At 41.5% G+C, this 144,179-nt stretch overlaps 4 protein-coding genes across 23 annotated transcripts in view; 2 read left to right on the top strand and 2 right to left on the bottom strand.

Moving 5' to 3' along the window:
• Positions 1 to 27,280, bottom strand: part of R3HDM1 (R3H domain containing 1) — a 48,317-nt gene extending 21,037 nt beyond the window's left edge. For 2 of the 6 annotated variants that reach the window (XM_082197704.1, XM_082197706.1), the window contains exons 1-15: positions 27,142 to 27,280; positions 25,515 to 25,725; positions 18,435 to 18,476; positions 17,904 to 17,993; positions 12,847 to 12,961; positions 11,871 to 11,949; positions 10,786 to 10,845; positions 10,557 to 10,697; positions 7,677 to 7,785; positions 7,496 to 7,591; positions 6,336 to 6,373; positions 6,200 to 6,250; positions 5,852 to 6,078; positions 1,279 to 1,533; positions 287 to 441 (exon numbers count right to left, since the gene is read on the bottom strand). In XM_082197704.1, the coding sequence (XP_082053830.1) occupies positions 287 to 441; positions 1,279 to 1,533; positions 5,852 to 6,078; positions 6,200 to 6,250; positions 6,336 to 6,373; positions 7,496 to 7,591; positions 7,677 to 7,785; positions 10,557 to 10,697; positions 10,786 to 10,845; positions 11,871 to 11,949; positions 12,847 to 12,961; positions 17,904 to 17,993; positions 18,435 to 18,476; positions 25,515 to 25,685 (1,629 nt within the window). In that variant the 5' untranslated portion in view covers positions 25,686 to 25,725; positions 27,142 to 27,280. The remainder of the gene's footprint in view (positions 1 to 286; positions 442 to 1,278; positions 1,534 to 5,851; positions 6,079 to 6,199; positions 6,251 to 6,335; positions 6,374 to 7,495; positions 7,592 to 7,676; positions 7,786 to 10,556; positions 10,698 to 10,785; positions 10,846 to 11,870; positions 11,950 to 12,846; positions 12,962 to 17,903; positions 17,994 to 18,434; positions 18,477 to 25,514; positions 25,726 to 27,141) is intronic. The other 4 variants (XM_082197708.1, XM_082197705.1, XM_082197707.1 and 1 more) reach the window with 4 other exon arrangements.
• A 29,955-nt stretch (positions 27,281 to 57,235) lies between these two features.
• ZRANB3 (zinc finger RANBP2-type containing 3) lies at positions 57,236 to 100,035 on the top strand. Of its 4 annotated transcripts, none has more exons than XM_082197768.1 (21): positions 57,236 to 57,357; positions 62,936 to 63,097; positions 69,665 to 69,683; positions 72,449 to 72,627; positions 73,413 to 73,644; positions 74,579 to 74,664; positions 76,652 to 76,823; positions 78,318 to 78,446; positions 84,218 to 84,337; positions 84,539 to 84,658; positions 86,146 to 86,325; positions 87,949 to 88,101; positions 89,066 to 89,516; positions 90,799 to 91,014; positions 91,897 to 91,988; positions 93,049 to 93,150; positions 94,022 to 94,167; positions 94,615 to 94,761; positions 97,027 to 97,426; positions 99,056 to 99,187; positions 99,632 to 100,035. In XM_082197768.1, the coding sequence occupies exons 2-21, from the start codon at positions 62,943 to 62,945 to the stop codon at positions 99,728 to 99,730; spliced, it is 3,330 nt and encodes a 1,109-aa protein (XP_082053894.1). In that variant the 5' UTR covers positions 57,236 to 57,357; positions 62,936 to 62,942; the 3' UTR covers positions 99,731 to 100,035. The 4 variants fall into 4 exon arrangements, with proteins under 4 accessions (XP_082053894.1, XP_082053893.1, XP_082053892.1 ...); XM_082197767.1 differs by lacking the exon at positions 57,236 to 57,357 and adding an exon at positions 57,373 to 59,189; XM_082197766.1 differs by lacking the exon at positions 57,236 to 57,357 and adding an exon at positions 57,373 to 59,279.
• Positions 100,036 to 100,414: 379 nt separating this feature from the next.
• On the bottom strand, positions 100,415 to 131,385 carry RAB3GAP1 (RAB3 GTPase activating protein catalytic subunit 1). Of its 5 annotated transcripts, XM_082197970.1 has the most exons (25): positions 131,257 to 131,385; positions 131,052 to 131,107; positions 128,714 to 128,789; positions 127,972 to 128,104; positions 126,732 to 126,810; positions 125,924 to 126,043; positions 125,445 to 125,610; positions 124,087 to 124,186; positions 122,835 to 122,916; positions 121,701 to 121,769; positions 119,412 to 119,485; positions 118,896 to 118,988; positions 118,236 to 118,402; positions 117,871 to 117,969; positions 117,109 to 117,281; positions 116,246 to 116,300; positions 109,544 to 109,897; positions 109,014 to 109,151; positions 107,257 to 107,484; positions 106,290 to 106,386; positions 106,101 to 106,204; positions 105,896 to 106,011; positions 104,534 to 104,636; positions 102,738 to 102,758; positions 100,415 to 101,388 (listed from the first exon to the last, which is right to left on the bottom strand). In XM_082197970.1, the coding sequence occupies exons 1-25, from the start codon at positions 131,272 to 131,274 to the stop codon at positions 101,146 to 101,148; spliced, it is 2,964 nt and encodes a 987-aa protein (XP_082054096.1). In that variant the 5' UTR covers positions 131,275 to 131,385; the 3' UTR covers positions 100,415 to 101,145. The 5 variants fall into 5 exon arrangements, 3 of the variants coding, with proteins under 3 accessions (XP_082054096.1, XP_082054097.1, XP_082054098.1); XM_082197971.1 differs by lacking the exon at positions 102,738 to 102,758 and having other exon boundaries at positions 131,257 to 131,384; XM_082197972.1 differs by lacking the exons at positions 100,415 to 101,388; positions 102,738 to 102,758 and having other exon boundaries at positions 104,528 to 104,636; positions 105,896 to 106,000; positions 106,089 to 106,204.
• A 1,134-nt stretch (positions 131,386 to 132,519) lies between these two features.
• MAP3K19 (mitogen-activated protein kinase kinase kinase 19) lies at positions 132,520 to 142,226 on the top strand. Of its 8 annotated transcripts, none has more exons than XM_082197808.1 (6): positions 132,521 to 133,095; positions 133,458 to 133,625; positions 136,152 to 138,494; positions 139,066 to 139,206; positions 140,519 to 141,216; positions 141,905 to 142,226. In XM_082197808.1, the coding sequence occupies exons 2-6, from the start codon at positions 133,560 to 133,562 to the stop codon at positions 141,960 to 141,962; spliced, it is 3,306 nt and encodes a 1,101-aa protein (XP_082053934.1). In that variant the 5' UTR covers positions 132,521 to 133,095; positions 133,458 to 133,559; the 3' UTR covers positions 141,963 to 142,226. The 8 variants fall into 8 exon arrangements, with proteins under 8 accessions (XP_082053939.1, XP_082053934.1, XP_082053933.1 ...); XM_082197807.1 differs by having other exon boundaries at positions 133,377 to 133,625; XM_082197811.1 differs by lacking the exon at positions 133,458 to 133,625 and adding an exon at positions 135,011 to 135,118 and having other exon boundaries at positions 132,522 to 133,095.
• Positions 142,227 to 144,179: the final 1,953 nt, after the last annotated feature.

Raw genomic sequence — 144,179 nt, 5'->3', positions numbered from 1 at the left:
TAGGTGTGACTTGCTTCATAAGGACGTCCCACACCACATTAAGCAAGATGGATTTGTAAGATTCTTAGCTCTTAAAAACTTAGGCACACACATTGCATATGTAACCACGACAGGTTGTCTCACTGCTTTAAGAAAATGCAGTCTCTTGGAACAAAAATTTGTCCCCCCAAGTCATATATAGGACAGCACCACCTTTCCCCAACTAATAGCCACAACGATCCACCATTTCCTTCTCATCGGATGCCAAGAGCGCTCAGTCAAGCATTGCATATTTTGACATGCGCACCTGTGATAGGATGTGATTGGTTGCTGGCTGTTGCTGAGGTGGCAGGGGAGGAGGTGGCTGCTGAGGAGGTCCAGGCACTTGGTTTCTAACAGGCTGCTGAGGCATAGGAGGATTATACACAACTGGAGTGCCATCTGGATTAATGAATGGCTGACCTAGAGGACCGAGATGAAACACACACACACACATTATTCAGCAAAAGGCAATTTACCGGCAAAACAAAACATAGCATTACAACCACTGCCTATTTTCAAGAGACAGCGCTGCTTTATAGTTTACTCCTCAAGAGGATGAAAGAGTTTAATAGCAGGTGTCAAAACAAGGCTTTTTTGTGGGAAGATTAAGTGGGAAGACCTTTGTAGATGGTCTTCCTTTCAGATACTGTTCAGCTTTAGCAGCAGAACCGTATCATACCTCTTCACTCTCAACTGAAGGTGGCCCAATAAAGGACTACTGTACATTTATTCATATCTACCAACCTAGGTATAGAAGGTATTAACAGAAAAAAGTAATTTAAGATCATAAACCAATTGCAGCATCTATACTTGTCAATTCCACATTATTATTCTTATTATTTATTCATGTGCCATTTGAAAATATTGTACGCACAAGAGCTCCTCATAAGGCAGAAGAGCATCATCTGATGAGAAATCCTCACTATTCCTCACCGTTTGTACATCAAGGTATATAACATTACAATTTTACAAAGTCCTCTGAGGAGGTGTTAAAATACATGTTGCTGCAAAATTAGGAGAAGGGGAAATCAGGCTGGGAGGGTGGGGAAGAGAAAGGCAGAAAGATCTTTGTGATCTTCAGACGAAGGGTGGGATATACATTTAATAAATAACTGATAATAATCTTTTTTAAAATTTATTTTCTTTTACACATTATGGAAAGTTAAACGTTATTGTTAAAAGGAAGGAAAGGGGAAGGAGAGAGACAGAGAGAGAGAGACAGAGACAAGGCACAGACATCCACGGCTGGATACCAACCTGTTTGAGGGTTGATCAGAATACTTCCAGGTGGTATGCCTGCCGCTTCCAAGGGAAGCAAAAAGAAGCTACTGCTAGGAGGCGCCACTTGCCCACTTATGCCACCGTCAAAGGGAAGGGAACTACTAGTGCTGACAGTTGGATAGACGGCAGATGTGCCATGAGAAGGCTGGCTGAGAGCTGTGACTGGAAGAGGCTGCTGGGTGTGAGAAAGAGAACCCGTGGATGACCCTACACTACTAGAAGACTCTGAACCTAGGAGAGGAGTAACGAGAAATGAATTTCACCTAGAGACAGAATAACAGTCATGCACATTTAAATAGGCAGGTTGTTATTAAATGCTTAACGCTTTTAAATGCACAGCCTGGAACTACAGTAGCTGCCCCGCCCCACCCCAACCCCTGCAGCTTCTCCTGATTGTGAGTTGCATCAGCTACAAGTGCATGCCAGGAGAGCAGAGGGGCCTGCCCTAAGCTGCCCCAAACTTCTGCACAGGTTCTCTGCCCTCATGCCGGGCAGGAGAAAAATAAAGCAGAATGGCAACACACCATGTCTTATTCCCCACTCCCACCCAAAAAGAAGGTTCTAATCAATGGAGCAGTAGGCTGAGAAATCTGAGGCAACCAAAGCATGCAGAAGCAGCCTTCAAAAGAGACCATGTAACACCATTAGATCCCCCTCTATCACATACATAGCCTGCAACAGAGTTTATGTCTGCTGCATTGGGTGGGGGGACTCTGAGGCTCTTGAGCTCCAACACATCAGCCACAACCAGCAAGGCCAGCTGTCAGGGAAAATGAAAATTGTAGTGCAACAACTGGAAGGCCACAGGTTCCCCATCCTGATCTACCCCACCCTCGTATATCAGTCAGTGAATTAGGTATCAAGATGAAGCTAATCTTAAGGAGAAGTCAACACTAAGCCATGTTGATGTCAATAGGCAATATTAAGAACCGTATTTAACCTATTACCAAAATGGGACTTGGCATAGCTCTACTTTAGCTTTAATATTTCAAATTCTGTAATAAGTGTACATATATGAGATGCAAGAATAAGTCAGCAGCTTCTGTATAATCTTTAAGGTGATAAATATCTGAGATGAAGCCAACATCTTTCATTTTAAATGGCTCTGTTGAGCCAAGATTTGTCTTTTTTTAATGAACAATTGCTCCTCACTGAGAAGAGCTCTCACTCTGATTGCACTTTTCATCTTCACACAGCAGATCAAAATTTATGGTACTAATTTTGCTTTTCAGTTGTGGCTGAATCAGTATGCTGCAAGCATGTCTACAAGTGTACCTTGCAACATGATGCAGCACTGATGAAACTGTGGAAAGAATGTATACTGGCTTTCGTACCATTCTAAATCAAGCCACATGCTAGGAAAACAATTAACCATTTATAAAATGGTATAATCTTCAAGATTTCAAATTTGATTGACATCAGCATAATTAAAGCTAAATCTGCATCCATATTAGAATCATTTTTCAGTATTTTAGAGGTTTATCGTTTGTGTGTTTGCTAGCTTGCACTCATTTGGGAGGAAGAGCAGGATAGTCTTATTATTATTACTATTACTATTACTACTGCTACTACTACTACTACTACTACTAGGAATCAATAGTCCAAAATGTCTGGATAGCACCAAGTTGGCTACTCCAGATTTATACTATGGTTTGCTAGACTGAAATGGCCTCTGTGTACTAGTATGTTACATATGAAATCTGAATACCTAAAGCTTTAATGCTTTCGTTTTGGTGTATCAGATCAATGTAGGCGTGGCCCACTGGTCTATTTCTGGAGGATCATTCACTGACTGTAGGCTGACTGAAAATAATCCTCGACTAGTTTATTCATTTATTTGATTTTTATGCTGCCGTTTTGCTCAACTGGGAGCCAAGTCAACATAATTAAACCATCAACTTAAAGTATATAATTAAAACCAAGCAACATAAAATTACATTCGCAACATCAATCAAATTATATTCAAACTGCCATTTAAAATCAAGCAACAACCTAAAAGACTACAATCTGATCCAGCAAGGCACTCGTTATGTTCCTAAGCAAGACTGCAGACTCAGGACCGCTTGACACAGATTGCTTGTACCTTAACTGTGAAGAGATCCTATGTATGTACTCTTGCTTTGGAAATTTAACACACTGTGGGTGACCACTGAGATTCCAGCAAAAAACTAAAGTTCTCCCGGGACTGAAGTTAGTGCTTTCCCAATGAATTACCCAACCTGTTTCTTATAGGGCCAACCTAACTATAGGATTTTCTAACATGCACAGGTATGCACTCACTTCACAACAGTGAACATTTTGCACAAGTTTAAAAGTTTTGTTTTATACCTGTGGATGCCCATTAGGAAGTTCAGAGAGGGAGAAAATGAGTGTATTCTAACAACTAACACAGCAAAGAACTGGAAGGACCAATCCTGGAGAACTACCAAGGAAAATGTTACAGTACTGTAGCCTCAATACTATGGGAACATTGTTGTGAAATCCAAACATCAAACAGTGATGTCTTGCTAGACAGCAGTAATGGAAAGAGCTCTTGTGTATTGCTGTGCCCGTAACCTTAATTTTTTATGTGAAGAAACTCTCCACAAGAGACTGAACACCATCACCAACAAATATCCCTATTCCTCCCACAATATGGCCTACAGATTGATATGTTGGGCTATGTCCAAACTCAGCGTTGAATTGTAAAGCAGAGATGAGATGGACCCTGTGAAATTAAGTGAAGGTTCTGAAAGAGCTAAGTAAATGCTGGAACACTGGAAGTTCTGCAAATGCCCTGCTGCCTTTCACAGTCATATCACAAACAAGCTCTTAACAGCCTCCATCGAGTGAGGCCACAAACCATGTTTCATTGACATGTTCTGCTAGAAGACCCAGAGATCAACAGCTTTTGCTAACATCGGGAGGCTAAAAAAAATAAAACAAAGATAACTAAGCAAGCTGACTTTCAAGACTGGTACTTTGTGTTTCAGAAAGAACATGCACTACTACAGATTTAGGATAATTCAGAGCTTTACACTCCCAGAAACGAAAAGTTGATAGCTGCTTAGCTGGCAAAGAACATAGCTCCCAGATCACCTGTATCCATAGGAAGATATATTTAAAAACTGGTTCCCATTAGTAGGACTGAGCCTCTCATAGCTCGCACCTTTTGTCAAATGAAGTTATTCCTTAAATTCATGCTTAACAAAAAATAATTCATCTTATTTACTTATTTAATTTCTATAAGCGAAGCAAAACTTGATACAGAAGATAATTACCTTCAATAGGAGATAGCCTAAATGTAGACATAAAAAATAACAAATGCTTTCGTCATCGGGGAAGGGCTGTAAGCTCAGTGGCAGGGCACCTGCTCTGAATGCAGAAGGTCCCAGATTCAATCCCCAGTATGTCCAGGTAGGGCTGGGAAAGACCCTTATCTTAAATCCCAGAGACCTGCTGCCAGTCAAAGTAGACAATACTGAACTAGGCAGTTGCCCATGGGAGGCAACGTTGGCAGGGTTGTTCACCTGGCTTCCCAAAACTGAACATCACTACCAATTACCAAGAGGGAAAAGGGGAACAGTGAGACAGCGGGAAAGCTCAGCTTGTCCAAGCCCAGGAGTGCAGAAGGCTGTGCTTGGATTTGGGCATGGGTAGCCTGCACTCAAATCCCTGCTTTATAGACACTGGGTCACAACTGTCTCAATCTATCCCGGCTCACGTATTTGCTTCAAAGGTAAGTACTTGCACAAGTACTTGTGTACATTAAATCCAATGTGTGTTTTATCTTACATGAAGAGTACACTTGCCATTTGAAACCTTACACCAATAAATTCTCAGCCATTCTTATGAAACTGACTATTGTAGTTATTCCCCCCAATTTTTTGCTTATGTCTAGGACCCCCCAGTGTTATTGAAATGAAAACTTTCCAATCTAAATACGTCAGGGAAATACTGTAATGTTAACTGAAATTAAATTCCTTGACTGGCACTATATACTGTATGTCAGGTTTCAGTTTATTGTCCACAGTAATTAATCAGAACCAGCTGGGTTAATGCTGACCCAAATGCCTTGCCTAACCAGGTAGTCCAAATACATTGCATAATCAATGGTTTCTAACATGGTTTTTTTTTGGGGGGGTGTCACTGACTCAGGTGGTAAAGTGGGGTAAAGCCATTGCCTTTATTCCAGCTGCAATGGGGTAACAGTGGGCCTTGCTTGTCTTTTTATAACAACACAAACTTAATCACTATATCAGGAATGGGGAACCTGTGGCCCTCCAGATGTTGCTGGACTCCCAAATCTCATCATCCCCAGCAAGCAATGAATGACCAGTGGTAAGATACAATTGGTGTTGTTGTCCAATGACATTTGGAAAGCCACAGATTCCCAACCACCACACTACAGACTTGTTTTGCAGCAAAATGCTATTGCAATTAAGCCAAAGCAACTCTCCTCAAAATAATCTCTGAAAGGGTGGAGGACTACTTTTTGCAAAAAGCGGCTATATTTTCTCCTTAGATATTTGACGCATGTACACATTAGCAGATTGTTTGTCACTCATACCTGTCTTAGATAGTCTGCCTGTGCTTTTGCTGCTTCCAGTGCTATCGCCTCTTGTCAGAACAGAGATCCCACTGAAGCTGCTGGCTTTGGTCACAGCTGGCTTCAAATTGCGAAGGGAGCTATCAGAGTCGGTGCTGCTCCATGGACGGGATTCAGAATACTTTAGCTCGTTGTCTGTACTGCTTTGAAGGCTGTTGGTTGACCTCCCTGAAGCATCCTTATTGACCCTGCAATTCACCAAATTGGCTCATAAAATACAGGGATTATTTGCAAAATCAGGGACAAGAAAAAGTGAAATGCGTGCAAAATACTTTGGGATTTTTTCAAAAAACCCAATTTATTCAATACCTAAAGATCTGCCGCCTTTGCTGGGTACTATTGGCTTCTTCCTCCTGGATTCTGTTGGCATGTTCAATAAAACAGTAGCTTAATATTTTATTAGAAAAAGCAAATAAGAACTTGTTTAAAAACTGATTTCTCTTACCTTTTGTCAATAATGTAATTCTCTTGGGAACACAGCGACTGAGGAAGAAACAGTGTAGAATGAAGATCACCATTGCTAACTACTGTATTATCAATCCCAATGTGACAAATAATATGACACACACGTTTAAATGTATTTTGGTTACCTGTAATAAATAGCCCATACTACCCAATAACGGTTCACAAGTTAATAGTAAGATTATAGCAAGCCATGTCACACAATGGCCTAGTCTACTCCTAATGCTAAGCCATGGTTTGTTTAGTCTAACTATGGTTTGTTTGAACATGTGAACCCAGCCCAGCAATCTAAGCCTGACTTGTTTTATGCCAAACCATAAGGTGCTGGCTGCTTTTTTCATTATATTGTATGAAATTACAATGATACGAAAGAGTCAGAATGATTACAGAATCACCATCTGTACAGGCGGATGTCTGAGCTCATTTTAAATAATGGTAAGATGATTTTTGCTTAATGAGCAGCAATACAAAGATCTTTACTCCCTCTGTAAGGGCAGATCAGGATTGTAAGGAGGTGGTAAGGGGGGCAAGACTACCTTGACAAAAAGTAATGCAACCTACATCCTCCACATTGGCACATCTATACTATCCCACACTCTTGTCACAGAAGTAGCATGCTATTAAAAAAATCCACATCCCATATTATGTAAGAAGTGAACAAATGCCTCCCCACCTTCATGTCTCTACTGCAAGTTTCTCAGAAATACAAAATATTCTTGAAAACCTTAAGATTCCAAGAAAATAATATGGATATAGGTTTTATTAGAAACAAGGGAAACTGGACAGCAAGTCTTAAAACATCCAGAATTTAGCAAGTCCTCAGGGGACAGCTGGCCTGATTAGTTTTTATTCCTCAGTCTGTTTTCCACCACTCCTTATTTGGCGTAAATTTTCCTTATCTAAAGGTCTACTGGTGGAGAAGAATAGCAGGTTGCTTGCTGGTTTCCAAACCAGCTGAATGCTCCCTCAACACACTGTTGAATGTTAATGTAGTCACAGCATTTTTATGACCTTTACCAAATGCATATCAAAGTGATTTAAATATTCAAGTATTATAAACAAAGTACTGTATAACAATCTAGGGTCACGGTAGTCATACATAGTCAAAGATGCTATGAATGTTCCTTGTAATTTAATACCTACATCTTGTGCAAATATTCGTTCTCTAGCTCTCTGGTACTCTTCTTCTCGTTCTTCTATAGATTTGCTTCTTCTGTCATCTTTTAATCGTATTCGCATCTAAATTAAATAAGTTATTAATTGCCAATTTCTATTGCACAATGCAAGTGTGTAGTCAAGACAACTATATGAGTTCAACATTTACCTGGTTATCATCTTTGTCTAGACTAGAGTTCTCTCTTTTAAGGATGTACCGCTTTTGAAAATCTTCACTTTTTTCATCTTTTATATGTTCACAAAACTTCTGGTCAGGTCTTTAAAAAAAATGAGCAAGATAAAATAATTCATGACAGGTATGAAAAGGTTTTAAATTGTGTGTACCTTTAAATCTGAAGAAGGTACAACTCTGAGGACACACTTGGGATACTGCCTGGATACAGCTTCTGTCCTAACACCGTCATTTTCTTTGATCTATTTTTTTTGCAACTAGTGAAGTTTATGCACTAGTGAGAGCACTGATGTCCCTTCATTTCATATGTTTATTTGAATAAATTGTATTGAGGCATACATATACTAAGTAATGCTAACAGCAGAATAAACATTTAATTTGTAAATGGGAATTCTAATCCCATTCACAAATAAGAAATTTATTTGGGGCCTTGCTAACTACACACTGTGGTACACTAGCACACATGTTTTGCATTTTTTTTTCTACTCTTGAGATTTGCATAAAAGCAAGGATCAAGTTAATTCCTGAACTGTATTATAATTAAATGAAATACTTCCCAAACTACCTAAGAGTTACTGGATGCCCAAATGTAATTAGCAGGCACTTCAGAGAACCTTTAGACTGTCTTACCTCTTTTCTCTTAAAGGTCCCTGAATTTACTGCCCTGCAATCACCACTCCACTGAGTCGTCCCAGTGTGCACTGGGTTGATGATGTCATTAACAGCACTGATCGGCACTGGAGCGGGGAATCTGCCTATGAGGAAAAGGCAAGTTGGGTTTTATTCAATATGGAGCAGACCTCCAAGGTTTTCTTTTAAAATTCTTATTTTACATCCCAAATGATTTAAAATAAGAACATTGAAAACCTTTTAAAATAATTTACATAGTCTATAGGTTATATGAAATGCCTGCTAATTATTATTGGGGCTTCCAGAAAGCAGCCTATGTTTTTTGATATCAAAAGTTATTTTCACAATAAAAGGGCTCATCTGTTACTGTAGCTCATTCTCCAACTCACTAAAGTCTTCATTAACTAGGTGTCAGTCATTTTACAACAGGGAAGACAACAAAGAGTATAGCAAGCAAATAGATGTAATTGTTGAGCACATCTTACATAAGCACATTTTAAATATATATAGCTTTTTAAAAATGCTGTATGTCTGTTTCATTTTACAGATTGAAAGGATGGAGATACAAGGATGAGAATTATTTTGAAACACAAAAAATAATTGTGGGAATGAAATGAAAACCCTCATAACAGCTAGTAAGTTCCACTTTTCTGCAATACCATTTTCTGAGCAAATATAGCTGCCACCCAAAGACAAAGAAAAAAACTTATGGTATATCAGCAGACCACAAGGTGCTTGTGACTCTACTGTTATTCAGATGACTAATTTGTGAGTGAGCAATGGAACTGTGTGTTCTCTAAACTAGCTCCTGTTCCCTAAGAGGCAAGCTATACGTTAATTCAATAGTAAGGTGTCCCTCATCCAGCATGCGAGAGGCTTCCAGAAAACCTTCAGCAATACCTATGGCTCCCTTACCTCTGCATAAAATGACCTTTGTGAATATTACTTGTGACTTTCTGATCAGGCATCTACATGGTAAGTGAAGGTTAACCCTCCTGTATTCAAACTCTTACACAGCAGAAATATTTCTAGGGGTCTTCTACATGGGAGCAACTATATGAGAATCAACATCTCATTGAACACAATGGCTTGGTGTAAGGCTCCAAAAGGAAAAGAGGCACACTGCCTGTTTCCCAATGAAATCAATTTATTACATATGAAGGTCTACTGTTCTTGCTGAACTCTTCTATTTATGCAAAACGTTGTATGCTGTCCTTTGACTTTGGCTGCCATACTTAATCCCCAATTTGACAAAGCATTTCAGCACCTTTAATGCTATTTTTAAAAGACCAGGAAAACAACAACAAATTAACACAAAAAGTGTTGCACCAAGACCAGAAGACTTTCGTGTATGATGTGAATGTAGGGAAGAAAGTTGCTGAAATTATTAAGGACAATTACTGTGTGTGAGCTGCTACCAACACCATCAAAACTGAAGACTTGGTTCCCAAGGTTGGCATTAATTATTGTTTCCTCTAAATTACTACAGCTAGAAGAGAAATGTTTCATAAATGGGGAAATATGGAAATCCCAGAGGCAAATTACTGATTGAATGACGTTTGGCATATATTGTACATGGAAAAGCTTGTGCACTTTGTCTGATTTCAAGAAGGGAGCTCAAGGTTGTCTAATGCAAGAAACTGTGTGTCAAGTTAGAACTAAACTGTTAAATATTACATTATTTTTTTTCAGGATAACACAGCAAAAGACCCTTTTTGTGGTGTAGATAATTACTGAAGACTCTGTTATTTTATGAATAATGTATGATTTGTGCATAACAATTACAGAATAACAAAGAAAAACAGGTAGTGCAACAAAAAGCTAGCTCTAACCCAATTATACATTTTAATTGTCTTGCCTGCTGTAACCCTTCTACTTTCAAGATCCCAAATTTTTACAGTTCAGGAATAAGAATTATTCTCACAAGATGGAGGAACAGCAGCACTGGAGAGATTTCTAGATAGTCAGAGAATGAATAGTGACACGCTCACCCCAGACACTGAAAGTAGCTTTCAATTATCATGATGCCCACAAAATTAGTGATCCCTTTGATTTGAAAGACAATCATGTTTTAGGGATCACCTCTAGGAAAAGAAGAATTCTTTAAAAAAATGAAATAAAAATAGACATTCACTAGATTCTACCTGGGTCAGTAGACTAAAACGTTCCATCATCCAGACAACTGGACTGCTTGATTAATGAAGAATAAAAAAAATCCTAACTTACATTCTGGTATTGCTGGTTTTATTTACTATAACCGACTTCCCACTCTGGTCCACATTGTGCTCCAGTCCAAAGTAAGCAGCCACTCTGTGCAATAACATTCTATGGTAAGAGGTCATGGGGGGGAATTTCTTTCGAGGGATTCTGAAAAGCAGCATCAAGTTTTAGTTTTACTTGAGTTACTACACCATATATAATAAAAACTTCTTCAAAACCAGCAAGTAGCACTTACTCGTTATTACCAATGAAATCTAAGATTTCCTGTTCCAATTTCAGCAGCATCATTCTGTCCCTAGAAACAAAAAGCACAGGGGTGAGACAAAGGAGGTAGTCCAACAGAAGACAATAGTGCTTCCAGATGCAGTAATATAATAAGTGTATTAAGCAAGAATACTATTTGTTCTATTAAAAAGGATTCTATGATTCTAAATCACAAATGTATTAAAATATATTAACAAGCAGAGCTTAATAAAGCAGTAGCCCAGCTCTGCCATGCACACTGGATAGAGGGGTAGGTGGGGTTCAGGCAAATTGTTGGCACAACAACTGAGCCCAATGATATTGCATGATGCTGCCTTTGGATCCAGTGGATCCTGGACTGGCTCAGCCTTGGAAAGCCTTATTTGGCAGGTAGAACAAGGAGCCCTGCCCTAGTGGAGTAATGCTGATGTTGTTCCACCCAGGCAGAGTCTCCCTGCCCCCAGGCCTCTCCTCCCAAAAAATGGTTTCTTGGTGTAAACAACAAAAGCCACATGAATTGCAGATGAGGGAATTGCTGTAGATAAAGGGATCGCCAACATGTTTCCCTCCAGATGTTGTGGCACTACCATTTCCATCAACCCCTGCCAGCATGCTAGCTGTGGTCCACATTGGCTTCCCCTGCTATAGCCCCTGCTTTCCATCATATTAGCCATCACTTACGTAAGTTTCTGTACCCATTTCAGCAGATAATCATTCAGACAAAACTATCTTAACATATGAGTAAAGGGAATGGAAATAATCATTTGAAGAAGTAGGCTTTGATGCGGCAAGATCCAGAATTATAAATATTTTAAGGCTTTACACAAGGCATCCTAAAGCAGTGATTCCTAATTGGGGTCTGCGTAACCCACCCATTGCACCATTCCATACCCCTCAGCTGTCCGGGTCATGTGAAAAACTTATCTTCAAAACTTATTTCCATAGTTATGAGCTAATTGGGAACCATTGTCCCAGAGCAATATTTGAGGCACTTACTAGTACCACAAACTAAAACGAGTAAGAAAATTTGAATTTAATAAATTTGAATTTAAAAACAACAAACTAACACCTCTTTACCTGGGATTATTTTTCAACGTATTTACTAAAAACTCATGTAGATCTATACCAGTTGAATCTGTATATTCTTGGCTAGAATCTAAAAAGGAAAAAGAAAGAAAATTCCAGGATTGGAGAAAATATATTAATTATTTTAGTAAAATATATTCCTTATATTTTAAGAGCGGTCCTTTTTACATATTAGTAACCAGAACACCACATTTGGAAGTATAGTTGCACACCAGCTTGGATACGAAGTTGTACCACGGCTCAAATAAGGGGGGGACACTTTCTGCCAACTCCCCTCTCTATACCCCACACTATTCCCAAGGGTCACCCAAACTAACCCGGGGGTAATCCCCTTTGAAGACAGGGGGTTGATTTGGCCAACCACATCTTGGTTTAATAGCCAATATATGAACATGTCTTGGGAGCAGACAAGAAACCCCTTTACTCCTTCCTTTGTGAAAGCCAACAAGCAAGAAAGGAAGTCTTGAGCTAACTATAAATTTCCCTTTTTTGTCCAAACCAGGAAACTATGGTTAATAGTTCCAGAATAAACCAAAAAATTAAGCCAGCTTCAAACCATGGTGTCATATCCCAGCTTGTTCCCAAGTTGTAAAACATTGTTTCCCAGTTGAGACAACTTCCTGGGTTGTTTGTTCTCTTGCTTATATAAAAGGGGGGGGGTCCCACAAAGCTTGTTCATATCTTGGGTTATTAAGTAGAGATATGATTATCCAAACATGGCCCCTGAAATCTTACTTCTGAACAAACATGCACAATAAATTTGGCGACAGCCTAGCTTTTGTCCTTGGACTTTCCCCACCCTCTAGCTTCTGAATGAAAGAGGGAGTAGATAAAATTGTTCTCAGTCAGGTCCAGGCCACTGTCCTATTCCAGTTATACTTCTCCACCCTACCCCGCCCCCCACTGCCACCTCACAGCATTCCTGCTAGATTAATGAGATTTTTAAAAAGAATGATAGATAGCAAACCTCTTGATAACATTTTCCTGGGCAATTTATCAATGGACTTTTCCTTTTCTGCTTCATCTTTCAAGGGTTTCTCCTCCTTTTCAAAAGATTGTGTTAGCTGGATCTGAATTTTCTCCTGTTGAAAAGTAAAATCCGTCATTTTCCCCCCTCCTACTATGAAAAATGTGTCATTTTAAGCAATCGACCAACTGCAGCGGAGAGCCTAGTATGTTGGTTGGAATCCAGAAAGGAATCACACAGCATTGTCTTAGAACCTCTCAATCCATTTAAAAGGAAAATTGATTTATTAGCATTACTTTATTTCCCACAAACCCACTACGTGTCTTTAGTGCACAACATAGATTTCAGTGGCTGGGGACCAAACAAAACCCAAGCAGTGGTCTAGTTATAATGCTAAGACAAACATGGATTAGCACAGACAAGCAAATATATGGGCATTTGCTCTGGGTTTTGCATTGTATCTCAGCCTGGGCTCATGCTTTATTTCGCTAGAGAGACCAACCATGTGTTTTAACCAAGATTTGTTCTCTGGCTTACCACTCAGGGGACATAATGTCGGGTCAAAACATGGCTTTGCTCACAGCAGCACAACAGCAGTAGGACCAGAAAAAGAGCAAAGCAGCCATGATTTTCTCAATGGAAACCTGGACATTTGCTTGTTTACGCTAAACCATGGGTTTGGCTTAACGTTGCATGAAACTGGGTAATTATGGCTGGCCATGCGTTTCAGCATTTAGATGGCAATTCTATTCCCACTTACTTGTGAGTTAACTCCACTGAACTCAGTAGGACTTACAAAAAAAACAAAGCTGATGGTGCAGATTCCCATTCCCTGGAACTAACAAAGGACACAGAACTGGGGGGGTGGGGAGAAGGAAAGATGCATTCTGTAAAGCTAACTCTTCTCTTGTAGCGATCTTTCCTTCAGTTCATTTATTAAAACAACAACAACCCATTTTAGTGCCTGGATTTGACAGAATTTACATTGATACAGATTTTTTTTATTTTGAACAATTTGTCACATACCTTTAAGCATATACTGCTTTAGTCTTTTTTCATTTATCTAAACCTTTCCAAAATGACAATTGCTACAGTGGACACAATTCTACAAATCTGATTTAAGAGGCATGCAATATAGTTGCAGCTAGTGGAACAGTGCTCATTTATGCCATTAAAGACAGAACAGCAGCAAAATAATAAAGTATTCATTAAATTTTCAATTGTAACTCGTTTCAACATTCACCAGAGAATCTTCAAGAAATAGAAATGAATTTAAGTTGAGAATCTTGCCAGAAAATAACTACTATAGAGCACACAAAAAACAGGAATTGTTGAATTATGTCATAAACTGCACAAAACACCACTGTTTCAAAAACTAGTTCACTCTACATTAAAAATGAATATATATCAAACTTTCCCAAAGTATCAAAATAACATAGTCATAAATATTATGATGTGTAAACTAGTCATAAAACATTTATGGAAACATGACTTTTTGCATTCATTCGTCTTTTAAAACGAGCTTCAGATTTTGGTCTTTTTTCAACAATGTAGCCTTTCAGTCCAGTTCAAATTAAACCTTGTAGTAACTTTAATGTTCATGAAAGATGAATTTTTCAATGGACTCAAACACATGGGGAATGTACCTGCTAGTGCGTCATATGTTGGTGGAACTAGCCTTTTCAAGAGCATTAATCACCACAGAAACACTGTGCCATATTATTGCTCTGACTTTTTAATATTCTCATGCTAGTCAATGTCCATCTATCCTGCCATAAAGGAAAGTCCAATATATTAAGCTAAGAAAATAACAAGCTGCCAAACATCTTGAACACATCCCTGCTTTAATGTATACCATAGAAACTTTAAGTACAAAAACCATCCGATGGCATAACCAATTGAGGATTACAATGCAGGGGGGCGGTTTTGCAGGGGGTTGGTTTTGATGACCTTCCCTTCCAACTCTACAATTCTATGACTGGACAATACTGAATTTGAGGACTGTTCAACTAAGCTTGAATAGAGGTGTCTCCTGCTTTGTGATTAGGCATTTCACTTTATATCCTTTTGGCCCCTTTCAACTGTTAAGTATTCCAACTAGAGATCTCAAATAGGATTTCCTGAGATACATACTGTATTGCCCCGAATATAAGCTGCACCCAAATATAAGCTGCACCTTTAAAATTGATGGGGGGGGGAGAGAAAAAATACCCGAATATAAGCCGCTCCATTCCTCGCTGCTCCTGGATGCTTACGGGGGGGGGGGAGCCGCACTGCATTTCCGGCGGCCTTTCCCCTTCCTTGCTCTCTCCCTTCCCGGCCTTGGGGGAGAGGACGGGGGACTGCACACAGGGCAGGTGTCACTTTGCCACGCTCCTGGCGCTGTTTGCCCTGCGCTCCTGGCTGCATACTGTAGGGTCGTGAATATAAGCTGCACTTTAACTTTTCACAGTTGGAATTCGGGGGAAAGGTGAGGCTTCTATTCAGGCCAATACAATATAAAGTATATGGATGAGGCCCCCTACTGCTGCTCTCAAAGACTCAAATTTGCATAACATCTGTGAATATTTTTAGGTCATATTCAAATTTTTACCCTTTTCTTGCAGTTGTGGGGTAGGCAGGCCTGAAATAAATCTGGAGTTACACACAGGTAATAAGTCTGACAAACAGAATGCCAATAGCTGTTTACAGCAAAATACGAACAAATGCCAGTTTGCCAACCGTGTGAGCAAAAATACTCTGAGAATATGTAGTTTCACACTTTAAAGTAACTTGTGATTATTTTTGCTCCAGCCAGTCCACTAATTCTCAGCCTAAACTTTCTCACACAGCTGTCGTGAAGATATGGGAAGAGGTATAAAATGGTTGCCAAAGAGACCTTCATGCTTATATCCCTGGGAAGAAGGGCTGTCTCCTCTAAGAATGGCAGCTCCATGAGCGGAATGAATGGGTCTCCTAACAACTCTCAGCACCCTTAATAAACAATAGTAACGGGGGGTGGGGATGGGGAGCAATGACAGTATAAAGTGGTACGATACTGTTTTAAATGTATAGCGAAGATGGAGCGTAAGCTAGCTTTACAGTGAATTTCTTCTGAAGAAAACTATACCAAACAGGAAATAAAAGTGCAGTAAATCAGAGGGAGAAACAACAACACTTTAGGACACCAGGTTTCAAATCTATTGCCCAGTCTCCAAACAGCTCACTTACCAAACACAGCTCTCACTTCATTGATTAAAAACACAAAAAGGCAGGTACAGGCTGGCTCATCTCAGAAAAGTCTCTGGGTGTGTGGCTCTATATAGCTTCAAAACTTTCCTTTCAGAGCAGACAAAAATCTGTTTTGGAGGTTTTTTCACTGAAAACTAGGAGTCCAGACCCTTGGTTGGCTCTGGGCCCAGTGCACAAAGCCTAGTCCCCTCTCAGTGCCCTTGATCTCCTTACTTACTCAGGGCTCAACAAAAATTAATCTAAGTTACTCTCAACACACCATACTTCCTGTAGTTTAGCAAATTGTGAAGATACAACAAAACAACTGTACTGCAAAATCTGCCAATATCATTTTAAAGAATGAATGAGAAATGCTTCTGCTTCGATGGAAACTTGACTCACCCTCACAGCTGAAGTTAAAAGAGAAATACGAGAAATCCGTTCATTTCGGAGAATAATTCAACCCTACATTACAATTCTGATTTGACTGATAGGAGTTATTTTATTGTAAACAAAAAAACCCAACACCTCTCTTGCATTTGAGTGTAGGAATCTATTATCTTTTCCAACTCCTGCTTCCATTATGCCACAGATGTCAAGGAGGTTCAGCCAACTATAGTGCTAGTATCACTTCTGAATATACACAAGACAATATGACTCTCTTGACCATGGAAGTAGAAATCGGATCCTCATTCTACAATGGAATATTGTAAGGTATGAGTCATGACCCCCCCCAAAAAAGTAGTTAGCTAATTTCCCTGATGAGGATTTGCATTCAGTAAATAACTTAGTATGGGTTCATACCAAATAACAGAATGCATACCCTTGCTATTAAAGAGAAATAATCTTATTACTGCTAACTGACAACTAAAATGATACAGATACCACATGCCAAAGAGTATACAGTACACCAGCACACTGAAAGGAACACTTATTTTAAAAGGTAGCCACTTTCTGACTTGTGAGTTCAAAAACAGCAACAAATCAACTACTAAGCACTTATTTTACTTGCAAAAGGGAGGAGAAAACTATATTCCTGTCAGCTATGTTTTTGCAGCGGGGGGAAAACCCCTGCTTTCATTTCTAATCCCTGTCACCTACGTCATAATACTGGCCACCACATAATCCAACTTCTCCCATAACTTTCTATTTCTTGACTCATTTAGACCTTTTCCAGTTGTACCTTGAGCTTGCTCATACAGCACTAAATCATGGACTAGTGTTCCATGACTATAATAAAGCCCTATGATACAACTGCATTTGCTCAGGAGTCCCCACACAGGGCAGACTTTTAAACAGATTCACAAGACAATCCCACTATGCTGCTCTAGTAAGATGGACTCATAAGGCCACACTGCTGTCAAGGGAAGTACCGTATTTCTACAGAACATGAAATTCAGGCACATTAAATATGACTGCTTCAACGTCAGGAAACAAGTCTCTAAGTTACTAGTAGGTATACTGCAAATCACTTTATTGATTGCAGAGCTAAACCTTCTATACTGTATTAGTCACACACAGATATTCTAGAGTTACCAAACATTCAAAAATTAAATGTCTTTGTCAACCAGAAAGCTGGGTATGAGCCACAGGAGACACAGAGCATGTGTGCAAACTATATTCACTCAACCCAAGTACTTTTATGTTATTGATCAAGGGAATGATTTAGTGTTCTATCGTGATGAATTGTTCACACACCAACATGCATCCATATGCATACACTTTTTCTAGCTGCACACATATTCCCCAAAAGGGCTAACTGCAACCCTACTCCCGCTCTCTTTCAAAACATTATTTAAAGAGCAAAAAACCCAGGTTTCAGGTCTCATACTCAATTTTATTTTTACCTGGATGTCCTGTGAAATTTCAGCTGTGGGAGGTGGAGGAGATTCTTCACACACAGCCAGGCCCCGAACTAGCTTTAACTTTGTACTTGACTAAAGAAAAGTATTTATAAATTAAAAATCTACAGTTCACAGATAGTTTTCCTCAATTTAACTTACTGCCAAGCGCATAACAAAACTGCTCACATTCGTATGCTGACTATTTTCAATACACAATCATTCATTATGAGAAGGCAAAAGAACAAGCAGTTAAAGCTTTAAAGTCATCATGATATCAGCAGAAAGCAACTTCAGTTACTGGGGAAAAAATTAAGCAAAGAGAAGCACTATTTCCTCTGTCTAGCAACAAGAAGCCACTAGAAATATACAAGCAAAGCAAAACAAAACAATTAGGCAAATAAAAAATCCAAAACAAAAATACTTTATTGCCAAAGAAAAGAACAAAACTGAAGTCAATACATATTTTCACAAAATAGCAAGGCTTCATCAAGCATGAAGACTTCCTTAGCATGCCAGCACACAAGTCTACTGTACCTTTGACCTTTTTCCTGTCTGTCCAAAAGACTGCACTGGCCGCTGAATGGTGAGCATAACAAAAGAGAGTTTGCATTAAAACTTTATGCACTGACTGTATAAAAGCATTAATCAATTCACCAGTGTGCACAGCAGAGAGAAAACAATTCCATGCTGACCATTATTTACAGGATTATCCATCCTATGAGCAAATGCAAAAGGCTTGGTCCCAAGATCTTTGGATGGAGAAACATCAACCTTCCTTTCTAGAACAATAATTCTGTTTATACATTGGAAAGTCTGTCAAGTTTATAACTTGCTAATGAAAAGTTAACACACCCCAGGACAAGTGCAAAAAAAGTCCCTGCCCGCTCTGCCTCCCACATCTGCTCAGCTCAGACTGGCAAAGGGGTTGCACAACTGTCAGAAACTAAAGAAGATTATTGTTTCTAAAATAACATTGTCGCCACTTAGCCAATACTCTTCTGCCTGGTTTATGTTCTGGAAAGTAACTACTGTTCTTACCACCATTTACTGTATTCCTCAGAGAAAGTGCCATCTTCAGTAGGCACTGCTACACATATAAGCAAAAACATCCTGCTGAAAGCAATCAAACTTTATATCAACAGTAATCTGGTCAGCCACTAGGTACAGCCAATTTGCCACTGCCTGCCACAAGTTGAAAATGGTCTGGAAATAACCTGCATCAAAACTACTACTTCATCCAGTATAGAAACGACACATGACTAGGCCTGGGTGATATATCAATATATCGCCAAGGACCAGTATGAGGAACAGACTGTGGTCGGCTTCACTCAGCAGAATAGCACTGGTGAAACTGCCACTATTCCTGAGTCCCTCTGCTAGTGACTTCCTCCAGCAAGCATTGCTGGCAGGAGACTTAGGAGTATTAATGTATTTAGACCCAAGTGCCGCTCATCTTTCTAAAGGTGCTACATAGAAATAGTCCAAAGCAGCCCAATTTGGACAGCTGTTTTCAGTTGTGGATCTCCAGAATTGCGTAAAGGTAAAGTAAATATGCTTGGTGATACAATTCTAAATCTGGGATCCCAAATCCTCCTTCCTTTATCGGTATTTGCATTGTTTGCATATATATTCTTGGAACTGAAGAGACCCTAAGGCATTTTCTAAACAAAGATTTAATTTTGTGAAAGCATTTGCTTGCAAGTTCTGAGATAAAGCTGAAGGTTCACTAGCCCTTGGAGGTAAACTAATTGCTTGCAGAAATTCTGGATGCTTTCCTTCAAGGTAAAGATAATAAGTGGTTACTGCTTAAAATATCTTAGGCTACATCAGGCATAGGCAAACTTGGCCCTCCAGATGTTTTGGGACTACAACTCCCATCATCCCTGACCACTGGTCCTGTTAGCTAGGGATGACGGGAGTTGTAGTTCCAAAACATCTGGAGGGCCAAGTTTGCCTATGCCTGGGCTACATTTTAGAACTATTTAGTTTGAAAGCAATTCATCTTAACAGACATCTTAACAGATATATAAAAATATACATGATGGAGAGAAAGGGAGAGGGAGAGGAAGAGAGAGAGAGAGAGAGAGAGAGAGAGAGAGAGAGAAACCCGGGGGTATCAAATCAGGAGTATCAGGACAAAGGCACTACTTTTTCCACACACTGCATGATTAAACTACAGTTTAGACAGTAGTCTTCTTCTCAATGAAAGTGACCAATCTCGGGTCAGGCAATGCTTTTAGTCACAATAGCAATATATCCCCCCCCCCCCCCAGAATGAAAGCCTCTGATTATCAGTTGCTGGAGAACCACCGTGGGAGAGAGAAACTGTCCTCATATCCTGCTTTCCACAGGCACCTGGCTGACCACTGTAAAGGAACAGAATGCCAGACTGAGTAGTCTGATACACCAAGCTCTTCTTATTACTACACAAAGGTAACGTTCCCTAGAAACATCCCTTGATGGTGGATAAACTACTGTAAACAACCTCTTCAGAAAAGGTATTTATATGTTTGTTCATCTAACAGTGAGCTAGACCTTTAAATACATGTATAGTTGTTTTTCAAGTGCAAGTAAGAATCTAGGGCAGGCACAGGCAACCTTGGCCCTCCAGATGTTTTGAGACTACAATTCCTATCATCCCTGACCACCGGTCCTGTTAGCTAGGGCTCATGGGAGTTGTAGTCCCAAAACATCTGGAGGGCCGAGGTTGCCTATGCCTGATCTAGGGTCCAAGATCCTTCTACTAGGCCTATTGTTAGAACTTGCCCAATTTCAAGTGTGCAAACTCTGAGATGGTGGTTTTTGGTAATACAGTGTGCACGTGTGAGATGCAACTGCATTTGCACCAAATGAGAGATTAGGAGATCATACAAAGCGTCCTAGTGGTGGCGTTGTATAAACCAAGGATGACAAACAATCAGATGCTTAGGATCACTGCTATAGGAGCAAGTTTGATAATTGATGCAGGCCTGAAAGGAACAAAGTTATTTACAACAGCATGCATAAAACAGTAGCATGCATAAAACAGTTGGTGCTTTTATGCATTAATTATAAATGTTGACTTCTGATAATGTATGTGGTTTAAAGTGCTGTTTTTGACAGATTTTGTAATAGGTTTTTTTTGTCCTTTCCTATTTAGAATTGCTAGCCCTCTTGATGCATAACATCACCCTGATAAGGTAACTCTACAAAAGCACTGAACAATGTAGGTGTGCATTGCCAGATGCAGTAGGTACCTGTAGAAGTTGTCAGCTTTAAATGTTTTCAGTCTTAGGCACCAATTCTAACCACACTTATCTGGGAGGAAGTCCCATTGAATATACAGTTAGGATTACAGTCTTAAAATTAGAGCCTCTTGCATATATTACCATGAATAAAATTTTAAGGGAAAATGATTTGGAGCCCAACTTGTGCAACAGAATCTCCCCTTTCTACCACCTGTAAGTCCCTAAATCTGTTATGGATTTAGGGGTCCCCCAAATCTTCTGGAACAGATCTGGGGAGGGTACAAGGTACATGCAGAGATGGGAGCAGAGCAGAGTGGAGGTAGAAGTTCCACAGTGTACAGTAAGTTAGTATCTGCAGGAAGCAAAAATAAAATCTCTTAGCTTACCATAAAAAGCAAGATAGGGGAAAGGAGGGAAGGAGAACAACATGGAAGGAGAGAAAGAGCTCCACTGTGACTAATTTGTTGTTGTTTAGTCGTTTAGTCGTGTCCGACTCTTCGTGACCCCATGGACCAGAGCATGCCAGGCACTCCTATCTTCCACTGCCTCCCGCAGTTTGGTCAGACTCATGTTTGTGACTAATAGGTCATGCTTATAACCAGGGGGAATGGTTTCATATGGAAAGTGAACTCCTATAAACTTAAAAGGTGCCTAGCATTAGCACCCCTAGAGCCACTTGCTTGTAATTTGGCAGTATGCCTGCAAATTTCATCTGCTTCTGTCAAATGGAGAGTGGGAAAGGCTTTTTCTTTTCTTTTTTACATTTCCTAATGGTGAATGAGGAGGAAAAATGAATCACACTCTGATGGAAACAGCCTAATCTGGAAATCTATGTAGTGTCTCAGAGAAAGGTTCCAAAGTGCTAAATCATGGCCTAAACAAAATCCTGCCACCCATGCATACACCCTCATATATATAGATGCATTCATTCTTTACTTAAAATTGCTGAAATCATTACAATGAAAATCAAGGCCTGTTAAAGAGAACCTTACATGTAGCAGGCTTGCATCAATGCTTAATTTGAGTAAAAGAAATCATCAACAGCACAATTTGTATTAAGTAGGTGGCATTTGGAAGAAGGATTTTTCTTTCTCATTCATTTTACAAGTATCTTTTCCTAACAGATGGGCAAACCTCTTAACGGTAATCTAAAAACCAGGTGCAAATTGCTTATTTCAATCTACTTGCAAATAACATGAGAACTGCCTATAAAGCACTTTTTCTGAGTAAGTGTGCAATATGATCGCATTCTTTAAGAACTAAGAGTAAGGGAATAGAGATGCCAAAACAACAGGTGATGGGAAGCGGTAAGGACTCAGGAGGTTAGTAGTACCTATAACACAGAGAGTTTCCGCATGGCACTAATTTCACATAGTAGTGTTAGAAACAGATGTGAAAGCTAGGAGCTAAATAGCACTTTAAACCTAGCTTATGGGCGCAACAAGGAAATGTCTAGGCACGCTTTTTGATAACAAGAATACAAAGCTGAAAATGAATGAACTGCAGCTAAAATATTATGTTCATTTTTCACATGGTCTAGTCCTTCCCCATCCCACCCCCTAATATTCTTAAGAGGGTCTCTTCTCCACTCTTCAGAGAGTAGCTGGAAGTGGGGAGGCACGAAAAGGTCCTTCTTTCCTTCCACTCTGCAGATTTAATCTGAAATCTTAGACACAGTACTGAGCCCAGAGCTCAGAAACTGCTTGTGCTAATGAAATTCCCTGTTACAAAATGTGCCTAGAACAATGGGAGTTTCGAACACTGCCACATAGCCTCAGTTTAAAAAGTAATTTCCACATGTCTTATACTGAGAACACACTTCTGCTCGCTGGCCTATTGCATGTACCTATTGGGGGGGGGGGAGAGACATTTCTCACAGTGTCACCAGACATCCATAGCAGGAAACTCCCCATTCACATACAAGCCACTCTGAATGTTATAGCTATCACATGGAAGCTTCTTCAGGCATTATAATGCTGAAACCAGCATAAATTGTGTTAGATCTATTGCTCTTAATACTTGGGGGAACTGTATCACAGTCTATCCCAAATCATAAATGAGCAACTAAGCTATGATCAACAACATTGCAATTTTATTACATTCATACAATCAAGTCACATATTGTTTATAATCAGCGCCAACTGTACTATTTCTACTTTATGTAAAACAAAAATCCGACAAATGCCAATGTCAAGGAATGCAAGGTATTCAAGAACTCAAAGACCAAAAGTAATGTAGCACTGAGTATCAAATAGGTTTGTCATTAAGACCCAGTGAGGCCAATGCCTTGGACAGCAAAGGCATGCAGGGGAAAGAATATGAGAGGCGTGTTCTTCCGCTTCATCACTGTGTTTACCTTCTTTCAATTCCAAAACTTTAAAAAAGGTCTACAATGACATGGTGTCAGTAACTTGTTTTGAGTCTAAACCACCTCCTCTTATTCACTTGCCCTCTTGGAACTGCATGTGGAGGCTGGCATTACATTAGCCTGAGCAGTGGAACAAACAAAAGCAGCAGAAATGCTGCAGCCCTGCCTAGAGTACAGGCACTGGAACACTAGGTACTGGAAGCACTGTGAAGTTCCCTTATTTGCCTAGAAATATTCGCCAACGGGGCTTCTCTAATTTCCTGCAGCATTGCTTCATTAAGTTGTAAAGGCTGGTCTGTGGGGGAAAGGGTAGGCTACTCGCATGACTTTGTATCAGTTGCTATAACCACAATATGGACCATTGACAAATCTATTGCTGGCTTTACTAAAACTACAGACCCCTGCTGACAAACTCTAGGGGATGGATTAAAACCATTAAAGTCATTACTTGAGGAAAAGGACTTCACTACAGGGGACCTCTGTACTTAGCTAATGAGAAGTCCCTTCTTCCTCCAAAAGCAGCTCCATTGTGCCCCTACAAATCAATGCAAGGCAGGAAAGAGATATTTGTTGACCATTTTCTGAGCGCTTCACAACAACTCAGCAGCAGATGGCTGCACCATAGTTGCTACCTCTGTCGCTTAGATAAGTGGCAAAACAATCTATGGCAGGGCTGAAGAGGTTGAGGAACCAGACAGTCCCGCCAAAACTGCAGCAGCAGTTGCACACACTATTTTGCCTGCCACCCCACCAACAACTCTCAACTGTGGGCAAAGTACTGAACTTGCATTTTGCAGGGACACCTGGCATTGTGGTGCACTGCGGCTTCTTAAGCTTTCCCCTTTTGCCTCCTCTACATACTAACCGCAAACTTCAGCAAACCATCTGCCTGAACATAAACACACACAGGAAGAGGAAGTGTGGGTGTACTTTAAGTGGATTAGGAGAACTGAGATGACAAAATATTGTCCAGAAGGTCCAAGGGCCAGTGCAAGCCAACCTGATGAGCAGGTTTCAATCCTGTTGGGTGCTGCTTGACCAACATGATTGAGTCCTCAGTCAGTAGAGCATGAAACTCTTAATCACAAGCTTGTGGGTTCGAGCCCTACATTGGGTGAAAGATTCCTGATTTGCAGGGGGTTGGACTAGATGATCCTTGTGATCCCTTCCAACACTACAAACACTACAAAATTATAATCCTATGATTCTCGTCAAGCTTGTGAGGAGAGGGTTAACCTGCTGGGTGTTGTTTTGTCAGGGAACATGTTGGTGAAGCAGATCCTTCTCCTACAGGTCAACTTTGACAGGTGGGTGGGATTTAGGCAAAGGCATTTAACCCTTTTAAGATGGCTAGACCCTCTAAACCACCTTTAAGTTTACTATTTTTAAAAAAAGATGGCTTTCCATTTTTGTTGAGTTAAGCAGAATATGAATGCTTAAGTAAGCAAAAAACTGAAGCACTTTTCAAATGAACCAATTTATATAATTTGGAAAGACAAAACACGACCACACATACAGAGTAAAAAGAGGAACCACCACACAGCAGAATTCATGTATTCCATTCATGGAGCATGTTGTTTGGGCCACTGAATGGAGACAAATTGCCTGACTTTGAAATCAGGTCAAAACAACAGATATTAATTTAGGCTCCATGTGTTTTATCAAGCACCATGCAGTCACAATATTAATAGTGAGATAATAACTCTACACTTTGGTGCAACAAAACATGTACTGCTAACAAAATACCTCCATCTCCCTATCTGGAAAAACTGGCAAACGTACCTTCATATCTATTCAGGAATAACTGAAAGCAAACTAACAAGTAAACAATAAGGGAAGGGAAATGTGAAGAAAGAGAAAAATATACATGTAGTTTCTGTTATTAAAACATCATTGAAGTTGAATGGCACCTCACAGTAGGAAATTGTAGGGTGGAACCTAAAAAGTGCAGTAGCACTAAAGAATTCATTGCTCAATATGCATTATGAGGGTGAAAATAAGGTGAAAGAAATCTCTTACCTGCACATCATTTTTATTATCGGTACACCTTTCATCCTTTTCCACTTGAATTCGCTCGTGGCTTTCTGATTTTATGAAGGGTTGCACTGCAGTGTTGTCTTTTACCTCCGTTTCTGAATCTTTCATTGTTTCACCTCCCTCCTTTACAGTAACAGTATCAGTCATCCTCATTAGAAAAGGTTATTTTAAAAATCTAAAGGAAATATGGAGCCTTAAAAAGAAGAGGAGGAGCCATTATAATTTGTGTTCTCCTAGTTCACATATTATATAACCTAACTGTAACAAGAACAATATCTAATCCATGCTTAAAAAGTTTTCTCCATGAACATCCTTTCATCATGAACGACCACAATTACAGATCTCAGAACCAATTTAATTATCAAAACTAAGTCTGAAAACCAAACAAGATTTATTAAGCTTTAAGAGTAAGAACTATGAAAGTCCATTTATTAAAACTCCAGTGTGATTCCCCGAATAGAGCTTGATCCAAGAAAATGTCATTTTCAGTAGAGTATTCTCTACCTATTATTTGTACTAAACATATAGAGTGGAAATCCAGTCATAAGATGCTCCTTTTCAGAACCCCCAAAAGCTGTTCTGAGCACTGGATGAATTTGTGAAACAGAACAGGAGGTGATGGGGGTGCACGTTTATTCCCCTTTATTCCAGTGGGAGCCTCTACTGGATCTCAATTTATTTCATAAAAAGAAGAAGTCCTTTCATTCATGGAAGGGATACTTTAGATCCAATCCACAGTATTTAAAAATCAGACTATCCGTTAATAAATTTTAAAATGAATAAAAGCAGGATGCATGAAAAGTAAGGGTAGGCCAATGACATATATTCAAAAAATGAATTAGCCATTTATTAGGCCACGCAAAATGTCACAAGTAATGTAGTAAAAGCTTTTGTTTCCCAGAACTCCCTCTCCTCTATCTTTGCCCTCCATTGCCATTCCCTGTCTTTTTAGTTTGTAAGCCTGATGGAAAGGCTTCTGTCTCTCTTTTTATTTTATTTTGCTGACATCAGCCACCTTAAAAGGTAAAGGGACCCCTGACCATTAGGTCCAGTCGTGACTGATTCTGGGGTTGCGGCGCTCATCTTGCTCTATTGGCCGAGGGGGCCGGCGTACAGCTTCCGGGTCATGTGACCAGCATGACTAAGCTGCTTCTGGCGAACCAGAGCAGCGCACGGAAACGCCATTTACCTTCCCGCCGGAAAAGTACCTATTTATCTACTTGCACTTTGAGGTGCTTTCAAACTGCTAGGCTGGCAGGAGCAGGGACCGAGCAACGGGAGCTCACCCTGTCGCGGGGATTCGAACCGCCGACCTTCTGATTGGCAAGCCCTAGCCTCTGTGGTTTAACCCACAGCGCCACCCGCATCCCTCATCAGCCACCTTAGGAGACAATAAAAAGCAGGATAAAAATATACATACATAAATCTTTAAGACTGTAACCGTAACGACGCAAACTATGAGCTAAGTTTCATTGGACACAGTGGGATTTTTTAGTAAACAGGCAAAGGATTTGCACTGTTAAGTAGAAAACTTAAGACCTTTTTTTTTAAAAAAAAAAAATCTTTTTAAAAAGTGTTACATAATCAATAGGTGCTTGGCATTACTTGCCTGGTGTATCCTGTAGATCTGCGACTGCGGTCTCCCACGAAAATAAAATAAAATAATCCAAGGATCTTTTTCACAGTCGCCAACCAAGATGTCCGTTGTGATGAACCATCTGGAATCTGGCAGGAGTCCCATGTCCTTATCACCATTGGAGACCCCTGGACGGTATTATATTGTCTGGCATCAGAAATACCATCCCTTTTAGACACCTAAAACAATTTTATATATATATGTGTGTGTCAATCCAAAGTTTAGAATCTTTTAAAAACATGGCATTAAGCCTACAATCCATTCAATAGTATCCTCCCAGATTGCCTTTGAAACGTGGGAAGTGTACAATCTTCAAGATACACTTAGAAAGTTATTCTTAATAATTACCATTAGTAAAACTAGCGGTAAGTGGGGGAAAACTGGGTTGGAAGACATCACAGTATAATTTCAACCATAATAAATTTGAGATTCAGCAAATTAAGATAGAAACATGAATCTCATTGCTACAGAGGTTGTTGTGTCTTCAAAAAACTTGCTTTGGCAAAAACGTGCATACTATATCCTAATGTGTTCTACCATCAGTATCAGACACAGTATGATCAGCTCACAAAATCAGGCAGGATGGCATAAGCACTAGTGCAGGCACCCCCAAACTCAGCCCTCCAGATGTTTTGGGACTACAATTCCCATCATCCCTGACCACTGGTCCTGTTAGCTAGGGATGATGGGAGTTGTAGTCCCAAAACATCTGGAGGGCCGAGTTTGGGGATGCCTGTACTAGTGTAAGGCCACAGTTGTGCCATTGTACCATCATTACAATTTGAAGCTTGTACTATGGCTCAATTAGGTGGGTGGGGGAAGCAGCCCTATTGTGCTGGTTCCCGTTAGTACAATGATTCAGTCGAATCTGGCCCACTGTCTGACCAAGTTTAAGATGACTTCCCCTTGTTAGTGTGCCATATACCCAAGTATTTCTTTAGTACATTGTTGTTATTTTAATTAGCTTTTCACGAGTCAATAACAGGCACAGACCCTGGCTATTATGCATTGACATTTCAAAAGGCCCTATGACTATGAGACATTATGTGCTTTCATACTGGTGATTTTCAGTGCATGCTTTTTGATGAAAAAAATATGCATTCATTCTGTAAACAGGGAACAAATCTGATCAATTCCTCATTTTTATTTTTATATATTTATTTAATTTGTATACCGCTCTTCAAGGGTCACAGGGTAGTTTACAATACAGGAACATAAAAAATACACAACATAGTAACAAACAAAAACAACAACACCCCCCCCCCCAGTATTTTTCATTTCTTCCCCACCTTAAGACTGCTCTACACAAATTGCACAACAAAGTCATAGAGCGATCTGCACCATTTTTAAATAAGCTCTCCAGTTAAAAGCTGCAAAAGTACAAAAACAGGCCAAAGCCTGGGCTCTCCCCTTGATAATTTAGTTTTTTGCAGGTGTCAGGGTTACTTCCAGATCCGAGCTCACAGAGGATCACGCTAGCCAGCGATCGTTAAATAAAAGTCTTTATTGAGTTACAGTCTCCATTCTCGAGCTGCTGCGTGCAACCCTACGTCTTATGCTTAGATCGGCGAAGCTCCGTCTGAGTCTCCGCCCCTTGCGCACCAACTTAATATCCTAGCCCTGCTCCACCTTTTCCACCTGACAGTTCTCCTCTGGGTCCCTCTGCCCCCCTGGGTCTCTTCCTTCCGGGATTCTTCTGACGCTGACCCCCCGGACCCTTCTGTCTCCTTGCGCCGGGCTTTAGGACCTGGCTCCCTTTCCGGGCTGCCTACTGCGCCACCTTCCTGTGCATTTGAACTTGGCGCGCGCGCCCAACCTTCCACTTTCCGTCTAACCGTCACTTCGCTCCCCGATGAAGGTGTGGCCACTCCTGACTCGTGCCCTCCCTCCTGTTGCGAGCTGCCAGCGCTTGCTCCCTGGCGCTCTTCCTCTTTCCTACTCTCTGGCGGTGACGTTGGTCCCGATCTCCAACTGCTCCCCTCTGAGTCCCCTCTGGCTCTTTCTTCCTGGGGTGTCCCCCTAGTCTCCCCCCTTGCCCTGGCCACTGGTGCTCCTTTTTGTGAATCTTCTGATTCACTGGAAAGGCTCGGAGATCTCGGGTCGTCGTCATCACTCATCCTTTCTTCTGCCTCCTCCCCCTCGCTCTCTGTTTCCTCTCTTGCCCTCGCCTCTGCTCCTGAACCCCTGACAGCAGGGTTGGGCAAGAAGTATCTAGCCTGAGGTAGTGCCCCATATTCTACCACGTCATTCCAATGCATCTGGACATACAGTCATGGGTCCCATTTCACATGAAGGGATACCTGTGTTGGCCCATAAGAAAAAAGCCAACATTCATATTTAGGGTAATTACCTCTATTTAAAATTGTGGCACTTTAATTATGCCTTATATGGATTTCCTGTATCCCATTCATGCACAGAAGGAAGCTGTGCACTTAAATAGGTCAAGGCCACTGGGAATTGTGATGTCTCTATGCAGTTGGAATGCAGTAAGATTTGAAATGTACTCTGTAGCAAAATGCGAAAGTGCCAACGATCGGCCAATAAGTCTATTGTTAAACATCAGGAAATTGTACGCTAAACATCTGCTAAATAAACTAACTACTTGGCTTGATGAAAATAACATCTTAGGTCCAAAGCAGGCAGGGTTTAGGCCAGGGAAATCCAATTTACGCAACTGCATGGTGTTATCTCACTTAGCCACTAATTACACGCAGCTTCATAAAGAATGTCTTTATGTGGCCTTCCTAGATATCAAGGCTGCTTTTGACACTGTTGGCAGGGGGCTGTTATGGACCAAATTGGAGACAATGGGCCTTAGATTACTATACTTGATCAAAAAGCTTTATACAAAGAACACCTGTCATATAAGAACACCACCAGGAAATGACAGATCCAGTCATTATAAACCGAGGAGTAAACCAGGGCTGTGTACTTGCTCTCTCTCTTTTTAATCTTTTTCTTAATGACCTCGCTTCTTCACTAAAACAGGTGGATGCCCATAGCCCAAAACTCAATGCATCAAGCATTCCCACCCTCCTATACGCAGATGACATGATTTTGCTTTCACGGAGAAGAATTGGCCTAAAACAATTGTTAAATTCCTGTATTGACTATCTGTCCAGAATGAAATTGTGCATGAACTTTGATAAAAGCAAAATAATGGTTTTTGGGAATTCACGCAAGAGCTATAGCTGGGTATTTGGTAGAAAACCCATCCAGCAGGTATTTGAATTTAACTAACTGGAAATTACATTCCATCATAGGCTTCTATGGTCCTCACACCGTGCAATGGCGGTGAATGCCAGTAAGATGTCTATGCAGGCCATAATGCGATTTTTCATAACAAGAGGTAATTCTGCCCTCAAGGTCTTCAACGCCAAAATAATAGCTCAATTGCTCTATGGAATTCCAGTCTGGCTGCCAGGGTTTACCCAGCTGGTAGAACGAGTGCAGGCAGCTTTCGTTTTTAAGATTTTTGCTGTCCCACGTTTTGTACCCTATGCAGCCTTGTGTTTAGAGGGAGGTCAACACAAGGTAGAAACCATTGCCTGGGCGAGATTTCTTCTATGCTGGTTAAACATCTACCTCACATTAGACAAAGATCCTCTCCTTAGCGAAGTCTTGTCAGACCCCTTTCTTTCCCCAGGGCTACAACAGTTTAACACAAAGGTACAGCAACTTGAACTGTCAATGGAACTTTTGTGATTGATGCCCCTACCATCTGCCAAGGCTATAATAAAAACTAGGTTGTGGGGCATTGAACACCAGGAACTAACAGCAGCAGCAGCAGAGAAAACATGTTCCCCTCTTTACTTTCAACTTTCTTGGGCATATGAAACTAATCACAATTATCTTGAATTTCTGCTTATCCCCCAAGAAAGAAGGGCATTTTCGCTGGCCAGGTTTAATTCATACCCATCAAACCTCCTTGGGGAAGGTTCTCAGGAATGGTGGAAGGAGAAAGAATTTGCCTGTGTGAAGACCACCTGCTGCAAACTGTTACTCATATGGTTCTTAAATGTAAACTATATGCTGATCTCCGCCAACAGTTTCTAGATCAACTCTGCAACCCCAAATGGAAACCAGAGTTGGAGGTTATACATTTTCTATTACTGGGGAATGATCAGGAGCTCACCAAGTTAGTGGCTAAATATCTTTATTTGGTTTTTTGTCACAGAAACACATTGCAGACATCTGATCCCCCTGGAGACCTAGAGATGTAACGTTAGACTTTTTTGCCTCTTTTCATTTGACAAATGTTCTGTAACATTGGGAAGGCATTGTTTCAGTGTATCTGAAGAAGTGTACATTGTACAGTGTACATTGTTTCAGTGTATCTGAAGAAGTGTGCATCCACACGAAAGCTTATACCAAGAACTAACTTAGTTGGTCTTTAAGGTGCTACAGGAAGGAATTTTTTTATTGGGAAGGCGGTAATTCTGTATTGATTTACTATGGATGTTTGCATGTGATGCCAATAAAAGGTTTGATTATAATGAAAGTACCAACAAAATGGAAGAATACTTTCCACTTGAAAATACAGAGCAACTTTATAATGTTATAATGAGATATAATGAAGGATCCATGTAGAAAAACAGCTACAATTGCCATAAAAGGAAAAGCAGAGAAAAATACTGAAAGGGCAGTAGAGGGCAGTAAAACTCTTCAGCATCAATATATATGGACTGACACTTGCTAATCTGAACGTTTAGGAAGCCAGAACCCTTATAATTTTAAAGCACCGAAACATCTACTCAATTTGAGTGTCTGACTTTCTCCTTTCAAAATAGGGATGCAGCACTGGCAACATGATTGACTGCAAAGGGCCATGCAATTGCTTCAGACATAAATTATAGTTTTTCATATTGTAACCCTAGGAGATAGAAAGATGAGAAGCCCAAACTGGTGTACACTTACTTGGGAATAAATTCCATTGAACAGTCAGATTTACTTCTCAACAAATATGCATGGGGTTGGGATTTCAATGATACATGCGTGCTGCACACACAATTGTGCCCATTTATTAGTTGCAAATTACTTCATGGCAGTGTAAGAAAAAAATATCACCAGGGTAGAGAAGACAATTTTGAACAATATTCCCTAAGAAATTGTAGACAGAACAGTGTCCCACTGTCAGCTTACAAACTGTTAGTGAGCGAAGCAACAATTATTAGCCAGTACTAAGGATGCTTATTTTTTTGAGGGTTTCTTTTTTATTTTTAATGCAATAAAAAGCAAAAAGGTCATTCTTCTGCAATGTATAAGAAACATACATGTTTTCTATAGATGAAGGAATTCATGAATGACATTTCATTTCTGCCAGATAACTGAATTCAATTATAAGTGATTTTTTTTTTCAAAGATCAGCCAGAATACAAATGCTACGTGCAGTGCAATTCTACCCATCCTTATTTATTCAGAAACAAGCATCACTAGGTTCAATGAGACTTGCTCCCAGATAAACATATATAAGTCTGCAGCACAGTTATTCATATTATAAGAAGCAACAATCTTTAAAAAATACTTTTAAGGAGTGAGAAGTGGACTTGATTGCATTTTAAACTCCTCCACCTGCTCTTACAAAAAGGCAGTCTTAGTTGTCAATACCTCTTAACAGTAGATGACTACCATTTAAAATCTGCCAAGTTTGATTCGTTTATGGAAATATATTTACTTGGGCCAGTTGCAAGCCCAACTCCTGCTTAACAGCTTGCTCATAATCACATTTACTCAGAATGCAAAAACTTATTTCATAGTTAAAATTACAGTATGAACCTATGCCGCTTGAATCAGAAGTTCCACTTTATTCAATGGGACTTTCTACAATTAAAACATGCATGAGTATGTATCTAAAAGAGGGTCCAACCTCACAGCCAAATTGTGTAAATTTGCTTAGAATAGCTGACATCCAAAATAAGCTGAAATTCCCTTTTGACTCAAGACTGTCCAGAGGGTCACAGCTCTTTCTTCCCCCTCTGTTCTCGACTCCAGCTGCTTTACTGTCCCCATGGCAGAGCTTGCTTTTATGGGCAGGCCCAAGGTGGATGTTACTTCCTCAGGCTGCCCACAGCTGTGTCCCATCCAGCTGCACTCTCTACACCCAATGCCAAGTGCAACAGGTATTTTTAGTGCCCACAGAGTCTGACAAAGGTGCACAAATTTAAAGATGACAGCAGCACACCAAAGTGCCCATGAACAGGTGAGCTGCAACCCAATGCATAATTGAGATTCCCTCCGTTGCAAATAATCCAGCAAGGGCCCTCAAGGGCCCCAAGGTTGTGTAGGAGTGTTTTACAACCATGATTCATTTTGCCTTCAATGCCTACGTAATAAACCATGGCATTCTGTGTACTGTATGTGCTCTTTAAAATAAATCTCATGTAAGCCAGAAGAGGCTGAATCACTGCCCATTGCCTTAAGTGCCACACTATTTTCAATTTGATAATTGCAGTTTACCACAGCATTTAAGAAATTATATTTCAAAGCAATATAAGCATCTGTGAGCTGTGAGTCATAATGCCAAGGGTGGGGGGAGGGAACAGTGTGCTGTTGCTATCCCTGTTCTAGAATGCATCAGAAGCAGAATATATTACACTGGGAATTTTAAACTATCCAGACACATTAAGACAGAAAGGCATGCCAACTTCCGCCAATAAGCCCTCTACCGTAATAAAAAAGGCACATAGAGTACTAGAAGATCTTTGAAAACTCTTTTTGGGAACTACTGTCCTCTCTCTCAGGTCAGAAGCTAGGAAAGTTATGGATGAATAAGTGTTCCCTGCATCACTACTGTGTACAGAATGGAAACACACGGAGGTCTCTGGCACTCTCCAGTTCAATCCACATTTTGTGGTCTGCAATTGCTTTGTTGTGGTTTTTTGCCACAAAAGCTAAATTTTGAAACAAAACACAAAAAAATAGGTTGTCCTAAGGTAAGGGGGTATATACTGTGCCAACAGCAGTTGTTTGGCTGAACTGTTGTTAGGGAAAAACAAAAGGTCATCAAATCCATCAAGGACTTTTAGAACGGATCATATTTTCAAGTTTCAAAGTAGGATCTTCAACATTGATGCAGAAACCAAGGAATCTTCCTCTGAATACCTTCTAGTCACAATAGGATACAATTCTCCTGCAAAAAAACCCCCAGCCATCTTGTTATTTCTCTCTACAGCGGTACCTCAGGTTACATACGCTTCAGGTTACAGACACTTCAGGTTACAAACTCTGCTAATCCAGAAATAGTACCTCGGGTTAAGAACTTTGCTTCAGGATGAGAACAGAAATCGTGCTCCAGCGGCGCGGCGGCAGCAGGAGGCCCCATTAGCTAAAGTGGTCTTGGGGTTAAGAACAGTTTCAGGTTAAGAGGAGACCTCCGGAACAAATTAAGTACTTAACCCGAGGTACCACTGTATGTCCCTACACAGCAGGCAATTGGGCTGACGCTCTTGCAAAGTCTGAATACAAAAATGCAGTTGCTAGTGTGTTCACCAAAAGGTACAATTAGCATGACTACAAAAGGAAACAAGTAAAAACCAGCTCTTTCAGCAGTGGAAATGCTTTCATTTTGCTTACAGTTTGATTAGTAGGTCCTTAAATACCAGTAAGACCAATCTATTCCCTAATTAGCTACCAAGGCTTAGGTAAGATTGTCTGCTGCTCGCTCAAATGCCATACCATAGTCCAAAGCAGTAACCATGGAAATGGGAACAGGAAAATGCTTTTTTTAAAAAAAACTTCTAATTATTCAGCACTATAAATAACGTTTTCTAGAAAAAAGATCAAAGAGAAACATTAGTACTTAAGCATTTGTACTTGCTTTCACATAGCTATCAGCAGTCATTCCCACCTACGGAGGGATATGGTTGAGCGCATATCAGTTTGAAAGCTAACAGGGCCAACCCAAAATATTATGTATACATCCTGCAAGGAATCCTGTCTACTTGAACCAGTAAAGGTTCTCCAGGGTCTCAAGCGGAGGTCTTCCATATCACCAAGTATCCAATTATATGTTTCCATCTCCTCACTCCCACCACCAAGCTCCACCACCAACAAGCCTGGAGAGGATGACAAGCTCCTGTTTCAGGCTGACTGAAACCTTGAATAAAAGAAGACCTATTAGGGGCAGGGAAGACACTGCCAACAGGTCACTGCAGGTCTCATTTGTTTCTCTTATTTTCTAACATTAACACCACCATCACCAACCTGATCTGACAAAAGAATAAGAACTGCAGTGACAACCTTTGAAAAAAATGGATCCATCAGAACTAGTCAATATTTTTTTTCATCAGCCTTCAAAATAATTTAGCTGATAGCCACTTACATGCAGAAAACCAGTCAGAAGATTAAGAGTTAAAGATCTCATTTAGCATCTAGTCTGGCTATAGTTAAATATATCTACATCTATCTTTTAGAACAAAAAATAAAATACATAGCTACATTAAATTGTTTTTAAAAATTAGTAAGCCCCTGGTGGGAATGCAAGGTCTTGTATTTTGCTCTGTAGTGCATGAAATGGGATCAATTCCAATATCACCGTCAAAACACATAAAGCGTTCCTAATAATCTGATAGCCCTCTTATCTCCATGTTTCCCCCCCTCTATAATTACCATGTTCCAAGCATTTCATGAACTCTTATTTTATTTGTTGTAATGAGCATTAGATACTGAGATAAGAGGGAAACACTTGCTTAATGCTATCCAGCTAAGTCTGCAGCAGAGCAAGGTTGGTAACTTGTCTTTCAGGTACTTGTAAGTAACTATAGTGGTTCAGTTTTCAGCAGCTTCCCAACTCTGGAGAATTTTTCTCCACAGATTTTCTTAACTAGGGGTAGGGGGGGACTTTTGATCATGAATGAAAGTTACCACGGGGGGGGGGGTGCTACCTAAGCTCCTAGCAAAACAACTTGATTTCTTGACTGAAGGTGTTATACAGGCTTCCTCAACCTCAGCCTTCCAGACTACAATTCCCATCATCCCTGACCAGTGGTCCTGCTAGCTAGGGATCATGGGAGTTGTAGGCCAAAAACATCTGGAGGGCCGAGGTTGAGGAAGCCTGGGGTTATACCTTAATTTACAGATTTCTGAATTACCTATTAACAGACTTTCGGTGGGACACCAAACGCTTAAAGAAGCTTACACATCTTCCATAGGCTCCAGTTAAAAAAACAAATTGAAAGATATTATTGACATATTCTACCCTATAAACCTATCTAATAAGGAATCTAAATCTAGCACTGTACAGTCACTTATTTACCACAAGAACAACTTTTTTAAACCTAGTTTTTGTTACTAAGTGTATAAAACATATCTATCAAAATGCTACTTAATCAACTACCAATTTTACATAACGATGCATTATTTTAACCAACTTCTTTATTAACTCACAGAACAATTAAAATAATTTAGGTAAAATTATTAGGGACTACTGCTAGTATTCCAAGATTAATAAAAAATAAAAAAATGAAGAGAGGCTGGACTGCAATGTTATAAAAGAGTCTTTCCTATATACAGATAATAGTCTCACATTTATCATTCCATTATATAGCAACACATTTTAAGTTCAGATAATGTTGAGTGCAGTATTTAACAGGTATTGATGTAGTTATGTACATGATTTGATCTTAATATTGTTATCACATTCCTTTAAACAACCCTTGTATTAATTTAATTTGCCTATCCTAACATATAAACATGTTCCTCTCACACATTAAAATACATTTAATTTAGATATTACAGAAGTATTAAAAATGAGACATGAAAATTTAGAGTGTAAACCTACTAGCAAAATGCTTTTTTGCAATCTAAATAGGCAACACAGAGGAACTTGGTTTAATCTTTCTGCAGCCTATGACAGAAGAATGTAGTGTTCCATCATATATGCCATCATCAGTGCTAATTACTTTAACAACATTTAAACTGCTTATTATGGTGACTGATCAAAATACTATTTTCAGTAGGGAAAAATGAAAACAAAGATATACCGTATTTTTCGCTCTATAACACGCACCCGACCATAACACGCACATAGTTTTTAGGGGAGGAAAATCCGTAGGCATGCCACCCGTAGGCATTTCCTCCATAACACGCATAGACATTTCCCCTTACTTTCTAGGAGGAAAAAAGTGAGTGTTATGGTGCAAAAAATACGGTAAATAGATTCCACCACCACCCCTTCCTTATATTCTGGGTACTTCCTATTATTTTTATTCCTAAAATACAACACAAAACATATCAAAAACAAAAGTTTTTAAACATACCTCTGACTCGACTTGAATTCTAACTTTAACTTAAATATTTTAATCTATCAGCTTCTTGTCTATCAGCTACTAAATCTGTACCAATTGTTGGAAACAAAATGGGGGGGGGGAGCTATACAGTATATTGTACCATTGACACAACAATCCTGTGCCTGTCTATTCAGAAGTGAGTCCCAAAGACCTAAAAGGTCCTTACTCAGAAGTAAGGATGTATGAGAATTTAAGCCTTAAAAAACATAATAATCCTAATCAGTTTTGGTCTACATAAAATGTACTATGCTGAACTCCCTTACTGATTCTAGTACAGTATAGAACAGCAACATTTTCTAACTGGACACAACCTATGCATTTTCAACGTTCTTTTCTACCAGCAATCAATCACCTCTTCTAGACCTGCATTTTACATTTTTTTATGGAATATCAGTGCATAATTGCAATCACTTGAAATAGTTAATATATTATTATACTGCTTCTTTACTTGCCTGCCCCCACCTGTAACTTTGCTCTATTTTAACTAGTACAGTACAATGTTTACTAGTTAATTGCAGTGTTAATTTTGAGCAAATCTCCAGTCCTAGATATCCCAAGGAAGATCACTTTCTCACTACGACTGACTCTGCTGTACTATCATCAGAGCAAAAATTAGATGTAGGGATTTTTATGCTTAACAAAAACAGGCTTAATATTCCACGGCATGTCCAGATGGAATCTATTCAAAGTACAGGAGGTAGTTTTATTTTAAACTATATGTAAAAACTTTCCAAGGCAACCTAGTTCCTTTACGAATTTCATTTTTTAAAAAAACTTAATCGATTTGTCCCTTTTTTAGTTTGTATATTATTGTGGAGGGGGCATTTTATTCAGTTGTAGTACATTAACAATAATCCATTATAATGTCTCCAAACTTCAACACAGTAGAATATGTATGCACAGGACTGAAGAAATTATGCACATCCATATTCAATACATTTCATCAAGATATGAATTTAGCATACTATGAAGAAATTTGCCCAAACACCAACCACTTCTCTAGATAGATGCAAGCTTTCACCATATTGAAACTAGATACTGAAGAATTAACATACCTGCATCATGCCAGCAATTTAGCATCATAATACAAAGCTGCTAAAGGTACTCTTTCCATAATATCCGTTTCCTAAGATTCTGGACGATTCCTTTGAAAAAGAGCCCAGCTTTTAAACATACCCACTGTTCATTTTTCAGGCATTTGGCAGGTAGCTGCTGAAGCAATTGGTTAAGGCACTTGCTGAGGCATCAACCATAATAGAAAATCAACAGCTGTATTATGTTGTGATGTCAGCAACACCTTAGCCAGTCTCCACAGAGAAAAAACTGAAATGCATCAGAAGCTATATTGAGCTCTTCATTAGCAATTCAGCAGCAAGCAAGGCAAATGTCCTGTGAAACTGTGAGAATACTATGAAATGGCTGTAGGGATTTTTAGTCACTTTCCACTTCACATTTAACTCACACTGTGAAACTATAACAATTCTTCATCCCAAAATAACTGAGGTTACCACAAAGGTTCAACCTATTTAAGACCTAAAATTAAGGCTGTTCGACCTGCCCTCCCCCCAATAATGCATCAATAGAAAATATAAAATGAAAAGCCATCTTTATGCCAATGGCTGACTTAATTCTGTCAGAAATCAATGTCTCATTTTGTATTCTGATTGTTTTAAATATAAAAAACAGAAAATGTATCTCACTTGGTTGGTCTTGTCAGATTTTTCTTAAAGATATATTACAATAAAAAATGAGTCTTGCCTACTATGGATTTTGCAGGGGTACAAGAGCATTCAACTTGTCCCCCATTTATTCCCCCCCCCCACCTGCACAGCCTCTTTGTTTTCCTGTCTCCTGGTATTTTTAGCTTATCTGTTTCACCAGCATACAATGATGCAGCTAATCTTATTGGCGTGCCATCGTTTGAGGTTTACACTTTTGCAGAAGCACAAGCCTTGAAAAATACTACAGCCAGCCATAACACTTGAGCAAATCAGTCTAAGTAATCAGCTAATGGCTGTTATGCTGATCCCATGGAAATGGCTTTTTGCAGTGGGGTCAAGCGTCCTGCAATCAAAACTGCAAAATACAGTGGGTGGGGGGATATTTGCACATGAAATCTTAGAAAAAATACCGGTACTTTCAAAACAAAGCGTTTATGTATTTAAGAGAAATTATGGACCGCTGTCAAAAGAACCTGTCAAAAGAACCAAGAGAAGCAGTTCAGCCTTGGAACTGACTGTCAATGCCAAGGCTCAGCCAGAGCCTCATCTGTACTTTGCCATACCCGGGACTCCTAAAGTACCCAAAGGTAACAGCAACCAGCAAGGTGGTAATACCCTATCTCAGGTCTTGAATACTCAACATTTCCAGAAGCCATCCTATTAGATGTACCGGTAAATGTTTCAAATCTTGGCCATGGATACAAGAACTAGCTACAAGTTTTTAAAAACAATATTTATTCAATTATAGAGCACTGAGGAAAGCAACTTGGGGGAAAAGATTAAGCTGAATGCATAGAACCTTTGCTTTAGAATGTTTTGTTTCCTTCACCCCAAGGTTTATGAAATTGGAGATAAATGATCCTACTTTTCGAGTTTAAGGGTGGATTTCTTATTATTTTTTAAAGTTTATTTAAACATAAGCAAGTCCGCAACAGTTAGTACCTTGCAATTTTATTTTATTAACCTGCTAAAAGGCTAATTACTAGTATTTCCATGATGGCTGTAAAAGAATTAAAAAATGACAAACTTTCTGCTACATATCTATATATTTTGAGGTTTTATACTTGGATTTTGTTCTGTGAACTGCCCTGAGACCTCTGAGTATAGGGCAGTATATAAATTCAATAGATGATTATGATGATAAGCAGCAGCAGCAGACTAGAGGAAGAATGAAATTATCCATCCCTCATCCACTCCCCTGCTGCATTTCCATGGCAGTAACTGGAAGAAGCTTTCCTTCCTCTGTAGCAACCATGGAAACCATGGTGAAAGGAGGGATGCACTGGCCAGCCTGGTTACTCACTTGCACGGAATTCCAGGCAAGTTGTTTAAATAAAAGACTGGCAACAAAGGTCTCAATTTAACAAAAACAAAAAGGAGAACCTTTTTCTGCCTCCCCACTTCCAGCTACTCTCTGAAGACTGGAGAAGAGACCCTCTTAAGAATATTAGGGGGGTGGCCAGGTGAAGGACTAGACCATGTGAAAAACGAACACAATATTTTAGCTGCTGTTCATTCATCTTCAGCTTTGTATCCTTTCTTTTAAAAAGCACACCTAGACATTCCCTTGTTGCTCCCATAACCTTGGTTTAAGGTGGCATTTAGCTCCTAGCTTTCATATCTCAGTTTCTAACACTGTACTGGGGTACAAATCTCCCTTAATCTGCAACAAAACTTTTTTTTAATCTATCACTAATATCCCTTGTATTTTAATAAAAACAATATAGCACACATGGGGGTTGCAGGATTACCAATTTAAGACCAGAAGCATTGAAGAGCCATTATTAGAAACATAAAATCAGAGCCATAGGGAGATCTACAATGTTAGTGATATTCTGAGGAGACCTATGTAAGTCCATTAATTTACTGTGAATATGACCTATGTTAGACATCACACATGAGGTTTCCCAGTAAACCACACTTGGTTCTACTAGTACTATAAACCCGTCAACTGCCTTAATGACCTGCACAATCCCTTCCCCAAATGGGAAAATCTTGGGACACAGCTGTAACAGAAGACTAGGAGAGCTTGCTTAGGGCCTTGTGCAATGGCCACACAACAGCCTTGAAGGCAGATGAGCTGCATCTTGCCTATGTGGTAATTCCTGTCACCACCACATCAGTCTTAAATTTACAGGCCCTGAGATAGGAAGTAATTCTAGGGTGCTGAAGAAGTACTAAAGCCCAGAACCCCAAGACAGCACACCCTGCACTTCTGTCAGATCTACTCAGTCTTCTCAGAAAGCTGTGTGAGCACACAGCTCTGTCTTTTCCTAGAGATCAGAGTGCTCTGCTTTTCTCTATCTACCCTACTCTTTCACTAAGTAGAATACACCCAGCAGCTAGGCATGTAGGAGATTACCAGAACACGAGTTTGGCATGCACACTTCAGACAACAGCAGCCAAATTATATGAAGGGTTTTTTTAAGTACACAAAGGAAGAGAAGAGAACACAGCGACAAGTAGACCTGCTTGCCTCCTTGCTCTTGCAAAACAGAGGGCAGGAGACCCAGGTTTTTCTTCACAGTGGCAACCAGTGTACAGAGACACCTTCCTCAGGAGGCAGGTTGGGGGGGAGATACCATCTCATAGGAATCTGTTCCACCAGTTCGCTAACATTCAGAGGTGTATGATAGCTATTTCTAGATTATTGTCCTATTCTCTCAGTCTTTCTCCCTGTGTCCTTACATAGACGAGACAGAGCTCCTTTTATCATACAACTCTTGTGGATGCCAGGTGCAAGTGTTAGATGTTATATCTGCAAATACTGAAAACAGGGGATAAAATTCTGATTACTTTGAGCCTATAGATCAGAATCGGAGAGAAGTTTTTTGCTCTTCAAAATATCAGCAAATGTAAGCATCTTATATTCTTTCCATAACTGGAAAGTTAAGCAATGTTAGCTGGTTTGCAAATGGTGTCCAAAAAGTTTGCATTCAAGTGCATGTGCACCAGCTGCAGAAGATTGGGGAAATACAAGGAACAGGAGTCTAGTATTTTTATAAATGCAGGATACATGTTTACAGGAACTTCTGTCCATACCTTTTGTGGAAACTGGATACAAATGAACTAGGTTCTCAAAGTCAACCTTCTGTTTTCTTGCAGAACTGTCCACTAAGATAGATTGAAAATTAGTATCCACTCTTGCACTCTGACTGCGGATGTATTTGAAATACATTGAACTGAAATAATGTATTTAGATACTGAAGAAAATCATTAACAATTGGACCCAAGATTTATGAAGGCTTTTGGGGGAGCCAAGATGCAGGAGTGAAAGCACAAACTGTTCTAGTTGTAAGAATGTGCAAGCAACATGGCAAGGGAAAAAAATATTTCCATGTCTGTGGCACAGCAATTAAATTTAAAGGCACAAAGGCTACCCAACACCCAACACATTTCTATTTGCACTTTCAAATAAGAAGCATGAAAAAACATTTTGAAACAAACTCTAAATATATAAGCAACATGCAGGGATTTCACTAAACCGTTTGTATCCAAGCTCTTCTCACCTATCACACCAAATTAATATGGGTTTTCAATTTGCGTCTACGCTCAGTTTTAAGTGTGAGTATTAACCTTTTAAAGCTTTAAATGGCTTAAGTTACCTAAAAGCCCACAAGGGCCTTAAGATAAGTGTCAGAAGCCTTGCTCTCTGATTGGACAGTAGAGAAGATCAGATTGGTATCAGAGCGAAGGCAGTGTTCAAAACTCCCATTGTTCTAGGCGCATTTTGCAACAGGGAATTTCATTAGCTCAAGCAGTTTCTGAGCTCTGGGTGCAAATTAAAACTGCAGAGTGGAAGGAAAGGAGGACTTTTTTTTTCTGCCTCCCCACTTTCAGCTACTCTCTAAAGACTGGAGAAGAGACCCTCTTAAGAATATTAGGAGGGTGGGCAGGGGAAGGACTAAGACCACATGAAAAATGAACGTAATATTTTAGCTGCAGTTCATTCATTTTCAGTGCCCATAACCTAGGTTTAAAGTGCCATTTAGCTCCTAGCTTTCATATCGTAACACTGGGGGAAGGGCCTTTTTTGTGGAGGATCCACAGTTGTTGAACTTTTTCCTTCTGAATTTATGTCCATGTTTTTGATGAGCACTGAGGAAGTCTACTTCTAAAAAATATTTCTGCTGACTTGTATATGATTAACACTCAGAAATTTTAAAACTGCCTTATTTTGTATTATTGTTTGTATTTTATATCATTGTATTGGAAAGACTATCTGTAAAGACAAAATAAAAGTGATTTGTAATAAGTAAGAAACATACATCTGATGCAAATGATTTGCTGCATAAAGGTTTAAAAATTAAGCGCTGCAACCCTGCTCCCTTTTTCTTTTCAGTTTCCACTGGAGCATTTAGTCCATGGTTTCCCAGACTTGGGTCTCCAGCTGTTTTTGGAATACAGTTCCCATCATCCTTGACCACTGGTCCTCCAAAAACAGCTGGAGACCCAAGTCTGGGAAACCCTCATCTATGCCTTCTGGCCCACTGAAGACCCAGGTATAATAAGCTGGCAGGAACTGTTGTCTAGGACTGGCCACAAAGGCTGAGCTTGAAATGCAGAGTCCCAGGATCAGTATACAGGTTGATGGGACTTCATTTTAAGAAAATGGCACCCAAAGTAAAAGATCACATGGTCAGCACCCAGTCCCTGTGAAAGTGGTGTAGTGCAAGCACAGAAATTAAGCATAATTTACATATCTGGATTTGAGCACCCTGCATTAAATTTAACCCATATTCATCCATTCCTATCACTTCAATATCCATTAGTAGCTGAACAAAGCAGATTACACAAAGGCAGTGTTTATAGAGGACTACAGACTACAACATTAGAACAGCAGATATGCTACATTTTCCTATTCATGATGACTGTACTTACTGTGCTGTACTAATGCTAGCTAATGCTGTTCTAGTCTTTGTCCTGTGGACTACAACTGCACAAATACTAGTGAGGATAGCTGCACTTAAAACTAAAGTAAAAAGCAGCAGTGAATAATGACCATGTGTTAATCATGCAGTAGTGCATCAGAATGCCTCATTAATTCTGCAACAGAGCAATCAGTCCAATTAAATCTTATCAAATTGAGTTGCAGAATATTCTAGCGTACTTTTAAGACCTGACAACCACTTTAAATCACTTGACGGCTGTATCCGAGAACCAGAACTAACCTTCAACACAATATAGCTCTCTGCCATTGGCCCAATATCACCATTCCAGGATGTGCTAAGGACCAATTCAAGTCCAACAATATCTGAAGATGACTAAGGTGGCTAACCCAATCTAAAGACTTGCACAAAATCAGTATGCCATGTACAGTTGAGACACAGAGAAGAATGTGTGAGATTATAGGAAAGATTACAAGAAACATTTAAATGCTTCAGAAGATAAAATGTTAACACATATTACAGGATAAACACTAAAGCTATACCAGGGTTTCCCAAACTTGGGTCTCCAGTTGTTTTTGGACTATAATTCCCATAATCCCTGACCACTAGTCCCACTAGCTAGGGATTATGGGAGTTGTAGTCCCAAAACAGCTGGAGAGCCAAGTTTGGCCATGCCTGATACAACCCAATACTTTGGTTATCACATCGGCTGACGAAGCATGGAGCCACATTGTGTCTTTCTGCTGTTTTGGATCTAAAGCTGGATACAATGAAGGCTGGAGAGTCAAGTTTGGGAAACCATGAGTTAGGCATAATGCAGATGACTTAAAGAATTTTGCAGCTCAAATCCTATACAGGCAAAAGTCTCAATGAGTTCAAATGGGTTTCCTTTCGGGTAAGTGTGTAAAGCAGAGCTTTCCAAACTTCTTATGTTGGTGACACACTTTTTAGACATGCATCATTTCACGACATGGCAATTCAGTTTTACTAGCAAACCAAACGTTAAACTAACCCCTTTCCAGCCTCAGGAAGTGCGGGGAGCATTCGGGTGACACACCTCTACACTGCAGCCCATACACTAATGTGTCGCGACACACAGTTTGGAAAGCTCTGATGTACAAGTTTGCATCTCTTAAAGAGGATACTTTGCCTTGAAGGTCCTCTGCCTTTGAAGATGTGCTGTCTTTTGCAGAGAAATTTGCCAATTTCAATCAGAAAGCACATTTTATTGGAAACATTCTTCTTACATGTCTAATCAGAAGAACATTTGGCTTTTTTGAATTCTGTTATTATAGCCCTCTCTTCTCAAACACCAACATGAGCTATTTTCAAAGGGATCAAAACAAAGTCTAGATCAGTGTTTTCAATAGCTCCCTGCCTGGTGATCAGCAACACCACCAAGAGAATAGCAGATTGAATAGTATAATTCACAAGGGAAAGGAAGCAGCAGTAAACAAGAATTATCATTCTGTTTGTTAACTATTCTAGGTAACAAAATTAGCACCAACATTCCAAGGCAACTGCGGCAATCTTCCCTCTGATGCCTCCCCCCAAAAGGTTCATAACCTTTCCAAATTCAGACTCCTCTCCATCCCAACTTTGTGGAAGAAGGTATTTCCTTCAACAAAAGAAACTGAAATGACATGTCCTCATATGTATAGTTTTGTAAATGTATTTCTGTGACATACAAGTGTACAGTGTGCTTCTTTTGAGCTCAGTCCCATGAAGTACATTGTGCTCAGGCAAAGGAGACTTGTCCAATATCATGCACTGAGTTTCATAGCCAAGTGCCAATTCCCACTTCCTTGCAAAGAACACAAACTTTAAAAGAGGAGACTCAGGCATCCAAAGACCTGCATACAGATACTGGGGAGCAGTGACTGTTTGTGGGTCCCTGATATGTCTTCTCATGCATTTCTTTATGGTACTTTTCCCTTAAGGCAGCACTGGTTGAATATCAGAAAGTATGACCTGGGATTCAGTTTCATTAACTAACTTATGCATAATGTTATGATTGTTACTAGCTATAAAGCACACAAATAAACAAAAAACCCATCATTTTAAGCTACTGTAAACCAATGATGCTAAAGGGCAAGTGCGCCTAGAAAAAGTAAGCAATTTTAAACAGTGTAAAATTTAAGCAATTAGCTTAAGCAACTGGGATTCCAAAAAAGTTCAAGGGGAAGGGGGGAAATGCAACTGGCAACATATGCAAGACTCTGTACACACATCGTTAGTTGCCAAGAGAGCCACTGCTGCTTGATTAGCAGTATACACATTTTAGAATAAGATGTGAACAGAAAGATGACAGGAGTCCACAGACATCATAAGCAAAAGAAGACTGCAATGCTATGCAATTAAGAAAAATCCCATGGGGATTTACTGGTGAGGAAATGTAAAGCGCAGAATTTGAGACTCTTCAGAGATTTATGTTGCCAGTGACAAAGCCTTCCTGAAATTCAGTAGTAAAATAATCAGAACCTTAATACTTTTCACATAATGACAAATTTGTATGATGCACTGCTCTATATAATCTTATGGTCTTTATCAAAAACTCTTTGTGGTGTTAACTGCAGAAGATCACATAGCAAAGAATTCTATATACCAAGCATACCTTCAACTTCTTGAGAAGACTGAATGTAAACACAGTTTAATTAGAAATCCTGACCACAAGTTTTTCTTGTGGACCCAGTTCTTTATTCTAAAATTCACTTCACTCAGTTTCAACACCAGCAAACTTCAGGTACTGTGTGCATTGTTAAGTAAGAAACAATTACACTTGTTTCTATGTCTTAATACATTGGGTTGCAGCCAACAAAGCTGTTTTGCTCACACAAGGACTTTCGCTTGGTACTTTCCCTTCCTCTCCTCATGCCTACCCCCTACCCCAATCTGTTCCAAAGGATTGGGGGGAAACCCAGAACAGATTTGGGGAATGTTTAGTGGGGAGAAGAAGTTATGTGACATAAGCGGAAGTCCTTGCACAAATGTGACAACTGCTGGATACAACCCATATACTTCCTCCCTCCAGAGAACAACATTCAGTGATGCTATATGGTGTGCATCTTCAACTTTTGCTTGTCACTGTTTCTTGGTTGTTGTGGCCATACAGAGGCAAACTCGGAATTAAAATGGATTCTACATCTCCAACTCTCTCTACATCTCCAACTCTCTCACCCAATAGGAGTTATGTATTCCCGTGCTTTAAAGAAGCCCTGGTACACCTCTTCGTTCCACATTTTTGCTCGTCTTTCAATGTGAACACTACAAGAGTTCAGTACTTTCACCACAAACCACCTCCATGTATTTGGATATAACTTTCCTTCGACTAAAGAATAATTTGTTACCCAGTACTGGAAAATTAAGAAAAGGAACATATAGTAGGTGTGTCTACTAAACTACGCTTTGATGTGGCACTTAGAAAGAAAGAAAGAAAGAAGGAAAGAAAGAAAGAAAGAAAGAAAGAAAGAAAGGGCCAAAAGTACCGTTATTTATTCTGCATAATTAAAAAACGCCAGGGTTCAGTTGTGATTTATCACAGAATTAAAAGTTCAGGGTGAAATTCAACGTAGCACTAAGGAGATTTCCACTTGTGCTCACAGAACAACCATCTCCTTCCTCCCACTGCATGCTTTTTGGGAGGTTCCGATGACCCTCCAGAGCAGATCTGGGGAAGGCATGAGGGGTACCGTATTTTTCGCCCTATAGGACGCACCGTCCCATAAGGCGCACCTAGTTTTTTGGGGGGGGAAATAAAGGGGGAAAATTATTTTTCCCCCAGGCGCGGGGCTGGGCTTCCCCCGCCCCCAGAACAGGCAACTCTCTGCAAGCAGCGGGAGCTCAGCGCAGGGCTCCCGCGGCTTGCGGAGAGGTGCGCAAAGCCTGGAGAGCGAGAGGGGGTGGTGCGCACCGACCTCTCTCGCTCTCCAGGTTTCAGCGAAAGCCTGCATTCGCCCCATAGAACGCACACACATCTCCCCTTCATTTTTGGAGGGGGAAAAGTGCGTCCTATGGGGCGAAAAATACGGTAAGTCCCACGGTGCTAATGAGTGCTTGTGCTGGCATCCACTAGTGGGACTGGGCAGTTTAATCTGGTCTCTTGCATTCAATGTGCACTATGAAGAAGAAGCAGTTGACTGTTTTAACAAGATAACTAATGTGCAACATGTGTATGGGGGGGGGTCATGTGGTGGAGGAGGGTCAGGTGCTGCTGTCCTTGTCCTAACATTAATGGCCAGAGCACAGATGTCTGAAAATAAACCTCTACTTGTGAGCAGCTGTTCATGTATATGGATCCATGCGACTGGGACACACATTTTACCCAGATATCCTGATCAAGTGACACACCTTCCTAAATCCACACTCAGGTTGCAGCTGCTGAGAAGGGCTGGCTTGGAGATGAGACATCATGGTGAGCTGTGCCATGAGTGCCCTAGACTCCAATACAGTGTGAATAGGCCAATGTCTCAACAAATCTATGCTCATTTCATGGGCCCTTTCTAAACATGACATTTAATGCAAAGACTAAAATAATTTCAAATGTTTTCTCTAAAACTATCATTTTCTTATCAGTTTTGAGATCAATAATGCTGGCAAGAAGAATGCATTTGTTGGCCAGCTTAGTGGAGAAAAAAGGTTTATGTCTGAAAAGTTACTGGTTGGCCTATTCTTCTTAATTATTTTATATATTCTTTTACAAACAGCTGACAACTAACATCTATGTTCAGTTTTTCTGCCATCCCTATCACCTCAGGGTCAAAGAGATTGTGGTTCACCCTTCTTTCTCAACACTTTGCCTCCATCTGTATCCTGTAGCAGTTGTTAATCAGCAAAGTCTTCAGCCTAATAAAGAGAACAAGAGCTTGTTTAGCATCCAAAGCTAAAAAGTTTTGTCTATCTACTACAAGGGGTGGGGCAAAGGAAAGAAGGCTCAGAGGAGCTAGGAACAACATCACTAATGATTCACCATTAAGACAAGGATAACTAACAGCAGTAATAATCTGCACAGAGCTACTGCATCTGATACTGTGGTTTTTTTTATTGAATTTTATTGTTTTAATTACTGGTGCAGGCTGCTTGTGGTGAAAGGAAGGACATTCTATAAATAAGTAAAGTAACTTGCCATGGACAAGCAAATAAATGCAAGCAAAACGCTCCAAGATCTATGAATTCAGTGAATAAAACCACAGACTATGGAAAGCACAAGGCAGATTTCAATGGAAACTATGCTAGCACAAACTGACCTTGGGTATACATAATATAGCTCTAACCATGGTTTGATGTCTTAATCCTGGTTAAGATGTCAAATGTGGGCAATATTAACAAAAAAGGCAAAACAATGCTATGGCACCACCATTGTCCTTGATCTAGGCACTCTCTCCACCATTTGGACACAGTGGCTGAGTACTTAATTTCCTTATTTAATAGCAGGCCATATACAACCCACCATTTCATCCAACATGACAAAACTATGGTTTGCACAAGCCATACATTATACACTAAGAAGGGTTGTAATCGTAGCATATGAAACTGCATTGCAATCCTGGTTTGCAAAGCAATTATGATTAACCACAAGAAAAGCTTTCAGTAGTGGTATACAAAAAGGTTAGGCAAGCCATTTAGTGTTACAAGAATGAAGTTAATGCTTGTAACATTAAAATATAGTGTTGCATTGCATCTGAATAACCTAGTGTGGGGAAACTGTGTTTTAGATTGCAAAATGACAACGGCAGTGGGGCTAGATTGGCAAACAGAGGGGCAGAGAAACTGCTTTAACTGTGGTTTGCTCCATGCTGATGTAATATTTACCCACACAAACCACAATTTGCAGACTGACTTGATATAGATCTTGGTATGTGATCAGAACTTCACCACAGTTTAGCTCAAGAAAGAGAAACCTGTGACCCTCCAGACGTTTTTGACACCACAAGAGGCCCAGAGGGTGGCAACATGAGAATGGGCCTTTCCTGCTGTGGCTCCCCATTTGTGAAATATTCTCCCCAGGGACACATTTGGCACTCTCACTACATATCTTTAGGTGCCAGGCAAAAACTTTCCTTTTGTAGCCAGGTCTTTTCTCCTCAACCATCTGGCATTTTAGAAGTGGGCAGGCAGGATGTTGTATTTCTTTTTCCTCTTGGTTTTAATGTAGTTATGTTGGAGGGGGTTCCCCCATCTGTCACTCTGTTTGGTTGTAAGTCACTTTGGGTTGTCCTAGGCAAAATAAAGTGACTAACAAATTCAGTTGTTGTTGTTGTTGTTGTTGTTAAACAACTCTTATCGGACAGAGACAGCCTATGGCCACAGATAATGATTCCAGCAATATATGTTGGGCCACAGGTTCCTCATGCCCAGTACTCAGATGATGCTTAATCATGCACTATATTTACTTAAGGCTACTGCAGGGGATTATGGAATTGTGGCACTATAAATTACTATATAAATTACATACCAAAAAAATTGTATGTGTTGCTGTTCATAGGAACACAAGAAACTGCCATGTACCAAGTTAGAGTCATAAGAGTTGTAGAGTTAGAAGGGACACCTTAAAGTCATTCTTGTCAAACCCCCTGCAATGCTGGAATCTCAAAGTATCCATGACAGATGGCCATTCAACTCTGCTTAAAAATCATCAATGAAGGAGGGTCCACGATATTCTAAGGGAGCCTGTTCTACTGTTGAACAGTTCTTCCCAATGTTTAGTCAGAATCTCCTTGTAACTTGAAGCCATTGGGCTCAGGACCCACTCTCCAGAGCAGAAGAAAACAAGCTTGCTCCATCTTCCATGTGACAACCCTTTAGTTATTTGAAGATGGCTAGCATATCACCTTAGACATTCGCTGCCACCAGCAATGCCAGGACAGCAAAAGAAAACCATGTGTACCTGAAAAACATCCAGTGCTTCCCCCATCCTGTCCCATCCTGATCTTGGGAAGGGGCAGCACCACAACAACCAACAGTTGAGTGCAACAGCAACACCTCACCATACATGCTACAACAGCATGGGATCAAACCATGTAATGTTTCCATGCCAGATGCACTGCTGGAGTTCAAAACACTAAGCACACAAGAAGCACTTCTTTCACATGCTTTGATACTCTGTGTGGCCAGAATTTGGGGAACATTGCTGTGGTCTAAACCACAGAGCCTAGGGCTTGCCGATTGGAAGGTCGGCGGTTCGAATCCCCGAGATGGGGTGAGCTCCCGTTGCTCGGTCCCTGCTCATGCCAACCTAGCAGTTCGAAAGGACGTCAAAGTGCAAGTAGATAAATAGGTACCACTCTGGCGGGAAGGTAAACGGCGTTTCTGTGCACTGCTCTGGTTCACCAGTACCTGTAAAGGGGTACCTTTACAGTTCATTGCACATAATGTCCTCTTGGATTCCCAGAGAGAACTCTCTAAAGGCCAAGCAAGACTCCAAAACAAAAGCATACAATTTCATCCAACAGAATCCTTCAGCTACAGGAAAGAACTCACAGTACGACAGCCAAGCATACCCTATTCACTCCTACAATCATGTCTACTACTTAGATTGGTCCAATTTGGCTTAAGAAGCCTAATGTGATCATCCATACTTTGCCATTGGGCACTATAATGAGGAGTCCAACACACAGAGAGAGTTAAATTTTAGGGAAGCCTACTTATTGGTGCAGGAACAAGCAATATGTTTTCTGTAACCTCATCAAAGAAAGCAGTATAGATAGATGCCACTTGATTTCCGGAAACCAACACATACTAAACAAGCATTCACATTTCCTTCCACTATGGTCTCCTTAAAGCAAAATTCTGAGATCGTAGGAGGTCATTTAACAGTCCACTTTTGGTAATTTCCCCCAGATCTTAAAGCAAAAATTTTCCAGAACGTATACCCTGGGACAGCTGGCTTCCTCTTGTCCACCTAATTAAGTCAAATAACTGAACCGAAAACCACCCCCAATGGCCCCCAAGCAAGGTTCAAACCACAAATATATATTTGCACACATAAATAAGGGTCAAAACATTTGCCTCAGGGCATGTGGCAGGCATTCTCAGCAGGGTCACATATTCAAAACAAATTCAATTTGGCAGATTTCCACCTCACCTCCCAATGTCAAGGCCTGATGAAGAGTCCAACTGCTACTCTTCCCTCACACCAGAAGCGGGATTTCCCTCCCTTTCATACCCTGATTCATCTATTCCATTTTTACAAAACTTGAAGGAAAAGGCTTGGTGCTACTGCAGGGAGAACTAGTCAGAGATTGCTCATTTAAAATTACCACCTACAAGCATCATAGGATTTTGATCCATCATCTTTACTCCTCCACCTACATTCTTCAAACACAAAAGGAAAGGAAAAGGAACTCACAACAGCAAACTAAGCTACATTTTCCATTGCACATTCTCCCAAATTATGACTAGTTTTATAAAACACTTGAAGCAGACTGGATACATCACACAAATCTGTCTGCCGGGCATAATTAGAACTACGAAGAGAAACCCACAGGATGTACTGACCATCTTTTGCTGGCAAAATCCCACCCCCCCACCCCGTAAGTCCTTACCATAGCTAAAAAGTTATTTGTTGCCTCCCCGCCCCCTTGCACAACACAATTCAAACGTTCTACATTGCTAGACATTACGCAGCTCCACTTTTAATTTAAATGTCACATGAAGAGGCTGCTAAAAGCAGACAGTGATGTAGCTCATGTCCTGTTCCATCTGGACAGCAGCTCACATGGTGCCAGACACAACTAGGAACAGGAAGAGCAACATTCCCACAAAGGCAAAACCATACTGGCCAGCTGTTTTGCAATGATGCCACAACTGACAGAAGCCATTAAAAAAAAATTAGACCAACATACAGACGCACACAAATAAAGCCCAAGCTAAACAAATACAGCACCTTTGTGCTGTTTCTAAATCTGATGTAAGCTCCTGCAGAATAACTTATTACGAACACTAAGCAACGACGGTACAATAATTCTATTTGAATATAGTATAGAGAGAAAAATTGTAAAGACTGATTGAACCCTATACAGTGGTACCTCGGGTTAAGAACTTAATTCGTTCTGGAGGTCTGTTCTTAACCTGAAACTGTTCTTAACCGGAGGTACCACTTTAGCTAATGGGGCCTCCCGCTGCTGCAGCGCCGCCAACACACGATTTCTGTTCCCACCCTGAAGCAAAGTTGTTAACCCGAGGTACTATTTCTGGGTTAGTGGAGTCTGTAACCTGAAGCTTCTCTAACCCGAAGTACCACTGTAATGCCACTTACCATAGGAAATCACTCAATTTCTTTAAAAACGAAACCAGAATTGCAAAGGCACTAAAAATATACCGTATTTTTCGCCCCATAGGACGCACTTTTTCCCCTCCAAAAATGAAGGGGAAATGTGTGTGCGTCCTATGGGGCGAATGCAGGCTTTCGCTGAAGCCTGGAGAGCGAGAGGGGTCGGTGCGCACCGACCCCTCTAGCTCTCCAGGCTTCGCGCAGATCTCCGCAAGCCGTGGGAGCCCGCACCAGGTTCCCATGGCTTGCGGAGAGTTGCCTGCATGCCGAAGGCTGGGCACGCTGAGCTCAGCGCACTCAGACTTCGAGCAGCTCTCCGCAAGGCGCGGGAGCCCAGCGCTGGCTCCCGCGGCTTGTGGAGAGTTGCCTGTTCTGGGGGCTGGGGAAGCTTGGGCTTCCCCCGCCCCAGCCCCGCGCCTGGGGGAAAAATAATTTCCCCCCCTTTATTTCCCCCCCCAAAAAACTAGGTGCGCCTTATGGGACGGTGCGTCCTATAGGGCGAAAAATACGGTACTTAACTTACTAGAATACAGTCGCATTTTTGCAAGTGCTACAGAGAATATTCAAATCCAGTCCAGACAAAGTGTCAAGTTAACTACAAAAGTACTTAGTTTCAAGTAAGATAAACGTAATGCTTATGTAGAATATGTACTAGGCTAGGAAACTTCTATAATACACATGGTACAATATACCAATAATTTAAAATGGCTTATGACACCACAAATGCTCTTATCCTATCACTGTAATATCCAAGGTGGAGAAGATATGAATGCACCTTAACAATTCTATAAAGTATCTCTCATACACAATGGGAAACCAGTGTATGTTGTATTATCTATTGCGGCTCTACCTTTGTTTTTCAATGCTTCATTTTTTACTGTTAACCACCCGAGACTCTCACAAGGAATGGGGGAATATATTAAATTAAATAATAAATAATATTTTGACTCCTTCTGCTTTTGAGTAAAGCAATTGAGACCAAACAGCATTACCAAATACCATTCCCTTTCTACTTCCAAAAAAGATCAAAGCATTCTAAGATACATCAACAGTTAAGCCACTTTGCAAACCTCCAATTTGCTTTCAGTATTAAAGTTTTTCCAACATCCATGATGGTCCATACAACCTGTACGGAAGGAAGATCTAAAAATCATTTGGCTACAATCTCCAGAAGATGAACACTGACTGCAGGCTGAAGGGGTTATTGACACTAGTCTCCTGGAAAATTTAGAACTGGAAAATTATCTGATACCCAAAAGCTATCCAATTTAACATATTATTTAAATTTAACCGATATAAATCAAAAAGGGCAAAATGTTAATTTGTATGCATAAAATATTTCAAAGAGCCAAAATATTTGATTAGGATACAAATTCAATAAATCACAGTTAACATTATTAAAAACAAATCCAAAACTTTATTTGGAATATTTGTAAATATTTTGTGACAACACAATAGCATATGCTTTCCACACAAGGTTTAAATTTTAAGGAGAAAAATGGAAGGCACTGAAAACCGTTAACATTATGTAAACACTTATGTCACTTTCTGGTCTTCCAAAGCAGCTCCCAAACATCATAAAACAGATTACAAATTTTAAATTACCAAATTTGACAGGCATTTTAGATTAATCCTTAATTTTGTGAAATGATGAATTTTCTACCATACATCACAGCATGAGGGGGACCCGGCAGTTCTTTGTTACCTTGAGAACAAGAAAACATTCCTTACCTTTAAAGGTATGAGTAATTAGCCATTTTAAAAATGAACAAATCATTTCAACACAATAGGCAAAACGATCAGTCAGCCCAAATACAATATTGTGTACTTCACATTTAACCACTGGTTCTCTCAATGTTTGCTCTGGGTTGTTGTTGCTTTTTAGCAGCTATCAATATGCCACAAGCTATTTGGAGAGTGAACAAACCCCTAAGTAATCACAGGGGGGGGGGAAGCATTTACATTATAATATGGGCAAGTATGCAGTTTTAAAGTCCTTCCTATGAGGCAGTTACTGTGCACTATTTGAAGCTCTGGTGACCCAGTTGCACTTACAGCTCTTGAGGATGCTAGAAATCAGTCCTCAAACAGGACTAGGGAAATTAACACTACCTTGCACCCACATACTCAATCCATGACACTTTGCTAAAGCTAACAGAATTTATTGCCTCCACCCCCCCCCCATCAAGCCCATGGAAGTGGATCAAAGAGCACAAACGGGGAAATATATTGTCTCCTATTGCAGTCTTCAGAATTATATGTGCACCAGTCATTTTCTGAAGAGCATATGATGGTCTACTAGTACAAGCCAAACAGCCGTTTTCTGACGAGCATATGATGCTCTACTAGTACAAGCCAAAGGATTACCTCATACAGCCTTTGGAGAGGACGCAAAGTTCAAAGCAAGCCATCGCTTCCTTGGGGGCAGTCTCCAAGCTGATAACCTACATATGTATCGCTCACGAGTCCAACGATATACAAAGCCTCACACTCCCTACAGACCTTGTGGTGTAGTCCCTTTCACTAAAGATCTCAAGAGTACTGTAATGCCAAGTATCCCTTTGGAACAGAGAGGAATCTGCAAAGGCAGCTCTATCCACGGATTGGGATGGCAAACCCTCACGCTTAGAACCGAAGTGACAACCACAGCTTTTAACCAGCCACTTCTTTTAACCATTTCATGATGAATCAACACTTCACAGGGAATGAAGACAGGTTAGCCATTGCAGGTCCCAAAGGATTGTTTCTCTCTCTCTCTCTCTCTCTGAGAGAGAGAGAGAGAGAGAGAGAGAGAATATATATGAATGAGTGAATGAGATAGAATTAATGTATATGAATATCAATCTATCTGCATCCATTCCTGGACCAGCTTCCCTTTCTGACAGATACTAGGAAGACGTGTATCCTAGGACGGCACCCATTGGGGGGCGAAGGGGGCAGCGGCAGGGATTTCTCCCACGGCAGGCCCTCAGGTTTATAATAATGCCTGCCTTTGGGAATAATATTAAAGAGTTGCCATCCAGGGCAGGAGGAGACTGGCCATGACATTATTTTGAAGCCGCCGTGTTTCCTCGCCCGAAGCAGGGAAACCCTTCCACCGAATGCAAAGCCTAGGGGCTTGGCAGACCCCACTGCATCCACCCCATCAACTTCCCCTCTCAACCCCACACTGTCCCTGCGGGGGGGGGGAGGGAGGGAGGTCACTCCCCCCCCGACCCACCGCAAGGCCCGGGGGCGTAACTGCACCAATTGCATCCACGAGGCTGGCGCGCACTTCCGTCCAATGCAGGCCGGTCAGGGCGCGCGGGGGGGGGGAGGCAGAGAGAGGGGGGAGGGAGGCTGGCGTTGTGGTGGCGGCGCTGCAAAAGGGCAAGACCAACCTCCCCTTAGACTGGGACGGCGGCTCTCAGGGTTCCAAGCCTTTCTGCAGAGCGCGGAGGGGGCGGAAAAGCGGCGGGGGGGAGATATTTATAATGGAACTGGGGCGGGGGTGAAGGAGGGAGGGGGCGAACTTACCGCAATGGCGCGAGCCTTGACGAGCGGGCGGAGGGGAGGAGGAAGGGGATGAAGGCGACGGCAAGGCCGGCTCGCGAAGGGGGCTTCACACACGAGGGGGAATTAACCCCATCACCAGCCCCCAACAGCGACTCCGGCTCCTCCTGCTGCTGCCGCGGGTGCCATAGAGAACCGCCCTCTACGGGTCCCGCCAGCCAATCGCGGCGCCACATGCTGCTGACTGCCGCCCCGCCCAACCACTCAGCGCCTGGAGCACGCCTCCTCAGCCCCGGAGCTCTATGCTGAGTGGGCAAGAATTCTGCCCACGCAGGAAAAAACGCCCCGGTGAAGCGAATGCTAGCCAATGGGAGGCCGCGCCTTTAAAGCCGAGCGACGGCCAGAAGCCGGCCAATTGGAGACCGGAGTGCGGTTTAGAAGACCGGCAATGCGGAAGCCCCACCCTCGGAGGTGCCTGTGACCAGTGGCGTTGCCGCTTTGAGGTGACTGGCGGCCCAGAGCGCTAGTTATAGGTAGGCTTTACGGTCTGTTCCGAAATGGCACCTGGCCTTAGTTCCCCTCTGTGGCGGCGTCTTGGACGTACATGCAGCCGGGGCAAGTCCTCTGGCTCAAACAGTAATTAATATTACGGAGGTGGATAGACCACAAGTCCCTAGAAACGCTTCCAAATCGCCTTAGCTTCAATGAACGGGTCCATGAAGCGAGGCATTCTGGGACTTGTAGTACTTGATGCAGAAGCTTTGCTTAGGTTCCGAAGGCGCCTCCTGACAGTCTGTTGCCTTAAAATCGAAAGGTCTCCTCCTTGCAGCACTATATTTGTGGCCTTATATTTGTTCCACTCGCATCATTACGTCCTCCACCCCAAGTTCTTCTGTCGCCGCGGTTAGCAGGCTCCTCCAGTCACTGCATTGAGTCCTTAGGTAAAAGCAGCCTACGCATCTCCCGCCTGCCTCCATGGCGCGCTTGTCTGCCTGCCAAAAATTTCAGCGGCACTTTGCAGCCTGCTTGCATTATATATTTCATTACTGCGATCTTACTGAATTCAGTGGGTCTTGTTACTAAGTAGGCATAGGATCGCCCTGCCTGTCTTAGCAACCCGAAAAAGCTACACCGGCTTCTTCTCCTCACCCCACCCCAAACAACCCTGTCGCCTATCGCTGTTCTAGGTTCTTGTCTTCCGATGCAAATGCATCGTGTGTGTTTTTAAAACTGCTTTTTATTAAATCTTAGAGGCACAGGTATGTTGGCCGGTTACAGCAAAAAACTAAAAGGAATGCCCTGTACAAAACATATTTGCTATTTCTTATTATTAGCCCACGAAAGCTTATGCTTCAGATAGATCTGTCGTTCAAGGTGCCCAAAAAAGTTTGCTGGGTGTGTGCTTTTTTCCTAAATTATTTTTTCCCAAGCAAATGTGTTTTATCTACTTCATTCTGCTGAAATCAACCTGACGTTTTCACAGCGTTTCACATCATGCATCCGTCATCGACCCAGCCATTCTTAGTTCCGGCGGATCTCCGTTACAAACTCGACGTTGGAAGCGCCCACAAATATCCATCGCTTTTTACAGGCCACTTTTTAGGACCCGTAGGCTTTTATTGTTACTCGCAACAACCGCTAACCAGGATTATAATCGCCCTTTGTAACCCCGAGTTTGTACTTGAAAGGGTGGCCAAACGTGCTTTACATCTTCGCCGTGACCTTTTAAAAGGCGTCGTTAGATTGCCGTGCGGTTCTAACGCGCAGTTAATCCGGGGAATAACTATTTTAAGGCGCGACTGCAAATTCTTTAACCTGCATACGCATAATTATAAAACCGAGTTCAATGGGGCTTCATCCCAACCTAAAAGCTCCTCCCTTCATAACCCACCACCCTTCCTATCTATTCAGTTTCGTCTCTGCAGCTTCCTATACCCGCCGCCCTTACACATGAACTTGTAAATCAGCCGCCCAAATTGTTTGTGATCTTCCATCGCTTCTCCTTGTTCCATGTGGCTTACACTGAAAAACGGTGCATTGATATCTGTGCTCATTGCTCTTCTGTTTCCTGGAAGAGGGGAAAGGGGGGTTGTTTGTATTCTCGTTGTTTGGCCATAATGGGGCTAGGGTGTGCGAATGAACACAAATGCAATGGAGGCCCGCCATTTTAATCTTTTTTAAAAAAGAAAAAAAATAATCCATGCGGACAGACACTTGCTAACGATGTATCGCTGAGCCTACCGCGCTCTCGGTTTGAGGTCATTTCCGCTGCGTTTGAGCGCGAAAAAGTTGTTTGGCTTCTGCGGCAGGAGGAGGAGGAGCTGCTGCTGCTACGATTGCTGCACGGATGGAAGAGCGGGTCTCGGTGAGGAAGGCGCTTCGAGGTCTTGGAAGTGGAATAGTAATTTATAAGCAAGTTTCGTATAGTTGGGGCAGTGCAGTTTTCTTTAAACTGGTGAGAACTATTGACTAGGAGGCCGTCAAAAACGTGGGAGTAAAATACTGCATAGTTCTGCTTGCACCCGAGAGTGATTACTTGATGCAACGTAAACGATCTTTTGACGCGTCTGAATGGCATTCCTGAACTCCTAGACTGAAACGGTTTGAAGGGTGGCAGAAAGGCAGATATATCCACAGACACCCCTTCAATTCACTTTAGGACAGAGGTACTAGGTAAGGTGAAATGTGGAGGGTATTCCTATGTATATCTGTTCAGAAGCAAACCCATTTAGTTCCGTGGGATTTACTCCCAGGTAAGTGAACATCTTTTGCCAACCTAGCAGTTCGAAAGCACATCAAAGTGCAAGTAGATAAATAGGTACCGCTCTGGCGGGAAGGTAAACAGTGTTTCCGTGTGCTGCTCTGGTTCGCCAGAAGCAGCTTAGTCATGCTGGCCACATGACCCGGAAGCTGTACGCCGGCTTCCTCGGCCAGTAAAGCGAGATGAGCACCGCAACCCCAGAGTCAGCCACGACTGGACCTAATGGTCAGGGGTGCCTTTACCTTTAAGTGAACATCAGGTTATGTAGTCTCAATTAGTTTAGGGACTGTGCAAAAATGACTTGGGTTTCCATAAAGGCCATAGGTGTGAAGAAGTGGTACCTAAATTTATTCTCTGTGTCTTTTCCTTTTGCGATCCCAGTGCATGTTTTGATTAGAGCTGGAGACACTACCAAATTACCGCTGGCTTCTTTATTTCCACAGAGAGCAGTTCTGCTTGAGATTTTTGCACCAAGCAGTAACCCAAACCCGTTAAGGCTGGTGTCTTTTGCATACTTACCATAACAAAAGTGGGGCTTACTTTCACGTAATCATACATATTTTTGTGCTGCCTATCTATGTAATGCCTCATTCATTACATTTTGAGGCTGCTCTAAAATGCAGCTTTTTCATCTTGCTCAGCAACATCCTTTTATCCCACTGCCCACCACCACCACCATTCCTGGGTTTCCTTTGCTTAACATTTAAGGGGAGTTTTAGTGGGGTTACTACTTTGTGTCCCAATAAAGGTGGCATTACTTCTTGTATTTACATCTGGACTTTCCTCAAATAAGCTCCAGGTGGTATATGCTTACCTGGCGTCTCTTTCCACATTTTATACTCAGGAAACTGAAGTAGATTAGACTGGTGGTCTCCATCAAAGGTTAGTGCCCATGATCACTATTGAAATTTGCCTAATATCTCAGAGACTAACTGAGCTTTCTAACTGAGCGACTAACTGAGCTAACTACGGTAACTAGCTTTCAAAGGTACGTTGCAAATACTTCTCACACATCTACTGCTCTTCCCAATGCTTCCTTTTAAGGATAGAAATGTCCATTTGACTGGAAAAACTCCAGTCTGGAACCCTGGGAAGTTGCTATTAGTCAGTGTTGACAGTACTGAGCTAGATGAATCGGTAATCTAACTTTGTATAAGATAGCTTTTTCTGTCCCTAAATTTTCTAGAGTCATGGAGTTCATAGAGTATAGCGGGTGGCACTGTGGGTAAAACCTCAGTGCCTAGGACTTGCCGATCGTATGGTCGGCGGTTCGAATCCCCGCGGCGGGGTGAGCTCCCATCTTTTGGTCCCAGCTCCTGCCCACCTAGCAGTTCGAAAGCACCCCTAAGTGCAAGTAGATAAATAGGTACCGTTTTATAGCAGGAAGGTAAACGGCGTTTCCGTGTGCAGCACTGGTGCTGGCTCGCCACTTGCAGCTTTGTCACGCTGGCCACGTGACCCGGAAGTGTCTTCGGACAGCGCCGGCCGGCTCCCGGCCTCTTGAGCAAGATGAGCACGCAACCCTAGAGTCGGTCGCGACTGGCCCGTACGGGCAGGGGTACCTTTACCTTTACATGGGTATAGCCAGGGTGTGGTCTGCCCCCCTAAATCAAGCAAATCAATAAAAATACTTAACTAACTGACCAATTGCATAACTAATAACCCAGTTCTGCCCCCCTAGCAAAACCTGCCACCTCCCAAAATAAAACCCGCCTATGCTCATGTCTAGAGCTGAATCTGTAAAATGAACTCAGCAAGAAATTCAGATCCTGTCACAGACCATCCATGTGATGTTACAAGCACGGGTGGCACTGTAGTCTAAATCACTGAACCTCTTGGGCTTGCTGATTGGAAGGTTGGTTGTTCGAACCCATGCGCCAGGGTGAGCTCCTGTTATTCTGTTCCAGCTTCTGCCAACCTAGCAGTTCAAAAGCATAGCAGTGCAAGTAGATAAATAGGTACCGCTGCGGCAGGAAGGTAAACGGCGTTTCTGTGCGCTCTGGCTTCCATCACAGTGTCCCATTGCGCTAGAAGCAGTTTAGTCGTGCTGGCCACAGGACCTGGAAAGCTGCCTGTGGACAAATGCTGACTCCCTCGGCCTAAAAAGCGAGATGAGCACCGCATCCCATAGTCGCCCTTGACTGGGCTTAACCGTCAAGGGGTCCTTTACCCTACTTTTTCCCTTACCAGCTCAGTATAGCATTTCTGTGCATCAGCTATGCACAGTGAGCATTCATTGTTATACTGGAAGTGAAGCAATATTGCTACCTGTCCTGAGGGTTTTTTCCTAAAGATTCTAGTACCTAGAGGGTGTCACTTCATCCCATAAATGCAGCTATTCATTAGGACACAGCACAATTGCATGTAAGAAGATAAATTATTATAGGTGATAAAAGTCAGTGATCCAGGCTACTGTAATATAGTTCATAGTTGTACTTCAGCTGTGATTCTGGTTCTTTTGTGCTACTTCCAGTGCCCTGTAACAGCTAAGACAATAATGCCCAGTCTTCTTTAACAGTTTATTTAACCAAAATTATACCCCACTTGATTGTAGTAAAATCTGTGTGTGACAGGATTGCTGTTGTACAGTGAGAGTGGGGATTAATACCCATCCAAAATGGCTATTGATGAAGTGTGCCTTCTTTAACTTTGCATGATTTGGGGGTTTTTTCTGGCCTTGCTTTTTCCTAATCAGCCTTTGCTGAGGGCAGGTTGTCACTGCATTAGGTGTGGCTGGATCACTCAGTTACTCCAGGTGCAAAGGACCTTCTTTCCTGTAGAGGAGGCTGCCTGTCGCTTTTCCACTTGTGTTCTAGGCTTGCCACCTTCCAGGCAGTGAGCAATACAGAAAGAGGGTGGAGGAGTAGGCTCTTCTGGGGATAAAAACCACTTTAGCCTAACTTAAAATCACATAATCATTCCAGTGTCGTTTAAAAAAATATATATTATTGAGTTGTATTCAGTGAAGCACTTGTGCAGTGATGCCTCAAAAGGAGAATTTTGTCTACTGTGCTCTCTGAAGTTTCATTAACATTATTAAGTTTCACAGCACTTTGTGTGCCAACTATACACAAAGGGCATAGGACTCTCCTATCACCTGAACTGCACTTTTAAATTGAATTCAAAGTACTCCAGTGATCAATTTAACATGCTTATGTGTACAAATAAACCCACGTACACATTTAACAATGTTTTAATAAAACAGCTTATAAACCAGAGTCCTTGAACTGCAACCATATCCATTTTGATACTATTTATGAAGTAAACGTGTTCAAATATGACCTATTTTGATAAGTGCTGGAGAATACTGAGTGTGGCATTTTGAAATCAGATCTCTTATTTTTTGTCAGGTGGAACATGGCAGCGGTCATCCAAGAGACTTGTACACGTAAAACTTCTGGTTCAACTTCCGATGTCAGTGAAAGACTGTCTTACCTACCTGAAAACTTAAAAGGCAAACTTCTTTCATTTCAGAAGAAAGGAATTGTGTTTGCATTGGAAAGAGGTGGCAGGTAAAACTATCTTAAACATGGAACTGTCAATCCCTTTTAGGAGTGGGGAAACTAACCTAAGTAGTTACAATGGCTCCAATTATTTTCTGAATGTTATACTGAATTTCTAGACCTGAATCATTAAGTAGTTGAAGCTGAACCCAAAAGCTTATGGTATTCTTCAAGTATTTAGAATAGTAATTACTTGTGCATGTAGGGGAGGAAAAAGAATCAGGAGGTGCAGGGAATTAGGACAACACAAATCTTTATGACTGGGTGCCAATAGCATTTATAAGCAAATATAAAATGAATTTTTTATCCATAGGATGAAGAGTAGAAAAAGGTAACATAATGACTATTCAAGACAATCATCAATCTAGTTAAATTGCTTTGTACATGTTACAGACCACCCTTGAACATAGCCACCTGGAATGTCAGAGAGAAGCTGCCCCTTGGCCTCTTCCCCAAATGCACTTGTCTTCTGTTAAAGGGTTTTCCATCATGCACCCACCCCCTACACAAATGCTTGCAGCTTGAAATGTGTTGTCCAAGAAATGTTTGGCCGCTTGATTATCAGTTGGCCGGCATTTCCCCCCAGCTATAAGTTAATTCGCTTTTCACTGGTTAACATGTAAGGGTTGGTGTTTTGTTTAGAATTGGCTTGATCTGGACTACAACTCCCATCATCCCTGACCACTGGTCCTCCTAGCTATGGATGGTGGGAGTTGTAGTCCAACAACATTGGAGGACCCAAGATTGAGAAAGGCTGCTCTAAAGGCTCAATAGTCTTTTTTACCATTCAACACTTTTGCCTCCTGATGGAAGTTTGACACAGCCTTTTTGTGAATGGAAAAGTACTTCACATAATTGTCAACGTGATGCCACTCATTGGGACCATTTTAACTTAACATTCCATGCACAAGTCATCTGAGGCTCTATTTTTGGTGAAGTACCCTAATTCTTGCAAGACAAGTCATCTTTGTTACAGATACAGGACCGCACAGTTGTGTTTAATGATATACACATTTTTTTAAACGCACCAGGCTCACATTCCTTAAATAACCCCTATATGAGAGAGATGTTAATGCTAAAGTCTTGGCTTGTGAGTAGGATGCAAATTATATGCTAGAGTGTTACATAAAACTGATTTACATGAGTGGGTGAAAATCTGGAACTCCACACTGAGGGGAAACAGCACTCTTCCTCGATACAGTCTGTTCTGTTAGGAAGTGTGAGTCCTGTTCGTAAAAGGAAGCAGGGGACTCTTTGGTACTAAAGCCAGTTTGCTTTTGTTATTTATCCTTTTGTTTTTCGAAAACATAAGAAAAGCCTGCTAAATCAGACCAGTTGCCCGTTTAGTCTAGCATCCTGTTCTTACAGTTGCCAACCACATGCCTAGGGGAAGCCCACGAGCAGGACCAGAGTGCAGCAACACTTTCTCCCCCTGTGGTTTCCAGCAACTGGTATTCAGAAGTATAGTGGAGCTAGAACATAGACACTAATGCAACAGTTATTAGCTGTTGATACCTTTATCTTCCATGGATGTATCTAATCCTCTTTCAAAGCCATTCACTGCCTCTTGTGTGAGCAAAATCCATAGTTAAATTACGCACTGCGTGAAAATTTTCTTTCTTTCGCCTGTCCTGAATCTTCCAGCATTCAGCTGCATCGGATGTTCGTGAGTTCTAGTGTTATAGAGAGGGAGAAAAGCTATTCTCTGCCCTCTTTCTCCATACTGTGCATAATTTCATGTTACCTCTTACGTTTTCCCTAAACCAAAAATCCCCAAATCTTGTAACCTTTCCTTCATAGGGCAGGTGCTTCATTCCCTTTATCATTTTGGTTGCCCTTTTTCTGAATCCTTTTCAGCCCTACAATACTCTTTTTGAGAGGAGGCAACCCAAACTCTTCACTGTCCCAACTGCAGCCACTCTGTAGGTTTGTTATAATGGCATTATATCAGCAATTTTATTTTCACTTCTTTTCCTAATGATCTCTACCATGGGATTTGCATTTTTCACAGCTGCCAGCCACTGGCTTGACATCTTTATCAAGCTGTCCACTTCAACCCCAAAGTCTCGTTCCTGGTCGGCTGCCCACGAGTGTATTTGTGCAATTAGGAGTTTTTGTCCAACCTGCATCAGTTTACCCTTGTTTATTTTGAATTGCACTTCCCATTTTACTGCCGATTCACTCAGTTTGGAGAGATCCTGCTGGAGCTCTTTGCAGACCTGTTTTGGTTTTAGCCACCCTGAACAATTGCGTATAAGTTTGGATAGGCTGTTGGGGGGGCTGCTGTGGGGAAATAAGATCCTGCCAACCCCATTATGCACACACAACTCTACAGTCTATCCAGTGCCTTGCCTGTCACTGCTCAGCTTTATGGCCAAGTGGAGTCTTGAACCAAGGTTTCCCCTTGAAAGTCTCAACACCCAAACTTTATTACTACATTTCCTGTGTTTCCTTTTACTCATTGCAATGCTGATAGTGTCAGTGCCACAGATGAGTAGTTCTTTCATATTGTAATTGCACTTTCAATCTATTTCTGGACTATACTTTAAAGCAACTTTCACCTTCTCCAAGAAGATTTTTGTGTGCCCCTCTCTGCCTTTGGTCTTATTTTACAACTGCTTATACTGTACAGTATTACTTGTTTCAAAGCGCCTAAATCGACTAGGCGCTATATATAAAGCAAACTAAAATGCACTAGCTTGCCCTTAGGCTTACATTTCAAGCAAGATGAGACATGGAAGGAAAATGGTGGTAAATAGTTAAAATGATATTGCATAAATATTGAAATTAAATGACTTTTTAAAAAGAAATTCACAGCGATTCTAAGTAGAATAATTCCCTTTATTTTATTTTTCAAAGCGTAGTAGTAGTAACATTCCTATCCTGCCCATTCACTATGAAACCCTGTGGGATGGGGAGCCTATGGCTCTCCAGATGTTGCTGGACTCAAATTCCCACTGGCCACAGCCAGTGTGGCCAATGATCAGGGGGGATGGGAGTTGTAGTCCGATGACATGGAGGGCCAAAGCTTCCTCATAATTGGGTTAGGTTGAGCTCAAATCATTTTGTGAGCTTCATGACTGCGTGGGGATTTATAACTTTTCTATTTTAGATAGCTTACTGTAAACTAAAATAGCATATATTCTTTTAGTGTGGGATGGGGAACAATTGCTTTCCCTGCCTTTACCTTGGAGTTCAAAAAGGACAAGTATCTAATTCACTGCTGTTAGGTTACAAGAGGCATTCGTATATTTTTACACTTACAGGTGGAATCAACTTGGGATCAGGATAGCATCTAGGGTGTTTTATTTTTATTACTTAGTCTCCAGGTAAACTATTGGCCATGGTGTTCTCTTAGCAGTTGCATTCAAGAGGGGAAGAATCTAGGACACAGAGTATTATTCTTACTCTCTTTATGACATATTTTGTCCTTGTGAGCTGAGTTTAGAGCCTGAAATGAAATGGAATGCCTTATCCCCCTCAAATTAGCATTCTTGGATATAGCTGTCATATAGCTGTCGTGAGCAGATGGTATGTGAATGATCTAGTCTCAATTGGGTAACTACCAGTTAAAAGGAAATGACTAATTGAACTTCAAAGAACAAGTTGTCCTGCTCGCTGCAGTCAAAATATGTGACAGAAATCAGATTTGTGCCTCAAATTTTTTATCTGAAGATTGCTTCGGAAGTACATAACCTTTCTGTTGGCGTAGGCAGCGTGCTCTAATTTCATTAACTCAGGAAGCAGTGAGAAAAAGCATATAACTAACAGGGCTTGGGGTGCGGGACTCTGGATTTTCTTATTAGGATAAGGAATATGATTTTGAATTACTGTATCTTAACCATAGGGAGATTTCTTTTTGTGGCCTACGTAATCGCTTCATTCTGCCCACAGTGGCAGATGGAATAGTTAAGTAGACATGATACTATCAAGTATGTGATAATTATACGTTTCTCTACAAAGAATGTGGTAGTTTTCTTTTTAGATGTCACTATCACGGCATGGGGACACCAGCTTTTTAAAAGCAGTATCTAATGGGCTAAAAATGTTATTGTACTTATAAGCAGATCTACCTCCCTGCTGGTTTTCTGGAGCCTAACCGAAACCTCAGTGTTTAGGTTCTTTTTAGAAACCCCTAAAGAGGTGTAGGTGGGTGTTTGGAAGCTGTGATTATTTTTTGTTAAATTGCTGCTGGTTTTCTATGCTTTACGCTGTTGTAAGCCATGTTGACTACAGTGGTACCTCGGGTTACATACGCTTCAGGTTACAGACTTTGCTAACCCAGAAATAGTACCTTGGGTTAAGAACTTTGCTTCAGGATGAGAACAGAAATCATGCTCTGGCAGTAGCAGGAGGCCCCATTAGCTAAAGTGGTGCTTCAGGTTAAGAACAGTTTCAGGTTAAGAATGGACCTCCGGAACGAATTAAGCACTTAACCTGAAGTACCACTGTATTTTCTACAAAAAGATGGCATGTAAACGTTTCAATTTATTACTTTATTAACAACATTTATTAACAACAATATCACCGCTCTCTGGGCACCTTAAAGTACCTGAAAAAAATTAAAATATCTCAACCACCTACAAATAAATAAAATTGCAGATTTAAACAGAATGTAATAGATTTTTTAAAATAAGAGATTTTGAAAGGTCACAGACACCACAAAGAAGCAGCTGGGCAAGCTTCTCTGGAGGTAGAATTCCACAACCAGAGTGCTACCACCTCTCCCTAGAAACCAACTGATATGCCTCAAATGGCAGAGGCATTGAGAAAAGGGCATTCTAAGATTTTTTCAGGCTCCAGGTGGTTAGATATCAAAGGAGGGGGACTTTGAGGTAACCTAGTACAAGGCTTTAAGTGTCAAAACCAGCATTTCTTTTGGGCCTGGAATCAAGCAAGCAGCCAGCACAGATCATGAAGCGGTGGCATACTGTGTCAAAATCATCCAGCTGCAGTGAACTATCTAGCAGATTTACCCTGGATTTGCTGAAGTTTCCAAACCATGTTCAAGGGCAAACTCACATGCAACGCATTGGAATAATTCAGCGATGTGAATGAGTGGTTGTTGTGTGAACCCTTGGTACATGTATCATTTGTGGTGTTTATTTAAATACCTTTACATCACAACAGCTGCACAACTCTTAAGCACCTCAGCTGTCTGATCTGACAAAAAAGGTAAAGGTAGAGGGTTTGTTATCAACAAACCAATTCAGACACTTCTCTCCAAATTTCTGCCCAATAACGTCTAGTAGCCTCACGCATGTTGCTCAGAGCAAAGCTGAAGGACCCATAACAGAAGTCTTGGTGGTTGTTTTTTAAGTGATGAATAATCACCCAGTACCACTCTCTGGATTTTCATGCAAAGAGTGAGCATACGCCACCTCAATTTCATGGTATCTCAGACTAAAGTTAAATTTGAGTTGCCAAACCACCTTGAAGAAAAGCATCATCACCACAGGCAGAGTTTATGCCTTGTTTTCTCTCAAAGCAGTCTGCATTTTCTTGGCCCATCAGTTTTACAAAGCAGCATTCCACTGCCACTACAGCACTGTAAATAACTTTCCTGTGCCACCACTGTCCAAAGAGTGTCCAAAACACTGTATGAAGAACAAACTTATGCTGCAACCAGTTAACTTTAAGCATGAACTGAGCACCACCTGCATGGTAGCCAGTGCTGTCAAATGGATGAGAAAGTCTAGATAAGGGAGCAGCATTGCATGCTGGAGGTCCACATGCAGTTCTTCATTTTAACTGAATTTGTGACAGTTCTCATAACTTTTTCGTTGCTTCTGCTCCATGGACCTGCAGTTCTCCATCAAAAACCATGCGACAAATGTGTCAATTCACCTACATAAATGTGGCTTCTAAGTAATACAGGACCTATTTGATCTTTCTCTGTGTATCACTTAGCTTCTTTTTTGAGCTGGTGGAAGGCTCTTTGCCACAGTATAGACATTTGTGAACAGAATAGGGTAGGAGGGGGAAATTGGCAAATCCCCCCTCCCCCAAATCTGCTTCATACCTTTGGGGGACCATTTAGAACAGTTTGGGATTAAGAAGAGGAGAAATGTCAAACACCACCTCCCTCCCCACACATTTCACTTTGTGTGTCCTCCACCAAATAAAGAGCTACAGTACACAAGGAGTCCTCATTGAATTTCTAGTCCATTACAGTACCTTAACTGCTCAGCCACCACATTTGAAAACGTCCTGGTGTATATGTAGTTGTGAGTTCTTTTAAAAGTTGAACCAAGAGCTTAGAGGACATGTTTAGTGGGACTTTCCCCCTTCTTTTCTCCCAACAGGCCCCCTTGCCATATCGGAAAAGGCCATGTGGTTTTCCCTGCAGCATAGTTATGGCTAGGACCTATTTGCTGTTCAAGAGTTTAAAGCCCATGGAATTACTTGCATGACTTAGATCCTAGTCAATATTAGCATTAAACAGTGTTGAAGAGAAATTGTTGGGAGTTTTATATCTTGGAAAACAAACGTGTTAGCAAACTGTATAGAATGCATGCTTTATTCAGTTAAAGTTCTGGGTTACCTTCTAATTTTTATTTTTATTTTCACCTCTAGGTGTATGATTGCAGATGAGGTAAGTGGCCCTTTAGCCATTCAGTCTATTCTGTAACTGCTCACTTTGGATTAAACTAGTGCGCAACTGTGCATATCTTTTTTCTATAACCTATTTAGATATTTGTAAATCTCTCTGAAATGATTCATGGGGAGCAATTCGTAAATAATAAAATAATGTGTACTTAAAAGATTAATTAAAAGGATAATTTCCCCATACAGATACTTGGTGCAAATGTAAACTTTAAAGTAGTGACAATCAAAATGGGACTTACTAATCAACTTATTGAACATGTGGAACAATGAAGTCAACCTCAAGTAATATGTTTTCATAGACCGAAGTCCCTCTCAGTTTTGCTGAAAGGTGAACTTGATATTCAGCGAATATTTTTCAGCGAGTTAGATGTAGAAAAGTGTAGCTAAACACTGCTTACACAATGTGACCTGTTCACCACTCACTCCATCCTCTTGCCCCTACTCCCAGTCCTTGGGAAAGTGCCTGTAACAGCCAGGAATGGAGTGTGAGGGCATCAGCTATAATGGGAGAGGAGAACTGGGCAGCCTTGCACAAACCTAAGTGCCTTCCCCTTACGAAAGGGAACTCCAAATCTTAGCCTATGCCATGCTATCTAAATAGCCATAATGCTAGCATTATCGTTCTTCAAACTGTGTGTATGTGTGAAAGAAAGATTTCTTAGTAAGTAACTTTATAACTGAGTTGGGACAAACAATAACCTTATCTCCTGATTTTAATTACCGGTATTCGTTGTTAGTTCAAGGTAACTTCCCCTTTAATTGAAAACTCCAACTGAATGGCGAAATGCTCATGAATTTATTCATTTTCAGTCAATTACCACCTTCACGATTACGTTACCTTTTAATTTGAGAGAAGCAAGTGTCTCAGTGTGAAGAAGCAACATAACAAAGGGTAGCTATTTAAGACTACAGTCATAAGCACATTTCAGGAAAGTAAGTTTCCTTAAAGTCAGTGGGTTATATTTGTAAGGCAGGCTGCAATCTTCTGCATACTTACCTGGACTCAATGGAAACAGACATAGAATTGGGCCATCTTCAGTATATTAATACTCAAAACGTACAAATTCTTGTATGTGTTATGTAGAAACGATGATAAATTCACATAAACAAGTGTTGAGTGGAACCCGAAGGTAATGTGCTGGTTGCTGCTGAAACACTATCTGTATACGAGTATAATGCAATTTACTATTTGGTGGAATGAATTCCACAACTGCAAATCTTTACTTAAATTGTCCTTTGGATTTCAAAGACAGAATTTTTAATGATGGAATTTATAAGATGAAGATGAAGTCAGATTAACTTTAAACTAGCTTGTACACAAGATTTCCCTAGATGGTGAGGGTAGACAGCCCACAGAATCAGGATGATTTCAGAGGAAAAAACTACCTTTGCACAACTATTCTGGGATCTTCTACACACTTCAGTGTGTTATAGGGAGATTTATTTATTTAAAGTACTTCTTAACTGCCCATCATCATACAAACGTGAATAAAAACTACTTCATATGCAACAAATATAGATACCTTGGCTCCCAAACGCCTTGGGCGTCTAACATTTTGGCTCCTGAACGAACAAAAACCGGAAGTGAGTGTTCCAGTTTTTGAACATTTTTCGGAAGCCAAATGTCTGACGGGACTTCCATGGCTTCCAATTGGCTACAGGACCTTCCTGCAACCAATCAGAAGCCATGCTTTGGAAGTCAAACATTTCGGAATTTGAACGTTTCGGAAGTCGAACGGACTTCCGGAACAGATTCTGTTCGACTTCCAAGGTATGACTGTACAGTTTTAAAACAACAAAGTTTTTTTAAAAAAGACAAGCTAATGCTGCAAAATCTAAAAAGCAGAGTAGGGCAAACGAAATCATCTGTGATCTAAAATACCTGGGCAATCTGGAAAGTCGCAACCTGACAGGAAAGCTTGTGTTGGCCTCACCTGGAGTGTTTCCTCAGGAACGTAGCATGAGAAACTGCCTTATACCAAGTCAGACCATTGGTCCATTTGGTTCAGTATTGTCTATATACTAACTGATAGCTGCTCTCCAGGGTTTCTGGCATGGGACACTCCAGTCCTAACTGAAGATGCCAGGGATTGAAACTGCAACCATCTGAATGCAAAGCAGATGCTCTACCGCTGTGCCATGGCCCTTTCGCTTGCCACCACAGGGTGCCACCACAGAAAAGGCCCTCTCCTTTGTGGAAACATGTTTTCCTTTACTAAAGAGTGTGTCTGAAGATCTTAGGGCAGAAGATCTTAAGACATAAGCAAGCTGGTATGGGAATAAGAATTTTATTTCCACATCCAAGGGACCATGATTATTCTGTGGGATCAACGTAAAAAATCATGTGAATTCAAAATGATGTGTTTTAGTTCTTCCTGATCTAGCATCCTGATCCATGGAAAAATAAGTATATGAGTATTGGAGGGGGGTGTTTCATGTGTGTTGCGAGGGAGAATGAGGTATATTTTGTAGGTTTGTATATCTGCGGATATGTGAGTATGGGGGCTTTATGTCTACCCTTCTCCTTCTAATGTCCTTAACTGAGCAGGTGTTGGAAGTGATTATCTTAGTCTCCTCAAAATGCACTTAAGTTGAGTAATACATTTTGGAGGTTCTAAGGTGGCTGCCATCTGCAAATGAAAAATGTAAACAGCTGATAGGAATTTCTATAGGTAAACCACTGATAAGGGTATTCCCTGCTTTCATACAATTAAGCTTTTCTTCTTTTTATTTCAATTTGTTGTGACTTAGATGGGCTTGGGGAAGACGATTCAAGCAATAGCTATAACTTACTACTACAAAAATGAATGGCCTCTGTTAATAGTGGTACCCTCCTCCCTGAGGTACCCTTGGGTTGATGAGATGGAGAAATGGATCCCAGAACTTTCTCCAGAGGATATCATCATTATTCAGAATAAAACTGACACCTGGTAAGTGGCATGCTATCAGTCGCATTGCTTTGCCATCCAAACAGTAGCTCTGAAGCACTTAAGATGGTGGTTTTTTTGCCGTACTTACAAATCTACTTCCATTGTTAAGAGCGTGCTGGTCTGGTTTGGACATCTCACTAAGCCATGATTTAGTCCAACATGCAGAAGCTGTAATGAACCTGAGCAAGCCCTCCTGCCCATTTCTGGCATGCTTGGAAGGAGAACTTTAGCAGCCTTTTGTTTTGCTTCCACTGAATCTTGGCTTGTTGCTCACACACCAGGCATCGTCGTTTAGTTTCAAAGCAAATCAACTTCAAACCATGCATTCTGAAGCTGCCTTGTTAAACTAGTCATTGTGTGATGTGTGAACACAATTTCTGTGTGTTTGAATATTCATAAGCACAGCTTTACTTCCTTTACTTGTGACAGCTATTGGTTCAGTATCTACTATTATCCTCTATATTATGAGTGAAGTACCTCAACTTTCTCTGATGTTTCTTTTTCTGAATTAATTAATATAAATAAAATACTTTCAAATGCTCAAACATTTTTGAAAGCAAAACACGCCGGGGTTAATTGAAGTACAAAACAAGAGCTGTTTTAAATTCTATTGCATATTTTGCCAGTCTTCTTTTGGCAACCTAAAACTTCTGTGCTGTATCCAGCAGAGTAAACACAAGCTAGATAAATATAAATTAACAGAATTCAGCTAGTTTGCCACTTACCTTTACAGCAATCCATTTATAACTTGATGAATATATGTTTTGCTCTCTCCTTTTTCCTAGGAGAATACCTACGAGCAAAGTCACTGTTCTGGGTTATGGCTTGCTAACTTCAGATGCAAAGACTTTAACAGAAGCTCTGTACAAACAGAATTTCAAAGTGGTGATAGTTGATGAATCACACTACATGAAATCCAGAAATGCATCTCGCAGCAACATTTTGTTACCTATTGTACAGAATGCCACTCGGGCCATTCTCCTCACTGGAACTCCTGCGTTGGGAAGACCTGAAGAGGTTCTGAATGTCACTATGTGATGCCTGGTTCACATATCACAGCCAAGCCATGCTAGGCCACTGGGAATATACTTTGAGCGTGTGTCTCTTCCCCTCATACTGGGTTCCTTATCTCACTTTATGGTAACCCTAAGTTGCCATGGTGTCTGCTTTCCAATTATATGGTTTGCAGCATCCGTAGTTAGTCTGATTAGGATGACTCGGCAAACTGTAGGGGCCACAAACCAAACCAGGCAGAGGGGACAAGAAAGTGGAAAAAAAGGAAGGGGAGGTAACACAGGCACCCAAGGCATATTCCTGACTTTCTATGACATCTGAACTGGGCATGAAAGTGAAATAATTTATTTAACATTATATATATATATAGAGAGAGAGCACTTAATCATCAAAACCTCTAAGCTGTTTACAAAATAGTATAAAATATGTATTATAAATACAAATAAAATATACATAGTTTCTTCCTTTATATTGTACAGTGTAATTCAAATTATTCTATAGTTGAATACATTTTTTGTACTGCTTACCATAAGGATTTGTGCAGAGCACATTTTTGGAACTATGGGTATGACAGTTGGGCTGGAGTAGATGAGCATAATTCCCTCTCAGTAGAGAAATGGTGGGCTATTGCTGTGGTAGAAAGCGTTTTAAGACTACATAAGCAGTAAGGTGATAAAACAAGACACCATTTTGTTGAATTTGAAAAAAACAACCATTTGGTTAAGCTGTTAGACAATTCCTAGACTATGCAGCTGTAGCCAGGGCAAGGCATCTAATTTTGTGCTGGTGATGTCAGAGGGGCTACTTGGAAGTTGCCCATGACTGTGATGCAGTTTTCGGAATGGTGCTGGTTATGCACATAGAAGCAGAATGGGTGTCTTTCAGATTTTGAGGAAATGGTCATCTTAATAAAGTCCGCTTACGATGGTTTTTACAGCTTTTCATGCAACTTGAAGCGATTTGCCCACGAAAATTTGGCACATGGACTGAATATGCAAAAAAGTATTGCGACGCACATTACAGGTACTAGTATTTCAGCAACTTTTACTTCCCTATTGATGTTTGTTTTTCCCCTCTTGATCATTTTACTGATTTAATTGCTTGAGATTGTGATGGACAACCTTTTTCTGTAGAGGCTCTAAATCTTCAAGAAGTAAACTTTCAGGGACTATGTAACTGTGGTTGATTGGGCAAACCCCTTTTCTCTCCTTCTGCCTCTCCCCCTTTCCTCGTCTTCTCCCCTTTCTAACTGCAAGAAATTGGGCTGAGCTGTGGTTTAAGATTTCATGTCTGTGTTCTATATTTATTCTTCATGGGCTGGATTCAACTAACCCATTGTGTGAGCAGAAGCCAGCGAAAGGACTCTCACTAGTGCATCAGTGTTCCCCACCACCACATGGCCCCTGAACTTCCCCCAAATCCATTCTGAAACCAGAACAGTAGGTGGAGGGGAGGAGAAGGAAGATAGTTCCATCTGGCAAGCAAAAATCTTTGTGTCTCCTTAGCACTACTTTGAATACTATCCCAAGGTTTTATTTATGAACTGTCCAGATGGCTTGTTGTTAATGGGTGGTGCAGTAATCTTACAAGTAAGGGGAATAATAATAATAATAATAATAATAATAATAATAATAATAATAATTCATTATTTGTACCCCGCCCATCTGGCTGGGTCTCCCAGCCACTCTGGGCGGCTTCCACAGAAACCAAAAATACAGTAAAATCACACATTAAAAACTTCCCTGAACAGGGAAGTAATAGCTCACCATTTTCTGGGTTAGGATGCATTATAAGCTCAAGGTTTTTTTTGCATGCACACCAAATCTTTCCCCGTTTCTTCATGCTGAGTCTCACATTGGGGGGTCCCCTTGTGAGGCTGTTTAAGGTGCTGGTTTTGACCTTTAAAGCCCTATGCGGCCTAGGACCCACATACCTACGGGACCACCTCTCCTGGTATGCCCCACAGAGGACCTTAAGGTCCACAAATGACAACACCTTGGAGGTCCCAAGTCACAAGGTGGTTAGATTGATCACCACTAGGGCCAGGGCCTTTTCAGTACTGGCCCCGACTTGGTGGAACTCTCTGTCACAAGAGACTAGGGTGCTGCGGCCCTTGACATCTTTCCGCAGGGCCTGCAAGACAACGCTGTTCCGCTTGGCCTTTGGTTTGGACTCAGTCTGACCCTTATGTATTCCCTCCCCTTACGGTTTTGATCTATGGGCTACTTTTAAAATGAGATTGCATTTTAACCTGTATTTTAAATTGCCCCCCCCATTATGTTTCTATTGTAATTTTACTGGTGTTAGCCGCCCTGAGCCCAGCTCTGGACGGGGAGGGCGGGGTATAAATATTATTATTATTATTATGAGGAATGTTTTGCTTATGACAGGGCTGAGAAACTCCATGAGTGCATTTTGGCTTGCCACACAGAATGACTCCTCCCGCCCACCCAAACATGCTCTTCCAATCCTGTTAGGGCCAATTTGTTGGGGCGGGGTGGAGGGCAGGGAAGGCCCTGTTGCACAAAAGGAAGTTTTTGCTCAGGGCTTCCACTGACAGGACCAATTAGTTGAACCCTCTTTTCTTGAACCAGCTTTGGCTTTGCTACAAGAACTGAATCCACACACAAAAAGGAACACATAATTTGTTTCAAACGTCATACTATCATTTTGTTACCTAATTTATGAAGGAATTTGGTTCAGCATGTTTAGGGAAGTTTTTTTATGTTTTATTGTGTTTTTAATCTGTTGGGAGTCGCCCAGAGTGGCTGGGGTATAAATAATTAATTATTATTACTACTAAATTTTGTGCTTCTGCAACTTGATTAAGAGATCAGCAACATTGTGGCTGCAACAGATCACTGAGATACCCCTTTATATGGTTTGCTCTTTTTGCAGAGGTGTGGAATGCTGATCAAATAGACTTGTGTGCTTCTTTGTAAAATCAAATGCTAACTAATGTTGATTTAAATTAAGTGTCCTATTTTTCACTGCTCTTTAATTGCTCCAGATTCTTTGGTAAAAGACGACAGTGGGACTGCAGAGGAGCTTCAAATTTAGATGAACTGCACCATTTGCTAAGTGATATAATGATTAGGCGTCTGAAAAATGAAGTTTTAACTCAGTTGCCACCTAAAATCAGACAACGGATTTCTTTTGATCTTCCCCAAACTGCTTCTACGGTAAACCAGTGTACTATTAGCTGTGTGATGGTGGTGATTCATTTTTATGGTTTTAAGTGTTGTGTGTAGTATACACACAGAATTACCTCGCTCTGAAAACTCTCGTCGTGTGACTTGACTACATTTTTTTAGCAGTTCTATTCAGTGCAACCCTATTCAAGAACCTCAGCCTGTGTGGTTAAAAAACTAGGTTCGCCCAAGTATATAACTCATTGATTTCAGTGTCTCCCTGACAACTTTAATAAAACTTAGTACAGCTGAACTCTTCAGGAACTTAACAGTACCTTTTAGAAGTAGCGTTTAACCTCTCTTTCAGCGGTTACTGAAAGAAGCAGTAACCAATAACTCCTATGAAAACAGTATCACTTTTTGCTAGTGGTGATACTCAGTTATTTATTAAAAAGGGGTTTAGAAGTCTTGTTTTGCATTTATTGCCATAATTCTAGGAGAACACTCTCTTCCTGCCTGGAACTTTTGTTTGAATACTTTAGCAAATTGGAAAGCATACTTTTATACACAGTTAAGTCCCAGTATGAACTTTGTGTAAGATTTAGTAGTAATGGGCACTGTCCTGATAACCATGGGTAGCGTCCAGTGCAGGGCTAAGTGGGAAATGTACATGAGGACTGAGATCCACTTACATAATGGGAGTTCTCTCCATGCCTGCCTCCCCCCTCCCACTGCACCTGTTCTGGGGGTTCCTTCTACCCCACAGAGCAGATTTAGGTGCCTGTGGAGGAGGGAAGAGAGGACGGGAAAGTCCTTCTGTGCAAGCAGACCTTGTTCCACACACAACAAAAACAAAAACAACTTAGTTGAATACTGCCACAAGGAACTGATGCATGCTCAGTTCAGCTTTCAACACATTTTAAGAACCAAGAATCCCACTAGGTAATTTCAAAGGTACTTTGAGACACGGCACAAGGAGAATTCATGGTCTTCTCACTTGGTGCCAACAGCTACTAAAGTCAGAGTTTATTCATTTAAAATAGCGTTATGACTAATGGTCTGAAGCAATGACAATTGCTATATTTTAAATAAGTAGCACAGTAAGTTGCACCGAATTAATAAGCACAACAGTGAAATGTTTCGTTATATTTTCAAAGGTATTAAAGCAAGGTGCTGTAAAAGTATAGCCCTGAGATCAATGTGCTTCACTGTTTTTGATTTCTTCACCAGCTTTCAGTTCTTTTTGAGCCTTGAAGAAGGGGTGTTTTTAGCCATTGATATATGACTGAAACAGAATGAGCTGTAAATTCTTTTTATTTTTATATTTTTGTCCCGAGCTTGTCTTAGGCTTCTATTCTTGGCAGCAACATGCGACTGACCTACCTCTGCACTAGCATTCCTCTGTGAAGAAGCTGGCATCTTTAGGGACTGTTGTTTTTCTCTTTTCTTCCCGGTAGCAAAAGTAGGGCATGATTCAGAGAAACAGTAATTGTTTTGGCCTTTCACATTTTTTGCCTCTAAATATTGCCATTCCCTCCTGTACAGGAATTAAATGCTAGCTTTGAAGAGTGGGAGAAATTAATGAGAGCTTCAAATTTAGATTCTGCGGAAAGTGACTTTTTCCAGGTGATGAGCCTAATTACAAGCATGTTCAAGCAGACTGCCATTGCCAAGGTAATCTTGACATGTCTTGCCATTTTAAACATTTATTTAAAGAATTGTACTGCCTTTTCCTATATATACAAATCTGTCAGTCCATTTGTTAAATTGTCTCTTCCTGTATGTTCCTGAAAATTATAGCAGCCCAGTATAAAGTGATTTTTCTGTCACTGTATTTTGTCTTGTATCAAACTATCATGGCATGGTAAACCTCAGGCCCAGGGCCCAAATTTGACCCTCCAGCCATCTCTGTCTGTCCCTCAGAGCTCTCTCTAGGCCCCACTCCTCACCAGCTGTGCTTTGCACCCTCCTTTTGTACTTTCCTTGTCTGGAATGTGTCCTGGAATGGTGAGGGAGCCTCTCGCTTGCCTGTATAGAGAAGTCTGGCTTCTGTGAGGCTGCAGTGTAGCCCACTGTACAGCGGAAAGGTTTGCGTCCATTGCTCTGGCCAGCTTTTGCCTCTGGCCTTGCTTGCCACTGGACCATGAGGGAATGAGTCCCTCAGAGTGAAAGAAGTATGGTTTTGAATAGTGTGCGGGATCCAAAGACACCCTTTGGTGAACAGAATTCCTTCCATTTTTGGAAGGGGCTCAGATGCATCATTCTTCTGCAAATGGAAGTGCAAGATCATTTTGCAGATTTTCCCTGCAGGCTGTGCACCACCTCCCACGCTGTTTCAGGGTTTCCCCCCAATGAAGGGCTGCAGGAGCTATTATCAAAAACAGTCAAACCCCTCTCTCCCACCTTTCCCCACTTCCATTCATGGAAGCCTACACTGGGTCACACACACATCTGAGAACAGAAGGACTTTGGTTCCTACCTATTGTCGTAAAGTATCTCTGAATTAATGAGCTGTCAGGGGATGATTAGCTGCTTGTGCTTAAAATTGTGCCCCCTCAGAGTTTGTGCGGCTCCACAAACCTCTGTGTGTGACAGAGCTCCTCAGACATGTCTGCTCTAGTCACTAGTAGAGTCTGACAGTGGCTGCCTGCGGAAGCGTTTCCAGCAAAGAAGCTCCTTAACGGAAACGCGTCTCCTGGACTCACGACGTGGCAGCTTCCGGCGAAGTATGGGTCTCCCTACAGTTGCTTCTGACACCTCCCCGCTATTTTCGCTGGACGTGTCTCTCACCCCTTTCTCTCCCCTGCTGTTTCCTGCCTGGGCTGCTGCGTCTCTCTCAGCATTACTGAGATCCTCCTCCAGAGACCCCTCGCTCCCCCTGCTGGTCCCTGCTTTGGCTGCTGACTCTCTCCCAGTCTCTGGGAGCCCTACCAACTCCCTTTCCTCTGATGTCAGTTCCCTGACATCCACCTCCCCTCCAGGGCCCCCTTCCCCCCCGCCCCTACTCTCTCCTCTGGGCGGTGAGGAGCTGAAACCCCGAAAAGAATCCTCTTCATCTTCAGACGTCTCGAACATTTCCCTCCATCGGTCTTCGTTCCGGCTCGCTGAATCCTCCTCCACCTCGGAATCAGAGAACCCCTCCAACTCTTCTTCTTCGTCGGTGGTGGCGAAGTATTCCCTCCGGAACCTCGCCACTGGCTGAGGTTTACGAGGGAATCTCTGATGAAACCTCTCTTCAGGTTCTTGTCAATGAACTCTCGCAACTGCTGCATTTCCATGTCTGACATGGCATACAACTTGCCTACAGGAAGCTGTGCTCCAGGGAGTAAATTGATCTGGCAATCAAAGGGCCTATGCGGGGGTAGTTGGTCAGCTTCCTTCTCGCTGAACACGTCGCTGAGATCAGCATACTGTGGTGGCACCTTCCCCTTCTCCATTACTTCAGTCCCTGCCAGGGTGGCTTGGGCCCCTGCTGACCCCTTTTCCCCCCTGCAGTGTTCTAAGCAATGTGCTGAACCGAAGGAAACCACTCTTTGATGCCAGCCCACCAGCGGATCATGTAGGGCTAGCCAGCTCATTCCCAAAATAATGGGAGCGCCTCCCAAGGTGGCCACATTAAACGCTATCAGTTCTGTGTGCCTTGCCACCCTCATTATCATTGGGACGGTCTGCAAGCTGACTCCTCCCCCCAACAGTTCCCTGCCATCGATCGTGGTCACCTGCAGGGGGTTGCTTAAAGGGATAGTCTGTATCTGGTGTTCAGCAGCAAACTCCTTGCTCATAAAATTGCAGGAGCTGCCTGAGTCCAACAGCGCCTTTATTTTTAGGGGGTGTCCATTTTGCAGCTCTAGCGACACTTCAATCACTAGAGCAGGTCGAGGAGCTTCTGGCACGGGCACTTTCACTGCTCTTTGGCCTGGCTGCAGTGCCCTGACGGTGGCAACCAGGCGTTGGCTTTTACATGCTCCGTTTCTCCCTGCTCTCCCCTCTCAACAGCTCCCACCATCCCTTGCCATTCCTTCCTCTGGGGGCAGACTCTGGCAAAGTGGCCTGGCTGTTGGCAGAGATAGCATTTCCGGGCTCCTTTTCCCTCCTTCTTAGCCCCCTCACTGGGCTTTGAAACTGCGCGCGCGCGGGCTGTTCCAATTTCCATCGGCTCTGCCGGCGGGAAAGCTGGCTCAGGAATGTCTGGAATGCGGAACTCCTTCCAACGTTCCCCTCTCCCTTCCCGCCTCTCCAAGGCTCTTGCCTCCTGGCGCGCTCCAATGGTCAGCGCAGATTTGGTCAGCTGATCCATAGACACCGCCCTGGGGCTCCGGGACAGCTCGTCTTTCACAGCCGAAGAAAGACCTTCTTCAAATAGCATCTGAATGGGTGCCGCCGATAAATCCCACCCCAATCTGTGAATCAGCATGGTAAATTCAGTCCAGTACTCACGGACAGATCTGCTTCCCTGCTTGCAAGCCATTAGCTGTCTGCGCACCACCCCTTCCTCAATATCGCTGGAAAACATGATATCCATTGCACGAAAGAACTTCATAGTGTCCTTTAGGATATCATTGTGCGTTGCCATCAGGGGTCGAACCCAGTCCCGCGCCCCCTTCTCAAGATGCCCAATTACGAAAGCAACTCGCGATTCCTCATCAGGGAACTCATCAAACTGCACATTAAGGGCATATTGCATCTCTGTCCTAAAGGCATGGTAATCCTTGGGGTCCCCCCAAACTTCTGCACCAATCCTGGTACCTTTCTGGGAAACTGAGTGGTTCTCCCCTTTTTGTCTGCATCCTGAGCCCTTCTCTCCTCGAGCCTCGCCGTCTGCAGCGCAAGTTGGACCTCCAGAGCTTGATACCTTTCTTCCAAGCTTGGACCAGCTCCAACCCCTGCCTCTCCGGTTCCGGCTGGGTTGCTCATGATGCTTTCTCCTGCACAGGCAGCGTACAGAGACTGTCAGACTGCTGTCAGGGGATGATTAGCTGCTTGTGCTTAAAATTGTGCCCCCTCAGAGTTTGTGCGGCTCCACAAACCTCTGTGTGTGACAGAGCTCCTCAGACATGTCTGCTCTAGTCACTAGTAGAGTCTGACAGTGGCTGCCTGCGGAAGCGTTTCCAGCAAAGAAGCTCCTTAACGGAAACGCGTCTCCTGGACTCACGACGTGGCAGCTTCCGGCGAAGTATGGGTCTCCCTACGGTTGCTTCTGACACCTCCCCGCTGTTTTCGCTGGACGTGTCTCTCACCCCTTTCTCTCCCCTGCTGGTTCCTGCCTTGGCTGCTGCGTCTCTCTCAGCATTACTGAGATCCTCCTCCAGAGACCCCTCGCTCCCCCTACTGGTCCCTGCTTTGGCTGCTGACTCTCTCCCAGTCTCTGGGAGCCCTACCAACTCCCTTTCCTCTGATGTCAGTTCCCTGACATGAGCAGTATCCAGTTACACTGAAGATAAACTCGTCTCTAATTTTAGAATACAGGTTCAGGCTTTAGATAAGACAAGGCCACACTTTTAACTTTGTCTTTCAACTTAGCAGATAGTGTTCATGTTTTAATTACCGTATTTTTCGCTCTATAACACGCAGTTTTTTCCTCCTGGAAAGTAAGGGGAAATGTCTGTGCGTGTTATGGAGCGAATGCCTGCAGATGGCAGGGGAATCCGCTGCAGTTGTGAGCAGTCCAAGGCTCTCTTTGAAACTGCAAAGCGGGTGTAAGCGGCTCCTGTCAGCGAGCCGAGCCGGGGAGGAGGGAGAGAAGCAGATCAGGGTTGGATCGGGGTTGGTTACTTTAAAACAACCCCGTGCTCTATGTCCCTCTCTCTTCTCCAGTGAGCTGCTAAGTAGCAGCAAAGCTTTTCAGCCAGCCTAGTCGGGAGGAGGGAGAGAAGCAGATCGGGGTTGGATCGGGGTTGGTTGCTTTAAAACAACCCCGTGCTCTATGTCCCTGCCTGCAGTTTTTTGCTGTCCGATTTTGGATCAGCCACTGTAGGGGCTGTGTGTGTGTGTGTGTGTGTGTGCTTGAGCTATCGTTCTCCTCCTCCTCCTTCCTGTTCACTCTCCCAGCGCCCCTGCGCTCTCCTGCGACTTTAGGATTGATACTGTGTGTGTGAGAGAGAGGGGGGGGGATCGTTCTCCTTCTCTTGCTTCCCACTCCCAGCGCCCCTGCCTCTCCTGCAACTTTAGGATTGATACTGTGTGTGTGAGAGAGAGGGGGGGGATCGTTCTCCTTCTCTTGCTTCCCACTCCCAGTGCCCCTGCCTCTCCTGCAACTTTAGGATTGATACTGTGTGTGTGAGAGAGGGGGGGGGGATCGTTCTCCTTCTCTTGCTTCCCACTCCCAGTGCCCCTGCCTCTCCTGCAACTTTAGAATTGATACTGTGTGTGTGTGTCTGTGTGTGAGAGAGGGATTGTTCTCCTCCTCCTGCTTCCTGTTCACTCCCCCAGCGCCCCTGTGACTTTAGGGCGACTTTAGCATGGATCCACATGGATCCTCAGGATTTTTGCATTGGGCTACGCCAAACTCACCGCCAGATCACATGTCTGTGGCCACAGCATGAACCACAAAAATCATACATCCACTGTTTTGTTTAGAATATTTTTTTCTTGTTTTCCTCCTCTAAAAACTGTGTGCGTGTTATGGTCTGGTGCGTGTTATAGAGCGAAAAATACGGTATCTCACTTGGCACTGTCTTTAGCTGCAAATTTATTTTCAGTGCCAAGTTGCGTTCCTGACTGCTGTTTAAGGGGCAGGCAGTAAGTAGCACAGTGTACTTGTAGTAATAACACTTTGTGCTGATTCCAGAGAACTGTAGTAGTGGCTCACTTACAGTCCTCCTCTGTGCTTCAGCTCTTATTATCCCCAATAGAAGCGCCATCTTCTAAAAAAAACACACACATAGAGGGGACCCAACACAATGTCCTGATGTCACACACGCAACATTGCACGACGTCCTGATGTCGCTCTGCGTTTGCTTTGAACAGTAGGGGGTCCTGGCCCACTCAAAACATTGAGGGAGCCCATTGAGGGAGGCTTGGCCCCCAGGAGTTGGTGTGCATGATTCCCACAAAACCAATCCTGAAGGTCAGGCATCCTCAGGAATAGAATGGGATGTGGCCCAGCTGATAGAGCTGGGATTCAGCAGAAATAGTTATCCCCTTTGCACAAGCAGAAGTGTCTTTCCATTCTCACAGTCTGCCTTCAGATACAGCCCTTAGTGGATCTACACTAATGATGATGATGATGATGTGCCAGTAAGATATATCTGTAAGATAACATGGTGCATAGATTGGCTTTTTGTTTGCTTGGCACACTTCCGATAATGGATATTGTTCAAACCGAGAGAGGTAATTAACCTTGTATGCTAATGTAGTTTTCTCTTTTACATCAACACAAATTACTTTGTTTTATCCTTTTAACTGTTTTATTACAACAAAATTCCAAGGTTCTTTGTATGTTTTAGGCAGGAGCAGTACAGGATTACATCAAAATGCTGCTTCAGAATGACAAACTGAAGTTTCTAGTCTTTGCTCATCACTTAAGCATGCTTCAGGCATGTACAGAGGCAGTGATAGAAAGCAAGGTAAGTGTGGCTTATTTTCTTTCACTGCTTTTTAAGGATCTTACTATCAAGCTCTAAACCAGTATGCATTCTTTTTGGTGCCTTCTTTAAAAGAATGCTTGCTTTTTTAAAAGTCTTCGTTTGTCGCATATTGGTTGTTCATATGCAAAGAAAAGGGTTTCCTTTAACTTCGGGTAATGCTTTGGTTTTCTTACTTCACAGGCTCGATATATTCGAATAGATGGAAGCGTACCTTCAGCAGAAAGAATCAGCCTTGTCAATCAGTTTCAGAAGGACCCAGATACTAGGGTGGCCATTTTGAGCATTCTGGCTGCTGGCCAGGTAAGGACTAACAATATACAGGATATAACTTGTGAGTTACTGCTTATGGCATTTGAACTGTTAATCTGTATTGCCACTGACTTCTTTTTTAAAAAACCCTATGGGGCACACTGTAAGACAAAGAGCTTGGTCAGTGAATTGAAAGGTGTCACAGAGACCACTTTGTGTGTGAGAAATTCCAGATGAAACTGCTGAATTAAAGCACCATGTAGAGTTGTACAGTAATATCACCTTTGGTCATTATGCAACAGTTGGGGGGGGGTCATGATCCTGCAGCAATTAATGTAGCAAATCTGTATAACTAAGGAAAAAGTTAACTAGTTTCTCCCATGGCCTAACATTGAACAATAACCCGTTCCTATGTTTTGTTATGGTGTCATTTCTCACTCCATCAGCATAGGTCAAAGGAGTTCCTTAAATGTAGCATCTCATGACTTGCTCTTCAGTATATACCGATAGACATAAGAATTTTAAGATACGGTATGGGAAATACACGAACATTACTATTCTGTTCCCTCAAAAGTCAGTTTCAGCATTCAGGCCTACATTTAACGAAATGGTTATATAGTTCCCAACAGCTTGTTTGCTTTTCCCAGCTTGGTCTCTGCGGTGGACAGTAGTTTGCTGTAACATGGCTGCCACCACAATAAAAGTACAAATGCATTGTCCCCACACTTGTTTAGGACACATGTCTGCGAACTAATTTTCTGTGACCAGGGGAATAAACCCTTATGGAACCCACATGACTGGGGGGGATTTAGCTCAAGCATAAGAGGGACTGTCCCTGCTGTGGCCCTGGCTCTCTTGTGCCAGCTGACAGGCTGCTGTGAGTCTGGCACAGCTGGCCTAGAAACGAGTGCATTTACAAAAAAATATACATGCTTAACTTAAGGACGTCAGTCTAAGTAGCAGGGTGCCTGCATAAGGTACTCAGGATGGAGCAACTGAGATAAGAAGCCGGTTTTATTGATAAGGTAGAACAAAAGAAAAATCCATGATTACTACTTCTTGAGAGGAGAAGGAAGAAGTTCAGAGGAGGGATGAGAAGTGAGATGTCAGTGAGCCCAAACAGTGATGGTTTAGCATTTGCAGGGAAAGGGTGAGTCCGAAAGCGGTGGGAGATGGCAGGAGAGTAAGCAAGGGTGGGAGAAAGTTACGCCTTTCCTTCCATATGATCTGCCTGAAACTTAAAGAGACCGTAGTGTCAGGCTGCGGCAAGGTTTTGCTGGAAGGGAGGAGTGCAAGGTGGGAGGTGGGCGCCAAGTTGGGAGTTCCTAAACCCAGGCAGGCAGTGGGCGCCAGCAGTAACTGGAAATGCAATTTGTCATAATTCCTTAAACCATGTTGGTTAACCATTTTCAGACTTAACTGAGCCTTCTGAGCCCAAGGCATTACGTGAGGACTCTCTGGCAAAAGCATTCAATACCTTTCCCTTTAGTCGACTCGGCTTTCCAAGCTGGAGCCTTCATTTTTGTCTTTATTTGTAGGGATTAACCTTTACTGCTGCCACTCATGTGGTTTTTGCTGAACTATACTGGGACCCTGGACACATAAAGCAAGCCGAAGACAGGGCGCATCGGATTGGACAGTGCAGTTCTGTGAATATCCATTACCTTATCGCAAATGGGACACTGGACCCTCTTATGTGGGGAATGTTGAATCGCAAGGTATGTTTTCACACTTAAACATCGGCAGACCTCACTGTCCAAAGCACAGCTGTAAGATACCGACTATAGTACCTTCCTTACATTGTGAGTGCACTTACACCTAACAACCCTATTTTCTAGATTGTCCCCTACCCTAATTCCTCCCTCCCTAGTCACTTCATGTGACTTTTGGTTCTTGGGAGGAGGCATGACTCTGTATCTGAAGAAAAGGTCAATAAATGATAGAATTTAAAATTCCTTTTGCTACAGAATTAAACAGAGCTTGTGTGTATTTTTAAAGCAGGTTTTTAAAAAACAAACAAACAAACAGATAAGACAGTTGAGAATGTCCTGTTAATAAAGTTTGTGTGTTTATAAAGTATTAGTACCAAAGCTAAAACTTCCTCAAAACCATTTTAGGTCTAAATATATTGGGTAGCATGTGGAAAGTAAAGCCAAAAATCTAGCTTTGATGACTAAAAGGTGAATTTGAAAACAAGATGAACTGAACCATTAAGAAGAATATAAGACTGACAAGTAGTTTTGTATCCGTAAACCTGACTCAACAGGGAAGGCAGAGAAGACACATGACACTTCTTAGAGGTAGCAGTACACACAATAAGTTTAAATGAAATTTTGCTTCTCATTTTTTACCTATTTATACCTTGCTTCTATGCATAAACTTCTGAAGTGGTTCAGTTTTAAAACCACGATATAAATATCACCACTTAAAGACATAGCCAGTGGCGCTTTCTAAAATTCACTTTACAAAAGCCCATTTCAACAAGTCAGCAACAGATATTATCTATAGCCTGTGCTCCCCTTTGATCTGTTTATGGCTGACAGAAGGACTTCTAAAGCACAGTGTCTGGAAGCCTTCTAAAACCTGGAACGTGAGCTAGACCTGCTAGTCCTTCTTGTGTACAGAGCGCCATAAATACTGGGAAGGTTGTCAGCCTTGTAGCCATCTGCCCTGTACTTCAGATGGCAGAGAAATCCACAACAGGATTCCCTCAGGTAAACTTAAAGCAGGTGTGGGAACCTTTGACCCTCCAGATGTTGCTCAACTACTTGGCCATGGGCAACTCCCGTCGCCCCCAAGCAAGCATGGCCAATGGCAGTAAGATAGATAGTAGTAAATAATAAAATACTATTTATTTTAAGACATGCTATTTGTTGTAATACAATTTATTTAGTTCACATAACCAGGGGGCATAGGGCATGCAGTCTGGTTGGAATCTTCACCTTTGGAAATGTAATTGCTTATTTTAGGCGGTTGATGATGAACCGAATGGGTTGGGTAGCAACCCTCGTCACGTGACAGAGGCAGGAGAGCAAAGGACTGGGAAGCAGGCTCAGTCCCCTTAGTTTTTTTCTCTCCTGCCTGATGGAACAGATAGTTTCTCAATTGCTTTTTTCCATCCAGAAGTAGAATCGATTTTGCTTCCGAGACAAAGGGGGTGCCTACTGCTGCCCCTGCTCTGGCATTAGAAGAGGCTTAGCAAGTTCATTGGTTTGGGGTAGGAAAGAATAGCTTCTGGACCCCAAAACTACTATGCCCCAGCCCTATGCACCACCCTAGACAAGCATGGGATGAAGTTATGTTGTCAAGTGTGAAACCGTTTTTAATCTTTCTGCCTGCAGGCCAATGTTACTGGGACCGCACTAAATGGCAAGAAAGAAAAACTGCAGGCGCAAGAAGGTGACAAAGAGAAGTGGAATTTCTTGAATTTTGCTGAAGCATGGATCCCAAATGAAAATCTAAATGAGATAAAGAATGAAGTTTTATTCACTCACGTAAGTACAAAAAGATGCAGGTGGTGCTGTGGTCTAAACCACAGAGCCTAGGGCTTGCCGATCAGAAGGTCAGCGGTTCGAATCCCCGCAACAGGGTGAGCTCCCATTGCTCGGTCCTGCTCCTGCCAACCTAGCAGTTCAAAAGCATGTCAAAGTGCAAGTAGATAAATAGGTACCACTCTGGCGGGAAGGTAAACGGCGTTTCTGTGCGCTGCTATGGTTCGCCAGAAGCGGCTTAGTCATGCTGGCCACATGACACGGAAGCTGTACACCAGCTCCCTCGGCGAGTAAACAAATTTGCTCCCATCTACCACTGGCATGGACCCCCAGCATAATGCTGTCGTTGGACTGAAAAAGCTTTTCTGCCTTTGCAATAAGTTTTACTCAGAGTAGACCCATTGACCTTAATGGGCCTAACTTATGTTTATTGATTTCTGTGTGGCTGCTATGAGTAAAATGTAGTTGAATACCACGCCAATCCCATGATTTTATCATGACACCAGGCTTCAACCATTGGCTTCATTGCAGCAGTTGAAGCTGGTGTTGTACCTTGCTGGTCTCCCATGTAGCATCCGACTTTCTCAGTAGCATGAATCAAATTAATAAAATTAAAATTCATAAACTAAATTAATTCATTTAACGCATACCTGATAATGTGTCTTTCATGGGAAGCCATATCTTAGCAAGACAGAACATAAACTTTTTTGAGTGTTGCACTGACAGCTTGCCAGAAATAATAAACACAACAATAGGTTAGGAAGTAGTCTAGAATCCGCCCGATTGGAATATTGGTCCTAATAATTTTCTTAATATGTCAAGTTTTTCCTCTTAAAATTTGCTGTATTAAAAGACCACCTGTTGGGGAAACGCTTCAGTTGGAAAGGTTAATAAATTAAGAAATGGAAGAATGAGACAATAGTTTGCAATGAAAGAGATGTAATGGTTGTTTTATCATCTGCCCTAGTTTGAAAAGGAAAAGCAGCATGATATTCGTGCCTTCCTTTCACCAAAACCAAATGCTGAAAAAAAGCGAAAAACTCCATCTTGCGATAAGGCTTCAGACTTCAGTCCAGCTTCTTCTCAAGCCTCCACTGAGAAGGACCAGGCAAATGGTGGTTCTTTGGACTCTGAGGAACTTGTTGAGAAGGAATTGCTTTGTAGAGAAGCAAAGAGACCAAGAGCTTTACTGCCATCGACTCCAAAGAGCTCTCCTGAGAAAAGAAGGAACTCTTCATTTGGAAAAACAAACCTTCCTGTTACAGAAGAAACCACACAAGAAGGTTTTGGCACACCGTTACCTAATTCAAGCAAAGGATGCCCTTCTGAGGCAACCTGGTGCTGCAGCCTCTGCACTTTCAGTAATAATTCACTGCTGCCTTATTGTGAAATGTGTGAATCTCCTCGGAGAAAGAACAGTAAGTAAGCTCCTGTGCTCCAATTAAGATCTCCTTTCTTTTTTAAAAAAAAGCCATTTTTAAAAATGGCACGAAAGGATGCTTAAAAATATGAAGTATGTGAGGGAAAACTTGTGACTATTTGTCTTAAAATTTTCAGAAAAAGCTTCCAAAATCTTCACTTTGCCTATAAAGTATAACATGCCATACATTCAGTGGCAATGGGTGCCTCTGATATTACCATGGTGTAAATGTAATGCTTTGTAGTAGAAATTCAATTTCCTTAACACCTTAACTTTTCCCAGTCCTCTTCAGGAAATAACACTTCTTTCCACAATTCCATGAAACGCTTGTATTTTATTATTATTCTTGGTCAGACAACGCACTGTAGCTATCTCACTTAATTACCTTATTATAAGATGGGTCATTTTATTGGAAATCGACTTCAAAAGGATATATGGCATTTTATATTTATAAAGGATACCTAACATCCCTAAATCCAAAATTAAATTTATATAAGGTTTTGTTCATTTTTTAAAGTTTGGATTTTATCTGCATGTTGTTTACCATATGTCCACTTTGTACACAGAGAAGCTCATTGCCTTCCTACCTCTACCTCTGTTTGAACCTCCCAAACAGGGCTGTCAAATCTACCACACTTTACTGTTGCAGCTGCAGAATTCTCTGTCCCCCAGATTGAATTTGTTTTTCAGTATAAGGGCTTGGATCCAAAGCTCTCCCCTGCCTGCACAAGCAGAACAGCATTTCAGCCTGTACAAGAAGACTTCATGATGGCTCCCAGTCTCCCTCTTCCTGCTGCAGTCCTTATCCCATAGCATCTCCCATATCTAATTCTTCTCTTGAGGGCCTCAAATACACTGGATCAGGTTTCTGATGGACTAACAGTGGGAAAGAGGGGAGAAGGTCTTCATTTCAGGAATGAAGCTTGTTTCGCACACATTAGGATCAAAGCCAAGGTTGCTGTTCATGAAGCCTATGCATTGAGTTGCCAGTCATGCGGCAGCAGCCAGACATAAAAGTTTTTTCTGCATTGGGTGGCTGTATAGCATCATCCTGTCTAATGCTACTCTGTACTAGGAGGTAAAGAGTCAGCAGGCACAAGCTATGGCCTTCTCTATGGAGAATTGTCTATATAATTGGTTGTGTTGGCAACTCTTCTTTTAAGAGCTAACTAGTGGACTTTGCTAGGAAAGTGCTGTAGGCTTTGCTGTTACCTATCTACCTGTGTGTAAGGGAGGGTTGACTACTGTTTTTGTGGTGTTTGTTTTTTAAACATGTATAGGTATAAAGAACGAAAGCCAGATCAGCAATTCTGTTTCTCCGGGGATTGGGGAAGAAAGCGCAGCCCGAGAGATTATAAACCTTAATGATGCAGGAGGGACAGCCCATAAAAGTTGCCGGAGAAGTATCCTAGAGCAACCACTGACTGGGATGTCCAGTGGAACGAAGGAAGACATAAATGAGCAATCTAACTGTTGTGAGCAAGAGCTCAGAGTGGGTAAGGAAAACTGATTTCCTTCTGGAGCATAGCTACCTTGTGGTAAGCATGTCATTCTGTGTATCAACTAACATTTTATTGTGTATACCCACGCTCTGGGGATCAGTACATGCAGAATATTTGCAGGAGCCCCAGAAGTGGTGATCAAAGGGGGGTATTCAACTAAGTTTTGTTCAGAGTAGACCCAGTGATATTGATAAAGATGACTAAGTTAAGTCCATTAATTTCAGTATGTTGAATGCCACCCACAATGTGTGTGTGTGTGTGTGTAAAATATGCCTTATATATACATCTCTGAGATCACAAATAATTCTGCGCATGAAAAAAGCCTTGTGAGAGTTCAGAGATGGTGAAGCAGTTTCTCCCAGTAGATTTGGGGGTTCTTTACAGAATTGTGGTTTGTATTCTAGCAATTTGGGCATATTATGAACAACGTTTTTAATATGTGCTTCTTTAAGGAAATTTTTTGTAAACAATTAAAGCTTACTTACGTTTAGCAAAGTGAGACAAAGTTACAAAAATGTGCCATGAAACACTCTGCTGTTTAATATAGAAACCAATCAAGGGTCCGTTTGCCCACACCCTCACTCCCAAAGGCCACTGCTGAGACTTGGACCTGGCACAAGTTGCCTCGAGACTCTGCTATGCCAGTGTTTCATGTCACACTTCTGTTTGGCACAACTGTCTTACACAAGTGATTATGCCACGAGATTGCCATGCTGGTTCATAAAAACTAAAGCTTGACACAAACTGGTGGTGGAGGAGGAGTGAGAGCTTTCCTGCTCATTGGGTAGAGCATGTCTGTGCTATATTGTCTAATCTGCCCTAAGGAGAAGAAAGGGGAATGAGTTTTGATTAAAGTCATTTCACCTTTATTTATAGAGCATACAGAAGACTCGGAATCATTCCCAGCATATTCTGGCCTGAGGTTCTGTGCAAGTAGGAACACAGACAGAATTCACGTCTACACAGTGGTAGGGTGCTGCTGCTGTTGTTTGCTTCAGTCCAACCTGGAAGATTATACAATGGTTCCTGCCCTTTTCTCCCTTCTGTAGCCTGCTGTTCTCTCCCAAAAGACATTCCTAAGGACTGAAGGACCCCCTGAAAGGGGATGCAGCATGGGACGTTGTGACAGGAAGGGGGATTGGCAGTATTTGCTATAAAACACAACTCAAAACTGCATTCAGAAGAACATGGTAAAGCCTTGCTGGTTTGATGCCTTGTTTATTTGCAGGAGTGGGATGCGTTGCTTCACGGCTTCCCCTTGCTCCATGACAAGTTGTAAGCCTGGGGAATTTGTCATGAAGCAAGGGGAAGTCGTGAAGTAACACACCCCTCACCTGCAAATAATCAAGGCATCAAACCAGCAAAAACTTTACCATATTCTTTTGAATGCAGTTTTGAGTTGTGTTTTATAGGAAGAGGGATTTGGCAGAAATCAAAGGGGACACCATGAGAGGAGAGGATTGGCAGAAATTGGGGACATATCCCATGAAAGCAAAATTGCCTTTGCGGTCATGCTGGTCCCTGTTAGATCCAAGTCATTGCATTCACTGTTGTATAGGGAGCTTCTGCCCTAACAATGGGGAAAACACACTACAAATAACTTGTTTGTTCATGGCCTGTTGTTGGGTTCTTCTCTCTCTCTCTCAGTGTAATATATTTAATGTGGTTTAAAGTAGGCTTTTCTGTAGAAATGAAAAATTATCAGTACATCCTAGAGTAGGTTAAAATAGTCTTATGCTATAGGACCATCTGTCATTGTCTCATCATCTTTGATGTAATGGGATGGTTCATAAACATTTCTACTGCTCAGGGCTAAGGTATCAGCAAACTAGAATGTTGGCAGTGCAACTGCAGTGAGGCAAATGATAGGTCCATGAATTTTGTTGTTGGTTTATTGTAAGAAGCAGTTCTGATTAGTAACTGGAGATAAATTTATGGTAGAAAAATCACCAACTTCCTTGAAACCTTCAGATAACCAAATGCCTTCCTGATTTAGGAGACTTAAAAACATTTATTTGATCCATCTAGGATGGGGAGCCCCTGAATTGTAACTTCATTCCGCTGGATATAAAATTGGATAACTGGGAAGATTTACCAGCATGCTTTCAGCAAAAACAGAACCGTTCATTGGTAAGATCAATTGCTGCAGTTATAAATAATGCCCAGGGTGTATGCTTGCAGTTTTCCATTTAAGTAACAAAATGTTCTGCCTTGGTGTCAGGTTTTCAATTATTAGCCAGGCATATACAGATCTTAATTGCTTTTTTTACTGGAATGTGTTTCTTGGGGGGGAGGAATATCACACTTCCCTTGTCTGTGCATATACTCAAGTGCATAATTAAATCGCCCATCTGCAGAATTAGGAACTCTATTCTGTTGTCAGTCATCAGTCATTTTTTTAGAAAAATAATACTTTAGCACTGCAATATAATGGGTAGAGAAAGGGTTTAAAAATAAAACAGTAAGACTTCACAAGGTACATACAAATAACATTAAGAATTAACTTTTGTTCCTGTTCATTTTGGTTTTAAACAGTTAACACATTCCAGTCAGGAAAACACATCAAGATGGGTACAAAACAGGGCCATGGTGGGGTGGGGAGTCAGCGTTCTAAACTCCCGCTGTTCTAGGCACATTCTGCACTTCCAGCTACTCAAGAGACTGGAGAATAGACCCTCTTGAGAATATTAGGGAGGTGGGCAGGGGAAGGACTAGAGCAAGGGGAGGATTTGGCAAAACTTTGTTTCTGCTGCATGCCCTATACACTCCTAATTTAGAGAAGTTTGTAGATAACATTCAGTCTCAAGCATCACACTAGTATGGGCCTGTACTTTTGTGAGTTGTCTTGTATGCATTCTCTGTGTATTTTCTTATATTTATGCTCCATAAAGATACTTTTAAAACTATATTGCCAGCCAGCATTAAATATGTCTTCTGGAATACAGTGTGTGAAGAGCTTACAGGTATCAGACTTTATTATGTTTTGTATTTTCTCTTCCAGATACTGAGGTTTGTAAGAGAATGGAGTGGTCTAACAGCCATGAAGCAGAGAATTATCAGGAAAAGTGGCCAGCTATTTTCTAGCCCCATTCTTGCTGCTGAAGAGCTGTTGTCAAAACAACAAGCCAAGCTCAGCAGTACCAAACGGTGTGTGCTAACAGCCTCTTTTTCACTCCGGTAGAGGGATGGGAAATAAATCACCTTAATGATGCAAACAGGATTTAAATTACAAGCTAGTTTTAACTGTGTTGGTTTGATATAGTAGGCTCTTCATGATTTTGCATGATAAAATGTGGGGAACAGTGAGAGAAATAGGTTTAGCAAAAACAGTGCCAAAGGATTCAGAACTCATGAATCCCTATGTTATTACAATAGAAAATTAAGCAATTCATCACCCTGACGATAGTTTTCATATCAATGTAATAATGGATCTTATTTTAAATAGAACAGAGAAAGCTGCTGGAAATGATAGTTTTCCAGATTGCATGTGGAAAACAGGGATTACCTTGAGGTTGGCATTTCCTCAAGAATTCTGCATCTCAGTGTTTTGCATTGACCCACAGACTAAAAAAGAAATGTTTCCCATGTTTCTAGGTACATAACAAAAGAGGATGTAGCAAAAGCTTCACTAAAGAAGGCTGACAGTACTGGGGGCAGTGTTCGTATAGTTCCTAAAAAAACCCCAGTTGCCTTAAATGCCCACCCTGCCTCTGCTGGGGAAAAGGACAGCAATTCTACAAAGTAAGTTTCAAGTATGCAAGGTAACACTTGATTTCAGTAGGTTGCATCTGCTAATGCAGTGAGACTTCCTCCCCTATCCTTGATCTAGAGGCTCTCCATACAGCTTTTTTGGAGTGCATTGGGGGGGGGGTGCAGGCTAGAGGACGTTCCTTTGCTCTGGTCGAATGTGCAAAAGAAATGGCAACATTGGAGAAAGCCCCATGTCCCTCATTTTCAAACTGTTAGTCAGTCCTTGACAGCTGGGCACCTTTGTTAATCAAAACTGATCTTTATCTAACATTAAAGTAGTTTCCCATTACAACTGCCATTAGCCCCAGTGAGCGTCACCAACGACCAGGGATGATGGTAGTTGTCTTTGCAAATGAAGCGGTGGAAAAGTTAAATGAGCCCTTTAGTGTAGGATGAGGATAAATTGAAGCTGAATCCAAACAAAATGGAAGTACAGTGGTACCTCGGGTTACATATGCTTCAGGTTACAGACTCCACTAACCCAGAAATAGTACCTCGCGTTAAGAACTTTCCTTCAGGATGAGAACAGAAATCGTGCTACGGCGGCAGTGGGAGGCCCCATTAGCTAAAGTGGTGCTTCAGGTTAAGAACAGTTTCAGGTTAAGAACAGACCTCCGAAACAAATGAAGTACTTAACCCGAGGTACCACTGTACTTTTGGTGGGTGGTTCATCTGTTCAGGGTGGTGGTGTTCTGAATGGCACTGTGCTCCTCTTAAAATAGATGTCTGGAGCATGAGGGTGCTTACAGACCTAGCTATTACTTGAAGTTCCAGTGGCATCTGTAACTTGAAGCATCTTTCTGCAGCTGAGTACAGTCACTGTAGCCCCTCCTAGACAGAGAGATTTGTGGTGGTTATCTATGCCCTGGTAACCTCCAGGCTAAATTACTGCAATGTGTTGTTAATGGAGCTGTCTTTGAAGACAGCCCAGCAATTGCAATTGGTAAGAAAGACAGCAGCAAAGTTAATAACTGGGATTGTTTGCCAGGAGCGTATCATGAAGGACATAGAAAACTGCTTATGCCGAGACAGGTAATTGGTCCTCTTGGCCAGTAATTTTGACATTGACTGGCAGCAGCTCTCTAGCACTTCGGATAGAGAAGTCTCCTCCAGCCCTACCTGAAGATGCCAGGGATTGAATCTGGGAGTTTGTGCATCCAAAGCAGACATTCTGCTACAGAGTTTTTGGTGGTTTTAATTAGTATTTTGGTTAAAAGGAAAATACTTTAGTGGTATAATAAAAAGAGAATTCCTTGTGTGCCTATGATCCATGTTGGGGCTAGAACTCTTTAGTGATAGAGCCCCAGCAGGGATTTAAAATCACAAAACATGCAGCAAAGCATGGAAATACAAGCTGTTAGAAGGGGATATTTTAAAGGTTCAAGTTCCTACTTCCCTTAGCTTAGAAAGAGACCACGTTTGACAAGTTAAAAGATGATTTACTTACAAACTTCTCAAAGGTTAGATTCATGTGCTCTTCCGTACAGCAGCAAGAAAAGATAGGCTAGGTTAGTTCCAAGGTGTAAATGTTTCTAAATTGTTTGTACAGAAACACAAAGCTGTCTTGCTAAAGCCACATGGTCTAGGCTTGGAGCAACCAGCCCAGACATCCTTACTGGTAGGGTTCACATGGTGTAAAGTGAGAGATCAGAGAGTTTGATAGCCCTTGCTCCCAAGGTGAGTGGGTGTGACCTAGCAGGACAGCTTACTCTATGGTCCTAACACTTTCATGCATTAATTGGAGTTACTATATGAGACTGGATACATCCCAGAGTTTTGACCCTTATGCTTGCTGGTGCTTAAAGAACTCTATTGATTCCTGGTCTGTTTCTGAAGTGCTGATGCTTACCTTCAAAGCATACACAATGTGGACCTGAAGGAATGCCTACACCTATATGTGCCTGTACATTTGTCACCTTCCAAGAGCCTCTGGTTAACTTCCCTATCTTAAGATGAAGCAGGTGGCAACTGAGAGAGCACATTCTTGCTTGTAATGCCTGAGCATTACCAGAGAGACTTACCTGGCAGCATTTTTTATGTCTTCAGTGCGAGGTGACCTTTTTATTTTCCCAGGCTTTTAACTCTGGTTATGTTAAGCTTCTTCGACTTCTTCCCCACCCCCTTATATTGTATAATTGAAGTTTAATTATGGAAGGTGCCCTGGAAACTTAATGGTGGGTTACAAATTCTTTAAAATAAATAAACAAAATGGGGAAATTGTTCTTCACCAAAATAACTGACCTGTTTTATCTTTAGGTTGGCTTCAGAAGATGGGAACTGCCCAACCCTTATATCAGACTCTAGTCAGGCTGATTCTGTTGAGGAGCCCACCTTAGGCAAAGGCTACTTGCAAGCTGTAGATAATGAAGGAAATCCACTTTGTCTTAGCTGCCAAATGCCAGCAGTCCAGATTGACCAGAAGTCCACCTCAACTGCCTGTGACACACGGTTTTGTTCTCATAAGTGTCAAGATAACTTCTTATTTCGCACTAGCCAAAGCTACTTGAGAACTAAAGTATTTGAGATAGAACATGGGGTTTGTCAGAAGTGTTGTCTGAATGCCCAGGAACTCTACCTTTGTGTCAGAGATGCCCCAAAGAATCACCGTAAAAATCTTCTGGAGAGCTCCTGGATGTCCAAGCTTCCTTTAGCCCAGGTGAAATGTGCTGTTGGATTTAGTCAGTTACCAATCAGGAATAGGGAACTGGATCCAAGCTACTTTGAACAGGTGGGTGGGATCACCCACCTGTCAGTCAACTCAGATATGACATCAAGTGATTCAACTTCAAAGGAAGAATCTTAAGCCATAGCTGTAAAGATTCCTGCCAAAAGGGAGATTTGCATTCAGTGCTGAGCTGCAGGCCTCACTTTCTGCAAGAAAAAGTTAAGTTTGTGAGCATGTTATGTTATAAAATCACCTCCTCCTTTAGAAGATGAAGGCTTATGGCTCTTGAAGCCTTTCAAAGCCAGTATTTGCATAGTCCAACTATCAGCACGCAAACCCTGCCTGTCACCTGTATTCTGCCAGCAAACTACACTGTGAAGACACAGTTTGTTGTTAGAATTGTTTAAACTGTGGTTTAACACTATTTCCAAGAACCTAAAAGGCTAAATTTCAAAAGGTGTTAAAGAGTATCACCTGATCTTAACACTTGCTTCATTATAACTTGTCAACTTCCTCTTCTCTAATCTAAGAACAACAGACCTGGTCCAGTAGCCATCACATGTATATTTATTTACCTTTTGCTCTTTACATATGTATCTAAAACCATTAACATTTTGAACAACTTTGGTTAGATGAGACCCTATTTCATGTTCATAGAACCAAGAGTTGGGGTAGGATACATGTTGATAATCTGGTAGTGAGGATGTTTGTACTAGCTACATTTTGAAGTCCATGTTCAGATCTTCTGGAGGATTGTGAACAAGCTGTGTGTGTCTATGCGCCATCATTTTTCCTCATGGCTTTAGATTAACAGAACCACAGTTTGGCATTAGATCTGAACTAGCAAACTGTAGTTTTTGTGATTCCTTCAGCTAGGATTGTAATTGTTGTTTGGATGTTATGGCAGATTGGTTTGACTAACCAGTAAGTGTTTGATTAAGCCAGGTGTCAGGGAACTGCCATCGGCTCAGGGGCGAGAGGGGAAAGCCAAATGGATTACAGAGAGCCCCCAAAGATCATGGGAAGCAGCACCTCCTCAGCAGCGGAGAGTAACCATGCCTCCAGTGGAGAGGAGCTTCAGGGCTCGGAGGAGGCGAGGCGGTGCCAGGACACCTTGCCTGGGCAAAGCGGGGAGGAGAGAGGTCCTCTGTTACCCACGCCCTCCCTGTGCAGTAGACTTCCGCACTGAGAGGGGAGGCGCAGATTGGGCGTCAAGAAACTACTCTGCTGGGGAAGGTTTAAGGACCGCCCACTCACAGATTCTGCCAGTGAATGAGCCAGCCACGGGAGAGTGGCTCTCTGCAGAGAAAGTTTATTTTGGCATCAAAAGCAAGGCTTCACAGGCGAGCAGGGAGGCATTTGCCTACTTGCTCTTGAGCAACCCCTTGGTACCTTAACACGAGGCATAGGCAAACTCGGCCCTCCAGATGTTTTGGGACTACAACTCCCATCATCCCTAGCTAACAGGACCAGGGATGATGGGAATTGTACTCGCAAAACATCTGACAGGCTGAGTTTGCCTATGCCTGGATTAAGCCAAATCATGAGAGGAGGTAGAAAGGTATGTACAAGCTCATTCCTAATTGGTAAAAGCTTATCTAATGTCTTATCTAATTGCAGTTAAATGAAATTATACAGAACCCAACTGAAGGTCAGTTCTGGCAAGTGGATCATATAAAGCCAGTTTATGGTGGAGGAGGACAGTGTTCCCTGGAAAATCTTCAAACATTGTGTACGGTTTGCCACAAGGAGGTGAGTACAGAATACTCTGACACAACCCTTCAACATTATGCATGTTGTTGTTGTTTAGTCGTATCTGACTGTTCGTGACCCCATGGACCAGAGCATGCCAGGCACTCCTGTCTTCCACTGCCTCCAGCAGTTTGGTCAAACATTATCCTTAGACCTATTTATTCTTTGCCCTGTAGTCAATTTCTCTACCAGGTATTCTTTTGCATTTCCTTAATTCTTAAAAGTTGGCAAATTCTCTCATTTGCCAAGCAGATAACTGCACTCCGAAGGTTATTTACTTTAGATGCAATGCAGTTCTGTAATTCAGGTAGACAATATATGTTAGACCATCTTAAAAGTTACCACTTTTGCAGTCTAATCAAGATGCTGTAATCAGTGCCAGTTTCTCTGTACAGTATATGTTGATATGAAATGCATTTTATCTAACTATTCTCTTCTTTTCAGAGAACAGCAAAGCAAGCCAAGGAAAGAAGTCAAATGAAAAGAAAATCTGTAGCTTTAAAGTATGGATCTGATATTACCAATTTTTTTGTGAAATTATGAAGCTCAAATAATTCAGATGTGTAGTTTATGTGTAGTTCATCAAACTGATTAATCATGCACCTTAATAAACTAATAGGTTGACTTTTAGTGGGATTGTCCTAAACCAATCACCTAGCTTTTTCTAAGGCTAGATACTGGAGTTATCATGGCAGATAAATGTTGAGAAAGGCAACATTATACATGCAGACGCATCTCTACCTACATCTTTGGCATTTTAAAGTTTTGTACTTTCTTAGTTCAAGGTTTGGAACGTAAAATTGCATTTGACAGTGATAGACCAATAAAAATTAATGATTGTCCCCAAACTGTATTAGTGGTTAATATAGAGAGAAATGCACCAATTTAGCCCTTAACCATCTTCTCATATATGACAAGTGCAGTGGTGGAATAGCAGAATATGCTTTTTAAAATATCAGTACTGCTGTAACCTCTAGCTTCCTAATTGCACCATGAAGTTTGTCCTTGTAATCTGCTGCTTTGCTCAGCTGCTTATCTTGACAGCACAATCCTAACTGTGTCTATTCAGAATTAAGTCCTATTGAATTCAATGAGATTTCTGCCAGGTAAGTGAGGCTAGGATTGTAGTCTTGTATAAAAAAATGAATTAATGGTCGTAAAACACTGGAATGGCCTCAAACCTTAACATTTAGCATTCCTTTACAAGAACAGAACACATAGATCCAATGCATTAAAATAATCCTTTACTTTTTCTAACAGTATATAAACAAACAGCATGATTCTAAGAGTTGAAAGCCAGTGGTACAGAGGGTTTGAGTACAATTCATCCTGTGGCAAAAATGCTGCTGGTATATTCACTATAGTAAATTACCACTTTTTAATCACACTTTTGATGGATGGTAGTTTAAATTTTTGGTCCATCTGTTCTTTAGTAATATATACACAGCAATTTAGACCCACAAGTGAGTTGCATTTTATTATGTGTAGACTACATACAGCTTTAAACAAAGTTTATAACCCATTGATGGTGGCATTACATATTTGATGGTCAGGTTGGTCTAGATGAGCAAAGTAAACTTTCACACGAGGCTGTAGACTTCTACAAGTATCACCATATTTGCTTTTATGCTTAATGCAGAGTTCTGATATTTTCATTATCACTGTAAACAGGAATGTATTGCTCCCCAACAATCCCATTCCCAGCATCCCTCCGAAGCCCTTTAACACATATATGCAGATGGAGTTTTCCCCAATAAAAGTTTACTCTAAAGTTCTACCTACATCTTATGAGACAGTTGTTTGGCATTGAGCATTGCTCCTCAGTGACTAGTCTGTGAGTATTTTATTACTGATTACTAAATTTATGAAAGGATTACCCTCAGCTCTAGAGTACTGGACATGGAATGACCATTTGAACCACCGGCAGAGATGCATTGTCGGCAGGCTACACAGTGACATCAGAAGAATGTTGTATCGGATGAAAAGGCACCAGCTAGTCGGAAGTCCTCTTTTGTGAGAACACTATACATGCGCTGAGGCAGAGGTTTGGAGTAAGGGGCAGGCCGTGGGACAGTTGTGCGCAAAATAACCTCACGCCCTGCGGGCAGGGGGAAGTCTCCAGCTATTCCGGAACTGAAACGTTTCTCATCCAAAGACCCAGACCTCTTAAGTTCTTCATCAAGGGGCATCATTGTGGCAACCTAAAAAAAATACAGAAGCCTCACTATTGATGTTTTCTGTTAGCTCCATAATCATTTTTAAAACCAAGGAACGGCAGGATAATTCAAAAATAAGGGCTACATAAACAGATAGTGAGTCTTGGCTTTGAAGAAGTTGCAATATGCAGGCACAGACGGATATGTAAGAGAAGAATGAATGAGTGTGACAATGAAAGCACCATTTGCAGTGGATTTCTAAAGTGAAGAAATGTAGGTTTTTAAGTTTGTGCTTCTACAACACGACTGATGCCGGTAAAGAAGTATTAAACACACAGCCTGGGGGGCCACACAATTGACAACACCACAGACCACTCTCAGTCAGGTTCATGAAGTGGACCTTGAACTGCTTCAGACTGGTCTCCAAAACAGAAAACATGACATTTGTTAGTTAAAAGTCAAAACAATGTAATGTTGAGGTTCCAGCAAATTATGATTAAAATTAGACTACAAGAGCTTTGCTATGATTCTACAGTGTTTGGGTCTGTATCTAAGGAAAGCAGTGTTGATCAGGGCTTGATGTATTTTCACATGACATGACCACCTAATGGGTCGGACCATTCGCCCATCTTGCAGTGATCCTTTTTAGCCCTGCTACCTTAGTTTGATAAAGGACATAACTGTGCCTGGGACCTTATACTAGCACAGCACTGCGATATGACAACTCCCTGTTTCAGGGAGTCCTGCCACCTAAACAGGATGAGAACTATTGTAGGTCACAAATGGCCTGTCTTTCTTAGCACCAAGGAAGTAATTGGTTACTAAATGAGTTAAATTTCTTTCATAAAGCATCTCTAAGGTAAAAAATATGACTATCCTAGGTGGGTATAGTTAGTTTACAGCTGCTTCATAACTGAGAAGCATAAATCTGTTCATGCGAGCATTTTATGAGGAAGTATTAATAAAGCAAGAGAAAGTATTAAAGCAGCAAAAACTAAACTGCTTTCTGCAATAAAAGTGGACAAATGTTCCTGCAACAGTTTATGATGCTTAGTCCTTGCCAGCCAAAACACATGCACATCTGAAGAAGCCATAGGCAACAACTAGATTACCAAACAAGGCATGGCTCTGAGGCCTTTAGACTTCAAATACCTTCCAGTTAGACATCCACTTAAAGCTCCAGTTTTTCAATCACAAGTTACTGGTTTCGAAACTTCTGGCTTCAGAAAATCTTGTTTGAAGTTGGTAAGATGAAGTTATTTTAATGGTTTGACTATGCAAGTGATCAGTAGGAGGCAAATCAAGCAACTGCACTATGCTGCTAGAGCATTCGTTTCTATGCACCTACATGAGGTTAGGCAGATGACTAGAAAATTAGGGAAAGATCTAGTTACCTCCTCAGAAGATTCAGTCAGCTGGATAAGGAAGAGAACCAGTGATAAAAGATAAAGAAAGGCAAGTCAGAGATGACTCACATGGGGTCAAGAGAGGTTTCAGAATTGTCTGCTTTAAAAGGCAGAGTACCCTCCAGGTATATGTTGTAGTCAAGAGAGCTACTGTGATAAACACTCAGAACATGAAACAAACAGAACACACTGATGCAGAACTGGTACAGATAACATGGTAAATTTAAACAATATTCCAGTCTAATCCATCTCATTTTTACCCATTCAGCAGACGCAACTTTCCATACATGTCCTAATCTAGCAACTGATAGACAAAAGGAGTTCATTCATTTCAACAGAGGCAGTCACTACCCACTTATATTCATCTGAAATGGATGTTTAATGCTGCCATTACAATGAACAGGGCAGCCTACAGCTGCAGGAGCTTTTGTGCATCAGAATACATGCAGGGATGTGAATCACTAAACTTGCCTTATTTTTATCATGCATTTTAAAGCTAAGGAGGGAAAAATCAGTCCATCCATTGGTTAAAATGAAATACTACTGGGATTAAGTTTTACCAGTTAATGACCTTGCAGAAATGAATTATTAGCAAGCATTATTTATGCTGATATTCGTGTTCTAAAAGAACAAGCAGAAGATCACTTCAGCAAGGGGCTTTCCCAATCCTACCCACGGCAGCCCCTACACTAAACAGCATGGGACGCAACCTTATGTAATTAAGTGAAAACTTCATCATGTTTTCATTATGAATGCAGAGTTGCATGTTTTTTTTTCACCAACACAGAAGGTCTGCATGCTTCCTACTCCAATCATATTCTTCCTTAAGTTCTTATCTTCTCACTTGCTATATTTCATCTACTGTGAGCAATTTCCCTTGTGCAAGTGCTTCCTCATATTTCTCCTGTCACAGGAAATACAGAGGTTTATACATGCAATAGACCCTTCTCGCTACAGACTTCTGTGTTCCTACAAAGCCATTCCCTTGAAGGTGGAGGAACTCTCCAAAACAGCATGCAGGGCTGGAGGTAGGCTAGCGGAATGAGCAAGTGCACCCCAATGGAGTTGCAGGTGTGCTGTCTGCCCAAGCAAGGGCTTCTTTGGGTTCAGAGTAGAGAGTACAAGTTCCTTAAATACGCCAACTAGTTCTCTGCAGCCACAAATTATTTGGTTGTTTCAAAACATTCTGTAAACTTCAACTTCTCTCACATTTGCAGCTCATGACCATGTGCAACCAACCCCTCTCCTTTCAGGCCTTCTCTTGCTCCTATTCAACTTCCAATCTTCTCCTAGGCCCTTCAGTAACTCCCTAAAGTCTTCTGCCTACCCAAGTCCTCCCTGAGACCACACCAGTAATCAATAGCAAAGGACTGAAATATAAACATACATTACAGCATTCCAGAAGCTGCTATTATATCACACAATGAAAAATTAGACCTGGAAAACACTTACTGGTAGCTGTTATGAAATGAAAAGTTCATTTTGTTCTGGCAACCTAAAAACTACTACTTCATTCAATCAATCAATGTGCATTAGTACAAACGGACCTTACGTACATTAATGCACAACAAAACGCCCACAATTGTTTCACAGAACTACCACCCTGGAAGGAACACACTGATCTATAATCTGTGCTTTGTTAAGTATTGCCCATTTTACATTTAGCTGAATATTTAATATAGCCATAGTATTCTTATATACGGAGGCACTTTCAAAGCCTGGCATTTTGAACTGAGAGTAATCTTACATGGCCTACGTTAGAGATGTTAAAAAGTCCATCTTACCCGCTGTGAATTCACAAAAAGCTTGTGAATTATAGTACCAGCATGTCCTCTTCCAGCACCAATGACTGAGACTTCTGGCTGTTCCAGAAAAGAATTCACAAATCTGGTAGCGAAAGAGAAAGGAAAGGAAAAAGTCAGCAAAATAAAATAGTTTTTCTGTTTTGAAAGAAACAACCATATTTTAAAAATATTTTCAATATTGGTACCACAGCTGAGTGGTAGAAAGGAACTGAGCTCACATATAAAATTCCATGTATCTAGCTTAAGGCCAGTTTATGCATGGATGTACATGCATGTATTAATTTTCCTGCTCTGGATGACTGGCAATAGAATTAGTTATTCAAATCAAATACACTCTGTGTTGAGATTTCTGCCATAGTTCTGGAAGTCATCCCGATGGACCAAGGTTTTGATCTTTTATCTATTTTCCATTACCATGCATAATGTTATCCATAAATACTTAATATTTTTCTTACTGGGAGCAGCCTGTTTCAAGATTGCCCATACTGCAGATATTATACAGAACTTTTGTTTCAAGGGGAGAGGACCAAGGCAGTGGCAGAGAAATTAACAGTGCATAATAGACTATTAAGAGGAGTAAAATTAAAATGTAGCTTTGATAATACATGGTACCATCTAACCAGCTCATGTGTTGCAGCAAAGTGGTCGAATTCTGCCACCCAAATCACAACAGACAGTTTGGATACTATACCACAACACGACTGGTCTCCAGCTTAACCCCCATTTTTTATTATTTGTATGTAAATGCTTTCTAGACTAACTTTCCCCTGAATAGTGGGATAGAGAACGTAGACATAGCTTTTGTTTTGCCTTTATTTTAGTAAAGTTGTTACTCTTGTTTCTCTTGTATGGTTTGTCTAACATGTAACATTAAACTTGATAAAAAATATTACAAGGAAATAAAATACGGTGTTTGAGGGGATATGAACACACTTGACACTGCAGCCCCAGGACCAAGCACTTCCTGCGAAGTCCCTGCTCTCTCACCCACACATTCTTGTTGCCATCCTTCCCCATGATTAATAGTTACGTCAGCAAAACATTAGCCATGGTTTCTGCTCTTCAGAGAACACTCTTAACTTGACACCAGATTGACCTTATAAGAATAATCATTTATGTTGGCGGCTGCTCTGGGTGGCATGTTTCCTTCTTCCAAAATACACACAGGTGTAAATAAACCTGCCATGCTTATACTATCCAAACACCAGAATGCATGAAAAATGCAGCAGATAAGCCTGGAATGGCCTTGCGCTTTGAGGTAACAAACAAAGCAAGAAGAGGGAGCTACTATGAAACATGACTTGCACATGCCTATGAAACAAGGAATTCAAGATTACTCACTTTTCTAGATCTTTGCGTTCATCTTCCCGTTCACATTTCTCTACCCCAAATTTGGCTTTCAGTGACCTTGCCCGAGCAATAGTGGCTTCCACATTCAAAATCTGACTAATAATTTCCTGCGTAAGAGAGAAAGCATTTTCCATTTTGTTATATGCCTTACTTTTAAAGACGTTCCTTCTCAAACTTAGTTAACTAAACCCCTTACTTCTAATTTTTTGTCTTCTGGGTTTGGAAACCGGAGGACTTTACTGGAATGGGTGATAATCTGCTTAATTATCTTCTTTACTGAAGAAATATCTTCCACCGATTCTGTTGTTAAAACATGAAGTATATTGTAATAATAGTTCCACCTTCACACAAAGTACACTGCATTTTTTTAACAAGTGTTATTTACCTTCTTCCTTTACCTTGAGTACAGCTGCATGGATGACACAAGGCAGAAGATGCCTTGCAAGATCTGCTGGTTTCTGACCTGCTAAATAGTGCAGCACCTGAAGGTATGGTAAAAGGATTACATCATGCCAATAATGTTCTCATTCATATCTGATCATCTTGATTCTGCAGAATGAATCTCACCATCTCTCCAGTATTTTAAAGTACACATATTATGGCAACTAGGGTACTAAAATAAATCTTCTACGTTAATACTTCATGGCCTTCATAAAAATGCCCATAAATTCTGGGGAAACATTTCCGAAGACTTTCCTCTGGTACTTTAGACTAGAGAAACATTTGTTCTTTGGGGAACTACAAGTTCTGTGTCTATCATAGGAGAATTCAGATGATCTGAACATGATTGAACTCAACAAAAGCAATGACTGTTTAAAGCACAAGAGCAGAAACAAAACTCCACAGCTATGTATTTAATGCATTAACAAACAGCTTTTGGAAGCTACTAAGAGAACATCCCAATAAGTGAGGCTATGGAGAGGTGCTTTCCACTGGTCAGGTGCAATTTTTGGATGAGACAGGTGTTGGGGAACAAAGTGGCAAATGCTGGAAGGAAAAAGGGAAAGTGTTTGGAACTGATAAAGGGCAGCATGCAGACAGCTGAAAGGGAGCTCTAGCACAATTACTGCTAAGTAAAAACTATGAGAGGCTTCATTCCCAAAGCGCTTACAATACCTAAGTGCTACTGATCTCCAAAGTTACTTCAAGTGCCTTTGCTGATTTTGTCTACATGTTTCCACAAACAAAATAACCGTCATTCCAGGGAATTATAATTCCAGAAGGAAACTGCATTATTCAGTCCAACCTTAAATGTGACCTGCATAGTCAGTTGGAGAGATTCAGGACAGCCAAGACACAAAGTTCCCATGGAAATGGGCAGTGTCTGTGCAGCCTGTCACAAGTCCTCTTACCTTCTCTGCCTCACGAGTGTCATCAAAAAGCCGTCTCTGCCTTCTGGCTGGAATTGGCTTTGCCGTCTCCCACGCTTCAACCCACATATTGCTTGGAATCTTCATTCGAGCACTCAGTTCACCCCTGATGACTACATCCCCCTTTTCATCCACAATTTCCTCTTCAACGTAATCCCGAGGTGAATACCATCTCACAAAATCCTCCAGACAACAGCCAGGGTTGGCAGCCTAGGATGCAGTGTGGGTGGAGAAAGCAAAACCAGAACATTTTATTATTTCCCCCCACATACTTTCCAAGCTGTATATCAGGTGAGAGAAGCACAAGTGACTTAGGGGCACCTGCACTACTACATTTCAATACTTGCATTTTTAAAAAGATGCATATACACATCCTAAAATTAAAGTTGCCAACTTGTCATAAAAGTCAGACGTGAATTTTTATTATTCAGAATTCCCAGAGCAGCTTCACAAGATCCACTTCTGTTTGACTTTTGCAATGAGAGGGGAAATGTTATCTCTGGTGGCTTAGTAGCTAATCCCACTCTAATTTTTTACACTGTGAATACAGAATGTAATTATATTGTAATACCTTAAGTGGCCCTACAAACTAAAACTCAGGTAAAAATACCCAAGAACAAAATGCATTATCACCACTTTCTTCTTTAAAATAGACAGAAACGAGATAGGAAGGAACCCGCCCCTACCTCTGAAAAGTCTGGAAGAAAAAGGAATAATTTGCATTAGTGAACAAACATTTATTTACAACACTTTTATGCCAACCGTCATTCTATTTAGAATTCCACCTACCATGATACCTTTTTTGCAACCTGATTTCTCTAGCCTATTTTAAATTGTTGTGCCACATCTAGGAAATTGGAGTGCTTTAATATACAAGATAGATGAGAAGCTGCCCAAGATGTAATGCCCTGGTCATATATGAGGAAGTTGGAAGCTTCTAATGTTAAGATATGTTTCACACCTTTTCCTCCCTCATTAATTCAGTAGCTCACAAAGATATTATAAAGCAATCCATACAAATAATTTGGAAGGGGGGACACAACTTGGACAGAGTTTATAATGGGTAACCTCTTATAGCACAGATCTGTATGCTTATGTTTGAAAAGCAAGCCTAGGCAGAATACTTATGTTGTTATACACCTAGCTCTTAAAGCTACAGAATACAATTTCAGAGAGATCACAAAAATAAAACAAAAACAATGAAAGCACACATTCAAATACCTCAGAAAGCTCAATGTAGTAGTCTTATTCACCATGACATGTACTAAAATTCCAAAGCTGTGAGCTTCAAAGCCAGTTAATATGTACACTGGATTGACTTCAATAAGACTAAGCTTTCCTCAGCTTGAGTAAATAGGCTTTTGTGATTTAGGAGGAAATCACAATTCCTGCTTTGAAAAGAGTAATTCCAGAAGGTATAAAGTATCTGACCAACTACTTCTATTTCAAAACAAAAACATCAGCTGATTTTCCCTCAAATGACTGACACTGAGTCAAAATGAGTGCATTATCAGAGACAAACACCAGGCAAATTAGAGCAATATAGAAATGAACATTTTAAACTACAGTGAAGGTGATAGTTATACAAAGAACAACCAAGTAAAATGGAAGGAAAGCAATTGTGAAAGAGGTTACTGGGGGGAAATCCTGTAATTGTGCCCTTTCCGACTGACTGGAGTGTTTACACTAGTATATTCATCACTAAGACGGTCCCATGGAATACAGAATCATGCATCCACCTTGAAAGATTCCATATCAGAAAGCAAACAGGCGCTCTGCATGCGTGCACGAAGATGAGCCCCTTCTGCTGATGTTCCCAGTTTAGCCAATACTTCAGACTGTTCTTCCAGAAGATCCTCAGTCATAGGAGCTGGTTCCTGAAAAGCACAAAGAACAGGCATTTCTTACACGGGGAATTCCATTCAGGCTTGGTATCAACAGAACAACAATCCTTGTGGCTTTATCTATTCAAGGAGCTCTTTTTCACAGTCCAATTTAGGAAACGCTTTAATATGACCACAAACCAAGATCAAACTAGGGTTTGAAGGAGAAAAGGATGGAGGGAGGACTACTCCAACCTAGATGTACCAATGGTCTGGCTTTAAAAGTCACCTTACTTTTGCAGGTGAAACTTGTCACCACTATGCAGGAGAAACAAAATCAACGTAGTGGTGCCAGATTTCTTCCTATGTGTAGCTACCTCTAACAGGTATGACAAGTGAAACAAGTTAACAGAAATCAGAAAACCAGAAATAATTCCAGGTCTAACCTGTGTTACTGGAACATAGAGGGGGTCTCCAGGATGAAGCAAAGTCAAGTTGCCATGCTGATGTAAACGACCTTCTGGCTTTAATGCTTCTTTTGCAGCCCCTTTCTTCCCACCTTCTTGTCCATTTCCTTTAAGTTCCTCTGTGTCACTTAGGCATTCAAAAAATTCTTCTTCACTGTCACTCCAGGAGTCCCAAGACTTTCCTACTTCTCCTTTTTCCTTATCACCCTCTTTTAAATAGTCTTTACCCACCAAGTCACTTGATTTTCCAATGTCTCCAGAAGAGCGATCAGAATTATTTCCTTTTTTCCCCTCATCCCTTGCTTTCTTTCTCTCAATACAACAATTTAACATCTGGAAATGAAAGCACATTGAAAACTTATTATGACAGATATGCACACTCTTCCACAGTGGCAATATTTCCATTAAGCTGTGTAATGCAACTTATGTAAGAACAGCCAAGATTGACACCTGCACTTGCACAGCACGAAGACACTTCTGTTCACATGTCATCACCCACATACTCAGAGCAGACCCACTGAAATTCATTAACCCAAGTTAGTATTGTCCATTATTAAAGTGGCCCTACTCTTGAGCATGGGACGCAGGTGGCACTGTGGTCTAAACCATAGAGCCTAGGGCTTGCCGATCAGAAGGTCGGCAGTTCGAATCCCTGCGACGGGGTGAGCTCCCGTTGCTCGGTCCCTGCTCCTGCCAACCTAGCAGTTTGAAAGCACGTCAAAGTGCAAGTAGATAAATAGGTACCACTCTGGCGGGAAGGTAAATGGCGTTTCTGTGCGCTGCTCTGGTTCGCCAAAAGCGGCTTAGTCATGCTGGCCAATAAAGCGAGATGAGCGCCACAACCCCAGAGTCGTCCACGACTGGACCTAGCAGTCAGGGATCCCTTTACTTACTCTTGAGCATGACTAACAATGAATAAAACTCAACTCGCTGATTATTTCTGTAACAATCTGATATGCTACCTGTCAGGGAACTGACATCAGAGGAAAGGGAGTTGGTAGGGCTCCCAGAGACTGGGAGAGAGTCAGCAGCTAAAGCAGGGACAAGGAGGGGGAGCGAGGGGTCTCTGGAGGAGGATCTCAGTAATGCTGAGAGAGACGCAGCAGCCCAGGCAGGAAACAGCAGGGGAGAGAAAGGGGTGAGAGACACATCCAGCGAAAATAGCGGGGAGGTGTCAGAAGCAACTGCAGGGAGACCCATGCTTCGCCGGAAGCTGCCACGTCGTGAGTCCAGGAGACGCGTTTCCGTTAAGGAACTTCTTTGCTGGAAGCGCTTCCGCAGGCAGCCACTGTCAGACCCTACTAGTGACTAGAGCAGACATGTCTGAGGAGCTCTGTCACACACAGAGGTTTGTGGGGCCGCACAAACTCTGAAGGGGCACAATTTTAAGCACAAGCAGCTAATCATCCCCTGACAGCAGTCTGACAGTCTTTGTACGCTGCCTGTGCAGGAGAAAGCATCATGAGCAACCCAGCCGGAACCGGAGAGGCAGGGGTTGGAGCTGGTCCAAGCTTGGAAGAAAGGTATCAAGCTCTGGAGGTCCAACTTGCGCTGCAGACGGCGAGGCTCGAGGAGAGAAGGGCTCAGGATGCTGACAAAAAGGGGAGAACCACTCAGTTCCCCAGAAAGGTACCAGGATTGGTGCAGAAGTTTGGGGGGGACCCCAAGGATTACCATGCCTTTAGGACCGAGATGCAATATGCCCTGAATGTGCAGTTTGATGAGTTCCCTGATGAGGAATCGCGAGTTGCTTTCGTAATTGGGCATCTTGAGAAGGGGGCGCGGGACTGGGTTCGACCCCTGATGGCAACGCACAACGATATCCTAAAGGACACTATGAAATTCTTTCGTGCAATGGATATCATGTTTTCCAGCGATATTGAGGAAGGGGTGGTGCGCAGACAGCTAATGGCTTGCAAGCAGGGAAGCAGATCTGTCCGTGAGTACTGGACTGAATTTACCATGCTGATTCACAGATTGGGGTGGGATTTATCGGCAGCACCCATTCAGATGCTATTTGAAGAAGGTCTTTCTTCGGCTGTGAAAGACGAGCTGTCCAGGAGCCCCAGGGCGGTGTCTATGGATCAGCTGACCAAATCTGCGCTGACCATTGGAGCGCGCCAGGAGGCAAGAGCCTTGGAGAGGCGGGAAGGGAGAGGGGAACGTTGGAAGGAGTTACGCATTCCAGACATTCCTGAGCCAGCTTTCCCGCCGGCAGAGCCGATGGAAATCGGAACAGCCCGCGCGCGCGCAGTTTCAAAGCCCAGTGAGGGGGCGAAGAAGGAGGGAAAGGGAGCCCGGAAATGCTATCTATGCCAACAGCCAGGCCACTTTGCCAGAGTCTGCCCCCAGAGGAAGGAATGGCAAGGGATGGTGGGAGCAGTTGAGGGGGGAGAGCAGGGAGGAACGGAGCAGGTAAAAGCCAACGCCTGGTTGCCAACGTCAGGGCACTGCAGCCAGGCCAAAGAGCAGTGAAAGTGCCCGTGCCAGAAGCTCCTCGACCTGCTCTAGTGATTGAAGTGTCGCTAGAGCTGCAAAATGGACACCCCCTAAAAATAAAGGCGCTGTTGGACTCAGGCAGCTCCTGCAATTTTATGAGCAAGGAGTTTGCTGCTGAACATCAGATACAGACTATCCCTTTAAGCAACCCCCTGCAGGTGACCACGATCGATGGCAGGGAACTGTTGGGAGGAGGAGTTAGCTTGCAGACCGTCCCAATGATAATGAGGGTGGCAAGGCACACAGAACTGATAGCGTTTAATGTGGCCACCTTGGGAGGCGCTCCCATTATTTTGGGAATGAGCTGGCTAGCCTTACATGATCCGCTGGTGGGCTGGCATCAAAGAGTGGTTTCCTTCGGTTCAGCACATTGCTTAGAACACTGCAGGGGGGAAAAGGGGTCAGCAGGGGCCCAAGCCACCCTGGCAGGGACTGAAGTAATGGGGAAGGGGAAGGTGCCACCACAGTATGCTGATCTCAGCGACGTGTTCAGCGAGAAGGAAGCTGACCAACTACCCCCGCATAGGCCCTTTGATTGCCAGATCAATTTACTCCCTGGAGCACAGCTTCCTGTAGGCAAGTTGTATGCCATGTCAGACAGGGAGATGCAGGAGTTGCGAGCGTTCATTGACAAGAACCTGAAGAGAGGCTTCATCAGAGAGTCCAAGGCAGCGGGGGGTAGCCCAGTGTTTTTTGTGGATAAAAAAAACACGGACAAGCCGAGGCTGGTATGTGACTTTCGGCGGTTAAATGCAGTGACAGAGCCGGCGGCTTTTCCTATGCCCAGGATTGATGATATTTTGACCAGGGTGCGAAAAGGAAAGATTTTTACAAAGCTGGACCTAAGGGGGGCGTACAACCTGATACGTATAAGGAAAGGGGATGAATGGAAGACCACCATGTTCACCCCTTTGGGGGCATTTGAATACCTCGTTATGCCTTTTGGATTACAAACAGGCTCCGCGTGTTTTCAAGCCTTCATGAACCACGTACTGGGGCCTTTGCTCTACAAGAATTGCGTGGCCTTCTTAGATGACGTGTTGGTGTATTCGGAGAATGAGGAGCAACATGCGAGAGACGTCAGAGAAGTGTTGAGCAGGCTGCAAGCCAACAGACTGTGGGTGAAACTGGAGAAGTGTCAGTTTCATACCAAGGAGGTGGAATTCCTGGGGTACCGCTTGTCAGACAAGGGGTTGGCCATGGACCCCGGCAAGGTTCAAGCGGTGCTGGAATGGAAAACACCCAAGACCAAGAAGGATGTGCAGAGGTTCCTAGGGTTTGGAAACTTTTATCGTAAGTTCATCCGAAACTTCGCCCACCTGACGGCGCCCATCACGGACTGTCTCAGCAGTAAAAAGAAGTTTGTTTGGACGGGGGAGGCGGAGCGAGCGTTTGAGGAACTGAAAAGGGCCTTCGCCTCTGATGAACAACTTCTACATGTGGATTTACAAAAAAAGCTGAGGGTCGAAACAGACGCTTCTGACAGAGCCATAGGGGCGGTGCTTCTTCTGCAGCCGGGGAAGGAGGGGTCAGAGTGGCGACCGTGTGCCTTCTTTTCGCGAAAGCTGAACAAATCTGAGAGGAACTACACGGTGTACGACCGGGAACTTCTTGCGATTCATGAGGCCTTCCGGAGATGGAGGCACCTGCTAATTGGTGCACAACAGAAGGTGCAAGTGTGCACGGACCATAAGAATCTAGAGTATTGGAGAACTGCGCGAGTGCTCAACCAACGGCAGTTGAGATGGGCCCAGGAGTTCTCCAAATTTAACTTTGAGATTTGTTACGTACCAGGCCCGGAGAACGTTAGGGCGGACGCTCTCTCACGCAAACCTGAATATTTGGAGGGAGAGGGTGCACCCGAAGAGACCCATGTCATTCCCGAGGACCGCTGGGTGTGTGGGGCGGCATTGGTGGGGCAAAGGGAACTGGTAGAGGGAACGGTGCAGGATGAATACGCCCAGGACAAACTCAGGGGTCTCAGGAGGGAGGGAGACAAACCCGGGGGTTTTGAGGAGAGAAACGGGGCGTTGTACTACAAGGGAGCGTTATACATACCTGAAGGGGAATTGAGGGAAAAGGTACTCAAGCAACTGCACGATAGCCCCACAGCAGGGCATTTTGGGCAACACAAAACCATGTGGCTGGTTACCAGGGAATTCTGGTGGCCCAAGGTCAGGGAAGATGTGTGGGAATATGTGAGAGGGTGTGACCAATGCCAACGAGCCAAGGGGGAGAGGCGGGCACCGGCAGGTTTATTAGAACCACTACCCACGCCGGAAAGGCCATGGGAGGCAGTGGCAATAGATTTCATGACTGATCTGCCCAGGTCCAAAGGGAAAACAGCCATCATGGTTGTGGTAGACCTGTTAACCAAGATGGCCCACTTTATAGCCTGCTCACATGCGGTCACAGCAGAAGAAACCGCTAAATTGTTTGTGGAAAATGTGTTTAGGCTGCATGGCGCCCCCTTGAGGGTGGTTTCTGACCGAGGGAAACAATTTACTTCCAGGTTCTGGAGGAAGCTCATGAGCTTATTGCATGTAGAGGTGAATTTCTCTACTGCCCGTCATCCAGAAACCAACGGGCAGGCGGAAAGAGCTAATGGTGTCCTCCAGCAATATTTGAGGTGTTATGTGAATGACAGAGAGAATGATTGGGTGGAGAAGCTGGCGTTGGCAGAATTTGCCTACAACAATGCAGAGAACGTGTCCACGGGGATGAGCCCTTTTTTGGCTAATCACGGGTGTCATCCCCGAGCCTTCCCAGGGGGGGAAGGGGAGAACTGGAGCGTTCCAGCCGCAGAACAGTTCGTTGAAGAAATGGAAGCGATCCATCGCCAGCTCCAACTTAATTTAAACAGGGCGAAGGAGGAATATAAGAGGCAGGCAGACAAAACCAGAAGGGAAGGGGAAAGCATTAGGGTGGGGGACCAGGTGTGGCTGTCCACCCAAGGGTTACCATTCAAAGGAGGTTGTAAGAAGTTAAGACCCAAAAGGCTGGGCCCATTTGAAGTCACGCAACAGGTCAACCCAGTGGCTTTCAGACTCCGGTTACCGAACCACATGAAGTTGCACCCAGTGTTCCACAGGTCGTTGCTGTCACCGTATATAGGGGACAGAGAGGGGAGGGTCAATAGGGGACCAGCTATGGAGGAAAAAGAACACAGCTACCATGTAGCGGAGATTCTCGATTCCAGGTGGAAGGGAGAGCAAGTAGAGTATTTGGTAATGTGGGAAGGGGAGCCGGAGTCGGAAAACACCTGGGTCAGGGCAGAGGATGTAGATGACGAGGTTTTGATTGAAACTTTTCATCAGAGATTCCCTCGTAAACCCCAGCCAGTGGCGAGGTTCCGGAGGGAATACTTCGCCACCACCGACGAAGAAGAAGAGTTGGAGGGGTTCTCTGATTCCGAGGTGGAGGAGGATTCAGCGAGTCGGAACGAAGACCGATGGAGGGAAATGTTCGAGACGTCTGAAGATGAAGAGGATTCTTTTCGGGGTTTCAGCTCCTCACCGCCCAGAGGAGAGAGTAGGGGCGGGGGAGAAGGGGGCCCTGGAGGGGAGGTGGATGTCAGGGAACTGACATCAGAGGAAAGGGAGTTGGTAGGGCTCCCAGAGACTGGGAGAGAGTCAGCAGCTAAAGCAGGGACAAGGAGGGGGAGCGAGGGGTCTCTGGAGGAGGATCTCAGTAATGCTGAGAGAGACGCAGCAGCCCAGGCAGGAAACAGCAGGGGAGAGAAAGGGGTGAGAGACACATCCAGCGAAAATAGCGGGGAGGTGTCAGAAGCAACTGCAGGGAGACCCATGCTTCGCCGGAAGCTGCCACGTCGTGAGTCCAGGAGACGCGTTTCCGTTAAGGAACTTCTTTGCTGGAAGCGCTTCCGCAGGCAGCCACTGTCAGACCCTACTAGTGACTAGAGCAGACATGTCTGAGGAGCTCTGTCACACACAGAGGTTTGTGGGGCCGCACAAACTCTGAAGGGGCACAATTTTAAGCACAAGCAGCTAATCATCCCCTGACACTACCCAACTAATATGGTAATGGCAGGATACATTTTACAATTCTTAACAATTTCTGCAACAATAAAAAAGTACCAGATCCTATTTTATATTTTGTAAAGCATTAAACATCATTATCTTGTATCCTAGACTGATAGATAACTTATTTTGCAATAATTACCTGGAGTTTCTGGTGCAGTAAACAACATCTCAGATCTGGAGCACCACTCGTTAACCTAATATGAAGTTACATCTGTATTATTATTACATAAAAACCATGTTGTAAACTAGTACTTACAGCAAGATGTACAGTAAAAAATGTAGTTTTCAGAAGGAGCAGCACCAAGGTATAGCAGATTTTAATGAGGGCCTTGGGCCACAATCAAGCATATCTGCTTTAAGACCTGCTTGCAAATACACACAAGAATTCAGGGAAACAAACAACTACTGTATTTGTCTTTTAAGACATCTGAAGGCTGTAAAGGGAAGTTTTTAATGTGTGGTGTTTTACTGTAATTTTATAATTTGCTGGAAGCAGCCCAGAGTGGCTGGGGCAACCCAGTCAGATGGGTAGCACTGGCATATATATATAATTATTATTATTACACTTTATCAAGCACCTGCCCCTTATGATGAATTGCAACCTAGATGCACTTGGATCCATCAGTTATTTTTTTTAAATAAACTTTTAAATCTCAAAAGCTATAATACAAATAAAAACCAAAAATAAGTAATTACAAAATATCCAACTTTTTTAAAATTAAGTAAATGAAATGAGAAGGATCCATCACAATTAATCAGACTGACCTCCCTGATAGGGTTAATCTAGAATTTTATTCTGAGCTACATGGAAGAAGAATCAACAAAAATGTAAATAGTTCCCCACTATATTTTACACAATCAAGTTAACAGGCTCTAAACAAGAATGCCTCTGAGATGCCAGGAAAATCTGGCTCTCTCATCCTGACAGTGGAGGTTCTAAATTACAGCCTGTATTAATTAAACTGCAACTAAATGATGCTAATAAATACGAATATAATTCACCCTGGGATAAAGAAGTTGTTCTCCCATCTGTAGCGCATTTCCAAGACAAACTCCTGCCAGAGATGTGCAACTCCTTTGACACCACCATGGTAGAAGTTGATCATACAAAGACAAAGGGCCAGTTTGTAAGTTAAGCTGTCTGAAGGAGCAGATTTGAATTGGATGTAGATGTTCTATACACAGGAAGAAGCAGGGCAAACAAAGACAAAAAAGTATGAAAAAACATTTTGTGTTATTTAAAAAATAAGCAAATTATGTTAGTTTCCTTAATTTATAATACCTGCAGAATTCATCTTACTTATTTGATAACTGTGTTGCCCTTCAGAAAATGTTAATAATGTCTTTAAAAAACAGGATATACACAACTCCAGTCTCTAAAATATAGTTAGAAAAAAGCTAATAAAAACAAAGGTTTGTATATGAAAACTCATCCTTTTATAACTAAAATGGACAGATAACAAAAGCCCCCAAGCAGACCTTTAGGTTGTGTTTTCCTTTTATTAAAAGCCATTCAGGTTTGGTAGATAGATTCAGGTAGGTAGCCATGCTGGTCTGACGCAGTCAAAATATATATAAAAATTGTCCAGTAGCACCTTAGAGACCAACTTAGTTGGTTCTGGGTATAAGCTTTCATGTGCATGCACACGAAAGCTTATACCAAGAACAAACTTAGTTGGTCTCTAAGGTGCTACTGGACAATTTTTTATTTTTTTATATATTTAGATTTGGTAAATATTAGTCATGTAAGCAATTTGAACTTACATAGTCTTCATTGTCTGTGGGTAGGAGGCATCCTGCTGAAGGACTAGTTCTGGCTTCAGATCCATCTGCTGATTTGTCAGCAGCATCAGGGAATAAGTACTTGAGGGGGAAAGTACAAACTGTCAGTTTTCAAATATGTTGTCTTTGTCATTTCCCACAGCTATTAAGTTCTGCAATAACTCTTTATCATATATCCTAGATACCATTTACTCCTCTACAGAGGGAAGCAAGAACTTTATAAAATTATTTGTACCCCTGCAGTGTGCACTGACACTGGGCAACGACACTCTTGGCCGCAGGAGAATGCGAATTTAAATATTATAAAGCATCGTCATTAAATGCAACAGCACAGCTAGTTTACTTACCAAAAGAATAGCATTGAGGACGTCATTATTTAATGGTGATTCATCTACACCTCTGTGTTTGCGAATCTTTTTCTTTGCCGTGTAAACCATATTTGTCACAGACAGTTTATGGATTGGGACAGGTGCTGGTTCTGTGAGCTTTGACAATGCATGGCTTATGTCAGCATCTACGAAATATCAAGGCCACAGTTACAATTATCAATTTATTTGTCATCATCAGTATCCTTCTCTTTCAGTATGAAACAGCAAAACTACTTTGCTAAATACGAGTGTGCCACCTGCTGCCGAACCCAGAACTAGGCCATGCTGGATTTTTTATGTAACCAAGGCTATGTATCCTCAAACATGCTGCTGCAAAGAAACTGAGCATGCTGCAGAGGGAAGGGGGAGACAAGATGAGGGCTTAAACCTTATAAGCCATTTATGCTGGTACCTTTGACACAGAGGCTTAAAATAGACAATGATGGAGGAGGAAGAGGAGGCTTATAAATAAAGAGCTCTGAGGAAAGGGCTTTTTTTTTTTTTTAACACCGACGTATTTTCAACCCAGCCCCTCACATGAGATGCTACCATTAGTTCCATCAAGACCCTCCTGCTTCAGATAAAATTACAGCTGCTTTCATAGGCACAAAGGCAAAGAAAATTAACTTGACTTTTTACCTTTTCCCTCCTCTTCAAATGCTGATCTTCCAAGAATCTCATCGGTCGATTCTTTCCGACGACACAGTTTGAAAAATTCAGTGACAAAATCACCTACAAAAGGAAATTTTAAAAATTATTTATGCAGTCAGATTTCTGAATATTAGGGTTTTCCCCAAATCACATACCTAAAGCAGAGTCTAATACAGTCTAAATATATGTAATTTTAGCAAGGAAGGAATGAGAAAAATCTTTTCTTTTTTACATAGCATTGTCACTGCATATAAGGACTGATCTCCCAAGCAAGCCTGAAGGCACATAATGCAGCAACCTTGCCTGAACTTACTAGTGTTTCGATGCCCAGAGACAATGAATTTCATGCCTAAGAGCTCCCACATGCAAACTCAACACTGAAGATTTAAGTGAATTTACAATTAAGAAAAATATATTCCTACAAGAACTTAGTCAAAACCAATTCATATCTTCCTGAAGTAATTTTAAAGAATAATAGAAAAAGATAAGCTCTGGATTGCTTACTTAACAAACACTGTGGGTTATCAGCTTTTCTGACCCTTACAGACCACTGAGGAGCTTGAACAGGATCCAAGTCTCTTAAAAAACAAAACAGAATAGGAATGTTTTTATTTCTTCACTCATCAAATCATAAATACCACTGAAGACAGCAACCTCAGAATTTGCATGTCAATCCTCACCATATTATTACAGAATATCTTTAACATACTTGTCAGTCACTTACTTTGCCTAATTTTGTTATTTTCATCATCTATGATTACAAATGGATTTTTCTGTAAATCTCAATTTTGAATTTTTCCATACAGATTTTTTTCTAATTCCCATCTCGATCATGATGTGAAACAAACAGGTTTTTTATCAGCTCCACTAAAAACACTGACAATTCTCACATATTATGCACTATTCTTGCAGACTATTACACACAGCCTATTGCCCCAAAGTAAACAATGCATACAGCAATTCATATAACGGTATGAAATCATGTATTAATACTTTAAAAATCATGCTGCAGGTGGTGCTTGAATCCTTTTAAAGTATTATACACGTAACATGTATGCCTTGTGTATGTAATATGTGCTTTTTGCATATAATTAGTCACGCTTTAAGAAACAAACAAACCTGACAAGGCATGAATGGCTTGCACCAAAGCAGGTGCCCAAAAGCACAGGTGGTCTAATGCAGGCAAGGCTCGATTGGGCTGGAGCTGCCATAGTCAATGTATACATCCATTTAAAACTGACGGCTTCTCCATCTCCATCTATGACTGATTTTTCCAAGGCCATGTCAGGGAAGAGTTAGAAGTTTTCAGCTTATCAGAGGGAGAAAGCATTCCCCAAGGGGGGGAAGGAGAGCAGTGAATCTAATAGAAGGGAGCAAGAGGAACAACAGGGAGGGACCGGCTGTTCACAGGAAAGGCAAGGGTTAAGTTCTAGCTCAGATTCAGAGGAGGGGAGATACAGGCCAGCTCTAGCCAGGAGGTTAGAAAAAAGAGCGGGAAAACGAAGGGAAAGGCGCCTTCGCCATTTTGAGGGTGGCTGGTCACGGGGAAGCAGAGCTCAGAAGGTATCTGAAATAAGTGACTCTGAGGAATAATAGTTAAGAACTGTTTATAAGACTATTTTGTTAATACACAATAAAAAGTTATAAAAGAACATGAAGCGTTTGTGTGGTGATCTGAAGAGGACAACGACCAGGCCATTCTGTGCCTTTTTACATAAAGCCTTTTTACATAAGGCTGCCAGCATGACTCAATAGTTCCTACCTGACATTCAGAAGACATCTTAAGGCAGCCCTGTTCAGGGAAGTTTTTAATGTATGACATTTTAGTGTATTTTTGGTCTTTGTGGAAGCCGCCCAGAGTGGCTGGGGAAACCCAGCCAGATGGGCGGGGTACAAATAAATTATTATTATTATTATTATTATTATTATTATTATTATTATTATTCCTCATATCTAACTTTATTGTGTAGTGACCTTCTTATACACCTGGGCTTTCAATGGGTTTTATTAGTGTCTTCCTGATAGCTCTTTCACTATACAGCAATCGTGTAAGTAAATCATGCTGTAGATCCAAGTCCTAACACGAAACTGACACAATTGTCCTTGAGAGCTCCAATCATTAGAATAGCAAAAATAACCACAAATGCAGGAGGAAGAAAATACATCACAGATAAATAGAAATAACACGGATTTTAAAAATCACATGCGTCCAATTAAAATAGTTTGACTCAACCATTCTAACAGCAAGACGGTATGAAAAGTGTTGGAATTAAAATAAAAATGTTAGAACTTTGTTGCGTAGACCGTGCAGTGTCATGGTTAGGGTGTCGGACTAGGTCCTGAGAGAGCAAGATTCAAATCTCCACTCAGTCATGGAGCTCACTGGGTGACCTTGGGCCAGTCACCACCTCTCAGCCAAGTCTACCTCAGAGGATCTTTGTGAGAATAAAACATGATAGGAGGTGTGTACACCAATCTTGAGCTCTTTGGAGTAAAGGTGGGATATAAATGTGATAAAAAAAATAATGGTCATAACAGCAGCTTCTTTCTTTCTTAAATTGCCTCTTAAGTAGTAGCTGTATCAAGCTTATGAGAAAATTAGAAAACAATTGTAGTAATAATGATAACATGAGCAAAATTGACTTTCATACTACTACAATAGCTACCATGTTTGCTAAACCGATATTTAAGTATTTCTCAACTAGACCAGAATTCTAGATTATGTAGTGTTCTGAAAAATGAAGCTCAGATGTTTTGATTACAAAAAGAAAATGAAGTCAAAAATATACTTACGAATAAACATCGTTGTCCACAATTATACCCTCTGTTAGATGAGGCCATGTAGTTGCTAAATGAAGTTCACTGAAAGTAAAAGTGGCACACTTGGAGACAGAATTCGGAAACCACCACACAACCGTAGACTACAGTCACAATGCATTGGCTTGGGTTGAACCTAACTCTAAACCGTGGTTTATTGAAGTATGGCTTAGAGTTGTACAAATCCAGTCCAGCGGCTTAACTATGGTTTAAAAATGGTTAAAAATCACTCTTTAACTAGAGCTTGTAATTGACAACCCTCAGTTAATGTTAGCCATAGCTTAGCATTCTGTATGAACTGGAACATCCCCCTTAGTTACAGTTAGGAAGCTATCAGTGCCCAGAAGTTACAGAGCTGAAAGAGCAGTTCTTCCTGGCTTGTGTTTCTTATAATGTGGATGTACACATAATAAACCAAGATGTACACAATAATCCATCAGATGCCACAAGTTTAACTACGATTAACATTAACCACAGCTTAATGTTATATGTGAATCTGGCCATTTTGCACACAAGTTTTAGTTTAATACACTTATGTCCATTATGAATAGCACATATGTCTTTTTCATCTTTTTTTAAAATATACAGGTGAGATCCAATCTTTTCCTGGTCATTACTGCATAACTTCACACCTGTCCACAACATATACTGTATCTGTGTGCTTTCTCACTGTCTATTTGCATGCAAATAGAATGTTTATTCGAAGAAATAGCCTTGAAAATTAGGACAGTCCATAAAGCAAACACTTTAGCTCATGGATAGCAATTACATTTGAAGAGCTTTCGTCAATAGCATTATGCTACTGCTCCAGCGGGAAAGTAAACGGCGTTTCCGTGCACTGCTCTGGTTCGCCAGAAGCGGCTTAGTCATGCTGGCCACATGACCCGGAGCCGGCTCCCTCGGCCAATAAAGCGAGATGAGAGCCGCAACCCCAGAGTCGGTCACGACTGGACCTAATGTTCAGGGGTCCCTTTACCTTTACCTATATCATGTCAGATTACATAAGCAACATTTCTTTTGAGTAAACTGTTGCAGATTTAGCTGCCCATCACAACAAGATCAATTCCATTTAACTTTACAAACTGAATATTTGATTATACCAGGCCTTACCTGATGGGATCCTCACAGGCACCAAATGGTAACTTTCCAAATTCGAGGCCTCCAACTTCACCTCCAACCAAAGCATCTATATCTATTGAAAGAAAACATGTTTGATCATTACATCAGAATTAAGTAACAAAATTATGCACTGGGTGACATCTAATATGTACATCCAACTTTGCCACAGATTTCCAGTGATTATCAGTTCTCTTCTCTCTTTTCCAGTCCCCATAAGTATCTACATTATCCTGAGGTTCCCTTAACAATCCAGATCAGATTTGAGGGGCACACAATGGGACCACAGGAGGAATGGAGAGGAAGGAGAAACCCTGTTGAACAAGTGGATGCTTGTTTATGCTTCGTTGGAGCTCATCCAAGATCCAAGTAAAATGGGTACAATTTTTTCTGCCATATACAATTTCCACAGAAACTATTTTGTTATGTAATGGAGTTTTGAGTTTCATTTTTACACTTGGCAAAGATGTTGATAGTCAATACTGTTACAAAGTGATACAAGCTTGTGAAACATTAAACACCAATTTCGAACCAAGATGTCCAAGGACTGGCGGGTCATAAATTACATATTGAATGGCAAACATTTCTAGTTATTTATTCACCGTCAATGAGAGGGCTAAGCTTTACTGAAAAAACCAAAAGTGTCATGCACTTTGAAGACACTCGAACTTAGAATGCAAGGGAGAAACATGCTAAGAGGAAGGCACGCTTAGCAAATCCACACCATGATCAACTCCCGCCCGGGAACCAATGTCCCCACTGTGGAAGGACATGTGGGTCCAGAATTGGCCTCCACAGTCACTTACGGACTCATTGTTAAAGCCATGTTTATGGAAGACAATCTTACTCGGCTACGAGTAATCGCCAAAGAAGAAGATTGAAAAAAGAAACAAGCTTGGATTGTAAGGATAATAAAGAATGGCAACACGTGTAATACGTGTCTACACTGTCCTATAGTATATCACATACATTTCTTGGGAATAAAAAAAGACATTTGTCATGATTTGCAGAAGAATTTTATAAAACCTTTTTGTCTGTGGACAGTTGGCATGCTAGATCTGAAACTGTTTAAAATTCTCCATTTCAAAAACGGTTTGCCACACAGCAAAAGGGCAGGGAAGGAAAGGTAACACGTCACTGCTGTCAAAGAAAAAGGTCCATAGTTCCAGGGTTCTGTGAATCTCAGCCACTTTCCGTAATAAATTCTATAGAACATAACTGTAATATGCACAAGGAAGCATCATACCTGGTGGTTGTTGAGGCCAGAAATATTGCTGCCAGTCCTGAAGTACGTACGTAAGTCTAATACTTATATTGATTGGAGGTAATGGGGTTAAAGGGCAGCCCTAGGAGACATATGTAAAGAAATACAAAAAGTTAGGACCAAAGCAGATATATCTAGACATCTGCTTTAATCTAAGCAATGTGTCAGAAAGTTTCTATGAGAGATAGATTTTCAATGTTATTAGGAATTTACATCCCACCATTTTATCTGGTGGGAGGATCATTCATCACTATCCTTCCAAAATACCCCCAAGCTCAAACTAAATGGTTTACTATTAAAATGGGTCAGATATAATAAATGTACATGACTGCTGATCTGCTGAATGTATTCTGAAACTCAACAAGTTTTGGCTTCAGAAATATTGCTAGCAGCAGTAATATGGACACACAAATATTATAGTCACTTCTCTGTGCTTCATAGCAACCTACTTCTGAAGTTCACCTGAGTTCCAGATGTAGCTTGCAATTATGAAGAGGGTTGACTGCTGTTCAGAAAAGGAAAGATGCACTGCTCATGCAAATATCCCTCTGTGCTCCCTAGGAGCATGGGCTAAAGTGTCTGAAAATCAAAAGTAACAGCTGATAAAGACTGGTTCACCCATGTACTTATGTCCACTTGAGGACAGGTTACCAAGTATGTGAACTGACTTTGTTGAACAGTGTCCTATGATATGACATCAAATGATACCTGGTGATGTGAAAGTCCTCTCTTTGGTGTTAAATATGCAATGGCCCATTCACACATGCAAGTCAACATACCATGTGGGAATTATTGCATGGATGACAATGCAAATCTGAATCCCATATTAATTGTTTTACACATTTGTCATATAGAAAGAGCATAACTTTAAATACACTACAAAAAAGCACTGAAATATTTCATATTTCACGGACATAATGAGACCGAATAAAAACTGATTAAGATAAGTACCAATAGCATTTACTAATGGAGATGACTCCATTAGTTTTCAATGGCACTGTTACTCATTGAAGGAAAAGTCTAATATCAAAATAAGAACAGAGTCCAAGTCTTCCTGATTAAAATGGATTGATTGGCAGACATTTCCCATGAAGTCTTATCCACAGCAATTCTTTTCAAAAACCTAAAGGCTATACTGCGTTCATATGATATAATACAAACCAAAGCTTTTTCCTGTGGCTGTACCTGCCAAGTATCCATTAATCTGTCATAAGCAGATGTTTTAATCTGAACAACATATAGGTACAGAGGCAGAATTTTCAGAATTTGCCCACTTTTCTGAAGAAAATAATTCTTGGCACGTGCAAATGCGTACATGCACCCACACAAACTATACTTACAATCTTAGATTTGAAGATGTCCAATAATCCTGATAAGTGAGTATACTGATTAGGGACTTTGCGAAGATGAACCATTTCAAAATCTGTTCTAACTCCAGGACCTTGACACTCTCCGACATACATTCTTCGCCATTTGTGATGAATTTGTACAAATACTGGCACCTGGCTGCAAAATATTCAGAAGAGCTACAAAAGTGTTTTAAGTCGTCTAGAGCCTAGGAAACACAGAGCTGTTAGCCTTTACTATTCACCATGGCAAGTATCAATTCATCCTAAGCTTTTAGCAAACAGCCCAAACTGTGCTTGAGATTTATTATTTTAGAACGTATAGCCATATCAAACAACACAAAGTCTTAAACACACAAAGACTATGTAACAGTCTATTCTGTGGAATGTACACATTTGCCCAGTTCACATGCAATCCGTGGTTTCATGCTATGTGCATGAGATGAATGTGCATGATATGCACCCTTACTTACCAGCCTGTGTTCCCCAATGCAATAGAAATTGAACTAAGAAGGAGGTTACATTTAGATTCACTAAGAACGGCATCATTATTTGCTGCTGGTGCAATGACTACAAATTCACGCAATCCATACCTAGAATAAAAAGAATAATGCTTTCAGTTAATTACAGATTACAAATATTAAAGCCTATAATAAAATGCACATATATGTCTTTCAATCTTATTCAAGTGTGCAACATCTAATCTCTCTCAAACTGCTTAGTTTATATTCACTAAAAATATGGTTGAAGCAAACTAAGATTGAAGTTTGATGTAGTTTAGTGAATAATAAACACTGAGCATATGTCAGAAGCATCAACCTTGTTCAGACATAATACTAAGCTAAGCTTTAGCATTATGTGAATAAACTTGAATGAGCACTGCTCTCACTTGTTCCCCACACTTCTCCTCCAACACAGCTGCAAGGACTAAATTGGAATCGTTTGCTTCCAGTTTTGCAACTACAGTTATGACAGAACCCTTAACTGCGGTTAACTGAAAAGTCCAAGCTTCATAAACTATGGTTTGAAGTCAGCTTGTTTAATTAAACTACAGTTAAGACTAAGTACAATTTGATTTCAAGTGTAACACTAACCTGTATTTACTTAAAAATAAAAGTGAAAGCTTCCTTTACAAGGTCACACCACAGAGATGCAAAGAGCTTGAGGTTCACCCAGGCTTGTTCACATATCACTATTCTGTGTACTAGTCAGTACATCATGAATTTTATATGCTGTGACTATAATGTAGCTATATGTAATGTAATGCTTTAGCAGACATACCATCTCACTAGACAATGAGCTCTGGGAGGAAAATCATTGTTCATGCACAGAAGGTCTTGCATAGCAACTGGAATAATATCTGTAAAACCATTCAGAATAATGAAAGAGTTCAGTCATAATACAAACTAAACATCTACGCATCAAATATGGTAATCAATTTAATTATTTCATAAAAGATAAGATATAGCCACTCTGGATCCAAGCCACAGAAGTAAATAATAAAAACAAGAATAAAATTACCAGATACATTATTAAAGCTACCATATGAGATAAGAATAGAAAAACAGAACAGTCCAATTCAATCCATATTTACTCAAAAGTGTCACTGAGACAAACTCCTATTTGTTTTTTTAAAAAAAGTGATTTCAGAAAGCTTCCTTTTTTTCTTAAAATATTCTGCTCTTTATTAGAAGCAGTATTCATAGAAGGTAAAATCTTTTAATCTCTCTCAACCAACTGGAAAGGAGGATTATATGCCCAAATTCAAATTGCATTATCCTATTATATCAACTTTTAAAAATAGTGAAAATTAGACCACTGATATTCTACATGTTCTAACGAAAAAGTGACCAATTCAATAACACATTATTCATCACAATATTTATAGATTAGTAATAACAAGAGGCTTGTCAATCTGGGAAGGTAGCCCATCTAAGAGAAGCAAAACTCTGAACCAAAACCTCTGCTGCCTTGCAGGCTCTCTTCGGGAGAAGAAAAGGCTAAGTAAACCTTACACAAAACTAGAGAAGAGTCGCTAAGACGATTGGATGGCACCTCGTACACCTCCTTCCAGCAATTCCTGCAGTGAAGAAGCCAAACATATTGCTCTGCTTTCCTTTGGACCACATCAGTGAGGCCAAGAGTAGGGTTCTGTCATCTGTGCAGCCCAGGACCTCCATACACAGTACCCAGGCTTGTGTCCTGGGGAGGTCACTTTGGTGCTGCTAACACATCAATTTGTTTTCACCCCTGGAGGTACACTCCATTATCTATCTATCTCTCTCTCTCTCAAGAAAGAGAGATGTATGCCAACAACAACATTCAGTAACAACACAATATAATATAATATAATATAATATAATATAATATAATATAATATAATATAATATAATATAATATAATATAATATAATATAATATAATATAATATAACATAATATAATATAACATAATATAATATAATGCCACAAAATAATATAGTAAAGACTCAAAAATATTTGGGTGATGGAAAACGTAACTACCTTCTACTTGTTCCTCTTTTGCATCCTTGTCACTGGAGTCTTGCACAAGATAATGATGTGTCACTGAGAATCGGAAATCAGCAAAAGCAATCTCATCGGATTTCTCCTCCCATGTTTCAGTGGTATATACACCCTGAATATCAAATAGGGCAGAAACATTAGTTATGTATGGGCAAAATTATTTGCAATATAACGTTACTACACATCTCTGAATGCAATTCCACTATTACAAATAGAAAGTGTTTTAAATAAGTTTCATATAAAGGAATTCTGCAAGGTTTTACTCATATATAAATCCCTGAATAACTTGAGACCAGGATACCTAGCAGACCACCTTTTATAGGCCAAATTAACTTTTATGATAATCAAAGGAGCCTCTGCTAGAAACACTGCAACCAGCAGAAGGTCATCCAGAAACCTCTTTCAGAAACAAGCCTTTTCTGTTGTAGCACCAATCCTCTAGTCTGGATGCTTCAAATGTATCCTATAAACTGAGCTTTTTACACAGGATATTTAGATGTTTGCAAGTATTATCCCACTTAGCTGCTGACTTGGTGGTTTAAGTAGGAGGTTTATATTTATTGCATCCTGATCTTTATTTGTACTTTATTGAATTTTGATTTTATAAGTTTGTAAATTGCTGGAGGAATTCTGCCAAAATTGTTAAGTTTCTAAATAAAGATGTCATAGAATGGGACTAATGGTTTATATTTTCACCAAACAGTTCAAAAGGCAATCTTACCTTTTCCAAAACTTTGCCTGAAGAAATGCCAATAAGTTTCCAGTCATTCAAAACTTCCTCAACTCTGGAAATAAATCTAACAAGGAAAGTTATGATATAGAACTAACATCATGCAATGCTTATATCATAACTCATAGCCATAAAAATGAATATTAAAACATAAGGGCCTTAAAACTTTTCATGGCTGTTTATTAGCACAATTTAACAGCGGTAGCTTTAGGCTACAATCTTATATCTACTTACCTGCAAGTAAGTACAGTACAATGAATTTAATAGGACTTACTTCCGAGTAGACATTATAGGATTGTGCTGTAAAACAACATATTCAGGAGAACATCTCTCTCTCTCTCTCCCTCTCACACATATATACATACAGACACAAATCAATTTTAGTAGAGCATCACCAGCACATTCACTAGCATATTTTATATCTATATATATCTAAATATATATTATTATTATTATTATTATTATTATTATTATTATTTAGTATACAGCAGTTCCCAAGGTAGATCACTTTAGAGCTGGAAGAGCCTTTGGAGATATTCTAGCCCAACCCCTAACAAAATGCAGGAGCTACTCTACAATACATTGATAATGAAAACACTTTTTGAACAAATAGAGGAAGGTGCTCCCCAAGAGGCCGTTTAGGGTTTTAAAAAATTCAAGGCCAGCATCTTGAATTGAACAAGGAAACAGACTCGCTGCCAATGAAAAAAGTCCATTACACATTCATGGCTTTTGTTAAGCGAGGTCAAAGCTCCACTTTCATCTGATGAAAAGGAGAAATGGAGCCAAGTGTCATCAGAAACATTAATGGAACCACTCTCCAAACCTCAAGCCAACTGCACCCAGCATAGAAACCAATACTGAAATCTGGAGAACCTCAGAGGATAATTCCCATGAAGAGAAACAACAGTCTCCTTACACTACCTGCCTGGAATCCTAAAGCACAAACCTCAGCTTCCAACACAGAATCTTGAAGAATATCAGGGCCAACAGTATCAAAAGCTGCTGGGAGTTCAACAATAAAAGAAGGCGCTCTTACATATCTTTCCCTAATGCAGATAATACATCAGGATGAGCATGGCTGTTCCCAAGCTAACAGAAACCTAGGTGCTTAGAATCCAAATCCAACTAGATGCTTAGAATTAATCAAGCTCCACATATCAAGGAGAAAACTCTCTCACACACAGGTAATTAAGCCGCTGGAAGATTAGTGCTATTCGATCTGCTGCATCTATTTGTGTGTTATGTTTAGGGCTGTGGGCAGGATTACCTTCACCCCTAAATGCCCTGTGCGCACATTGGAGGCTGCTCCAATGATGTGCCCAGCCTCACTTCTTTTAAAGTTGGGGCTTTGGCCAGACAGTTGTCACAAGCACCCTCTTCCTTTCCTTTCTGGCCCGCATCCCCAATACATGGGTTGTCAATGCACCCTCCCCCACCTCCATCTCAGAATATTTTACTAGAAATGGAGATAGTTTCCATTTTATTTTACTTTCTTATATAGGTTTGCCTACATCAAGACTTTTTGGTTTAATAAGTCTCTGAGCTAAGACTGCCTGGAATCTACCTGAAGCACAATCACACCCAGCACAACCCACAGCTTCCAACGCAAATGATCTTGATCAGATGGTCAGGGCCAACAGGATCAAAAGCTGCTAAGAGATCAACCACCATGCCATCAACCCCTTTATATTTTGGGTTTTTCGTGGGTGGTTTTTAAGTTACCGTATACAGTTACCCATTCACCCAGCATGAACTATTTTCTGGCGTAGCTCACTTGCCTTAGAAACAAGTAGCAGACAGGAAGGCAGGTTAAAAAAATAAAACCACATTGCCAGGCAAACTTGTTTTTCAGTCCATCTGTGGAACAGATTTGACAACATTCCTGGGGGGGGGGGACAGGCTGCAGAAGAGCCCTTTCTGGCAACATGGAATATTATTATGGGGGGGCTAGGGGGTTACCGACCCAGCAACCACCTTTCAGGTGCATTCTCCCTCTCCCCAATTCTTAAGATGTCCCCCACCCCAAAACAAGAGGGGGGCTCCCTCCAGGTGTCGTCATTGGAAGTCTCCCCCTGCCTCTTCCTCTCCGTAAATTCGCCCAGAGCAGCTGGACCTTGCAGCCAGCTTGTCGCCAGATCATCCGAGAGCCAAGAAGCGAAGACAGACACATACACACACACCCTTCTCCTCTACTGTCAAACACACAACCCCAACGCAGCTCCGCAAAGGGCAAAGTAGGAAACGGGACGGAAAGAGACAACTCGAGAAAGAAGGGAGGCAGTTCATTAAAAAAAGGGGGGGGCCGGCAGCGAAGAGCGATACCTACCTCTCCCACTCGGAGGCGGTGGTGAAATCGGTGATTTCGAACACTTCGGACTCCGGCTGCGGGGGGGAAAGAAGACGAGTGAGGCGCTGAAGGGCGGGTGTGGACGGGGAGGGGTGAAGAGAGGCGACCCGCGGAGCGTCACCCCACCGTCTTTGCTTAGAGGCGGCGGGAGGGGCTGGGGAGGGCGCTCCGAAGGCGGACTCACCTCACTGTCGGCCGCCATCTTGAGCCAGCCACCGGCCCGCAGGACGGCGCAGTTTCCTGAAAGGGATGACGGGAGCGAGGAAGAGGCACAATAACAACACACGCACGCGCACAGAGGGGGAGAAGGGATGAACGTAGGGGAAGAGGCGAGGCGAGGCTCCCGGGTGGGCGGAGCTTGCGCGGTGTGACTTGTCAGGACGGCCAGCAGCGAGTGGGGTATCCCGAGCGGGGTCTCTTGTCAAAAGATAAATGAAAAAGGGAGAGGGGTATCTTGCCTAAGGAAAGATGTCCCGTCCTCCCCCCTCGCTGTGGTTCGCCACACCGACTTCAAAGCCGAAGCGCCCTGTTGCTGTTGTGATTCTGGGTCTCCTGAATTTCTCCTGACATGTTAAGATTTTTACACTGAAGGTTTCGTTCTGGCTTGGTTTGTTCTGGCTTTGGTATAGAGAACCATTTTGTCATGGATTATTGTTATTACCATCATTATCATTGGTTCCTTACCTTTCCCGCCCCGACCTGGCCACAGTGATCCATGCAGCGGTCACCTCCAGGCTTGACTACTGTAATTCGCTCTACACGGGGCTGCCCTTGAAGCTGTCCCAGAAACTCCAGCAGGTGCAGAATGCTGCAGCGAGGCTCCTCATTGTGTCTCTGCCATGGGAGCATATTCACCCAGTGCTTTTCCAGTTGCACTGGCTCCCTGTGGAGTACAGGGTCAGATTTAAGGTGCTGGTTTTGACCTTTAAAGCCCTTCACGGCCTAGGACCCTCGTACCTACGGGACCGCCTCTCCTGGTATGCCCCACGGAGAGCCTCAAGATCCATAAATAGCAACACCCTAGTGGTACCGGACCCTAAGGAAGTAAGATTAGCCTCAACCAGAGCCAGGGCCTTTTCAGCACTGGCCCCAACTTGGTGGAACGCTCTGTCTCATGAGACCAGGGCCCTGCAGGATCTGATTTCTTTCCGCAGGGCCTGTAAGACAGAGTTGTTCTGCCTGGCCTTTGGCTTGGAGCCAATTTGATTCCCTCCCCCTCTTTCTTTTTTCTTTTTCCTTTCTCCTCCTGTGATGAGGTTGCATTTTAATATTTTAATGTTTCAATATTTTAATGTTGTATTTTAATCTTGTTTTTAAGTTGTATTCATTCAACTTGTTTTTATTGTTTTCATTATTGCTTGTTAGCCACCCTGAGCCTGGCCTTGGCTGGGGAGGGCAGGGTATAAATAATAATAATAATTATTATTATTATTATTATTATTATTATTATTATTATCATGCAGAAATTATTAAGTGCAGCCTAAACCCTGGTTAATTAAAAAATAATAATCATGGGAGAGATTTGGTCATAAAGCCAGGTTTACCTTACATCCATCCCCATCTAACAGATTGCCCGGAACCTGGGTGGTCCTTTGCTGCCGCATTTCAGCATTTGATTGTCATTTGTAAAATGAGAAGAACGGAGAGTAAGATGAGCGTGGTGCACCTCTGAAGTGCTGCAAAAAAAATTGTAGTTTACTTTGGCTCCAATCCAGAGAGTGTTTGCGCTGGTGGAGCAAATCAGTTGGAGATGTGGGTTTCTTACATTTGTTTTCCCAGCCAGCTGAGTCTGCTTGGCTGGCAATTCACCATACAAAATGCCCCAAGGAGAGTTGCCTTGGCGACAGCCTGTAAACTAAACAGTCTGAATGTAGCTCTGTACATGGGATGGGGGTAGGGAGACTGAAGCAGAAATCATTCAGTGGGGTCTGCAGTCAAGGCCAGAACACTGGGAGTCCTATACACCTGGGGAACTATAAGCGAACATGCTTGGAGTGTCATTGTTGGGAGAAGCAAAGTGCAGGTAAGCCAGAACCACAGTGTTACTTCATTTTTTATTTTGTTTCCTCTTTTTCGCATATGAAGTTCAGTGGGTTACAGATGATATGAGCACATTTTACTGCAGTGGTATTAGCTAATTGAATTTTGCACTTTTTGTGTTAATGACACAATTGGGAGTCCAATTTGTATATGTTGGACTAGATTCATATTATGCATCAGTTGGTGGCAGGGATTTATAAATGAGTGGAAGACCAGCATACTTTAACATAATTCTTTCTTCCTCATATTGCGCTCCACCACCAGATGAATGGGCTCTGTCCCTTTAACCTTCACTCTGGATATATGGACTTCATTCTTCATCACAAAGCTCCTCTCTTCCCTCAGTTCATGGGGCTCATGGATGCAAGTCCATGTGGTTGTGCCAGGTGTGAATCTTGAGTGAGTCCTTGCTCTTGGCAAGTTAAAGACTACTGACTTAGAAGATGGATGGAAAAAGTATTTGAAAGCACAAGTTATAGCACTGGATTTGCTCCCTCGACTTTTGCAGACAATGTAAGCAACATTAGTTTATAGTTCATTATTTTATATTTTAAGGAAACAAACATATGCATGCATTAAAGACAGCATTAGAAAAATATTTTAACATTCTATTTTTATAAAGTTTAATTAAAACATCCCACTCATGCAAAGAGGCCATAGATAATTAAAAATTAAAGTCCTGGTGAACAAGCAGTGTTTCTGCATGGCGCCTAAGATATGTAAGTTTGGCACCAGGCAAGCTTCCCTGGAGAGAACCTTCCACAAATGGGGAGACACCACTAGCCCATTCTCATGCTACCACCCTCTGGACCTCCCATGGAGGGGGCACATGAAGAAGGGCATCAGATGATGATCACAGGGTCAAGGTTGGTTCATATGGGGGGGCAGTCTCTGAGGTATTGGGGTCCTGAGCCACATAAAGCTTTATAGGTCAAAACCAGCACTTTGAATTGCTCCCAGAAATGAATTAGTAGCCAGCATAGTCAGGCCAGGTTAGGTGTGGTGAGCTCAGACTATTTTGCCCTGGTGAGCAGCCTGGCTGCTGAGTTCTGCACCAGCTTAAGTTGCCAAGCTATTATCAAAGGTATGTAGAAAATAATCCAATAATCTAACCTAAAGGTTACAAGAACATGGACAACAGAAGTTAGGCTATCCCTGTCCTGATAGGAGCATAGCTGAGCCACCAGCTGAAGCTGATGGTAGGCACTCTGTGCCACCAAGGGCCTCAAGCAACACCAATGGATCCAAGAAGTACCTCTAAGCTACATACCTGCTCTTTCAGAGGAGGTGTGACCCCATCAACTTTACACAGTTTCCACTTCATAAAAGTGGAAGTGGTTTACCATAGGACTAAAAGAAAATGACATTCAATAAAACCTCCCAAAACTAGATCAAAAAGATAAAAACAAATCTATATAACTATATAAAATTGAACAGTGTACAAAACAATATTAAGAGTCAAAGTCCAGTAAAGTGTGGGTAAACATACAAGCTTTTAAGGAGTGGGTGAAAGTTATTACTGCCTTTGCCCAAGGAAGTGCATTCCAGAGGGTGAGCTTAGAGCTTAGAAGACCAACTTCAATATGGTCACCAAGGGACAATCTGCTGGTCATGTAATAACCAGCAGGATATCCTCAGAAAATCTTAAAGATCAGTTTAATTCAGTAGATCACATTTATGACATTTTCTGATTCAGCTGTTACAGAGAAATAGATATAGGTGTCATCAGCATACACTCCTAATGAGTGCCCCCAGCATATTGTTACCACCTGTAATCTGCAACCTCCTTTCATGTAATCATACAATTAAATGACACTGTAGGGTTAGTGGCTTTGCTCTGGAAAAAGGACGATGCACTGCTCTGGGTAACCATAGTAATTAGAAAGCTCTTTGTGTAGTCGATCACCATATGTAGGGGAAACAGATGTCATCTGCAGACAGAATGCGGATGATCCCCCAGCCACAGTTAATACAAGTAAGAGAGCCAGATGACTTCAAATACTTTTGTAAGTAAGCATACATTTTATTCTATTTTTCTCTTCATTTAGCCAATTATTTTAATCATTTGATTGGAAAAAAGTTCCAAAGTCGGTGTTTTCTTTTTTTAATTAGCAACATTGTGACAGTTATCTCAAGAGAAGGGAATAGGCTAATTTCCTATACTTAATAATTTCCTGTCTCACTTCCTCTCATAAAAGTGACTGAGCATAGTATGATGGCAGAGACATGCTTTTGCATCTCTGAAGGGCTAGATTCAAGGAAAGTTTATGGCTTATCAAGAACCTCTGTCTGTTAGGATGAATCAGCAGCAGGCAAGATAGATCAATAACTTGTCTATGGTATAACCACCCAAGTATTAAACTGCAGATTAAGTTGTACTGTTAAAGCACAAAGATAATGCTGCAGGAGGCAGCAACCCTATATGCCAGATGGCTGGCAAAGAAGACAAAAGTCAGGTCAATTCACAATACAAAGTATTGGCTAATTATGTTCTAGCAAAATTATAATATATAAAACAAACAATAAGACAAATACAGTTAATTTCCAGTCTTAGCAGAATATCAAAAAAGAACATAGGAAGAAATAAAACAAAGAAAGGTAGTACAAAACTCTTGCCACAAGCCTGCTCAGTCCCTTGGAACCCAATCCATATCACTTTGCTTTCACATATTATCACTAAAGGGTAAAACAAAGGCAGAAAAATTGTTGAGAGAGAGAAAGAGTTTAGAATGAAGTCACCCTCTGTTCTCTCTCACTCTCACTCCCTCTCACTCCCCCTTCCCCACTGTCTATATACATGAGTGACTCCATTCTGTATACATGAGTGACTCTATTCTAAACTATATGTCTGATGCAAGGCTTAAGAAGTAAAACTGAGTATTAGCACTACTCTATTGTTGTTGTTGTTGTTATTTAATACCCCACCCATCTGGCTTGTTTCTCCAGCCATGCTTATTGAGTGGTATCCATGCTTGAACTCATTTAAGAACTTCCTAAACAATACTGATTCATTAATAGGTGGTTTTTCTAAACTTCCAGCTCAACCTATCACCACCAGTGGCATTTCATCCTATAAGAATGGTGCAGCTTCCTCCTTTAGAAGACAAAGCCAAGAAAAATGCTGGTTGTAATAATCTGCCCAATATTTTGAACCACTATTCCGTTCCTACGAAGCATACTGACCCTCAGTCTGAGGACCAGAATCACAAAATTATAACAGATGGCTTCACCGTCTTTGGAGATCCACACTCAGTCACCCTGGATAACTGTCATATGACCTTTCGATATTCCAAAGCCCAAGAATCTGAACCGCAGTTTGAGTGCAGCAGATATGGAGCAGATATAGGAAATGAAGTATCCAGTGGTGAAATGCATCAGGTTTTGGCAACCTTTGAGAGTTTAAGTATTACAAGCAAAGACTGTAGTTTTGACCATCCTGATGGTTACTTGAGCCAAAGCAAAGTAGTACATACAGCAGAAAAATATGAATGTTCTCCTTTGGGACATCAAGATAGTTCCAAAGCTAAGAACTGGGGGAAATATTTTGCAAAGAGGAGTGGCAGCCCTAAGCTACAGTCAAATAAAGCAGAATCATCAGAGGTGAAACCAGATCCGAACGAACGTACAAAAAATACTATGAATATTGAACCAGGAAATACTGATATGCATTCAAGTCTTCAAAGCGAGGTTACAGAACATCATGCTTCAATGATTACTATTCCTAATACTTTGATGGTTCTTGAACAATCTGAAAGCAGTATTTGTACAGCAATCAACCTGGGAATGATGGGAAACGTCACTGTGTCTGAAGCTGCTGAAAGCAATATTACGAAAGTAACTCCCATCAGCCATATTACAATATCTAACCATGAACCAGATCAGATCTCCCATGTTTCTAGAAACTCTGCTCAAAGAAAGAGCATGCCAACTAACTTAAGCCACAGCTTCAACATATTTGCTCATAAAGGGAGTGAAAATTGTAAAGTAAACAGCAACAGAACCACCTTGGCGCTAAAGGCTAGTGTGTGTACCAAGATGCCTCAAGATTTTATTCTTTGGGGCAAGAGTTCTATCCAACACCATGCTAACAAGGTAAAGAATCCCACTTCTCATTCTCAAGGACTAGGATTGTCTCATGCAAAGACTGGGGTTTCCTCAAACCTTCAGAAGAAACACCTTCAGCAGGAGAAATGCCACTTCGGTCAAAGCAGTCAGAAACCACCAAAACAGATGCTTCCCAGCAATTCCAAACATTTCCCTAGCTCAGGAGAAACCATCACTCCTTTTCCTGTAAGAGAAGCACAGTCTTCCGTAGACTTCGTAGACCTGAAGTACAGTGACATGTTCAAGGAAATAAATTCAAGTGACAAAGGTCCGGGCATTTATGAAATGTTTGGAACTCCAGCATATTCCAGGGAGCCTCGTGGCTGTGAAAACAGTTCCTGCAGGAATGTGCACTCTGCTCCAGCTGGGAGGCGCACTGCGATGAAACATAAATATAACCATCTCAGTGCAAAGAAGAGTGGCAGAATTAGAAATGCCCAGAAGAAAACATGTCCCAAATCACACAAGAATTCCCTTGGCATTAAACAGAAGGAGAAGGATTTGGGGCAAAGAGGGGTATCTGGGTTAGAGGGTTGCTGTCAGAAGCAGAAGGAAAGTGTGATTGACCCTAAAACAGAAGGGCAAATAAGGAGTGCAGCACCATTTCATGAAGATGATGATCAGCAGCTTCCAGTTCCTACTGAGTTTACTCTACCAGCTCAACAAAATGAAGTCATTCCTAATTCAAATTTGTCAACTATTGAAGAAGTCTCATTGGATCACACTTCAGAGGCTGGCGATGCTTTCATTAGTAAAGCATTTGCTATCAATGTTCAGGAATTACTTTGGCCGAAGGTTAAAGTTCATGCAGAATATGCTCCTTTCTTAAACTATGCAAAAGATACAAATGAACATATCATCATAGCACAGAACAAAAGTTTAATGCAGACGAAAATTGGATCAACTGCTTGCCTTGAGGATCTGGATACAAATCAGGTTTTGTTCTGTGATGATAATCAAAGGAACCCCCCTGCACTATGTTTTTCAAACAAAGTAAACTCACCTCCTCCACGAAGCCCACGAGTTGAAAAAGTTGGTTTATCAACCGAATGGACTTGCCTTCCTGCAAACTCTGTTTCCCAGGAATATCCAAACACCCTGAACTGCAGTGAAGAAATAACTGAAGACTCGTTTTGTTGTTCTGTATCTGAGCTGCTCTCTCTCGATAGAGCAGATGGCAACCGTTCGAGAATAGCTACAAAAAATGCAGATACTGTGGTACAAAATGGAAACACTGAGAGTAAAGGAAACAGCACAGCAAGTGTTAGAAATTGTAAGGTAATTATTGAAGTTTTTATAAGTATCTTTAATAGCAATAGAACAGTGAAAGCCAGTCAAATATTTAAAATATGTTGTGCCTTGAGATCTAGGACACAATTTCTTACCATTCAGAAATCCTTCAGGCAATCTTGGGCAACTCTTTATTTTCAGCCTCAGCTTTCCATTTTTAAATAGCAATCAGAACAAACTAATTGTACTGCTGGATCAAACCAATGCCCATCTAGTCTAGTCCAGATGTCTCTTACTTTGACAAGCACACCAAGAAGGTAATGGTTTTCCTCTGCTCTCTCCAGCATGTGGTACTCAGAGGTACACCATCCCTGTAAGTGAAGGTCCGTTTAAGTATTCTGTGCTAACAGCACTCAGTAGATCCAACCACCAAGTTACCGTAAATAGCAGCAATCTTTTATCTCAAGACTGCTGTGATAAGAGTTTTTGTCTCTCTCTCTCTCAGGAAAGAAATAAGGTCTATTCAACATACTATATAAATGACCCTGATCTCAAGCCTCTCTTTGCATTATATCTCATTCAACGTGTTCTGGTTTGCTCTTCTGTCCTCTTTTTATAGGATTTTTCTCCAGATTTCCTGGAATCCAGTAGAGAAAATAGATTTCTAAATGTGGTTACATTTTCAGAAAACAATGTAGCTAGTGAAGGACCTATCCTGTGGACCAAAGGTGAAATCCTTGGAAAAGGAGCCTATGGCACAGTAAGTTACATGGGGAGTATATATAACACCCCTGTTATCTCAAAGTGTATTCACTGTATCTCCCAAAGGACATTTTAGCATCAATAAACCTTGATCAATTCTAATTACAATTCCAGTCCTTCTAAACAAGCACACACACCCCAATATGGTGTCCTTCAAATGTTTTGCCCTACAGCTCCCATCAGCCCAGCAATATACTGGCTTTTAAGCAGAAAGTAAAGAATGTACAATTGTGGGTCTTGAGAATCCACCACAATTGCATCCCTGATTAAAGCTGCTTTACTTTCTCTAAAGGAAATCAATTGGGCTTTGTGTCATGGGACTAGATAGGACAAAAACTTATCTGAGCAGACTTCCAGATGCAGTTGTGCATTTCGGGAAGCCATCCAGAGGTTCATCTCTGGGTGAACCACAAAATTGGTGAGAACTGTGAAGGAGTCTGCCAAGGCAGGTGGGAGGAGACACTGTGGGCAGTATCCAGTGTCCTCATTCTGTTAGTGCAATAATTTACATTTGGAGAATGGAACTACTCCCTCTCTTCCACCAGACAGTACACACCCCATACTCTCCACAAATCTGCTTGGAGGATGGTAAGGGAAACCCGATAACAAATTTAGCAGGTGCGCAGGGAAGAAAAGGGTGTTCAGTTATGCAATGTCAACTCCTATAAAGCAAACATGGGAGTTAAGCAGGCCTGAGTGTGGTCAGAGCTTAGATGGAAAGACCACCTATGAAGCCTGTGTATGCCTCACTCAATTTTATGATGGAAGAAAGGTTGGCCTTGGGTTATTTACTGCCAATGTCTTCATAGCTTTCAGATGAGGGCACTCACTAAAAGCCCTGCATGACAAACACCAGTGAGGTGGCCTTTAAATATTGTGGGTTGGATTTGAAAGTGCCTCTTTTGCTCATGGAAGAACTATTATATGCTCACACAGAATATTTTTTTGTGATCAGAAGGGCTTAAGTATGAACTGGGCATGTCTCTTCTTTAGCAGAAGAGTATACCAGAAGCCGATTCTCTCAGACTTTGGAATATTATTTTTTTTTTGGTGGGACAACCAATTTTAATTAATATGTTGTTGATGTTTTTACTATTATTGTAATATTTTATGTGGTACACCACCTTGTCATATTTTCTATGGAAATAAACGAATACCAGATATAACTGCAGACATAATTTAAGCAGGATGAGTTATACTGTATTTAAATCAGATGTATGAGAACAGCATGTGTGAGTACATATTAATCTGTGTGCGCACAGGAATGTATCTGTAGTTCCACTACCAAAATAGGCATTTTTAATTTTTAGGTTTATTGTGGACTTACAAGCCAAGGACATTTAATAGCTGTGAAACAAGTAGCACTGAGTACCTGTGACCAAATTGGGACTGAGAAGGAATATCAGAAACTGCAATACGAAGTTGAGATTTTGAAAAATTTAACACACATCAACATTGTAGGGTACCTGGGAACAAGTTTAGAAGACAACATAGTGAGTATCTTCATGGAATTTGTTCCAGGTGGCTCCATTTCCAGTATTATTCATCGATTTGGGCCATTGCCTGAAATAGTATTTTGTAAATATACGAAACAGATTCTGCAAGGGGTTGCATACTTGCATGAAAACTGTGTGGTCCACAGAGATATTAAAGGCAACAACGTCATGCTGATGCCCAATGGTGTTATCAAGCTCATAGACTTTGGATGTGCAAAGCGCTTAGCCTATGTAAGTCTGACTGATGCCCACAGCGAACCACTGAAATCAGTGCATGGCACTCCTTATTGGATGGCACCAGAAGTGATAAAAGAATCTGGCTATGGGAGAAAATCAGACATCTGGAGCATTGGCTGCACTGTATTTGAGATGGCCACAGGAAAGCCACCACTGGCTTCCATGGATAGAATAGCAGCCATGTTTTATATTGGTGCTCACAGGGGAATCATGCCTTCCTTACCCAACCATTGCTCGACAAAAGCAGCAGATTTTGTTCATCTGTGTTTCACCAGGTAAGTAGTTATTAATATTAAAAGAGATGTTAAATATCTGTAAATATTAAAGAGATATCCTTTTAATCATTATCTTTTCCTTAAGTAAAATGTGTAGTTCAAGGAGTTCCTTAAAAAGGTAAGGGAAATTGCACCAGGTCTATGGTGTGACACATAGATGGCAAAGAAAAGGTCCAAGGTCCCGTCTTTGGTACCCGCAGATAAGGGTTGGGAAAGAGTTCTGCTTGAAATAAGGAAAGGCTGAATATCTCCCTTCCACATGTCTGGGACCATTTGTCCCCTGTAAAAGTGGATAGGAGTATGATCTGCAACTTTTTTGTAGCAGTGTCTGAAACTTATAAACTGTCAGACTGGGGTGATGGTACCATTATTTAAGAGAAGAGGCAAATACTTTTCTAGCTTCCCCCTTTCTTTTAATAAAAACTGAAGCCTTTTGTCCAAGGCAAAGGCCATAAAACCATTTGAGAACTGTCAGGAATCAAACCCTTAAATGTCAAAATGACCAGAAAGAAGCCTCAATCATTAAAAAAGAATATAAAAGCTCCAGCACAACTTTTTGATGCTCACCTAGTCCCATGAGATAGACAAGTTTTTCAAAAGTGGATTTATTACTATACAAGTAGCTGACAGAAGCATATCAATTACTCACAATAAATTAATCTATTTTTCCCCATTGTTTTCCAAACAGGGACCAGTATGAGCGACCTACTGCTCTAGAGTTGCTACAGCATCCCTTCATGATTTAAAAACCTCATGAACTTTGCAAAGGCTTCAGCAGATGACAGATTTCCCCCTTACTTATTGAAGAGGTTAAATGAAATTTAACATTTAAACTTTCAGTTTGAGAATGGCTAGGTATGAAAGCTGTGAAAGTTAGAGTTGTAAATTCTTGTTTTTCATTTTCAAATATAGACATGATGCAATTTCAGGACGGCAAACTTTGTATCAAAATGTTATGGCTGTAGAACACTTAATCTCATTTTAAAATTAAAATCAGTCATTTTGACATCTTTTGGCTTCCCTACCCCTGCAATTCATCTCCCCCCCCCCACTCAAAGCCTGGGAGCCATGCAACACAATATGAGGTGTGGACTGCTCAGTAGAAGAGATAGACTGACTTAATTGCATAAAAGGAGGCTCATCTTAACAGGCAGTGGTTAATCAGCCAGTCATTCAACCACCATGAATGGAAGGCAAAATAGTAATTCCTTCCCCCCCCCCCTCTACTTCCACGCTAAATCTGCTGCAGAAGGTGGGGGGAACTTTGCAGCATTTGAAATGGTGTGGGGAGCTGCAGAGAGCATTGGTGAAAGTTGCCTCCAGTCAACCCTTATTTTTGTGGATGGAATATTCTGGATTCAACCCAAAATAATAATAATACTGGTACATGAATGCTCAACTTAATAAAATAATGATGCAATTCACTTTTCTGATCAAAGTAGAAAAGAATAAAAGTAATGAGAGATTTTGAAGTGCTTCTCACAACAGAAATGTAAGTCATTGTCTTTTATTATTTTTTTCCACAAAAAAGAAAAGAATTTCATTTCAATTTGATGAAATAAGCCTAGGCTTGGATAACCAAGTGACAATAATCACTGATATTTCCTACCTCTAGATAGGCCATTTAGAGCCATTTTAAATTGTAAATATGCATCCTAGAATAAAAACATACCTGTTTCCAGGCAATGTAGGTACCGTATGTGCTTTTATCCGTAATACAAGGTAACCTTGGGTTCAGCAGTCTCTCAGCCTAACTTGAAACGTTGAGAGGATATAACAATATAACCTTTTACTATATTACACCTTGGGTTAACCTAATAATCTTACCTGTAATGTAGGCAGATGGACATATGCCCACCTTCTCCTGATTACATATGGTTAATTCAGTACTTCAAACCAATATTGCATTATGGAAATAGGGGTGGGGATTTCACTTCGACCTTTCTTTTCCCTTGAGAAAGCCTATGAAAACATTTTTCTTGAACTTTCATCCTCAAGCCCAACTATACATACATGGCTACCTTCCCTTGAACTTTTCATCCTCAAGCCCAACTATACATACATGGCTACCTTCCCTTTGGAAAGTTAAGGAAGAGGTAGGTGTTCAAGAGCAAGGAATTAGTCCAAGAGACTAAATTTCTTTCTGAGATTTGACCAGAGGAGAAAGCAGCAAGTTGTCTGAAGAGGGGGAGAAAGCACCTAAATCAGGCTTCCTCAACCTCAGCCCTCCAGATGTTTTTGGCCTACAACTCCTATCATCCTTAGCAGGACCAGCGGTCAGGGATGATGGGGATTGTAGTCTTAAAACATCTGGAAGGCCGAGGTTGAGGAAGCCTTATCTAAAATATACCCATCCCACATTGGTACTTTTCAGTTAGTTGCCCATACTTAAACAGAAGCCACTGAAGGGCAACTCCCGGGGGCTCAAGTTTTTCTATGTATGGGTATTTGGGGAACAGAATGTAAAGATACCACAAATGATATTGATGTAGTATTAGAATATAATAATTTTATAATTTATATCCCGCCCATCTGGTTAAAATCCTCAGTCTTCACACTCATCCTAAAGTTCGTAAATGGTCTACAGTATCGCCATAGTTTTAATAGTTTATAGATCTATATAAAATTAAACCACTGAGGGTAGAGGTGAATCTGTTAAGACCTAAGGCAGAGGTATAAAAGTGCAATTTACGTAAATGCCAGAATTCAAAATGCAGCATTGACTAATCCCTGCAGTCAATGGCTATCATGACAGTCCACTCAACAAATGACAGTAAACTCAATAGTGCATAGCACCACTAATGGGAAAAATGACGAGGTCCACAAAAACTGGGGCAGCAATTCCACGTATATTTATCCCAGAATAAGCGCCATGAATTTAATAGGACTTGCTTCTGAGTAGACATTTATAGATAGGATTGTATCAAGAGTTCTCTTAATGCAACCATATGGGAGTGTGCTCA

The sequence above is a fragment of the Podarcis vaucheri genome (assembly GCF_965113315.1).
Source record: "Podarcis vaucheri genome assembly, chromosome: 1".
NCBI classification, from domain to species: domain Eukaryota; kingdom Metazoa; phylum Chordata; class Lepidosauria; order Squamata; family Lacertidae; genus Podarcis; species Podarcis vaucheri.
This window is presented reverse-complemented; position numbering and strand designations above follow the sequence as displayed.

Coding starts and splice junctions, on each gene's coding strand:
- RAB3GAP1 (XM_082197970.1), bottom strand. Junction 106,012..106,100: donor CAGAAGACAAAAAATTAGAA/GTAAGGGGTTTA, acceptor TCTCTTACGCAG/GAAATTATTAGTCAGATTTT. Junction 104,637..105,895: donor GAACGCAAAGATCTAGAAAA/GTGAGTAATCTT, acceptor TTTCGCTACCAG/ATTTGTGAATTCTTTTCTGG.
- MAP3K19 (XM_082197808.1), top strand. CDS start 133,560: ATGGAAAAAGTATTTGAAAGCACAAGTTATAGCACTGGATTTGCTCCC. Junction 138,495..139,065: donor CAAGTGTTAGAAATTGTAAG/GTAATTATTGAA, acceptor CTCTTTTTATAG/GATTTTTCTCCAGATTTCCT. Junction 139,207..140,518: donor GAAAAGGAGCCTATGGCACA/GTAAGTTACATG, acceptor TTTAATTTTTAG/GTTTATTGTGGACTTACAAG.
- ZRANB3 (XM_082197768.1), top strand. CDS start 62,943: ATGGCAGCGGTCATCCAAGAGACTTGTACACGTAAAACTTCTGGTTCA. Junction 72,628..73,412: donor CAGAATAAAACTGACACCTG/GTAAGTGGCATG, acceptor CCTTTTTCCTAG/GAGAATACCTACGAGCAAAG. Junction 86,326..87,948: donor GGGGAATGTTGAATCGCAAG/GTATGTTTTCAC, acceptor TTCTGCCTGCAG/GCCAATGTTACTGGGACCGC.